This window comes from Enhydra lutris, unplaced genomic scaffold, assembly GCF_002288905.1.
Source record: "Enhydra lutris kenyoni isolate GAN:26980312 unplaced genomic scaffold, ASM228890v2 scaffoldscaffold86, whole genome shotgun sequence".
Taxonomy (NCBI): Eukaryota; Metazoa; Chordata; class Mammalia; order Carnivora; family Mustelidae; genus Enhydra; species Enhydra lutris.
Window position 1 is genome coordinate 1112090 of NW_019154170.1, and position 136076 is coordinate 1248165.

At 52.9% G+C, this 136076-nt stretch overlaps 7 protein-coding genes across 32 annotated transcripts in view; 3 read left to right on the plus strand and 4 right to left on the minus strand.

The window, feature by feature from the left end:
• The window catches only part of LOC111161848 (RAB11B, member RAS oncogene family), a 10123-nt gene extending 8077 nt beyond the window's left edge, over positions 1-2046 (plus strand). The window contains exons 4-5 of the mRNA XM_022525857.1: positions 301-381; positions 981-2046. Coding sequence (XP_022381565.1) covers positions 301-381; positions 981-1126 — 227 coding nt within the window. The 3' untranslated portion in view covers positions 1127-2046. The remainder of the gene's footprint in view (positions 1-300; positions 382-980) is intronic.
• A 9185-nt stretch (positions 2047-11231) lies between these two features.
• On the plus strand, positions 11232-22940 carry LOC111161753 (membrane associated ring-CH-type finger 2). 3 transcript variants are annotated; one of them, XM_022525669.1, is made up of 5 exons: positions 11232-11337; positions 14698-14925; positions 18771-18966; positions 20333-20542; positions 22344-22940. In XM_022525669.1, the coding sequence occupies exons 2-5, from the start codon at positions 14750-14752 to the stop codon at positions 22500-22502; spliced, it is 741 nt and encodes a 246-aa protein (XP_022381377.1). In that variant the 5' UTR covers positions 11232-11337; positions 14698-14749; the 3' UTR covers positions 22503-22940. The 3 variants fall into 3 exon arrangements, with proteins under 3 accessions (XP_022381377.1, XP_022381380.1, XP_022381379.1); XM_022525672.1 differs by lacking the exon at positions 20333-20542 and having other exon boundaries at positions 22344-22934; XM_022525671.1 differs by lacking the exon at positions 11232-11337 and having other exon boundaries at positions 14622-14925.
• A 3842-nt stretch (positions 22941-26782) lies between these two features.
• LOC111161812 (heterogeneous nuclear ribonucleoprotein M) lies at positions 26783-68148 on the plus strand. 8 transcript variants are annotated; one of them, XM_022525791.1, is made up of 18 exons: positions 26799-26918; positions 36231-36400; positions 43904-43956; positions 44869-44876; positions 44962-45055; positions 46159-46197; positions 46315-46350; positions 47998-48151; positions 48973-49022; positions 49878-49938; positions 53500-53601; positions 54896-54940; positions 55383-55460; positions 59299-59397; positions 62566-62619; positions 64612-65414; positions 66043-66094; positions 67722-68143. In XM_022525791.1, the coding sequence occupies exons 1-18, from the start codon at positions 26806-26808 to the stop codon at positions 67883-67885; spliced, it is 2175 nt and encodes a 724-aa protein (XP_022381499.1). In that variant the 5' UTR covers positions 26799-26805; the 3' UTR covers positions 67886-68143. The 8 variants fall into 8 exon arrangements, with proteins under 8 accessions (XP_022381495.1, XP_022381497.1, XP_022381498.1 ...); XM_022525787.1 differs by having other exon boundaries at positions 26783-26918; positions 46159-46350; positions 67722-68148; XM_022525795.1 differs by lacking the exon at positions 59299-59397 and having other exon boundaries at positions 26800-26918.
• A 1083-nt stretch (positions 68149-69231) lies between these two features.
• LOC111161876 (PML-RARA regulated adaptor molecule 1) lies at positions 69232-76512 on the minus strand. 7 transcript variants are annotated; one of them, XM_022525924.1, is made up of 10 exons: positions 76269-76512; positions 73947-74390; positions 73031-73760; positions 72883-72946; positions 72730-72806; positions 70203-70257; positions 69990-70098; positions 69682-69844; positions 69569-69602; positions 69232-69476 (listed from the first exon to the last, which is right to left on the minus strand). In XM_022525924.1, exons 1-10 carry the CDS (start codon positions 76269-76271, stop codon positions 69434-69436), a joined length of 1722 nt encoding a protein of 573 aa, XP_022381632.1. In that variant the 5' UTR covers positions 76272-76512; the 3' UTR covers positions 69232-69433. The 7 variants fall into 7 exon arrangements, with proteins under 7 accessions (XP_022381632.1, XP_022381630.1, XP_022381628.1 ...); XM_022525922.1 differs by having other exon boundaries at positions 72730-72818; positions 73031-74390; XM_022525920.1 differs by having other exon boundaries at positions 72883-74390.
• A 4616-nt stretch (positions 76513-81128) lies between these two features.
• LOC111161744 (zinc finger protein 414) lies at positions 81129-84736 on the minus strand. 5 transcript variants are annotated; one of them, XM_022525651.1, is made up of 9 exons: positions 84622-84736; positions 83603-83915; positions 83172-83279; positions 82974-83079; positions 82088-82431; positions 81957-82007; positions 81609-81656; positions 81330-81503; positions 81129-81236 (listed from the first exon to the last, which is right to left on the minus strand). In XM_022525651.1, exons 1-9 carry the CDS (start codon positions 84622-84624, stop codon positions 81163-81165), a joined length of 1221 nt encoding a protein of 406 aa, XP_022381359.1. In that variant the 5' UTR covers positions 84625-84736; the 3' UTR covers positions 81129-81162. The 5 variants fall into 5 exon arrangements, with proteins under 5 accessions (XP_022381359.1, XP_022381360.1, XP_022381356.1 ...); XM_022525652.1 differs by lacking the exon at positions 81609-81656; XM_022525648.1 differs by having other exon boundaries at positions 81129-81503.
• Positions 84737-86990: 2254 nt separating this feature from the next.
• On the minus strand, positions 86991-120063 carry LOC111161642 (myosin IF). The gene is made up of 30 exons (XM_022525405.1): positions 120053-120063; positions 119444-119722; positions 113453-113522; positions 111609-111779; positions 111066-111155; positions 110889-110983; positions 110391-110478; positions 110187-110276; positions 108178-108309; positions 107891-108022; positions 107549-107681; positions 107163-107359; positions 106599-106679; positions 106390-106476; positions 105232-105318; positions 104606-104773; positions 103332-103417; positions 100544-100625; positions 99010-99116; positions 98410-98508; positions 98165-98309; positions 92169-92283; positions 91906-92075; positions 91063-91208; positions 90578-90724; positions 90313-90461; positions 89739-89822; positions 89011-89206; positions 88755-88924; positions 86991-88082 (listed from the first exon to the last, which is right to left on the minus strand). Exons 1-30 carry the CDS (start codon positions 120061-120063, stop codon positions 88006-88008), a joined length of 3684 nt encoding a protein of 1227 aa, XP_022381113.1. The 3' UTR covers positions 86991-88005.
• Positions 120064-120994: 931 nt separating this feature from the next.
• LOC111161692 (ADAM metallopeptidase with thrombospondin type 1 motif 10) overlaps positions 120995-136076 on the minus strand; it is a 17272-nt gene continuing 2190 nt past the window's right edge. For 4 of the 7 annotated variants that reach the window (XM_022525511.1, XM_022525510.1, XM_022525506.1 and 1 more), the window contains 22 exons: positions 135627-135783; positions 134565-134782; positions 132759-132842; positions 132494-132639; positions 132028-132071; positions 131788-131893; positions 131538-131684; positions 131174-131315; positions 128410-128517; positions 127876-128021; positions 127701-127764; positions 126628-126730; positions 126204-126337; positions 125979-126102; positions 124998-125078; positions 124749-124912; positions 124528-124654; positions 124305-124434; positions 123791-123995; positions 123375-123551; positions 123142-123301; positions 120995-121765 (listed from right to left, as the gene is read on the minus strand). In XM_022525511.1, the coding sequence (XP_022381219.1) occupies positions 121656-121765; positions 123142-123301; positions 123375-123551; positions 123791-123995; positions 124305-124434; positions 124528-124654; positions 124749-124912; positions 124998-125078; positions 125979-126102; positions 126204-126337; positions 126628-126730; positions 127701-127764; positions 127876-128021; positions 128410-128517; positions 131174-131315; positions 131538-131684; positions 131788-131893; positions 132028-132071; positions 132494-132639; positions 132759-132842; positions 134565-134782; positions 135627-135783 (2877 nt within the window). In that variant the 3' untranslated portion in view covers positions 120995-121655. The remainder of the gene's footprint in view (positions 121766-123141; positions 123302-123374; positions 123552-123790; positions 123996-124304; positions 124435-124527; positions 124655-124748; positions 124913-124997; positions 125079-125978; positions 126103-126203; positions 126338-126627; positions 126731-127700; positions 127765-127875; positions 128022-128409; positions 128518-131173; positions 131316-131537; positions 131685-131787; positions 131894-132027; positions 132072-132493; positions 132640-132758; positions 132843-134564; positions 134783-135626; positions 135784-136076) is intronic. The other 3 variants (XM_022525507.1, XM_022525508.1, XR_002641539.1) reach the window with 3 other exon arrangements.

The following is a 136076-nucleotide window of genomic DNA, read 5'->3' on the forward strand; positions in this document are numbered from 1 at the left end:
TGTGGCTGGGGGGCAGCACGGGTGTCACTCGGGGACGCCCGCCCGGGCCCTCCCCCGGGGGCCACATTCCTAAAAGTAGGACTGTGACTGAGGCATCAGAGAAGCAACTGGAAGGCAGGCAGTTCACCCCTGCCCCAGTCCGCTGCCATCTTCACTGTGTCCCTGGCCTCAGCCAGCGTCCCCTATCTGAGGGGTGGGCATCTCAATCCTACCTCTTTGGCCCCCACCATTCAGTTCTTGGGCCAGGCAGCAGGCAGGCAAGCCCCACCGCCAACCTGGGCAATATTCTTTTTGTTCCAGAAAAGAACAACTTGTCTTTCATTGAGACCTCAGCATTGGATTCCACCAACGTCGAGGAAGCTTTCAAGAACATCCTCACAGGTGGTCACAGAGTTAGGCTGGGGTCACAGTAACCCCAGCATGCCCCCTGTGTGTGGGCCTGGGGAGGACACCCCTGCCCCATTGCCCGCTCCAGAGCACAGCCCCTGCCTGAAGCTTTAGTCTTGAAAGCCACAAGCCGGTCTGGATAGACCGGACAGACATGGCGCGCTTCATGGGATCAGGGCAGATCCTGAGGACATAGAGACACCCTCCATCTGGCTGCTGTGGGGCCCTCTGCTGTGGCCCCACCGGCGAACAGCCTGCTGGGTCAGCCACGGAGGCACAGGGCCCCTGGGCGTTTATTCTGAGGAGGAGGAGCCTCTGATCTTACGGAGAAGAGGCCAGGCTTGGGGGAGGGGCGGGGCCATAACCAGACACGGGGCCGCCCTTGCTGGGCACCCAGCCAGCATCGGGTGTCCAGGTGGGAGCCTTCAGGGGCCCAGCCCCTGCCACCATTTCCCCCCACCTCGATGTGATGGGGGTGCCCCACAGGGTAAAGGGGGGGTTCCTTTGAGAGGGGGTCTTGGGCTCCGCCGGGGTTGGTGCTCCCTGGAGGCCATGAGGTCCAGATGGGTCACCCCGCATTCCCCCACCTGCAGAGATCTACCGCATCGTGTCTCAGAAGCAGATCGCGGATCGCGCAGCCCACGACGAGTCCCCCGGCAACAACGTGGTGGACATCAGCGTGCCGCCCACCACTGACGGACAGAAACCCAGCAAGCTGCAGTGTTGCCAGAACCTGTGAGCGCTCTGCGCCCCGCCCGAGCGCGCCTGCGCGTCCTCGTCCTCCGTCCTCCGCCCGCCCCGCCCCGCGCTGCGCTCCCCGGCCCCGCCCTCTCCGTCCCTCCGTGACCGTGACCGGCTCCTGCCCTCACATCGAGCTCCGCATGGCTGGCGGGGGCCCAGGAAGAACAGGAGTTGAGTGGCACCTGCTGTCCCGCTCGAGGAAAGCCAGACTCCCGGGTCGCCGCGCCTGCTTTTCTGGGGTCCCGGTGTGCATCTCGGCGGGCCAGGGAGGGTGGCAGCCTAGACGGGCCGGTCAGAGGCGAGGAGGAGGGGCGCGCCAAGCGGGCTTCTCCAGTTTTCCACGGCAGACTCCAGGGAGCGATTGCCTCCCTCCCTCTGTGGCCAGTTGGCCCCACCGGTCCCCCGATCCCCACCCAGAACCCCCTTCCGAGCTGATGCTCAAAGAGCAAGGCGCCAGGGGGCCGGGGCAGGCGGACACTCTTGGCTCCCGGCCCCCTTGTTCCCCCACGCACGGCCAGCACCGGCACACGCCTTCGACCTCTCCCGTGCGTGCGCGACTCCAGCTCCTGCCTGTAGATTTATGCCGGGGGAAGACCCCTCTCCCCCCTCACTCTCTTTTTGCACGCAGCGTGCTCTCCAGCCCCTCCCTGTGCCCCTCTCTGTCTTGTCTCCCGTCTGGTCAGGAACCCGTTTGCAAGTGAAGCAATATCTCCGTGTTTTGTATATACAACCGCTCTTGTAGCCTTTGGTTTTTTTGTTATTGTAGAGAAACACAGATTCTTTATACACTTTGTAAGATTGACGCCAAACCCCAGCTCTCGATCTCTTATTCTCCCTGTGGCCCCCCGCACTGTTGCCCCGATGCCTCATTTCTCCCGCCCGTTACTAAAATGTATAATCCGACTTCCTGTACAGAAACCTGCCGCTGCGCCTTTGTCTTCATTCTCTCCGCCAGGCGCCATGCCTGGGCCCCCGGCTCCCCGAGGCACACGTCCTGCTGTGGGCTGCATCCGCCTGGCTCAGCCCCGCAGGGAGCTAGACGACCAGGTCCAAGCACCACCCGGGACAGTGCGGAGGCCCACGAGCTGGGCACAGGGCCCTTGGCCTGCGGGGGAGGGGTGGGTACCCTATCCTAGCTGACCCCGTGGCTGGGGGATGTATTCAACTTCTTCCCGGAGATGACGGTGCCCCTTGGCAGGGGCTGAGCTGTACCCACTGCTCCCTGTTCCCAGCCCTGGGATTGGACCGTCCCTGCTTCCGTCTGCTGCCCGTGGCCGCTCCCTCCTCTGGGGTCCTGCCAAGGACAGGCAAAAGGGGCTCATCCAGGGGACGTTGGTCATGCCATTGCCACCCCAGCTCATCTGATCTCAGGCTGACCTTTAAGGAGGGCCCAAAGGGAGGATGCTGGTGATGGAGGGGAGGCAGGTGGCCTGGAGTTTCTCTGCCTCTGCCCAGGATCCAGCTTCTCCCCTGGTCCATGTGGGCAGAGATGGCCTGAGGGCCATTTGCCACTATGGAGGAAGTGTCGCTATCCCCCCACCCCCACCCCCATCCCTGCCCTGACCATGTGACCCAATGTGTCCTCTCTCACCAGAGTGCCTGCCCCTGTTCTAGAAGCTCTACCCTCTGGCTGAAGCCACTTATACCCTTGACCCCTAGAAGAGCCGGCAGAGACGGGGGTCTACTCCTTCCCAATGTCAGGCTTTGGCTGCCCTGCCTGGCTAGCTGGGCAAACCCAGGCAGTCTTTCCAGAGGAAGCCTGAGCCACAGGGGGCTGTTCTGTAGGGAAGCTGGAGTGACCCAAGGTGTGTGCTCCAGGCTAGTGGACAGCCCGAGCCAAGGCCAGCAACAGGACAGTGCGGAATCTGGTAGGCCACACGCACTTCAGTGGCCATTCACTCGGACCCTGGGGGTGCTGAATCTGGATTTGGGAAGGGTGGGCGTGGGAGGGCAGAGGGAGGGCAGAGGGAGGGCAGAGGCTTCAGGGAGTCCCAGTGAAGTAATGAGGCACCCTGGAAAGTTTCAGGCAGTCCAGAGATCAGATCTTTCCTGCACCTCCGTGAACTGGCCAGGCCTGAGGCACATACGAGGGAACAAGACTGACAGCGACACTGTCCCCCTGGGGGTCACAGTCGAGCCATGTCATTTCAGTTACTCTGATTTCCGTGATGTAGGAAGCCCAGCATGTCCCTCAGTGCCAGGCCCTGTTCATAAGTCTTTCCTTAATGGCAAAATAGACAACATCAAATTGGCCATCTTGACCGTTTTTCAGCGTACAGCTCAGAGTGCATTAAGTTTTGAGCAACGGCCCCCACCGTCCGTCTCCAGAACTCTTCGTCTTGGAAAACTGAGACTCTGGCCCCGTGAAATACCATCTCCCCACACCACCGCCCCCGCCCCATCCCTGGCACCATCTACTTCCTGTCTGTGAATTTGACTCCTCAAGTGGACCTCCTGTAAGTGGAATCATACACCGTTGTTCTTTCGTGACCGGCTTATTTCACTTAGTATAATGTCTTCAGGGTTCATTGGTGTTGCAGTGGATGTTAGGCTTTCCCTTCTAATCAAAGGCTGAATGATCATGCCTTGTATGGACGTCCCACTTCTCATTTATCCATTCATCCATCAGCGGATATTTGGGTTGCTTCCACTTGCTGGGGGCCCTTGGCCTGCGGGGGAGGGGTGGGTACCCTAACCTAGCTGACCCTGTGGCTGGGGGATGTATTCAACTTCTTCCCGGAGATGACGGTGCCCCTTGGCAGGGGCTGAGCTGTACCCACTGCTCCCTGTTCCCAGCCCTGGGATTGGACCGTCCCTGCTTCCGTGAGCGGCCACGGGCAGCACCATGCTGCGACGAGCGTGGGTGTACAGATAGGTGCTCAGGTCCCTGGTTTCCGTTCTTTTGGGTAGATAGTAAAAAATGAGATCGCTGGGTCACAGGGTAACTCTGGGTTTATTTTTCCATAAACTGCATTAACCTAAATAACTTATGTCATTTAAAAGTGGAGAGGGGCGCCTGGGTGGCTCAGTCGGTTAAGCATCCTTCTTCAGCTCGGGTCATGATCCCAGGATTGTGGGAACTAGTCCCACATCAGGCCCCTCGCTCAGTGAGGAGTCTGCTGCTTCTTCTGCCTGCGACTCCCCTGGCTTGTGCTCTCTTTCTCTCCCTCTCTCACAAATAAAATCTTAAAAAAAAAAAAAAAAGTGGTAAGAATGGGGCGCCTGGGTGGCTCAGTCAGTTAAGTGTCTGCCTTCAGCTCAGGTCATGTTCCCAGGGTCCCATGTCGAGCTCCCTGCTCAGTGGGGAGTCTGCTTCTCCCTCTCCCTCTGCCCCTCCCCTCTGCATGATCATTCTCTCTCTCTCTGCTTGCTCAGTCTATCAAATAAATAAAATGTTAAAAAAAAAAAAAAAAGGGCAGGATAGTCTTAATGATAAGCCCACTACCCAGCTTCAACCAATCTGGCTTCACCCCATTCTCTTCCTTTGCACAAATCCCAGACATGATCCCCCTCTAAATATTTCTCTTTTTTTTAAAGATTTTATTTATTGGGGTGCCTGGGAGGCTCAGTGGGTTAGGCCTCTGCCTTTGGCTCGGGTCATGCTCTCAGGGTCCTAGGATCGAGTCCTACATCGGGCTCTCTGCTTGGCAGGGAGCCTGCTTCCCACTCTCTCTCTGCCTGCCGCTCTGCCTACTTGTGACCTCTGTCTGTCAAATAAATAAAATCTTTTAAAAAAAATATTTTATTTATTAATTTGACAGAGAGAGAACACAAGCAGGGGGAGCAGCAGGCAGAGGGAGAGCGAGAAGCAGGCTTCCTGCTGAGCAAGGAGTCCGATGTGGGGCTCGATCCCAGGACCCCTGGATCATGACCCGAGCCACCCAGGCACACCATTCATTTTAAAATGTACATCCAGTGGTTTTTAGTGCCTGCACAAGGTTGTGCAAACACTACACTTTAATTCAGAATTTTTTTTTCACCGCTCCAAAAAGAAACCTCATATCCATTTAGCATTTCCTCCCTATTTCCCCTTCCCTAGTCCCCAGCAACCACCAATCTGCTTTTTGTCTCTATGGACCTATGGTGTTATTTCCCTTGGGCCTTTGTCCCCTGCATTTCCTGTAAATGAACAGCTGGATCTAGAGTTTGATCAGATGTAGGGCTGAGCGCTCCATAGGAGTCATGTGCACACATCAGGAGACAGACGATGCCAGCAGCGTGTCTCTTATCTGTGTTGTTTGTAGCGGCTGCAAAGCATTACCTAGATTCACAATCTGTTAGGGGTTACAAAACGGTTGTATTCAAAATCTAGCCTTCTGCATTTATTTCTGGAATACATCTATAAAGAGAAGTTTCCCTTCATCTGTCTGGTTAACCTGAGGTCCAGATAGATTATAAAGGTCAGCATAAATACTTAGTTCGTCCCTTTCTTGTCAATTTCTGAATTTTATAAGTTTCAAGATTTTGAATTGATTCCCATGAAGTCTTCAAAAGTGACTGTTTTTTTGAGTTAAAATGCATGGATTTACTCCTTCGTTGGGGACAAGCTTTCAAACAGTGCGCTGGATGGGAATGGAATTGGGTAGGAGGTATATGTTTGGGACTGGGTCTTGACTAGTATGTATCTAGGAGTTAGCTTTCACATGGGGCAAGGGAGTGGAAAATTAGTAAATTCGGGGCGCCTGGGTGGCTCAGTCATGTCTCCCTTCAGGTGGGGTCATGATCCCAGGTCCTGGGATCAAGCCCCACATTGGGCTCCTAGCTCAGTGGGAAACCTGCTTCTCCCTCTCCCTCTCCCACTCCCCCTGCCTGTGTTCCCTCTCTCGATGTCTCTCTCTGTCAAATAAATAAATAAATAAATAAAATCCTAAAAAAAAAAAAAAGAATTAGGGGTATTGGTGTGCACTCATGGTTTTAAAGGTGGGTGGATGGATGGATGGACAGATGGATGATATATAGGTAGATAAATGTCTATATATGGTACATACATACACATGTATTACAATGAGAAAAGTAAGAATTGATAACACAATAGCTGTGAGCACACCAGCACCCAGATCTTGATTTTTAATGGGGAACCAGGGCTTCCTGGAGAAATGGCTGCTTCCAGAGCTGGGACAGGTAAAAATACAAGAAAAATCCACCTTGGAACATTTTGTTGAGCCAGTATATAAGGAAAAAAAATCAATATTTGGCAACCATTATCTGATTTAAAAAAAAAAAAAAAGACAGGCAAGGTAACACCTCCATGCCACTCCCTTCTTCCTGCCTTGATTGAGGATGTGATGCCTGGAACCACAACAGCCCTCTCACTACCACGAGAAAAAGGTCAAGAGACTCTCAGACCAAAGCACTTGACCAATCAATCATTTGACCAAACCAGTGCCAGCAGCCATTCTCCTCCAGAATTCTTGTAAGTAAAAATAAAACCCTCTTTGTCTGAAGTAACCACCACCACAACAAAATTAAAACATTGATTCATTCAAGTGTCATCAACGGTTAACAAACCTACCAGATGGGGCACCTGGGTGGCCTCCGCTTTTGGCTCAGGTCATGATCTCAGGGTCCTGGGATCGAGCCCCACATCGGGCTCTCTGCTCAGCAGGGAGCCTGCTTCCCCCTCTCTCTCTGCCTGCCTCTCTGCCTACTTGTGATTTCTCTCTCTCTCTCTGTATCAAATAAACAAATAAAATCCTTTTAAAAAATAAAAAAATAAAAAATAAACCTACCAGGAGAAGATTTGTTGAGGAACCAGATATCCGATCAATTTCAAAGTATTTTCCCATAAAGCACTATTATCTGTGTTGTGCAACATGCTATCTCAGGCTGGAGACCTGGCAGACACTTTTTAACCAGGCTGGCATACTCAGTAATGGAAGAAATCAACATTCTATGCTTCCTAACATATGCACTGGGAATACTTTATCGCTTCTGCTGTTCCTGTTCCAAATGCACAAATCCTGACAAAATATTAGACAAACATAAACTGAGGAACTTTCTACGAAATAACTAGCTCATACTCTTCAAAACTATCAAGGTCATGAAAGACAAAGATGGAAGAACTATTGCAGCATGAACGACACTGGGGGTAGAAAAACACAAAGTGTGATCTGGAATGGATGTCGGAGCTTTAAAGGACTCTGTTGGAAACTTTGAATGGGCTTTGGGAATTACATGGTAATAGGGGATCAATGTTAATTTCCTGGTTTTGAAGGTGCTACTGTGATGATGTGGATGAGCGTGCTTATACTTGAGAAACATACACTGAGAAACAAAATAAAATAGACACTGAAGGGGTGCCTGGCTGGCTTAGTAGGCAGAGCATGCAACTCTGATCTGGGAGTCATGAGTTCAAGCCCTACATGGGGGGGTAGAGATTACTTAAAGAAATAAAATAAAATAATAAATAAATAAACTTAAGACAATATTAAAAAATATAAAGGGGGACTCTTGGATGGCTCAGTCAGTTAAGTGTCCACCTTCAGCTGAGGTCATGATCCCAGAATCCTGGGATGGAGCACAGTGTCAGGCTCCCTGCTCAATGGGTAGTGCGCTTCTCTCTCTCCCTCTGCCTGCTGCTCTCTCTTTCTCTGACAAATAAATAAATAAAATCTTTTTTAAAAAGATAAATTAAAAAAGTAAAGGATTTGGGACGCCTGGTAGCTCACTCCATAGAGCCTGTGACTCTTAGGGTTGTGAGTTCGAACCCTACATTGGTGTGGAGCCTACTTAAAGATTAAAAAAAATTTTTTTTAATAAAAATAAAGGATTCAGAAATGCTAACAATTGGGCAATCTGGGCAAAGGGTCTATGAGAGCTCTTTGTATTACTTCTGCAACTTTTATGATGTAAATTTGACATTTTTTAAAAAAAGTAAGCTCTAGGGGCGCCTGGGTGGCTCAGTGGGTTGAGCCTCTGCCTTTGGCTCAGGTCATGATCTCAGGGTCCTGGGATCGAGCCCCACATCGGGCTCTCTGCTCAGCAGGGAGCCTGCTTCCCCCTCTCTCTCTCTCTGCCTGCCTCTCTGCCTACTTGTGATCACTCTCTCTGTCAGATAAATAAATAAAATCTTAAAAAAAATAAAAAAATAAAAAGTAACCTCTATGCCCAATGTGGGACTTGAACTCACAACCCAAGATCAAGAGTGATATGTTCTACTCACAGAGTAAGCCAGGCGCCCCAATGTTATTTTAAGATTTTTTAAAAGGATTTTATTTATTTATTTGACAGAGAGAGAGACAGAGAGAGAGGGAATACAAGCAGGGGGAGTGGGAGAGGGAGAAGCAGGCTCCCCACTGAGCGGGGGGCCCAACAGGGGGCTCGATCCCAGGACCCTGGGACCATGACCTGAGCCAAAGGCAGACATTTAACGACAGCCACCCAGCTGCCCCTATTTTAAGAATTTTTTAAAACCCCAGTAAATAGGTGCACTTGGGTGGCTCGGTCGCTTGGGCGTCTGCCTTCAGCTCAGGTTGTGAACTCAGGGTCCTGGGATCAAGCTCTGCATTGGACTCTCTGCTCAGCAGAGAGTGTGCTTCTCCCTCCCTCTTCTGACCCTCCTCCCCACTTGTTCGTTGTTTTTCCTTCCCTCCTTCCCTTCCTCCCTCCCTCCCTCCCTCCAAAAGTATTAAAAAAGAGAGAGAGAGAGAAAAAAACCCAAAACCCAGGTAAATAGATATTTCTTAATTTGGTTTGATTTATTTATTTATTTAATTTATTTATTTTAAGGAATCTCTCTACCTAATGTGGGTCTCGAACTTAGAACCCTGAGATCAAGATTCATAGTCTCTACTGGCTGAGCCAGCCAGGCTCCCCTCAAGTAAATGGATTTAAACATTTGCTGTCTTTGGAGATTTTTTTGTATTTATTTAATAGAGACAGTGAGAGAGGGAATATAACCAAGGGGAGTGGGAGAGGGAGAAGCAGGCTTTCAGCTGAGTGGGGACCCCGATGTGGAGCTTGATCCCAGGACCCTGAGACCAGGACCAGAGCCAAAGGCAGATGCTTAACGACTGAGCCACCCAGGCACCCCAATGTCTTCGGATCTACTGTAGTCATTACTCTTACTGAAGGGCCAATTTTCCCACTTGTGGCCAGTGAGAGCTTTTTTTAGTTGACTCCCATTACTAGGTAATAATGTCTTGGAGAACACCTGCGCTTTCTGGTGTATCATACTGTGCCAGGTTCATCTTGTACATTTCCTGCCCCAGACCCAGAATCAGATATTTCCCCAAAGTTCCCTGGTTCATTCAATTGGAAGTGATATTTAGAGACTATGATATTTAGAGACTATGATCTGGGCTTAAGGAGTGCTGATGGCAACAAAGTCAGTCTTTGTTTCAGATCTTTTCAGGGGACAGAGCTAGGAAATGTTTGCTCTTTTGAAAGATGAAATATACTGTGACACTCCTGATTCAAGTTCAACTTGAATTAAGAACTCAACTTGAATCAAGAACTCCTGATTCAAGTTCAACGCTACAGGGTTTTTACTAACATAATCAACTGTATATCTGTATCTCCTTCACTCCCTCTTAAAATCCCAGTCTTTGACATCATAAGTACTTCTTTGCTTTTGCTTTATCCCATACTAAATATGCAACAGGCTCAGGATAACAATCGCAACATCACCATTAACAATATAGTAGTGGTATGTAGGGTCAAATTGTTGTGTTTTGAAATCACTAGGCGTTCATCTCTCTGTTGTTTTGTCACCAACTGGATACAGAAGTTCCTTTGTTTTATTTTCATTTTTAGGGCTATCTATACATTTTAAACTTTGTTTTATAATTATATACGATATTTTACGTGGTTGTAAAGCCAAATATATAAAACAAGGTATGTTTTTACAAGTCTAACTTGTATATCTGTCCCCTTCCTCTACTTCTTCTAACCTTTTAAACAATGTTATGATTTATCTTTTCACTTTTGAAAAATAAAGCTAGTACAACACAACAGAATGTAACTGAGGTAACTGAATTGCTCTATATATTCCATAGAGGGAGGGCAGGAGGGTAGAGGAGTACTGAGGCAATTCTCCATCCTACCTTGGACTCTGCATGTATCTGAACTCTCTGCCTAGGATTCTTCTACCCTCTTTTCTCTTAGTTCACCTCTATTCTGTGTCAGTTGTTAGTTCAATTGCTTCATCCTAAAGGAAGTATTTTTGGACTTTCCAAATTATTCCATGATATGTCCTCCCCACATTTAATACAATTTATCATTTTTGTCATTAATAATTAATTACACAATTGGTTAATTCCTTAGATTAAGGCAACAATATTTGTCTTACTCAACCCTGGTCCCCAGAGCCTAGGACAGTGCCTGCCTCATAACAAGTGTCTCTCTCTAGCTTTTTTTTTTTTTTTTTTAAAGATTTTGTTTATTCATTTGACAGAGATCACAAGTAGGCAGAGAGGCAGGTAGAGAGAGAGGAGGAAGCAGGTCCCTGCTGAGCAGAGAGCCCGATGCGGGGCTTGATCCCAGGACCCTGAGATCATGACCTGAGCAGAAGGCAGAGGCTTTAACCCACTGAACCACCCAGGTGCCCCCAGAACAAGCCTCTTACTGATATTTACTACACCTAGTGAATGAACTTACTGCATGAATGAATGAGCAAGTGAATGATGAGTGGCGTTAGCTTCAGGCTTTTCCACGCCCCCTAACCTCTCGTTAACCTACCGTTTTCCCCTCTGTAAAGTGTGATCATACGGTTCCTCTCTCTTCCCCTCTCAGAATTAATGAGAGCATAAGGGAGGTGATGAACACTTACAAATCCCTTAGCTGGGTGTCACGTTCAAGTCTGTAACGGTTAGCTAGCACTGGTCGTCGGCAGGTGGCGCCACCAACCCCGCTCTTGCCCCCTGCCGGGATGGGGCGGGGTCAGGGTTGGTGGTGGAGCCGGAGCTGGGGGCGGAGTTAAGACGCGGCGGGGGCGGAGCCAGCGGCTGCGGCGCCGCGGGGCCTGTGCGGCCCAGGACGTCCCTGTCGCCTCCGGCCCCGCCTTCCAGGGCGGGACGTGCATGGGGATTGGCTAGTGCGGGCGAGGGGCAGTAGGCATTGGTCCGTGGCACCGTCGGCTCGGCGGGCGGTGTCCGGACGCAGGTGCCGGCTGGAGCGGAGCTAGCGGCGCTGACGGGACCGGCCGGGCCGGGACCGGGGCCGGGGCTAGAGGAGGGGCCTGCGCGGCCGCCCGGCCCGGCCGCGGGTCAGGTAGGCACGGGCGGGTCGGGGGGAGCGCGGGTCCGCGGGCCGGCCCCGGGTTCGAGGCCCGAACCTGGCTCTCGAGCGGGACGATCAGGCTCAGACCTCGGCCTCAGCCTTCCCCGGAACGGGGGAAATCGCAGCACGGCGGGAGGTCCCCGAGGCCCGGCACACAGTAGGTGCCTCTCTGAGCCTCGGTTTCCCCCTCTGTGAAACCGGGTCATCCCAGCGCCAACCCGATGGGGCTTGTTGGGAGAATTCGAAGGTGGCGGGTGAGGAAAGACCCTCGCACACAGGAGGCTGTCCGTAAGCGCCTTCCCCAACCTCCTTCCCAGCGCGGCTCTGCCGGGAAGATAGTAAATATTATAATGACCCCGGTACTGTCTACAAAGGACTTGCTTAGCGGACTGCCTGGCTGTTAGTGGGTGCTCAGACCAGGGGAGCCAGAATTTATACGATTCGCTTATTTAGTCTTCTAGGGTCCATAATAGGTGAAAGTACTAGAAATGTTCCCTGTTACACAAATGAAGAAATCGAGGCTCAGAGGTCTTTTCCCTTGGGGCCATACAGCAAAAGAGGGCAGAGCTGGGCTTCAACCTGGCCTCCAGAGCAGGGCCATGCAGGGACTGAAGGACACCCAGGAGCCTCTCTCCGGTGAGCGAAGAGGAATGAATGCATTTCACAGGCTCCACATTTCTTCTAAAAATAATAGCAGCATTTACTGCGCACTTACTGTGTGCCAAGCACTGGCTGTGGCTTGTGTCCTCAAACCCTCTAATAGCTCTGTGAGCTGATGACAATAATCATGAAGAAGAGCTAATATTTACTGACTTCTTAGTAATTAGGGGTGAATGAGCTGGGTATTGTTATGACCTCCATTTTGCAGATGAGAAAACTGAGGCCCAGAGAGTGAAGCAGTTGGCAGGACTGGGCACCGTTAGGGCCCTCTGACTCCTCTCCCTATAGTTTCTTGCCCCGAGGGAAAGGAGGCCGAGCAGGTTGCATTTCCCCAGCGATCCCCACACCCACCCTCTGTGGGCCTAGACAAGGACAAGCTTTGCTGGAGGAATTGAGCCTCGGGGCTCCTTCTCAAGAAGTCCTTCAGCACAGTCCACCAGCTCTATCTTAACTTACTTGACGAAAGAGAAGGATGAGGCCCAGAGAGGCAAAGTGGCTTGTCCCTGGACACACAGCATCAGTGACAGAGTCAAGACTTGAAAGAATCCAGGTCTTTGGAGTCCCAGAGCCACTCGCTGGACTAAGTTCAGATCTTGCTACGGTCCCTTCTTTGTGGTGTGATCTTGGGCAAGTAGCTGCCCCTCTCTGAGCCCCGGTCTCCTCACCCGTCAAATGGGGGTAATTATTAGACTTATGTCATAGATTAGTTGTGAAGACTCAGTGAAATTTATCCCCCAGGCACTGGGCCAAGTTCACTTGAGGCATCAGCTCATTCGCCCAGCCCAGCAGCCCCAGAGCTGAATCCAGCCTTGAGTCCGGCTCCCTTCAAGCCCCAGCTTCTGTGGTTTGCACAAACCTCTGGCCTCCAGACATCCCTGATTCACACCACGGGCCCTGGAAGACCAAGGCGTGGGGGTCAGGAGGGTTCTTCTCCCCCCTTGCTCTTACAGAGAGTAGGGGCTGAGAAATGAAATGTAACAACTTTGTGCCAGCGACGGCGGAGGGCACGTCCAGCCCGGTCTCCCCTTCCCAGAGCTCACCGAGAGTGAAGAAATAAGAGCGCTCCAGGGAGGGGCACATTCCATGAACACAATAATGTGGTCACCATTGGCACTTTGGCCAGTGTGGTTATGGAAGAGGGCCTCTCCGGGCAGGTGATCTTTGAAAGGGACACTTAGGGCAAGTGTTTAGAGTTTAGCATTCAGCGAGCTTCTCATACCCAGCCTGCGGTAGTCCTTAACGAACTGTGGTTGCTGTCATAATTCTGGTAATTTTCAATCCTTGCTTTAGCAGATTTACTGGTGAGTTCCCTCCCCAACTCCCAGGAAGAGAAATGGCAGAACTTAATATATAGGAGCTGTGATGATCCTTGGAGTGCCCAATTCCCTACAGGAAGGTTAAGGCTGATGCTAGGGGGTGGGAAGAATGGAGTCCCCACTTCATGCATTCTCTTGGAGAGCCCAGAGGCTTCCCTGTTGACCTCTGAGCCGGAAGTTCCTCCGGAGGGACAGCCGCGTACACAACACGCCAGGCTCCTGCCACTGCTGCCCCGAGGATGTTATCTGGGCCATGCAGTCTTCCTCCCTGCTTCTCCTGCCTCGGGGCTGATATCTGCTTATCTGGCTGGCAACGACCCAATTGTGGAGGCTCCAAAGGGCACGGTGGGCCAGGAAGGCTTCTGGCTGAACTGTTTAGACAGTACTGATCATTGCCAGATGATGGCCTTGGTGCAAAGAGTTAGTCAATCACTTAGGCTGGTGTTTCCCCTTCTCGCTTAGGTGTCAGATTTGGCCAGCAGGCGTTGGTAAAATCTGCCTGGGGGGTGCCTCAGTGAGTTTGCTGGCGTCTCTGGACTTCAGCTCTTGGAGACAGAGGCTGGAGGATAAGACAGGCTCAGCCCAGGGACCCTGGCTCCAGGTTTGCTGTTGCCTCTGTTACTTCCAGGAAGTTCTCAGGGGAAACACACAAAGTCTCACTGGCTCCTTCTGGGTTCGGGGTGAAGGCTGCCAAGGGTTCCTTTTGGTGGAGCAGACCCTAGGTAGGGGGTAGGGGGAAGAATAGTGCTGAGGCCCCCCCACCCAGAGCAGACTTGAGGTCGCTCCCTAAGTCTCTGGTCATCTCCCACTGCTTCTCCTCGAGGACACAGGCACGTCTTGGAGCACCTGCTCCAGCAGGAACAGAGGCTGCTGAGAGCCCCCCAGCCTGCACCATTTTCCTGATGGCCTGATGAGTTAAGGAGGTATCAGACGATGTCCTGTCCTGGTCCGTTTGGCCAGGTTTCTAGCTCAGTTCTGCCCCACTCCAAGGCAGGCTCACATGCTCTGAGCCCAGCCCTGGAAATCCAGTCCATGGAGAACAAGTGTCTAGGTGGTTGGCGGGCATGGTTCTAGCCCAGGAAAGCCCCAAGCAGAGGGCCTGGCACACGGCAGGCACTCAGTACCTGTTCGCGGCTCTTACCATGTCTGGAAACGTGATGCTGGGGTGGCCTCCAAGCCTCGAGGGCTGGACCTGGCTGGCCTTTCTCAGGAGGCCCCTCCTGTGCATCAGGCCTGGGCTGAGTTGCAAGTAGCATCCCATTGAATCCCCCATTTTACAGATTGTGCAATTGAGGCTCCGAGACCTGGATTCGAATGCCAGTTGGTGTTTGGCTTGATAACCTTGCCCTGAACCTCCCTGCCGTCCTCTCCCCAGGCTCCTGGGACCATGGGCCTCGGGCCCTGAGGACACAGGGCTCCTTGTGGCCATGACGACGGGTGACTGCTGCCACCTCCCTGGCTCGCTGTGTGACTGCTCCGGCAGCCCTGCCTTCTCCAAGGTCGTGGAGGCCACTGGCCTCGGGCCACCCCAGTATGTGGCACAGGTGACTTCAAGGGATGGCCGGCTCCTCTCAACTGTCATCCGAGCCTTGGATACATCAAGGTGAGTGGCAACTGAGCAGGGGTCTTTGCTGTCACTTGCTTTACTCTCTGGGCCAAGTGATTTTCTCCCGGTCTGGGGTCAGAAATCCAATTGTCTAGAGAGCCCAGGGGGGCAAACAAGCCAGAGAAAGGGGCCTCAGTCTTAACTGCCGTGCAGACACAGAGGCCCGGGCTGGCCAGGTCCGGTTCTCCAGGAAAAGCGGAAATCCCAGGTTGCTGGGTGAAATCTGGAGATTAGACCGTGGGGAGCAGCTCCTAGTTTGGAGAAACACGATAAGGGAGTGATTCACGGTGCAGGCTGCGGATTCACAGCACCAGGGCTCAAATCCTGCCCAGCAGCCCCTCTCCTTCTGGGACCCCGGACAAGTTCCTTTACCCTAGTCTCTTGGAGATGGGGACACCTTCCTCATTGCATTGTTCCGAGAGTCCCTTGCCGTGTGGTCCACCTCCGGCGTCTGTCCACGGGTTTGCCACCTCATCTGCCTTTGTTAAAAGTAGTTAAGCCCCAGTGCGGGCCTTCCAGACTCCCTGTGAGCTACGCCTGCCTGGTTCGCCAATCTGTCATCGCTTCCAAGGAAAAGAGCTTGAAGTAAACCCTTCAAATCTGAATCTGAATCCATTTTAACTCGTTCGGATTTCAGACACAAATCGGAATCTGTTTTCCCTCATTCGGATTTAAAACAGCCACCAGCTTGGCTAAGGGAACGAGACTCTAGGGGATGTCTTTTTCTTTTTAATTTTTCAAGTGTTCTGGTGTTGCCATTAGGTTTATCTGCTGAGATTTCTTTCCTAAGTTCTTTTCCAAGTTTTTGTGTGTGTGTGTGTTTTTTTTTCATTGTGGTAAAATATAGATAATCTAAGGTGTGCCACTGTAACCTCACACTGTTGGGCAACCACCCCCCACCACCCGTCTCTAGAACTTTCTCGTCTTCCCAAACTGAACCTCTGTCGCCCTGAAGCACGAACTCCCTGCCCCCTCCCCCACCCTGTGCCCACCATCGCCTCTCTGTCTCTGTGAATGGGACTCCTCCAGGGAGCTCCTGGGAGTCCACAGTATTCGTCTTTCTGTGACTGGCTCGTTTCACCGAGCTTTGTGTCATCAAGATTCACCCGTGTTGTGGCTTGTGTCAGAATTAAGTCATAAGCTGTTCATTCCAACATCAAAAGAAGCCCCTGGGAGACCTCGAAGTGCTTTGGAGGGAGCTCACTGCCATTCACCCTCCAAGTCTTTGCCGGGCGTCACTTCCTCCAGGAAGCCTCGCTCAAGCCCAGATGATATGGCGGGTCTCCTAGGCCTCCTCTGGGATGTGGGGTTTTATACCCTCCTTCCTGTCAGTGCTCTTGAAGGCAGGACAGAGTCTGTGCTGGGTAAGCTAGGCTGGGAGCGAGGGGACATTTGGTGGGGTAGGGGGCCTGGGAAGAGGCTGACCAAAGCTAGGGTCTCCCTGCATGGGGTGTCTGAGGGGCACTAAGTGCCATCCCCACTTCCCCACCCTCCCTCCTGACACCTGGGAAAACCAAGGCCCAGAGGGAGGCAGATACCTGCTTGTGTCCCTGAGCATTGCTGAGGCTTAAACCTAGGGCTCCTGCTGGGGTTGGAAGGGGAGAAGCTCGTTCAGTCCCACCAACTAGTCTTGCAGTCCTCAGAAACAGGACAAGTGGCAGGGAGCAGAGAGTCCCTCTGTGACCCCACGGATGGTCAGGACAGCCATGCCCCCGAGACCACTAGGCCCTCTCGATCCGCTTCTTGGCCTCTTTGCTCATGGCTCCTCCCCTCTGAATTTTTTTTTTCCTTTCTTTTTAAAGTCATCTATCCCCAGCATGGGGCTCGAATTCATGACCCCAAGATCAAGAGTCACAGCCTCTGCAGGCTGAGCCAGCCACGGGCCCCCTCCCCTCTGAGTTTTGATCCCACTCATCCCAAACCTGCCAAGGCTGAGGACCCGGGCAGATCCACCCTCCCAGAGAGAAGGCTGCTATTTGCCCGCAGTGTTCTCATCTTTCAGCCTTTGGCGCTCTGCCCACCAGTGCCAGAGCGAGCCCAGGCCATCTCGAAGCTTCCCAGAGCGTTTCTGCAACCCCGACCCTTCCCCTGCTGCCTCTTCCACGTGGCTTCTGCCAGCTTCCTTGCCCACACTCTCCTTTCTCTTGCTCTTGGAGTGTGCCCTGGGCAGCCCCACTGAGGCTCCCCATCTCCACCTTTGGCCCATTTCCTTCTCATCTGTGCCGTTTGCGCTATTAACCTGCCAGAATTTCACGAGTGAAGCCCATTTCTCTCGTCCTGCCTCCTGGAACAGGCAGCATAGTATAGCTGTTATGGGGGCCCTAGAGCAAGACGTCCTGGGTTCACACCCCGGCTTTGCGGGTGACTAGCTGCGTGAGTTCATGCACACGGGGTCACCCCTTGGTGCCTCAGTTTCCCCATCCGTGAAAGGAGGGCAAAACAGCACCTTCTTCACAGGTTCCCTGGGAGAATAACAGATTTGTCCACGTGCTGCACTTGGAACAGGGCCTGGTGCTTAACAAGTGCTCCGCAAGAAGTCAGGTTTCATTTTGTTTTGTTTTCTCCGAAGTGGCTTTTCCAAAAAAAGTAGGGTTCCCTGGGACAAACCCCAAACTGACATGGCTCTTCCTCAAGGTTCTCGTCCCTTCTACTTCCCGGGGTTGGCTTCCGGAGCAGGGATTCCTTTCCTGTTAACTCTGGGCGGGGGCGCAGTGGGATCAGGGTGGAGACCCGTACAGCCTTTGACATGGTGGAGGACAGCAGAAGGTAGCCATGAGGGGTCCGCTCGTGGTTTTGGCTTTAAAGCAGCCACGCTCTGCCCCACAGCAGGAGACGCTGAGGAGAGGATAGAAAATAGTTTCTGAGGGGAAACTGCTGTTATCTGGGAAGCAGCCCTCCTGGTCTGCCTCCTTTGAGTGTTCCTGTAGTCCACTCTCCGGGCAGAAATGTCTGGAAAACAATGACTCATGTGCTGGACAGCCTCTGCGCCCACCGAGGCCACACCCCCTGCCCTGAACTGCCCCAGGAAGGACCCGGTATCCCCAGAGACCAGGCTGGGGCTGAGGCTTCCCTGAAGCGGCTTCCTGTGGACGTTTGTTATGTCTTCTGAGCCCTGCTAAAACACAAGAGCAGGGGAACTACTCTCCCTGGATGCACAGGTTTCTCAGGTAGTGTGGCCTTCAGGTGCGGCTAGATCCAGAGCCTGTGGTGGTGTCCTTGAGAATCTGTCTTTCCCTGTTGCTTGGCTCTGCTTTTCTCTGTTTGGCATCATTCACAGACTCCACGTGGGGACCAGACGCTGCCATCAGCTCCTGACTTACATCAGCCTTGCTGTCTCTAGTTCTGGAGTTGGAGGGGTGGGGGTGGGAAGAATTTCAGAAATTAATTCACAGTGACTCTGATTGCTTCACACATGCCTTTCCCTGAATCAGTCCCAGTGACCAGGGGTGTGTGGTGTTCTAACTGGTCAGGCCTGAGGTCATCAGGGGTGTTGTCAGCTCTGCTCTAGTCCTCAAGGACCGAGAATTGTTGGTTGCCTGGGACAGTTAAGGGAGTATTGCAGGCAAAGGAGGAGCAGGCGTCAGATGGGCATGTATAAGAGGTGATTACCCTGGGCCAGAAATGGGCCACAGGAATCCAGGGAGGGAGCACATGGCTACAGTTTTGGGGATTTGGGAGAGCTTTACAAAGGAAAGGAGGTCTGGAGCTGGGTGTTGAAGGATGAGTAGGAGTTTGCCAAGTGGCAGCATAGGGGCAATGCTGAGCCTGTGATCCAGTGGGTGGCGGAGCAGGCGTAGGCAGGAGGCTTGCTTATTAGTCATGTGCTCTGTCTCTGTGTCTAGCGATGGTCCCTTCTGCCGGATCTGCCACGAGGGAGCAAATGGGGAGAGCCTGCTCTCTCCATGTGGTTGCACTGGCACGCTGGGTGCCGTTCACAAGAGCTGTCTGGAGAGGTGGCTTTCCTCGTCCAACACCAGCTACTGTGAGCTGTGCCACACGGAGTTTGCAGTGGAGAAGCGGCCCCGACCCCTCACAGAGGTATGCTGGGGAGCCCCAGGTTGGAGCGGGCAGAGGGAAGGCAGACGGGCCTAGGGCCGGAGGAGGGGACTGCCCAGGAGTATCCTTCTCTATAGAGTGGACCTCCTTCCCCACCACCTCCCCCTATGGTAGATTCTGCAGATGGGGGTGGGGAACCAGGCCTGAGACCCTGTGCCCCCTCCCTGTTCAGTCACCCCTAAAGTTGAGACCTGAAGAATGAGGAGTCAAAAATGCCAAGGACCCAACCTGGGGAAGGGCTGTCCTGGCAGAGTGCACAAGTGCAAAGGCCCTGAGGCCAGGAAGAGTTTAGCATTCCTGATGAAGCCTGGGTGGCTGGAGTGGAGCGAGTTACCGGAGATGACTGTAGCAGCTACTCCAGGCTTTGTGGGCTCTGCCCAGGAGCTTAGACCTCAGCCTGAGTGGCATGGGTCAGGACTGAGATGAGCATTTTCGGGTGTGGGTGGTGCCTCACTGCTCCCCAGAACTCTGCTGGCTGCATGGATGCCCTCTGGACTCCTCTGGGCCTGACTTAGAAAGGCCCCTGGCCCGCCCAGGGGGAAGGTGGGGGGGGCCCTGGGGATGGAATTTAGGAGAACAGTGAGGTGTGGGAGAGGCAGCACCCCTCTCCCTTTGCCCTTGCCCTCCAGCCACACAGACCTCCTCCCTGCTGTACTTTGCCCAGGCCATACACTCCTGAATCAGGGCCCCGTATTTGCTGCTCTGTTGCCTGGGGTGCCGTTCCCCCCCCCCCCCCGCCCCCTTCTTCATGTGGCTGCTTTTGCTCATTCGGTTAAACTCATGGTCCCCTCCTCAGCAAGGCCATCCCCTCCCCAACCATGCACCCCATTTCATACCTCTTGCACCAGCACAGGAGCTCCAGAAGGGCAGGGACCCTTCTGTTCTGCTCACCGGAATTACCATAAGTGAAGCCCACTTATCTCGCCCCTTCCTCTGCGGCGGGCTGTGGAGCACAGCATCCACGGGTGCACGGGCCCTGCAGCCAGACCCCCCTGCTCCCCAGCTTGCAGTCCTGGCTCTGTGGGTGACTAGTTGTGTGACTAGTTGTGTGAGCTGGCACAAATGTGTCCGTCCCCTTGTGCGCTCTCATTTTCTCCCATCCGTACAATGGGGGCACCTAGCAGGGACCGGGAGCTCATTGTAGGCTCAGTAAGTATGCCAAGGAAGGAGAGGACAGAAGGAGACACCCGGGAGGAGTCTGGTCCCTCAGGACCCACCCATCCCCCTGCTGGGTCTGCAGGCAGAGACACAAGGCCTGGAGGTCCCGCGCCCCATCCCTAGGCTGGGGGTCTCGTGGGAGGGCCGTATGAAGCCCACTTCAGCAGCTCCTCCCCGCACCCCCCTGCAGTGGCTGAAGGACCCAGGTCCTCGGACAGAGAAGCGGACGCTGTGCTGTGACATGGTATGCTTCCTGTTCATCACGCCGCTGGCTGCCATCTCGGGCTGGCTGTGCCTGCGCGGCGCCCAGGACCACCTCCGGCTCCACAGCCGGCTTGAGGCCGTGGGGCTCATCGCGCTCACCATTGCCCTGTTTACCATCTATGTCCTCTGGACGCTGGTGAGTGGCTGCCGGCTGGAGGCATCTGGGGGTCTCTGGTTTAGGGCAGGCAGGCCAGGGGTTTGGGCAATGGCTTGGGGGCCTCCCTGCCTGCCTCCGCCTCGTTGTGCCTCTGCCCGGGGGGAAGCAATTCCTGGCATCTCATGGAGCTCCACATTCTGAGCCCAACCAAGGACCAGGGAAGCCATGAGTCAGGTGTGAGCTCGGCTCCTGAAAGATGAGGGCGCCTGAGTGGCAGTGTCGAGCGTAGGCCTGGCCTTCCGCAAGCCCAGCAGGACCAGCTGGGGTCAGGGGAGAGGGAGGGCAGGAGGATGAGAGGAAGAGCGAGCCCAGAAGAGTGGGAGGGAAAGAGCAGGAGAAGGAGAAGGACAGACAGACAGGAATCGAACGAGGTGAAGAGGGAAAGCCACTGGGTTCGGGAGGGACTGGACTGGCAGCCATGAGGACCCTCGCCCAGAGAGGAGCCCCCCCAGTCTCACCTCTTAGGGATAACCACTGTTGTCTAGCTGTGGGAGCGATCCCTTCTCATAAAGTATTGGGTATCCACTAACAGTTTTTTTTTTTTTTTTAAATGCAAACAGCATGAAACCATACCTACAGCTTCGTAGTCTGCTTGCTTTCACTTTGCTAACGTCCTTTAAAAAAAAAAGGCAGCCACCCAACAGCTATTCATGGTCTGGATGTACAGTATTTATTTAACTAATCCCTTTTGATGGACACCAGGATTCTTTCTCATGTTTTCTTCCCCTTCCTTTTTTTTTTTTTCTGTTATGAACAGTGCATTGAGCACCACCTGTGCAAATGCCTTCTTGGAACTTGCTTGATCAAAGACTATGAACCACTGACACTGGTTTAAAAAAAAATTTTTTTTATAGACTATATTGGGTTAGTTTCAGGTTCACAGCGAAACTGAGAAGAGGATACACAGAGTTCTCGTATATCCCCAACCCCATCCCCATCCCTAGCCTTCCCCACTATCAATGTGCCACCAGAGGGGCCCCTTTGTTACAATAGAGGGACCTACATTGACACATCACTGTCCTCTAGAGCCCGTGGCTTCCATTACGGTTCATACTTGGTGCTGTACCTTCTCTGGGGTTTGGACAGATGGAGGATGAATGTAGCCACCATTATGGTATCCTACATAGTAATTCCACTGCCCTAAAAGTGCTCTGGGCTCCATCTGTTCGTCCCTGCCCCCTACCCTCCAACTCCTGCCACCACTGGTCTTTGTGTCGTCTCCATAGTTTCATCCTTACAGAATGTCACAGAGTTGGAATCAGATAATGTGTAGCCTTCCAGACTGGGTTCTTTCCCTAGTAACCTGCATTTGAGGTTCTTCCATGTCTTTTCATGGCCAGAGAGGTCATTTCTTTTTAGCACTGGCTAATATTCCCTTGTCTGGATGGCCCGCGGTTTATCTGTTCACTCATCTCCCGAAGGACTTCTTGCTGGCTTCCGAGTTCGGGCAGTTCTCTGACCCGGTGACATTTAAACCCTTCCAAGAAGCTGTCCCACTTCAGTCCCACTGTAAGACAAACAGAAAGGGAACTCCTTGCTCTGTGCCGCTGACCCCTGCACTTTGTAGAGTCCCAAATGCTGGTGGGGAGTTTTCCCTAGAGAGTGAACGGGTGTGTGTATGCAGTCCAAATGAGAAATGTATGAATGCAGTCTCTGTTTCTGGAAGCAGGAGCCCGGCCCTGGTTTGGGCCAAAGCAGGTGCCACCTGGGCTCAGCTTCCCTCCCCTGGGGGCGGAGACCAGAGGCTGGCATTCCTCCCCCCCTCCCCGCTGCCCTGCAGGTCTCCTTCCGCTACCACTGCCAGCTGTACTCAGAGTGGAGAAGGACCAACCAGAAAGTTCGCCTGAAGATCCGTGATGCAGAGGGCTCTGAGGGCGCGCAGCACTCCTCACTGGCAGCTGGACTCCTGAAGAAGGTGGCAGACGAGACACCAGTGTGAAGGCTGGGCTGGCAGGGCCAGAGGCAGCTGGTGACGCCCTGGTATTTGGAAGGACGAAACCGCCCGACCCTTCCTGCACGGCCGGAATGCTTCTTAGGCCAAGAGACACCAAGCGGAGCTGATTTCTGTGATCCCACATGAAGATGTTCTCCAGTCGTTTTGCACACTGTGGTACATGAGGACAGATGGACGTGGTCCTGAGCTTCGGACGGAGCAGGCACCCTGATCTCGTTCTGAGGTCCACCCGGCCCCCTTAGGGGCCAGCAGCCATGGCCATAGGTGACCCCGGGCGCCCGCGGGGCTGGGAGGTTCCGCCAACTTCTTGCGCTTCTCTGCACCCGGCAGGCTCACTTTCCTGGCACCCCTTGACTTTATAAAGTTGCACTGCGTTTCAAAAACCCACCCTGAATGAATAAAAGGAGCCCTTGCTGGACAAAATGGACTTGTCAGTTACATTTCTGAGCCGAGGCCTCGAAGGGAGGCCCCTGGGACCTACAGGGCATCGGGTTAAAGAAACAAAACGGACCCTCACTCAGCTGGTTTTGAGGGATCTGTTGTGCATGCCCGGAAGACACACAGCCGGAGTTTTTGAGCAAAGAGCAGGGGGTGGCAGGGTCATATAATAAATGATTTCAAGTAAATACACGTAAGAAGAACAGTTTCCATCTACTTTGCATCTAGAGTGGGCCAGTTATCATGCCGGGCCCTTTCACACTCCAAATCACTAACGTCCGTACTTAGCGAGGGTGACCTGTGTCTGAGCCTTCGCAGGTGTCCTCCCTCTGCCCATCCTCAGCGGTAGGAATGGCTCTTACCCCCATTTTACAGAGAAGACCGAGGCTCAGAGCAGGGAAGCTTTTGTCTGAGGCCCCAAGGCTCTAGGAAGCAGAGTTAGGGTTGATCCCCGGGGCCACGCGGGTCTAGTGCCGAGCGTTCTGCAGAAAAGCAGCAGAATACAGTCATGCTAGCAGTGGCACCCACTTCTTGAGCTCTTTCTGAGCTTTCTACATTTGAGGGTTCGCTCCATGGAGCCACAGTTATTACTCAGAGCAGATCCAAAAGGTGGGTTCCGGGGCTCTCTTGGGAATCCCATCTGCAGATAAGCAAACAGAGGCTCAGAGCAGTGGGGTTACTCACCCAAGGCCACACATCCCTGATGGGCTGTGGTGTTTTCTCTCGTTTGCTGCACGAGTGACTGTCGGGTGTGTGGCTCACCCGGAGAGGGAGGAAAACCCTTTCTTTTTTTTCTTTTTTTTTTTTTTTATATTTTATTTATTTATTTGACACAGAGAGATCACAAGGAGGCAGAGAGGCAGGCAGAGAGAGAGAGAGGAAGCAGGCTCCCTGCCGAGCAGAGAGCCCGATGCGGGACTCGATCCCAGGATCCTGAGATCATGACCCGAGCCGAAGGCAGAGGCTCAACCCACTGAGCCACCCAGGTGCCCAGGAAAACCCTTTCTGCCGTAGGTAGATAATGGGGAAGCCAGCCTGGCCACTGGGCGGGGGGAACAGCAAAGGGCAAAGGCCTGAAGGCTGGAAACTGTGCGGCCCGGGGGAGGAGCAGCAGAGCCGCTGAGCCATGCTTGGAGCCCTGTAACTGAGGGGCAGAGGGGCAGGAGAGAGGCAGACAGAGGAGTAGGCCTCTGCAGGCTTCTGGGGGCCTGCAGAACAGGTTCATACCCAAGTGCCTCAGCTCGACTGGCAATCAGGGTCCTTCTAACCTTCTGGAGCTTTTTATGCCACGCATTTCTGGCACCCACCTCTCACGGGCTGACTTTGGGATGTGCTGTCCCTGGAGACAGTGCTGAGGCCCCAGGATGTGCCATCATGAAAATAAGATCCTTTGCAAATCTCTTCTAACCCTTTTATTTTTGTTAAAGATGTATTTACTTTTGACGCCTGAGTGGCTCAGTCAGTTAAGCAGCTGCAGTGGGCTCGGGTCATGACCCCAGCATCCTGAGATCAAGTCCCACATCTGGCTGCTTCTCCCTCTGCCTCTGCCTGCCACTCTGCCTGCCTGTGCCCCTTCTTTCTCTCTCTGACAAATAAAATCTTAAAAAAAAAAGATTTGTTTATTTGAGACAGAGAAAGAGAATGCATGCACACACGAGCTGGGGAGAGGAATGAGGGGGTCTCATGCAGATTCCCTGCTGAGCAGGGAGCTCGATGGGGGGCTGGATCCCAGGACTCGGAGATCATGACCTGAGCCAAAACCAAGAGCCGGACACTTGACCACTTAACCATCCGAGCCACCCAGGTGCCCCTCTTCTGATACTTTTAATTATAGTGAGGAGAAAACTGCAGTTTCGTGCTAGGCAGTCTTTTTTTCCTTTTTTTATTTTATTTTATTTTATTTATTTTATTTGACAGAGATCACAAGTAGGCAGAGAGGCAGGCAGAGAGAGAGGAGGAAGCAGGCTCCCCACTGAGCAGAGAATCTGATGTGGGGCTCCATCCCAGGACCTGGAGATCATGACCTGAGCCGAAGGCAGACACTCAACTGAGCTACCCAGGCGCCCCTGAATTTGTACTTTAATGGCATCACCCTCTTATTTTTTACAATGAGCTATTTATAGCAAGTTTCCAGTATGTAGTGTGATGTAAGGCAACATTTAAAAACATATTTGGGGGAAAAAGTGTAAATTAAAGGAAAGTATGAACAAAATCATAGTTCAGGAGATGGCAAGACCCAGGAATGTGGGCAGCATTGGGTTAAGTCAACCAGCCCATAGAAACCTAGCCTGGAAGTTTGTCTCCTCAACCAAGGCCTGGCTTATTCCTGATTTCCGATTACACTCACTGCAGGAGAGGGACTGGATAGACAGGTGGCCTCTTGTCCCCGCTGCTTTGCATTTGGACTCTTCTCCCTCATTCTGACAGACTACTGGGGCCTCTTCCATCATCTCTGAGCCTTGCTGAGCAGGCAGATTCAGAGGTTGGTGAGGCTCCATCTGTGCCAGGGACCCCTTGAGTCTAGGAGAGGTCTAAGGGCGAGGAAGGTAAGCTTAGATACCTGTGCAGCCCCAGGAGAAAACCTGGTGTGCACAGGGGAATTTAGTAGAGCAGGGAATTTAGTAGAGCAGTAGAGCTGAATTTAATTTAGCAGAGGTGGGTGTGGGGGGAGGAGATCCTTGAAGATGGTTGACAGAAGGAAATTCTATGAGACAGAGGAGTTTGGGGAGTACGTGGGAATGGGACCTACCCTCTGTGTCAGGCTGGGCTGTCGGAGTTCATCTCTGGGCCTGGAATTCTCAGTCTAGGTCAGAATCGCCAGGCCGCATTAAGCAGCTAGGATGGTGTGGCAGATGAGTTATTTCCCCAGAGCCTGTTGATATGCAGCCATTCTGTGAGAGAGGGGGTAAAGAAAACTTAACCTTTGTAAACCTAGAGAGAGTTCAGTGGTTGAATGGGAGCTTCTCCAAGATCCAGTGAAGCATTTCAAAGTTCCAGAGACACTGGGGAGCGGGGTGCTGCGGGGAAAGGGAGCTGGAGGCTTCTGAACGTTTTCCCGGGCTCTGGCTTCTTCCCAGGCCCGCATGGTTGCCCCAGGACACAACCTTTAGCGCCCTTGAAAACCTGTTTCTGGACAAAGGGATCCAGGGGCAGGCAGAAAGGAACCACCCTCAAGGTTAATGGGCTCGTCTGGCCAGTGACTAATTTCTTCTATCATGTTGGGATTTTTGCCTGTTCATTCACTCAAGAAACATCCACGAGCACACACTAAGTCCTCAGCTACATGTTTCGGTTTTTGGTTAATGCACTCAAGTGAGAGGAACTTAGACCATGAACTCCGCACCCAGGAGCTCCCAACCTGGCGGGGAGACAGGCCGGACAGAGCCCAGGTATTCTTGGTGCAGGATGATACCTGCTTAGGCAGAGAGCATTTTGCACAGCAGTCTTGTCTGGCCAGGCCGGGGTCCTAGGGAACTCCTTTATATTCTAGTAAACAAAACTTTTGCGGCTTCTCTGTGCCAGCTCTGATTAGAGTGGAAGCTGGGAGTGAGTAGGTCCCTGTGGGGAGTTGGGCGGGGGGTGCCTCCCCTCCCCGACTTCGAGACGGGGGTAAGTATCGTATATACTTAGCGCAAATTGTTTGCGGTAATGAATGAGTAACAGCTGCCGGTCCGCGCTTGCGCGTGGCGGGGGCGTGGCCCCGACGAGGGGCGTGGCCCGTGGCGGGAGGGGACGAGGCGGGAGCGGGCCGCGGCGCGCGCAGGCGTTACTGGTCGCGCCGAGTCACGTGAGCGCGCAGGCGCAGCGGCTCGCATCCAGCTCCCTCACACAAAGCCCAGACGCGGAGAAAATGGCGGCAGGGGTCGAAGCGGCGGCCGAGGTGGCGACGACGGAGACCAAAATGGAGGAGGAGAGCGGCGCGCCCGGCGTGCCAAGCGGCAACGGGGCTCCGGGCCCGAAGGGGTGAGTATTCCACGGCTCCCTGTCCCGGGCCCGGCACCTTCGCGGCGGCCGGCGGCGGCTCCGTTAGGTCTGTTGGTGGCCTCCCACCGGCGCGACCGCGGCCCGGGCCTTCCTAGCCCGGCCGGCCTGTGGGGGCGGCCTTGGCCGTGAGGAGTGAAGCCGGGCCGCCCCGTGAGCGCCTCAAGGATCGCCCTCTCCTCCCAGGACGCGGACCTCGGCTCCGCCGGCCCGTGCAGGCCGGGCCCGACGCCGACGCCGAGGCCTGAGGCCGGGCCCCTGCGCACGGGGATGATGGCGTGGGTTCGGGAAGCTGGGAGTCGCGGAGTCCGCCGCCCGCTAGCCTGTCGAGTGACCTTGGGTTGAGTGGTTTCACAACTCCCCTCCCCTACCGCCCCGGGTCTCAGTTTCGCGATCCGTAAAGTGGGGGGAGGGGAGGGCATGCGCGCGCAGCAGTTCGCGCGCGGTGAGTCCCGGTAAACGGCAGCCGGGGCGAGGCGGTTAGGTTTCGGCAGGGACCTCGAGGCCGGTTCGGGGCGCCACCTCTTCCTTTTCCCCTCCCCCGCCCCGCGGGGAGTTGCCTCGGTCGGAACCGCCGCTAGCCCCATGCTCTGGCCCCGACTCGAGTCCCTCGCGGCGTCCCTCGCGCCTCCCAGGTGCGCAGTAGGTAATTGTAGAGAGTTCGCGTCTGCTGCTCAGTGTTCACCCTTAGAAACAACCAAACAAAGGGTGGGGGGGGGCGGGAAGAAAGCTCCTCTTCCGTGTTCCAGGGACAGATTTTTCCCTCATTAGGCGGGCTCGCCGACTTGCGAACTTCGTCACCTTTTCTAGTCCAGCATAGGGCTCTGTCTTGGGGTTCCTGGTTTTTCGAGTTTAATTAAAGCTTTAACGCATCATCTTGTGTCCCCGTGAGACCCAGCCATTCCGATAGCAGTCACCTGAAAGACGCGGAGAGACGTGGCTACAACCTACAGCTGGGAGGAGAGGGGACGCCTGGGCACACAGTTGATTTTCTACAGATTGTTTAAAAATTGTGGTAACATACATAACATACGATTTACAGCTTTAACCGTTTTTGATTGTGCGATTCAGTGACGTGAAGCGCATTCACAGTGTTGTGCTACTGTCATCCCCTGTCCTCGTCCAGAACTTTATCATCTTCCCAAACTGGAGCGCTTACACTTGAACTTATTCTCCGTCTTTCCGCAGCTACTGGTCACTTCTGTTACAGGTTTCTGTCTTTATGAATTTGCCTTCCCACAAAGTTTTAGTGTGCATAACTAGAATCTGTGGAGATTGAAAGGTTATGCGGTTAAATTGGCTTTATGAGAATGAGCATTCAGTAAATACTGGCTTTGTTAAACTTTCTCTCCTTAGGTGGGGAGGAACAAAATACCATGGTTACTGGTCCTGAGAAATCAACAGAAAGGCATCCTGGAAGTATTCCCAACACTTTGCTTTGAAAACTGGGAAGAGATGTGCTTATGTGGACTTTTTTCATCATCTTTTGGGGAGCCTACTGGGATTTCTGAGGGCCGTTTTTGGGGGCCTTTAAGATACATTTATTTCCGGTGTTTCTTTTTTCTTTCAAAGCATTTATTACAGGATGAAGTACTGCTAGAACCGGGTTAGGTGGTAAGTTTGGTTATAGATTATAGCGGCTGGGGTGTGTTTTTCAGATTTTCCTTTTTCCACTGTTCATTTTCAGGTAGTCATTTTGTGGCTGATTCACTTAACATGTGCACAGTTAGAAAGAACGGGAAGATTTTAGAGATAAAGAACCTAGAGCCTAGGACTGCCTAATCCTGGATATTTTGGGGAGATAGTAACATTTAGATCTATTTTGTAGGGCTTGTGGATTTTTTTTTTTTTTTTTTTTTTTTTGGTATGAGGAAGCTCTTGAAACAGCTCTTTAGAATAAAGCCCTGACCCAGAGGAGGAAGCAATTTACATTTCTGTAGTAGGGTAATTTGGCTGTGATAGAAGTAAAAGGAGTTACCTGGCAGGAAGCCTGGAGGGCCCACGTCCGTCCAGCCTAACCTGCTGGGGGGCCAGGAGATGTACCTTTGGTTGGAGAGGGATGAAAAACGAGGATTGGGGAGAGGCTGAGAGGAGAGTGCCCAAAGACTAGGGATTTGAGTATATGCTTTGCATATTTGTAAGAAACTGAAGCTGCTGTGGCACTTAATGTTAAAACACTGGGAGCCAGCTGGTGGGCAATGAATTCCAGGCTAAAGAATCTAGATTTTTATCTTGAAAGCCTTTGCGGGATGGGAGTGGAGTGAAACTTAGTTCTTCTGACCCGTGTGTCCCAGGAGTGGAGCAATGGGCAAGCAGGCTTGATTGAGGACTCCAGATAGGAAAGTTATTTTTCAGTTCATTTTTTTCTGGGTGTGGAAGGTAGATTTGTTTTATTTTGATGAGAAATCTTCCATCTAAAAGGCAAATAAGATTCAGAGTTAAGAGTATATTTAGTTAGGGAAGAATTATTCATTTTAGAGGACTATTCGAGGGTTTAGGTGTGTGTCTGTCTGCCCCCCCAATAAGTGAAGGTTGTACCATATATTTAAAATCAGTGACTTAATAACCTATTCCTTTTCTAGATTAAACTTGTGACTGAATCGGAAAATTGAGAGATGGAAGTTATTTAAAAAAAAATTATATATACTATAGATTGCCAGGGAGGTAACATTGTGATAACTCTGTTTTAGAACTGAGAAAAAATTTTTTAAGCAATCGAGAAAACTTGGGTTAAGGAAATTGACTCAGAAACTAGGGGTGACCATCTAGACTCTTAAGGCCCTAGTTGCTTCCACAGTGCTATCCTGGTAACCTCTCTAAACACAGTCATTGAAAGTGTTTTATTTAAACCACATTCTCCACTTTGCAATGATTTGAGTGTCTGCTGTAGTTTAAAAAGTGACTGTAGGGCGCCTGGGTGGCTCAGTGGGTTAAGCCGCTGCCTTCGGCTCAGGTCATGATCTCAGGGTCCTGGGATCGAGTCCCGCGTCGGGCTCTCTGCTCAGCGGGAAGCCTGCTTCCTCCTCTCTCTCTCTCTCTGCCTGCCTCTCCGTCTGCTTGTGATCTCTCTCTGTCAAATAAATAAATAAAATCTTAAAAAAAAAAAAAAAAAGTGACTGTATACTTGATAAAGGATTTTTGAAGCACAGTAGATTGTGAACTGAACTTCAGAGAGGGTTCTGTATTATTTGAATGAATGCTGCCAGCTCTTGACTTTGACTCTTTGGTTTTATTCATGGCTAGGTGAAGAGATACAAGTCTGCGAAGATTAGGTTGTTTCATGGACTCTCCCATGATCATGTTTTACAGTCACAGAGTTGAAAGCATTGAATTGCTCCTTTGGGCAGTCCGTAATGAGTGCAATGCCTAAGCGTCCTCAGCCACCACCCTGGTGGGCTTGTTTTAATCACTATGTCAAGGTAGAAGACTAGGAATGGATCAGTTCCCCTCAAGAAAATTATTGGTACAGAAATGTATCCGTGCCCCAGTTACTGGGTGCCAAGTTGTCTTTAAACCTGTAGGTGTGGATGGTCATCTCTGTTTACAGAGGAAGGAGCTGAGGCCTAGCAAAGACCATGGTGTTGCTGTATAGACCTAGATGTGTGGTGCTTAGTCAGTCACCTGTAGTGCTTCCCCTTTGGATATTGTGCTGGACATTGACCAAACTGCTTTTTGTTAGGTTGTTTGTTGATTCCCATAGCATCCCTGGGGGCTACCCTGGATACAGGTTATGCTGGTTTTGCTGGTAAAGAAACAGGTACGGAGTTTGAGTTGCAAGGGTGGTTGAGTGGTGGATCTGGAGCTAGAAGAGTGCCAGGACTAGTGCTCTGTGCGCTAAGTGCATTAGAGAGCTCGGGGCCTGACATAAGGGATGATTTTCAGGGGGCTTGTTGGGGGGGAGAAGGAGTCTTTGCTCTCGGGACAGGTGATCAGGATTTCAGGGTGTTGGGAGTTGCCATTTCAGACTATACTCTTCATTGAAAAACTGAAAGTGGTGAGAGTATTGAGCTCTCTGAAGCGTAAGAGGGGTTAGGGATTCAGCAAATGGAGCAGTTTTTGTGGAGCAAGAATTGTCCTTAGAGTTGCGGTGTTTAGGTACAGTATAATTCTTGTTCGGTGGAGCAGTGACGTGAAAAAATGGATTTTCAAAGAATGCAGTCAGTGAGTGAAATAGTTCCCAAGCCGTATTAGACATACTTCATTTTCATGACTCGGAGGTATTTACAGATATTTTAGGCTTGTTTTTTTTTTTTTTTTTTTTTTTAAGGATTTTATTTATTTATTTGACAGAGATGACAAGTAGACAGAGAGGCAGGCAGAGAAAGAGGGGGAGGCAGGTTCCCTGCTGAGCAGAGAGCCCGATGCGGGGCTCGATCCCAGGACTCTGGGATCATGACCTGAGCCGAAGGCAGAGGCTTTAACCCACTGAGCCACCCAGGCGCCCCAAGGCTTGTGTTTTGATGTATCGTGAAATAGGTTGATAGACTGTTAGAAAAAATTTTTATTTCTGTTTGGTCTACTTAGACCTTAAGGTAGGTGATTGGGTGCCAGAATAGACCATGTTCATTGGCAGTTGGGAATTGAGAGCCAGTTAGCAAGGAGAGCATCAGTAAGAGATTTAGCTGGCCTAGGTAGGTCTCTTATTGTGGTTTCCGTTGTTTTGAAAGATTCCATATTTGATACTTTATGTTGGAGTTACAAGTAAGTTATTGGATCAGGTTTGAAATTTAATGAACATAAGTAGAAACTTAAAAAATTGTATTCTTGGCACAATAAGCTGTACATAATGGAAATGTGCAGCATAAGTGTCAATATTATGAATCCCTCGCTGAGTCAAGGGAATAAATGTGTCCATGATCCTAGCATTTTTTTCTCACTCTGTAATCTTCTCAGTCCTCTGTTTCTCTATCTCCAGGCAGCATTTCTGTCCAGTGGACATTTGGAAGTGTCTTGGAGATATTTTTGATTTTTACCTTCAGGACTGAAGGATTGATTGGGTTGCTACTAAGATCTCTGGGGTAGAAGTTGGGGATGCACGTGGCAGACCCACAGAACAGAGCTGTTGTCCCAGAATGTCCGTAGTGCTGAGGTTGAGAAACCCTGCTGTGGATTAATTTGCCAGATTAGATTTTCTCAAATATAAAATTTTATATGATGGTATCATACTGTATTGTAACCCTTTTGTTTGGTTTCTTCGAGTATTTCTTGTTGCATGTAGTTGTTACTTTTTGTTGCTGAGAACTATTTCAATTTACGGATCTACTACAACTTGGTTTTTCATTTACTTGTTTAGTACATAGATAGCTGAGTTTGGGACATTACAAATAGTGTTGCTGTGAACACTTAAGGTTCAAGTTTTTGTATGGATATACACTTTCTCTTGGAAAAGTATCTAGCTGCAGATGATTGGGTCATATGGTAGGTGTGTGTTTAACCTTTTTAATGTCTATAATTAAATTTGGGGTGTTTGGGATTGAGCAATTTTGTCAGTGTTGTCAAAATATAATCTTAAAAAAATGTACTTCTTGGGGGCACCTGGGTGGCTCAGTGGGTTAAGCCTCTGCCTTTGGCTCAGGTCATGATCTCAGGGTCCTGGGATGGAGTCCCACGATGGGCTCTCAGCAGGGAGCCTGGCCCCCCCCACTTGTGATCTCTGTTTGTCAAATAAATGAATAAAATCTTCAAACCACATGGAAACAAACCAAAGAAAGCCACGTACTTTTAAAAAGTTTTTGGAGTTAAGTGTTATAAATATCTTGGGGCTAGAGAAGACTATTCCCCAAATTTTATCCTGAAGATAAATGAGAAAATGGGATTGGATATTTCATTTTATTTTACTTTTTTCAGATTTTTATTTATTTGGCAGAGAGAGAGCAGGAGAGGGAATACAAGCAGGGGAGTAGGAGAGGGAGAAGCAGGCTTCCCGTTGAGCAGGGAGCCAGGGGAGCCTAGTGCAGGGCTCAATCCCAGAACCCTGAGATCATGGCCTGAGCTGAAGGCAGATGCATAATGACATTTTTATTTTACTTTAAAAAACAATTTTTTTTTAAAGATTTTATTTATTTGACAGGGATCACAAGTAAGCAGAGAGGCAGGTGGGGGTCGGGGGGAGCAGGACCCTGGGATCATGACCTGAGCTGAAGGCAGAGGCTTAACCCAGTGAGCCACCCAGGCGCCCCTGGACATTTTTAAAAACGAACTTTTCAGGATACCACTCTTAGAACTCTATTAGCTGTATTTGAATATGTACATTGAGTGAGATATCTTTGAGGGTGGTTTACAATTCTGTGTTAAGAAGGATTAGTGGTATAGAGATTATTTAAGAAAAAATAAAATTTTAGAAAGGGGCACTTGGCTGGCCCAGTTGGTAGAGCATGTGATTCTTGATCTCAGAGTTGTGAGTTCAAGCCCCACATTGGGCATAGAGATTACTTTAAAAAAAAAAAAAAGAAAAGGTTGCTGGTGATTGCTGAGTTTATGAAAATGTAAATTTTTTAAGAAGCTGGAAGTGATGAGATCGTTCTCACTCCATTTACTTGGGATGAAACTTCTCAGACAGTGGAAATGATTAGCCAGAGGAGGATTTGGGTAGAGTGCTGTGCTCACATCTTGGACATAATCCATCTGAGCTGCTTTCTTGGTGGTGAGCCATGTGATGGGGATTAACCCCGAACCAGATACCAGCGTCTGTGGTCAGACGGGTAGCTAGCCTGTTCTTAGCCGTAATTATCTGCAGAATATGGGCTGGACACTTTGTTAGCTGCTTTGACTGTAATTAGTTATTTATAGATTTTGTAACTGATAGATGAGGTAAGCAGGTGTGTGAAAACACAGACGGGGACTATTACTGTGTCATGGACCTTGTGTCAGAATAATGGTTTTTAATGTAATTATAGAGTGTGTGGGTTTCAAAAGTCCAGTTATACTAAAATACGTTTCTGTCCACAGACCCTCTCTGGAGGTCCATGGTTGGTGCTCTACATTTTATGAATTTTTACTAACACTTGCCTTCTTATCTGCCAGGAGCAAGAGACGCATTGGCAAATATGCTCTGTCGGGCAGACTTCGGTGTGGAGCTTTCATACAGAGTAGACAGGTGGCCTCTGTGATGGTTGAGGGTTTCCTTTGAGATCTGCTTGTGCTGTGCAGCCAGACTGAGGAGGATCTGTTATTAACTTGGGGTAGACAGAGTAGAATTCTAGGAATTTGCGGATTGCAGTAGCTGTGTCCCTCCGTATCTGCTAGCCTCTGTGAAGGAAGTCTGTTTATTGCATGTTGATATGTGTGAAATCATGAGGAAACTGCCTTCCTTACTTTTGCCTAGGCGAGGATACCTTCACTGGGTTACCACTTGGAACCCTTGTGTTTGGATAGGAGGGACCAGCAGGGGGAAAAAAAACACCCAAAACCTTGGGGCTACAAAAAGTTGCTAACTTTAAAAACTTTCCAAGTGGAGTGGCTGGCTGACTTAGTTGGTAGAGCATGTGACTTTTGATCTCAGGGTCCTGAGGTTAAGCCCCACATAGCTTACTTAAAAAAAAAAAATTATTTTTTGGATCCGAGTAAATATGTTACAAGAACAAAGTCCTCTAGCTGTCATCTCGTATTTGAACATTACCTCTCCCGCACAAGGAAGACATATCCTAGAATAAATATCAGCCCTTTAATTAAAGGTAGGCTTATAAATCATTAATACCATAATCTTGGCTTTTTGTTTTTCCATTTTTGTCATGGATCACAAAGTCTCTGCTAGGCTCTGTGGTTTGGGAGTTGCTGGATTTTTACCAGTGGAAAGCATAGGGGTTGGTAAGCAGAAAGTGCAGGACGCAGTGCAGGAAGTGGAGGAACTTCCTATGTCTGCCAGATCCCAGTTGTTCCTGGTCACCCCTCACTGGTGTCTGCCTGTGGTCGCTGCACCTGAGTGGGCAGCTCGTGGAGTAGCTTCACTTGGCCCGCCCATGCGTGGTCCCCGGGCTGCGCGCAGCGATCTGTTTCTCTGTGCTGTGGCCTAAGCTTCCAGCCTGACGTCTGGTTCTGTGTTTTTGGAAGTTTGCTTTTCTTCTGAAACTTACATCATGTCCTAACCTAAACCGAATTTGTATCTGTGGAGCTTAGAAGTGAAGTGTTAGTGTGGAGATGCCGGACACACAAAGGTAAAGAATATTACAGGTAAAGCCGTGCCGAAAAAGCACGCCGCCTTAGCTGAAGTTGGGATCTTTTCCTGTGTATTGTCTTACCCATTTGGGTCGGTTAGACTTCAGTTTTCCTAGGGTTGTATAGAAAATGGCTTTTTTTCTGGTAAAAACAAAACAAAAATTTTCTTATTGTGGTAAAAAATATATATATAAAATTTGTCATTTTAACCATTTTAAGTGTATAGTTTAGTGGCAGTAAGTGCTGTGTTGTGCACTGTACCACTGTCCATTTTCAGAACTTTTATCATCCCAAACAGAAACTCTCATCCGTGAAACAGTAACTCCCCATTCCCACCTCCCCCAAGCTTCTGGTAACCTCTCTTCTGTCTCTGTGCCTGGCTTATTTTGCTTAGTATAGTGTTTTCAGACTTCATCTGTGTTGCAGCAGCTATCAGCAAGCATTTCATGCCTTTTGTGGCTGGATAATATTCCATTGTATGGCTATACCACATTTTCTTTATTCTCTTCATCTGTTGGTGGGCACTTGGGTTGTTTCCACCTCTTGGAATGCTTCTGTTTGGCGTACAAGTATCTGCTCCTTCACTTCTTTTGGATCTGTACCCCCGGAGTGGAATTGTTGGGTCATATAGTAATTATGTGTTCTCACTTTTTGAGTGACTGCCCAAACTTTCTGTAGTGGCTGCACCATTTTATATTCCTATTTAAAAAAAAATTTTCCCCCAGAACAAAATGATAGTTTTTCTTTGTGAGGTTAAAATTGGTTGGGCCTACAGGCACCAGCTCATTTCTGTTGCATATAGTCTTGCAAATCTTCCCTTCTCTTTTCCTGTTTCTGGCATGAAGTTAAAGCACTTTGGGCCAGGAGTTGGCCTCTTTTTCCCATCTCTGTTAAAGCCCCTAGGAATGTATGAAGGCGTAGGAGAGCAGTTTCTTGGGAATGGCTTCTTGATAAGTGGGTTTTAAGGAGTGCACTACTGTACCTTTCTGTTCTATGAGCACTTGAGTTTGAATGTGTCAGATCAAAGTCAATATTAGTCTTGTGTTGGATGTAACTGTGTGGAATTGTAAACCTGGCAAATCAAATACTGTCTTTCATATTGTGCTAACATATGGACCCTTTTTTTCCCTTCGAATTCAGTGAAGGAGAGCGACCTACTCAGAATGAGAAGAGGAAGGAGAAAAACATAAAAAGAGGAGGCAATCGCTTTGAGCCATATGCCAATCCAACTAAAAGATACAGAGCCTTCATTACAAACATACCTTTTGATGTGAAATGGCAGTCACTTAAAGACCTGGTTAAAGAAAAAGGTAATGGTACTGGTGGTCGAGTAGGGTAAGAAGGTTGATGTGTCATCTTTTTTGTGGCTAATTCCTTGGTTATTTTTTTGTCAGTGGAAGTTGATCTGGGTAGAGCATGTGTTCTGTCCACGCTTGAGAGTTAAGCCGCTTTACCCACCCTACTTTTTTGTGTGGTCATGCACCTGTGTGTCAAACAGGGTGGTTTGTATGGTCCTTTGGCCTACAAATGATTTTACTGGCTTAATATGGTTAATAGGGTTTTGATTAAGCTTGAGGGGAACCTCTTTGTGTTGAGGAAATTTTTTGATTTCTTCATATTAGGTGGGAGAGGTTTTTCCTTTAAAATTTTTTTTTAAAGCTTTTTAATTCTGGAGGGAAGGTAGTTTGTTTAAATTTTGTGGCTGTCTTCCTGGGATCAAAATTTGGTAGTTGGAACTTGTGCTGCTCAGATTCTAAATTCTAAACCATTAGCTTGTATTTAAACTGTTAGGCTTTTTCCCTGGGCAGAAACCTGGGTTAGATTGGCAATCGGAGAGCTCCAGATAAGGCATCTGCTACATGATGCTTTGCTTTCAGGCGCACTTCGGTAGCGGCCCAGTGTCCAGATTCTGGCCTCGGGCAGGGGAAGCAACTGAAGCTCTGCTGCCACCAGGAGGTCCTAGGAGGCTGGTTGTCCCCGTGGTCCTTTGCCTCACCCCCTGTGCACACCATGTGTATCCTCTTTCTTTCCACATTCTTGTTCTGTGCTTTTGTCTTCCTTTCTTTCCTGATTCTTGGCCCTGCTGGTGGCACTCAGGGCTAAAGAGATTGCTCAGCCCTGGTTTAGACAAAACTACTGATAGAGAACAATGTGTCTGATGCCTTGAGGTCTCCAAGGGAAACCTAGAATCAAATTACCCTTAAATGGAGTCTTTTTGAAGGACTGAAAGGTATTGGTTTTCTGGAGCATTCATAATGAAAAGAGATTCAAGCTTGAGTTGTCAAATGATTAACATTCAGTGGCAGAGATGCCACTTGGATAGGCCATTTGGTATGTGTACTGGTGCTCCCAGCATTGGGTTTTGAAATTATGACTGGCCCACTGCCATCATTGTCCCATCACTTAATTTGACCATGACATGCCAGAAGCACTAGGCACCGTGAACTTCTCTGTACATTCATGTAGGCTGCTCCCATGTAGTAGTTCTCCAGATAACATGGATGGAAAAACGTTTGGTGTGAGATTTGTTTTCCTGCCTTGATCAGCCAAATCATTCCTGCCAATGCTCCTAGGGCAAGAGTGAAGTTTCTTCTTTTTGTCTGAAGGGCGTGTCATGTGGCATCCCAGATGCAGTGTTCTTGGTTTTTGGGACTGCTGCTTCAATACAAGCTTAGAATTTCTGTACAGTACAGTTGGGTCTCATTCGAATTAGTTTTTGGAATAACCCCCAAATTTGTGTTCTCGTGATTTGGTTGAACCGCTGAATTGATACTTCCATTGATAATAAGGTATAGTAGTTCCAAGAACCAGGAATGTGGCTTTGAAAACGCAATTGTTAGAATTTTGTATGAGATTGCAGGCCAAATTATTTTTTTATTTTTAGGAGTGTGTGAACCAGTTTTGGGACATGATGGATAAAGTAGGTGACATTTTACTGCTTTCCCATTCAGTAATTCAGTTTTGGAAGCCTTAAAGCTGGTAGCAGCAGCAGCCATGACGTTTCTGGATGTAGAAGCAGTTCACCTCAATTTCCTATTAAGTGTGGGGCCAGCCTGGTGGTTTATTTGGATACTTCCAAACTGGTTCTCATATTCCCCTGGCATACTGCTACGAATGCCCTGGCTCAGCCCTTTCAGTGTACTTTTTTGGTGGTGTAATTTAGAATTACAGGTGTGCAGTAAATAAGTTATTTTAAACAAATCTTAAAATGTTCTTGTTTAGAGCTCCCCTGTATAGGTTAAATTAATTATTTTTCTGTTTAAATTACTTGTCTTGTGGGTGAAAGAGTTTCATAAGAGAGAATTTTTTTACGGTAATGCTTCTGTTCAGCACGTGAGGTCTGAAGAAATTTACTGTTCACATACACAGGTCTCTTTAAAAATGTCCTCCTTTTTGTTAGGTTTAAAATTGCATTCATTCATGTCTTGGCATACAGATAATATGCTTAGGTGGTTATCGGAGATCTGAAGTATTTACTTGAAGCCTGTTGTAAGTTTTCGTCTTTTGAAGACTTGTCACTGCAGCTGGGGGCACTTACCACCCTGAAAGTCGCAAGGTCGTCTCCGGAGTGGGCCGGCTGTGGGTACCTGACTCACTACAGCTCTGCCACTTTATTGGCCTGCATCTTAAGAGTTCTGTTATTTCAGGAAACCAGCGGAATAAGCTAGAATTAGTTGTCTTCAGCTTAAAGGTCTAGAAAGTGTCCTGTTACTGCCACACTGTCTAACTGCTGCCTCTCAGAAGTGGACTAGTAGCTTCCAGGTGGCAAGACAGGAGCTTTTCTAAGGCTAACCATGCCTGAGATGCCTCATGGACCCCTTCCTAATTCCTGATCTTTCCCCCCTTCTTGGCCACCAAGTGTATGTACTCTGTCTTAAATTTGAACATTTAGCAACATTCTAGGAGATCCTATTAATGATACAGTGATTGTGTGACTTGGTCACTTTATTTTTTCTCCTGGATGGGATCGCAGAGCTTGTCTGGGGCCCCGCTGTTTGGTGGCAGTATCATGAAATCAGCACCGATGAATTTAAAGAGGAAAATAAATAAGTATTGAGAACTTTGTTTTGTTCTGAGCCAGGCTACACCCCCCCTCCTTTTTTTTTTTTTTGGCTCATGCACCGCCCCCTCCCTCCCCCCGGCAAGTTTCGGATGTGGATTAAACAGCTTTCATAGCTTGTAGAATCATGTGAGCTTTGCCCTTCCTGCCCTAAGTGTCCTAATGGAACAGAGGAAGGGTTTCTGTTGTCCTTCCTTTTGATCATGCTGATTTTTTAACGGAGATAGTACATGGGACAAATGGCTGCTGTGAACACCACAGAGTTGCTAAATTGAAAAAAAAAAATTGAGAGCCAGTGTAATTGGAGATCAGGATTGGAGATTGTCACATCAAGTTTGCAGATGCTTTCACAGTCTCAAAGCCTACCTGATTTTCATCACTGGGGACAGATTGGGATCGCATGAAATGTGTTTGACCTTAAGGACTAGGTGAAAAAGGTGACCTTGGGAATTTTAAACTTAAATCACGTTGTGCTGCATTACTGCGAAGTCCTCTGTGGGTGAAGAAAACTCATTACTGGGCTCCTTATTCTCCTGACCTAACCAGGGAGTTGGCACCATCGAGGTGGGGCATTTGTAAAGAGACAGGCCTGAGCTGGACCTGCAGTGAGTAAACATGGGAGCACCATGTGAGGAATAAAGGAACATCAGTAATGGAGTTTGCTCTCAATCCCAAGTTTACCAGCAGTCAGTTTAACTTGTGTAAGCAAAGATTTCTTTAAGCACTTAATCCTCTGTCTTCATTTAATGGATCGCCTTTTTTTTTTTTTTTTTTTTTTTTTAGATATTTTTATTTTGAGAGAGTGCGCGTGAGAGAGTGCGTGTGCTGGGGCAGAGGCAGTGGCAGAGAGTGTCTTGGGCAGACTCCACATGCGGAGTGTGGAATACTAATGTGGGGCCTGGTCCCATGACCCTGTGATCATGACCTGAGCCAAAACCAAGTTGGACACTTAACCCACTGAGCCGCCCCGGGGCCCCTGATGGGATTGTTTAAAGTAAATTTCAAATTCCAGCTGATTAGGAAACTGAGGCTCAGAGAGCAAGCGTAGTCCAAAAGAAAGTGTTTGTTGGCTCTTGAAGACAGCCTACATTGTGGGGTTGTGGAGCTAAAGTTTCTTTTCTTTCTGTTTTTTTTTTTTTTTTTTTTGGAAGATTTTATTTATTTATTTGAGTGAGAGAGAGAGCACGCATGAGCAGGGAGAGGGTCAGAGGGAGAAGCAGACTCCCCGCAGAGCTGGGAGCCCAACTCAGGACTCGATCCTGGGACTCCCGGACCATGACCTGAGCCAAAGGCAGAGGCTCAACCAACTGAGCCACCCAGGCGCCCTGAACTTTATTTTAAATATAAGTAAAAATCCATATCCAGTCTCTCTGTTCTTCGTATTTTCCTTTTTTTGAAAATTCAGCCTGCATTTTGTGAAGACCTGTAACGCTAACACATTTGTGTCTGTGGGACACTTGGGTTGTCCCTGCCCCACCAACCTAGTGGTGGGTGCTCTTCTGTCACTGTGGAAGTAGGAGCAAGAATGGGCTCACTAATTTTCTAACTCGTTCATAAATCAAGTAGTCCTTCTGTAGAGTAATTATTTTGCCAGGTTTCAGGTTGTCTGTATATTAAAGACACAAGCTTTCCAAATTAAAATAAGCATCTGTTCTGTGCACCCCTCTAAGCGTGGCCACCTGAGGGGTGTGTTTGATAACGTGCCCTGCTCTGTGGAGCCTTCCGCCTCCACCCTCGCCTTTAAATTATAGGCCTTTTCACATATGAATTCTCTTCAGTGAAGCTTTGGCCTCTGTCCTCCCTCTCTTTTTTGATCCATTTCAAAGGAAATGAGAATACAGACACAAGTAGTGTTTGTTACAAAAATATGTGCAGGTGTGTTAAATCACAGTAGCTCCGAGTGACCGCCTGACTCTTTTTGGGTTACTTGTTCATTCTGCTTATCCTCTTGATGTGTTTTATGCTTGAGGCGGTGTTTTTAATCATGTAAATGTTGGTTAAAGGTGATTTGTTGAAGCATTTTTAAAATCAAGGTAGGTGAAAACATCGGGCATTAGATTTTACAGTTTTAGTTCTTTCATTTAGATGTTTTGATATTCAGAGCTGCAGTAGAATTTCCTAGAACCTTCTTTTGGGATTCCCTAGATCCCATCCATGTCTAGGAAGGGAGAGGAGCAACAGTAGTTTTCCATCAATAACCTGAGAATTCCATTTGGGCGAGATTGTTGCTGCTACCAGTTTATTAACTCTGCCTCTCAGTCCTAACTCGTGTGCTCTGGTTGATTTGGTCTTTTAAACTTCCTTTCTTTGCATGTGACCAGACTAGGTGGCAAATTTCACCTTCAGTGTTTTGTTGCTAGTTGTACTGACTACACTAAACAGGTCTTTTGTTGTAATATTGTAGAACTAACAGAGGTGGTCTGCTAGTATCTTCCTACAGGGAAGTATGAACTAGCACTTCCTGCAGGTCCTGTAACCCTGATTTGCTTACATCTCTGAATTGATGTGGACTCTGAGGGTAGAGGTTGGGAACGTATGAGGGACCTGGTTATTATTGATGCTCCCTTGGGAACATTACTACTCATGCTAGAGCCACAGCAGCTGCCTAACCTGTGGCTAACCTGATAGGATGGAGGGTTTTTTAAATGTAAATTTTTTGTTTTTACCAAACAACGATGCCATTTGGGGAAACACAAAAAGGGATATTTTAAGCAAAGTTTTGGTGCAGAGGATTGAAGTTGGATGTGTGCCATCACTAGAATGTTAGGTGGAAAAAGTCCCAATTTCTAAACCTAGCTTTTTGGAAAAAAAAGTTTGGTTTGGACTTGCTTGGTGTCTAGGTTGCAGTCAGTGACAGCTTTATGGACACAGACTAGAAACTTAAAAATGCAACAGTATTTGAATTCTGACAACATAGTTACAGTTGTCTTGAGTTAGATATTGTGATGATTCATTTTTAAGGTTACTAGATGGTATTTAATAGCTTGTAGAAAATAAATTTGAGGTCTCTTCACTGTATTGACACTATTTGGCATTTTATCAAAGTGGAGATAAGGCTGTTGGTCCTCAAATGGCTGCTGCTGTTGAAATGAATGGCTTTTTAAAAACATGGCCTCAGGAATGGCTGCACCTTTTTTGGAATCGCTTTACTTTTGTAAGATTAAAATAAAGCCAATTTGTATGTCTGTCCCTTGGCTGTGATCATTTTCTTTTTGCCCAACTGGAGTGCATCCTCCAAAAGTTAAATTATACCAGTCCCTATTTCTTTTTTTCATTTCTTTGCACTGATTCTCTCTCCTTCCTCTTTTGTGCAAAGTGCTGGTTTGGTTCTGTAACATTCCAAGAAAGGACAAGGGGAGGGGACTTTGAACACTTGTCCTTCATGTTGTCAACTGCAGTGCAGATATATTAGTAATAAATATGCCCTTAAAATTATTTTATTTTAAAAGTCATTTTATCTTACATTTAAATCTTCCCTTGCTATTATTTTAAAATCCTCATAATCCGAATTCCTTTGAGCAAAGGAATTAGAATAGGCGCGACTTGAGGCCATTAAGAAGTTTACTTTTACCCTTGTGCTGTTGAACCAAACTTGAATACAGGATTGGGGAAGGCTTTACCATCATAAATCATCCTTTAAAAAACAAAAAAGGATATTCCTGAGGACAGAAGCACTTTCTTGACTCTGGAGAGCCTGCTTAAGGGATTGTTTTCTCCAAGTTAACACTAAATTTCTGTTCTTTTTGTGCCATCTTCAAGTTCAGCAGCCATTTTGGTGGTTGTCTTCTTGATGGGTTCTAACATCTGGTCATGATGGTCATGAATTGGCAATCCAAACCTTGAGGAAAATCTGCGAAATCTTTTGAAATGCTTTATTTTCTGCCCCCCCCAATGTAGTTCAGAATTATGTGAATCTTAACTTGTCTAGTTGCAAACTGAGCTCTGCATTTGCATTTATCTGTGTCTTTCAATGGGGAGGTTGAGAAAGCAGGAAGAAAAAAGCCTGGCTTATTAATCCACCGAAGAGAATCCAGATGCTGCTCTGGTTTATGATCAGATACCGGAACATCTTACTTCTGGCAGTTCTGGAGCTTGGTGCCGTGTGCAGGACCAGCTACAGATTTTGTGGGGCCCCATGCAAAATGAAAACGGGAGGCCTCTTGTTAAAATGTTAAGGATTTCAAGATTAACATCAGAGGATTAAACTAAGTGCGTGGCCCTCCTAAGTGCAGGGCCATGTGCAGTCGCACGGGTTGTACCCGTGTGGCCGGCCACACCACGTGGCGCCTTTGAGCATATACACACTTGAACGGCCTTGTAGTTAGTATTTGAGCTCAGTTCAGTGGCTTTGCAGCTTGTGCGCTGCTTACCTGCTTTCACCGTGAAAGTATATTGTGTAAAACGTTTGCCTCCCTTCCTCAAAAAAAGGGAAGCACGCAGACTTCTTTCCTGTAGATTTGGATTGCCTCTAGTCATGAGTGAGTATTTCAGACAGAGAAGGTGATATGGAAATCTGTGGCAATAGCTTGTTTGTGGTGGGAGGAAAATCAAGGACATAATTGTTAATGAGTCTCACCTACTTTTACTGCACACCTGTAATGCCTAGTTTGGTGGTTTAGAGAATATGGAGTGTTTCTGGGCTTTCTTATAAGGCAGAGGCTCCATACAAGGTTGCTGACGATTGTTCTAAATTCCCATTGTTTTCTTGGCTTTTCTCCCTTGGTTTATGTGTCGTCTGGAAACTGATTTGTAGTTGGTGAGGTAACATACGTGGAGCTCTTAATGGACGCTGAAGGAAAGTCAAGGGTAAGTGTCTGAGAGAATTTCTTCTGTGGATTTACTACTTGAAAAATGTAACTGTATGGTGGCGTGGAATCGAATGAAATCAGGAAGGCAGTGAGTGCTCACGTTACAGTAGCTATGTTTGATTTTGCCAAACATTTGAGTGGGGTGGGAGGGGATTTGCAAACGGGAGTCCCGCTTTTCCAAATGGCTGGCCAAAGAGCTTTTTGGTATTCTGTTTGGATGCCCAATTTGGATAACTGGGGACCAATAGCAGCATTGTCTCTTTGTTAACAGAGGAATTGGCTGTGTGTGAATTATGCATGGAATTTTAGCGGTGGTATATTAATGTAAAACGTGTGTTTTTGTCTAGAAAATGTTACTCTTGGTCGTTTGCTGAATTTGAAAGTTGTGTGAACCAAAGATTCCGAAAAGTCGCCTTTGTGCCAGTAAATTGTAAAACAAATATTAAAACCTGAACGTTTAAAATTGGCCTAGTTTAAAGAGAAAATAAATTATTTTGTTGTGCAACAGAATGGCTTAGAATAATCAAAGGATGAGCTTTAATTTATGGAAGGGATGGATTTAGGAGGAGTATGATAAGGAATTGATTTGAGTACAGAGAAGCAGATCTAAAGTTTGTGTGATTTCTTGGAGAACCTGAATTTAGGTCTGCTTATTACAACTTCAGTAACTACAGTGCAATGCTGGTAATGTGCAGGCAGAGGAGATAATGAGGAGTCCAGCTTGTAATGAGGAAGGCGAGGCAAGACATTCCTGTGAGCTTCCCCTTAGAAGGGTTAATTTAAAAACTTAACTTTGTTACATAAATCATATTTGTAATTTATGTAGCTGCCATTGATATTTACTATGTTTTTCTTTTCTTTTTTTCCCCCTTTCCTTGCTCTTCTGACTGGTCTGTGGCTTCCTCCAAAGGGATGTGCGTAAGTATTGTCTAGTTACTTACTGGCAATTGAGCCTCCTAAATTGTAGGACTGGTTTCACTCATCTCCTTTTGACTCTTCATAGCGTTGTTGAATTCAAGATGGAAGAAAGCATGAAAAAAGCTGCCGAAGTTCTAAACAAGCATAGTCTGAGTGGAAGACCACTGAAAGTCAAAGAAGTAAGCTCTTGAAACAATGTGGATACCATTTATAATTGTCGAGTTGTCCCCGTTTGGAATTAGGAAAAGACAGAAATATTCCTTGACTACATTTTATGGAGCAGACCAGCTTGTTATTTTTAATGAAGAGGGTCAGGCTGCAGTAGTCACTCCTGTAAGAACTTTGGAATAGTGGCCGAGCACATCCTCAGCAACCGCTTACTGCCTTCCTAACGTCTCATTTGTCTTAGAGCAGCCTGCCTTGTTTTTTCTTCAGGGGTGCTCAGACCGAGCCCATGGGGTGTACATATGCGTGTTAAGGGATTCTGTGCCTCCAGTTTTACCCATCCTGAACCCTGCTCTTAACTAGCCAATCTTTTTTCTTCTCTAAAGTGAATTTATCATTAATCTACTTTGATATCTAATCCAAACCAGATTATCTTTTCTCCCTTGAGGAAGAGGGAAGTTTTTGTTGATTAGTTAGAGTGCTCCCTGACTTATGTTGACATCTTAAAGGAAGATGAGTATATTCAGAACTCAGGAGAGCGTGTTAGGGTTTAAGGTTTCTGTGTGTTGAAGAGACACATGAAAGGGCAAAAAGTTGAAGACTAGTGCCAATGCCAGAGTCTCATAAACCTGTTCAGACCTTAACACGAGTCAAACGCCTGAAAAACGTGAAGGACTGGAGTACCTCGGTGATGTAGAACTGCGTTTTCAAACTTTGGAAAAAAAATCACTGATGGGGTTATCAGAAATTACAAAATCCCATTGAAAATTAGTGAGATTCAACTATACCAAGCCTGTGAAGATCTTATTTCCATCTGGAAGTGTTCTGTGTTCTACCAACTAATTCTGTCATCAAACCACTCCCTTCGCCCCCCCCCCCCCTTTTTTTTAAGTTAAGTTGGGGGCTAAATTTTACACATTTCTTTCTTCCTATTCCTTTGGCTGGAACTCTTCCTAGCCTGCTGGTTGAGTTCATTTGGATTTCTTGTTAAAGATTTCAAGACATGCTTTCCAACGACTTCTCAATCTCTGGAGTTTTGGGAATATCACTTTTTGTGAGATCATGGTCTTAGTTGTCACTGGGTCAGTTAAATCTAACACTTCTGTGCTTGTTTTAGGATCCTGATGGTGAACATGCCAGGAGAGCAATGCAAAAGGTGATGGCTACGACCGGTGGGATGGGTATGGGACCAGGTGGCCCAGGAATGATTAATATCCCACCCAGTATCCTAAATAATCCTAACATCCCAAATGAGATTATCCATGCATTGCAGGCTGGAAGACTTGGAAGCACAGTATTTGTAGCAAATGTAAGTAAATGGAAATACTGTCTAAAGTAGAAAATCAGAACTCTGTGAAATCATCTTGTCAGTATGTCGTGAAAGTCGTTCTTCTGTTTGAGAGGAAAAAACTTTAAAAAGAGGGTTATGCTTGGGGTGCCTAGGTAGCTTGGTTAGGCATCTGACTTTGGACTGCCGCTCAGGTCGTGATCTCTCAGGGCCTTGGGATGAACTCTGCGTTGGGCTCCTTTCTTAGCGGGGAGTCTGCTTCTCTCTTTCTCTCTCTCTTGCTCACTGTGCTCTCCCTCCCCAACTCTCATAAGTAAATAAATAAAATCTTAAGGAAAAAGGGTTATGTTCTCTTCTTGATCTGTTAAAAAAATTAGCTTTGAGGTTGGACTTTGTCCCATAGTAACCACTGCAGTGATAAGTCACAGGCCTGACCATGGTCCTTTTGGGGCCGTGTTTACTGAATTTGCCGGTTACAGAAGTGGCAGCTGAGTCTGCATTCCCTGTGGGTTTATTTAGGTGCCAGTCAAAAGAGTATATGAGCAAGGCTGACATTTCCCTCCCTCTTGTGTCTGGGGTGAAAGGTAATACCCTTTCCATTTGCAAGGGGAACTAAAGGAAAGTGAGTTGGGGAGGATGATGGTAAACCAAAAAAAGAAAAAAATTTTTTTTTGGGGTGACTGGGTGGCTCAGTAGTTAAGCCTCTGCCTTTTGCTCAGGTCATGATCCTAGGGTCCTGGGATGGAGTCCCGCTTTGGGCTCTCTGCTCAGCAGGAATCCTGCTTCTCCCTGTCACTCCCCCTGATTATATTCCCCTCTCGCTCGCTCTCTCTGTCAAATAAGGTCTTAAAAAAATTAAAAAAAAAATTTTTTTTTAAAGATTTTATTTATTTATTTGACAGAGAGAAATCACAAGTAGGCAGAGAGGCAGGCAGAGAGAGAGGAGGAAGCAGGCTCCCTGCTGAGCAGAAAGCCCGTTGTGGGGCTTGAACCCAGGACCTGGGATCATGACCTGAGCCGAAGGCAGCGGCTTAACCCACTGAGCCACCCAGGCGCCCCCCAAAAAAATTTTTTTTTAATGTTTCACAAAGTAAGTATTAATTTGAAAGGTATGAGGTGAGTTGACCTGTTCTTTTAGAGAAAAGAGACAGTGAATAGCAGTTAAGACCAGGCTTCATAATCCTGTCTAAAAAATTGTACTGTAGGTGATAAGTTTTTGTGACATTTTATTTATTTATTTAGATATTATTTGTTCGGGAGAGGGTGATTTCCGGGTGGGAGGGCAGAAGGACAGGGAGAAGCAGGTTCCCTGCTGAGCGGAGAGCCTGCTGCGAGGCTCCATCCCAGGATCCTGAGATACCATCTGAGCGGAAGGCAGTTGCTTAACCAACTGAGGAACTGAGGCGCCCCTATTTATTTATTTTTACTTATTTATTATATATTATTGCTTTTATTAAGTACACTCTCCACCCAGCCTGAGGCTTGCACTCATGCCTCCCAAGATGAAGAGCTGCGTGCTCTGTTGGCTGAGCCTGTGCCCAGTGTAATAAAAATAATGTGTTATTTTTAGATGTTTGTTTCCAACCAAAGCATATTGTGCTTATACAGTGAAAATGTTTTTTCTAAAGATGTCTGCATTGAGGATTTTCTCTCCTTTCTCTTGATCAGCTGGATTATAAAGTTGGCTGGAAGAAACTGAAGGAAGTATTTAGTATGGCTGGTGTGGTGGTCCGAGCAGACATTCTTGAGGATAAAGATGGAAAGAGTCGTGGAATAGGCACTGTTACTTTTGAACAGTCCATTGAAGCTGTGCAGGCTATATGTATCCTTTTATCAGAATTCAACTCTTGGGTGAACAATTTGGCCTAAATGTTGTACTAACAGTATAGGTTTTTTTGGGGAAGGTGGTAACTTTATGTATTAATATTTCCTAAGTGGCTGGAGGGAATGGCGTTACTGTGGAGTTTAAAAGTTCTTGTGATGGAATTGATTCAGTCAGTACCGCATAGAGAGAAAAGAGGCACATGTCCATGAGTGATCTTTTCCTGTGTTCTCTTTTTAGAGAAGTTTGGTTTGAAGGGAGATGTCTATAAAGAATGTGCCTCTGGAGAGAAATTCCATTGTTATTTCATGTATAAGTCCTAGGCCCTGTTTCTCCAATGAGTTGACCTCATTCTAGAAGCAGCATTTCTCTCTGACCCTAGAGTTATATCTTTGTAGTTACAGCGGAAAATGTCACGCATGAACACAGTCACTAAACTCAGATAAGGCTGTTACTGTGTATCTTACCCAGAAAACATGGTAGTTCAAGAAAGGGTGGGGTACCTGGCCCAGTGGACTCCTCCAGAAAACTCATGCTGGTACCGAAGAAGATGGCCTGGTGAGAAGTTCAGGTTATGTGAACAAAGCTCTGCACCTGAGGCATAAGCCGACATTTACTCCCCTGCCCAGCCCTGAGTTCTGTTTATTGTTGCATTTATGCTTATTATAGAAACATATTTTGTAAGTATAGTGAGAAACCAAAACTCCTAAGTTCACTGTTTAGAGGGGCTGTTAGCAGTTGGAGTATTTTTTCCTTCTGTATTTCTCTCTTGCTGCGCATGTTTTTAGAATTGCAAGAAATAACCTTAATTGTAATATCAGCTATGTTTAATGGTCAACTGCTATTTGATAGACCAATGCACGTGAAAATGGTAAGTTAATAGGGTCTCCTCCTGCACAACATACTCAAACACGTCTAGCAAAAATACGAGATGACTTAGAGCGGACACAGGCCTTCTGCAGTAGTTGTGGATCAGTCTGCTCTAAATAGGGTGTACAGTATGATGAGCAAATTCCTGAGCACTTTTTGCTCGCTTGTGCAGCTCTTGGGATGCTTATCCTTTGTGTGCTTGCCTCTTTTTGGCATGGGCAGGTGGTCAGTTGAGTGTCCTGCTTTAAGCAAGTGATCGGTTTTGTATGTTGACTTCTACTTTTCCTAGTATTGCATTAGGACGTTGAGCCAGTGTCGTGTATGTTGTGACCGTACTCAGTCTAATTCAGACAGCCTTTGAGCTGCTTTTGAAGCACTTCAGTGATCACCTTTAGCCCTCCGTGGCTGTGCCGTGAGGCATAATGAATTCATACAAGCATGACTGGAACATGCTGAGGACTGTCTAGGTAGGGCTCAAATTCACAAAGAAAAAAGGAACTATAAAGAGGTATTGTAGTTACCTTAAACATCAGTTTGGTTTTTTGAGTAGATAATTGCTTTATATGACCCAAAAGTCAAAAAAAGCATGAAAGGGATACAGTGTGAGAGTCTTGCCCTTACTTTGTACCCCGTTCCCATTCATTCCCCATAGAAACATGGATGTATATTTTTATCCTTCCCTCCTTTACACAAAAGGTATTTCTCTATAATTTTTTTTTATACTTACATGTTATTCCATGGCATAGGTGGACCGTAATTTTCTAGCTGTTTCTCTGTTGTTGGGAGTTGTTTCCATCTTTTGCTCTTGCAAAGCTGTGCTTCAAGGAATACTAACATTTATTACCTTTCTTTTCAGGATGAGAGGGCCTTACCAAAGGGAGATTTTTTCCCTCCTGAGCGTCCACAGCAACTTCCCCGTAAGTAGTCTCAGTGTGGCTTAGGTTTTGAATTTGATTAGTATCAGCCAGAAAGGGACACCCGAGTGGCTCAGTAGGTTAAGCATCTGCCTTCAGCTCAGGTCCAGGAGGAATCTGCACCAGGCTCCCTGCTCAGAGGGGGGGGCCTGCTTCTTCTCCCTACTTGTGCTATCTCTTGCTATCTCAGATAAATAAAATTTAAAAAAAAGCAAAAACCAAAAAAACCAAACCCAGAAAATTACATTTACCCTCGAGCTTGTGCGGTGTTATTCTGTAATTCTCTTCATGATTCTTGAGGGAAAGCTTCAAAAAGGATTTGGTTTTTGTTTTTCTATAGATTTCTCTGGGTACAAAATGAACAGAGTCACAGCTTAGGAAAGGTTGTTAGGATTACTTTGTGGTAAGGCAGATGACATCCTAGAGGGTGTAGTGCGTTTTTAAAGTGTTCTGTGAAAGGAAGAACCGGGAACTGCAAAGGAAATTAAAACCAAATTGCACTTGGGGTTCAGAAGAGATTGGTTATACTTTACGGCCCAACAGTGCCATTCTTAGGTATAGGCCGGAGACCTGAAAACTGCAGCCCCAGAGAGCCTGACATACAGGTGTTCCTAGCAGCGTGATTGCAGGTGGTCAGTGAGTAAGTGCTAAATTTATAGAACGGGGTGTTAGTCCTACAGAGGAACGAAGTACTAGAGACCGCCACAGCGTGGCTGGACCTGGACCCCATCTGCAGGAAATCCTCAGAATGGGTGAATCCGTGGACAGAAAGTAGGTTAGTGGTGCCTGGGGAGAAGGGTTACTGGAGATTTGTTTTCGAGGCGATGACACTGTCATTGCCAGAACGAGGTGGTGGCGATAGTTGTATGCAACTCCAACTAAACTAGACCCCGTCAGCTACACGCTTCGGATGCATCTTACGGTATGGGAAGTACAACAGTCTAGGTTTTTATACAGGGTCACTCGAAACATGCAGGTGAAAATCTCCAACAGGGAAGACTAGGTGACTGGTCACCTCACAGATGGAGATGGTGCATGTTAGTGAAGCCCTAGGCACGTTTTCTGGCAAGCCCACAGGGCTGAGTGAAACCCGAGCATAGGCAAGCGGCGAGAGTGAGTGCTTCTAGCAGCAGGAGTGCGGGGGACTCAGGACGAAGCCGGTGGTTAAGTGGCAGGAGAGGAGGGCTTGCTTATGCTGTATTGGGAGAACTTCTTCCAGGTGGGGCAGTTGGGGTGGATCTGTTTGGGGGCCAGGGACTGTTTCTGGTCTGGAGAGGGACTCACGCCCAAGGCCCAGATCAGATAGAATTGAATGGGAGCCTAGACTAGAACACGGATAAGAATCCCTTTGTTGGGGGCGGGGGGTGCCTGCGTGGCTCAGTGGGTTGAGCCTCTGCCTTCGGGTCAGGCTCGGGGTCCTGGGGTTGAGCCCCGCATTGGGCTCTCTGCTTGGCGGGGAGCCTGCTTCCCCCTCTCTCTGCCTGCCTGTCTGCCTGCTTGTGATCTCTCTCTGTCAAATAACATCTTAAAAAAAAAAAACAAAAACCGAGTGCCTTTGTAGTTTAACATTATGGAAGCATAATGGAGGTGGGTTTTGAGGGGATGTCAGTGGCTTCAAGAGTAGAAGGTGGCTTCTCTGTTGAAAATTAACATTTTTTAGAGAAGGACCACCTTTGTCCTAGTCAGTGTGGCCAGTTGGCAGTGATCACCCAAGGATCAGGGCAATGGTTCTTGTTGACTTTTATGCCTAGAGGAGGTGGGACGAGGGCTCTTTGGGAGCCCAGGCTGGCACACCCTGGGCCCCAGGGAGCCTATTATCCATGACTTTTGGTTTCCTAGCACATTTCAGAGACTGCTTTGGGGAGTAAGTAACCTTGGTGATCTCTGTGATCCCTTGCTGCTGTTTCTATGCATTTGAAAAACAGAGCTGTTCAATAGATTTTCTGGGAACTGGTATCAGGATTTTTTGTGTTTTTTTTTTTTTTTTAAATATTTTATTTATTTATTTGAGAGAGTGAGAGAGAGAGAGAGAGAGCATGAGTGAGGAGAAGGTCAGAGGGAGAAGCAGACTCCCCATGGAGCTGGGAGTCCGATGTGGGACTCGATCCCAGGATTCCAGGATCATGATCTGAGCAGAAAGCAGTTGCCTAACAAACTGAGCCACCCAGGCGCCCTTGTTTTTTTTTTTTTTTTAAATGAACTTGGTTTCCATTTAAAAATATCTCACCCTGTAGTGTTTTAAGCCTTTGACCAAGGTCACTCAGAGTGGCGCAGGTGTCTTACACTATCAGGTTTTGTTGGCTGTTTAGAGACTGGTCTGTATTCTTGCTTGCTGGCTTGTTTGTGGAGCGTGGAGTTGAGGGTGGGCTGGGTATTGAGCCACAGGTTAGGAAACTTTCTGGGCAGAAGAGAACACTAGCTTCACTCTTAAGAAAAAGGCCCATGGCCCACAGGGCGCCTGGGTGGCTCAGTGGGTTTAGCCTCTGCCTGGGATGATCTTGGGATCAAGCCCCACATCCAGCTCTCTGCTCAGCAGGGAACCTGCTTCCCCCTCTCTCTGCCTGCCTCTCTGCCTACTTGCGATCTCTCTCTCTGTGTCAAATAAATAAATGAAATTAAAAAAAAAGAAAGAAAGAAAGAAAGAAAACGGCCCACAGTGGAGTCAGAGAATGGTATATAACCAGTACGTTAATTGGCTGGCTTACAGCATTGTTTTTTCTTGGGAAAGTCCTTCGGGCTCCAGGTTGGGAGGTGGAGATTGGGCACATTGGTGCTGCTGGCCACCCGATGTCCTTAATTGCCTTTTAAATTTTATTTTATTTATTTATTTATTAAAAAAATTTTTTTTTAAGATTTTATTTATTTATTTGACAGAGATCACAAGTAGGCAGAGAGGCAGGCAGAGAGGGAGAGGGGAAAGCAGACTCCCCGCCTAGCAGAGAGCCCGATGCGAGCCCGATGCGGGGCTTGTTGATCTCAGGACTCTGGGATCATGACCCGAGCCGAAGGCAGAGTCTTAACCCACTGAGCCACCCAGGTGCCCCTTAATTTTATTTTTAAAAAGATTTTATTTATTTGTTTGCCAGAGTGAGAGAGCATGAGCACAAGCAGGGGGAGAAGCAGGCTCCTTGCTTGGCAAGGAGCCTGGTATAGGACTTGATCTACCTGGAGCCGGAGGCAGATGCTTAACCGACTGAGCTGTCTACCTATGCAGCGCTTTAATTAGCCTTTTTAAATCAGGCGTTTCTCATTTCGAGATTTAGGGAAACAAATAAGTATACGTGATTCTTACATTTGGGTTGTTCATTATTCTCTGTAATTTTCAAGTAACTGATTTTCACTTGTCCTTGTTTTATACATACCACAAACTCCAGTCTGCGTATGAGAAGTTCTGTCTTGGAAGGGGCAGCCCCCAAATATGAATTAGGTCCTGGGTTTGCTTGTGGAGGTGGGAGGATGGCAGTGGAGTGTGACATTGACAACACCGTAAAAAAAGACCTTTTCCCTTGGAAGGTTACGGTTTTCTAAGCGGACTCTACACAGAGCTTTCTCTTTTCTTTTCAGATGGACTTGGTGGTATTGGCATGGGGCTAGGCCCAGGAGGACAGCCGATTGATGCCAATCACCTGAACAAAGGCCTTGGCATGGGAAACCTAGGACCTGCAGGTGAGAACGACAGCGTGCTGTGGAGGTGTCTGGGCAAGTTAGTTAGCTCGAGTGAGCTATTGGGATAATTGGACATTGAGTACTTCAAATGGAATAAAGATTTCATTGGGGCAGAACTCCCTCCTTATTTATCTGATTCATTTTGATAAAAGTGGTATTTTGTATTTTTACTAAATTGAATCCTTTTTTCCTAAAGTTATTTATAGGTTGCAGTTTAGCCTTTCATGACCTTCCAAGCCGAGATAGTTAAGCTGTTTGATAAGAGGAGACAAGCCAGAGAGTTGGTCTTGCTCAAGGTCACACCATCAGTTAGTGACAGAGACTATAGGTCTCTGACCATGGGACCACAGCACTGCCAGTCTGTTACGTTACGCAGACACCCCTTGGGCTCTTGCCTGGTGTGGATACGGCTTCTAGACTATGGTAGGGGCATTGATGGATATAAAAAAGCGTGGAGGGCCTCATTACAGGACAGCATAGCTGCCATAGGCCTCAGAGGCATGGTGTTCAGTGTGTGTCTTTGCTCAAGAAGGTGAGCAATAATTGGTGAATGAAAGCTCTGTGAGAATAGGCTTTAAATTCTGTTTAGCATTTTCATTCTGTGCAATGAGGCATTTATATACTATTAAGAATTACTTCATTTTTATGACCACAGACTTAGGTCTTTCTTGAAATCCTTTGAGTTGTAGGATGGATGTCCCTTCACCCTGCTACTTGTTAGTTCTGCATATCCCTTGTCTCCCTCCCAGATTAAACTCTGGGCTTACCTCAGCACCCTGGACCATCCTCTCGCTTGGCCCTATGAGTGTCCCGCCCCCGCCCCCGAGCCCTGACTAATGCCTAAGAAGAAAGGGATGGTGGGGAGGGAAGCCTCAGTGTCTTTAGGAACTGCTTTTTATTCAGGGAATTTTATCTTTAAAAAGAGATTTTTAAACTTACGTTCCCTAAAATAAACTTCTCAAAAAGTGAGTGTTCAGTTTGTGATTATATATCATGTTTAAAGTAGTCTGACTTGGTTATTTATTAAAACTGTATATGGGCCCTAAAGAATTTTGAGTCATGTGGTGATTATTTTGTTAAAGTCTTTTGTTAAAGACATAGTTTCTTGGAACGTGATAGTTTGACAGGTGAGATGGTAGACCCCCTTCCGTCCCCCTTTTCCTTGACAATTAAAATATATACATAACCAGGGTATTTTTTGTTCATTTGCTGATGTGGAATTTCTTGTGCTTTTTAAGTTCAAACGTTACTGCTTTGACATAATTTTAGTTTGCATTGACTTTTTCTTTTTAAGGAATGGGAATGGAAGGCATAGGATTTGGAATAAATAAAATGGGAGGTAAGAGATTTAAAATGAAGTACAAATGTAATCACTTTTAGGTATGGTTTTCTCTCACCTTTCTCTTTTCCCTTAGCCTTGCATGAATTCTCTCTTTGTTTTCCAAAAAGTCTGAGCCTAGAAATACCCATCAGTCTTTCCAGCACCCGTATCTTGGCTTTTGGTTCTGGCTTTCTCACTAACTAGCTCTGTGACCTTGGGCAAATCACTCCCATCTCTCTGGGCCTCTGTTTGCTTGTCTGTTAAAGGGGTTGGATCAGATTAGCTTTTTGATGATGGCGATTTTTAGGCAGGGGACTAGCATTTTTTCCCCAAAAGCCCTTACACTACGTAAGGAAATTCCTGGCAGGAAATGCTCAGGGTGAAACTTGTGAAAACCTTTCTCCTGATTAGTGTAAGCGGTGTCATTGGAACGGTACTTAAATGGGAATGTCTCTTGCAGGCATGGAGGGACCTTTTGGTGGCGGTATGGAAAACATGGGTCGATTTGGATCAGGGATGAACATGGGCAGAATAAATGGTAAGTGTCATGCTTCCTTCCTGCTTCCACCTGCCCCTGCTCGCTCTTGTCTCTTGGGTGTCCTTGAGGCAGCACACCCATTTTTAATGAATAATTGCCCCTTCCACTTTTCTATTGAATTAGATGTCTCTGAATTGCCTTAAGTGTTATTAAAATCACAAGTTTGTATTTCAGAAGTCAGACTTCCTAGTAGGTAAGTGTTAATCCCGTTAGTCACTAACCTGTGTGTCCTGTTTTCCGAACCTCCCCGATAATTACCCAGTAAAATAGTAAAGCTTTTTTCTTGTCTCCAGCACTAGCAAGCATCCTGTAGATACCTGTGGTTATGTTTTGCTCACTTTAAAATTGTCTTCAGGTGTCAGGGATTAGTTTTAGTTTCTTTGGGGTTTTTGAGCAAATTCCTATCTTTCCCAAAGTGCTGGATGGCATCAGCTCTTAATTATCTGCTCTGATAACTCTGAGTTGTGAGCAGAGACATTGATTTAATTTAGCAGTTACATAGTGCACATTTTGGTGTACTGTCCTTCACATCTAACAGAGCTTTCGACTTAGAAATATATTATCATAGTAACTGGTTTTTCATTTAGTGCTTGCAAGAACCACATGATTTGTAGGTACTTGTATCACCATTTCATCAGAAACTGAGGCCCAGAGAGTGCCTTGCCTAAGGTCACATGGCTAGTAATAATGGGATTTATGTGGATCCCGGCTCTCTGGCTCCAGAGCCTGGCTCTTAGTCACACTGTGATCCTGCCATTTCAGGACTGCCTCCAGCATGGGCATCAGCCCCTTCTCAGCGGGGCTGTAGAGTGTTCCTTGAGAAACCCTGCAGACTGTGTTTCTGAAATCCGTTGGGGTTTGGCTGACTCTTTGACCACCCCCCTCCCCAACCTGTGGGGATGTTGCTTCCCTTAAACTTCCCTGGGATGGAAAGTCCTTAATGTTTTGCATTTAAATGTTTCTTTGCTGACCTGTGGTATCCTTTAATGTGAAGACAGAGAGCAAGAGAGCATCTATCTGCCTAGGATAGACTGTAACTGTCAGACTGGAAAGAAAGAAAATTCTGATGATTAAACCGCCCTTCATGGATTTGCCTGGTTCTAGATGATGATAAAAAGAAGTAGGGAAGTCCTCACCATTAGGAATGGAGGACAAAGGTCTGCATTTCCAGTGTACTTTCAGGCTAGCCTGTAGCTTATAATGTGTATAGGAATTCTAATAAAAAGTGAGAGTTGGAGGAGTCTGGCTTGGTAAAGTGTTTACTCAAAACAGATGAGTCATTAGGAGGTGGGGTTATTGCTCTGAGGAGTGGAGTGATGTGGCTTAGATGTGGATGGGGGTGGGGTGGGGCTGTGCTGAGCCATGTGGCCAAAGTCCCCCGTAACCTGGCAGGTGGAATGCCACAGTCACAGTTCTCGGCTTGGTGATCAAAGGTTCAAAGAGCTGATTCCCTTGGAGAGCCACACTGAGAGGATGTGTTTTGATGCCTTGTTCTTAGATGTTCTCAGATGCAGGTACTCTGAGTCCTTCCTCATTACCCGCTGCAGCAGACAGCAGGGACTTCTGCTTGAGCTGCGTTCTGAGCTTTGAGTGCAATCAGCTTTATCAGAGGAAAAGTTGATAAAGATGTTTTGGATTTAATTTAATGTTTAGTTGGTGACCAAAACGTATCTACCAGGGTGGTAGGTGTTGACATCAGACTAATTAGAAATGATTCTCAGGGCCAATCAGCAGTACAGGTCAAGTCCTGATAGCGTGGATGTTAAAAATTACAAATTAAAAAGTCATTGAGCGCCAGACAGTGATAATGACACAGTATTTGACTTGGAGAACTCTCTTTCTTGGTAGTTCGTTGGACTTCACAGAGGGTTCCCTGAACTGTAGAGCCTGTTAACAGTTGGGAAGACGAGTTCTGCTTAGTTTTCTTCTTGTTTGGGAAGATGAGTTCTGAGGCCTTTGCTGACAGACTGATACCTGCATGTGACTACCTTATCTCAAGGGGGCGGAGTGCTGCTTTCTTTATGATAAGGAATTAAAGGAGTACAGCAGAGCCTCGTCCGTTAAGAGTGCCACTCTGGGATTTCCCTTCTGTGGACTGACCACACGCAGGCTTGTGCAAGGTGGTTACGTTTTCGGCAGATGGCATGGCACCAGCCTACCGAGGTTCAGTTGGGTTGATTCAGACTATGATAGCAAGTTCGTCATGGCAAGTGCACCATTGGTTTTTGTTGTTGTTGTTGTTGTTTTAAGATTTTTACTTTTATTATTAGGGTGAGCATGAATGGTGGAGTGCAGAGGCAGACAACAGACTCCCTGATGAGCAGGGAGCCTGATGTAGGGCTTGATTCCAGGACCCCAGGATCATGATCTGAGCCGAAGGCAGACGCTTAAGAGACTGCCATCCAGGTGCCCCTCTGCTGCGTAATTCATGATGGCTAGCCTGCTTCCACCCCATTGGTAGACGTGTTCACTTTGAAAGTGTAGGGACTTGAGCTGCATGTAACCATTTTTGGTAGTTGTGCAATAAAAGGTGGTCATTATATAGCACTTGTTTACCTGATTTCTAAGGAGCAACGTAATTAACTAGATTTTTCAAGGACCTCTCAGTGTGGGAGGGAGACACAGTAAGATACACATCTTGTCTTGATTTAGAGGAAAGAAGTAGCCAATGATGGGATCATCAAAGGCTTTCTCCAGCAGGTGACAGCTGTGGTAAGGCTTTTCCCACAGAAGCTAAAAGACCTTTGTTTTTATTTATTTACTTACTTATTTTAAAGATTTTATTTATTTTTTTGACAGAGAGAGAGAGCACATGCATGGGGAGCAGCAGGCGGAGGGCGAGGGAGAGGCAGAAACAGGCTCCCTGCTTGGTGGGGAGCCCAGGACCCTGGGATCAGGACCTGAGTGGAAGGCAGACGCTTAACCCACTGAGCCACCCAGGCACCCCAAGAACTTTTTTTTTTTTTTTAAGATTTTATTTATTTATTTGACAGAGATCACAGGTAGGCAGAGAAGCAGGCAGAGAGCGAGAGAGGAGGAAGCAGGCTCCCTATCAAGCAGAGAGCCCGATGAGGGACTTGATCCCAGGACCCTGAGATCATGACCTGAGCCGGAGGCAGAGGCTTAACCCACTGAGCCACCCAGGTGCCCAAGACCTTTGTTTTTAAGAGACTTTTGCAAAACATAAGTCTTGATTTCAGTGTAGAAAAAAGTAATGAGGTTACTACCAACACTTGTGTGTAGATGAAACCACCTCTGTTAGAGAAGGCCCAGTACACGCAGGCGTGTTTCTGTGTTCTGTGTGGATGTGCCTGTGTCAGTAGAGCATGGATTTTTGCCTTGGGCTTAGGTTCCAGCCTTTGCCTCACCCTTTCACGAGGCATGTGGCCTTAGACAAGTTACTAAGGCATTTGAGCTTCTTTCTTTGTGAAGGGGCGTGGTGTTGCGGGCTGGTGTGAAGATTCCGTGCACTCCTCGCACCACGGAGAGCCCTGGGTGGGGCGGGGCCGGGGGAAGTACCTGCAAGTGCGGGTTTCCACAGCCTGCCTTTGACACACGTGCGCCCGTGCCTCGTGGTGTGGGAGCAGGTGCTTGGTGTGCCTTCCGCGCTCGGGGGCTCTAGTGGAAGTTGTTAGTTAGTCCTTAATGGATTAAAGGTAGGTAGTTTTCAGGGATTCAGTTCAGGTGACTTTTAAGGAAAAGAAGGCAGATGATGGTTTCTCTTTAGGAAGAGCGAACATCCTGACTTGGTGGTGGCCGTTGTGTACCTGTAGTGCATTTGTTATGTCGAACACGGTGGTATTCCTGGAAAGGCCTAGGGTACTGTTTTTCTCCACAGAGATGGAGCGTGTCATGGGTGGAGGATTTGAGAGAGACTTTGCCAGAAACAAGATGGGAATGTCTCGAAGCTTTGGCGAGCCCCTTGGCAGAGGAATGGGTAAGAAGGCCTCACGTGGGCGGGGTCATCCCCTGGGGTGCAGGCTCACGCTCAGGTCAGAGGTTCTTTTTAGGCAAAGTCAGCTGTTTTTCCATAGTCTTAAAAAATCGAAAGTTTTCTAGACCTAGGTAAAAAGTTTTGGTCTTTGAGTTTTTTTTACTGGTATCCATAGCACTGTTTTTCTTTAGTCCTTCCAAGGGGTTTCTTTGGTTGCATTGGTGTAAGGTGTTTGCTTGCTATGGGAGTTAAAACCGCTGCATTTACATGGCACTGGCTCTCTGGAGTGGTAGAGGTTTCTGAGACCCTGCTGAGTGGGGTGTGAGTTCCCTTGTCCAGGGCACTGTGGTCTAGTTAACAGACGGCATGGTGTGCTTGCCGGTGCCTTTAAAAGAGGCTTCAGGGAACTGGGGGAGTTTTCTGATGCTGGCAGGCCTCAGTGTAGCACTGGGCCGTAGTGAAGCTTCTAGGGGCCCACCTCAGAGTGCTCAGCCTCTGTTTTTGGGGGACCCATTGAGTTAGGTGTGCGGATTTTAAGCCCTTTTGTGTAAATTTGTATTAGATATATTCTTAGAATTTATGAAGGTCCTAGAAAGATTTGTCATCCAGCTCATCAGTGAGACCAGATTCTTCTGCAGATTATTTCTAGGACTCCCGTCTTCCTTGTGTTGTGTTCTCCAAGAAAATCAGGAACTATTGGAGACTGTTTTCCTCAGATTAGAGTTGTCTGGTGGAGACTTGTTTCTCTTTTTCCCTGCTGGCAGTTAGGTAGCTGGAAGGATTTTCTTGTGTCTTACCAGGCTGGTAAGGAAGATTACCCTTATTTTCCTCCTTGTACTTGTCTCATATGACTGACTGATTCTGCTTTAGATTATTCCAAAGCTTTAGAATTTTGGGGATGAGTTATGTGACTAGGTCAGCCAAAAGTTTCTAATTGTCTATGATTGATTTTGTTTTTGTGTCCTGCAACAGCAGGATATTTAAAAAAATATTTAAAAACTTGTCATTTGGCTGCAGGTAGCAAATTGTGGATAACGAGGGTGAGATGAACAAGATGGCACATGACTTTGCTTTCAAAGGCACTTCTTCCTGCTTTAGGCCTTTAATCGTTTACCACTCTGGTGCCTCTCAGCCTCTGTGAGGAGGCTGGTGGCCTTGTCCTGGTTCGTGGAAAAGGGGTAGATCTGGTGAGGTCATATCTCATGGCAACAGGAAACTCCCAGTCCCGACCTGTATAGAAATGTCATCTGTAGGCCTTGCTATCTCCTCCTACTTTGCCACCTTCTCTCTGATTGAGACTGTCTTGTTTTTTTGTCATGAGACCTCCCAAAGTGCAGGAGCAAAGGGCTTTGTTCTGGAAGTCCCTGCTGCTCCTTATGATCACGCCCAATTTAGTAAAAGGTGTCTGAGTTAAGTTTGGGTTTCAGACCAGTTGGCCTGGATGGGTGTTTTGTTTTGTTTGTTCATTGATTGATTTCTCTCCCTCTCGGTTTTTTCACTTGAAAGTTGAATCGTTTTGGTGCTACCTTCTGTAGTGTCTCCCCATTCAGTGTCCCTGCTCTACCATCAGGGCAGTAGATCTTTGCGTGTTTCTGTAAACCGCTGTTGTTGGCGGTGCAGGGATGTAGATAAGGGATCCTTCATCTTGAAGGAGGTGGTACAGTTGAGGAGACGGTGCTTAGTGACTCAGGGCAGCACCCTAAGTCCATACATAGAAGTGGCTTAGTGAGGGTGCCAATGAAGGTGTTGGTTCCCAGGCCCTTGGCCTCCAGGGTGAGGAACACACAAAGGTGATCATTTTCCACGGGGTTGATAGAAGTGTTCTGCTGAGAGCAGTCCGAGCAGGAGTGCAGGACTGGGTGGGAGATGGAGTTTAAGCTAGAGGAGGCTGGGTGTGAGAGGGCTCAGTGTAACTAGAGGGTGTACTGGCAGATGGAGAGGACTTCTGACAGCATCAGGTGCAGAGGCTTGGAGGTGAGGGTCTACCTGGGGTAGGAAGAACAGATTCAAGTTCAGAGTCAGAGCAAGGGAGGTCTGTGAATGGCCATGAAAAGAATTTTTTCTTTCTCTTCAAATCAGTGGTGTGCCAGTTGTGGAGCTTTTGCAAGGAATCTTTTGATCTCAGTGCCAATTTAGGAACGTGAAGCGGGGCCTGGGTATGCTGAGCAAGATTGCAGGCGTCACCAAGTCAGTAAGCTCTGCTTGCTCGCAGGCCAGAGGTCTGTTTTTCTTGGTATGCTTTCCCACGTCCTTCCTGTCACAGGTAGTTGTAGCACCAGAAACAGCTGTGGGATTAGGGTTAATCTCTGTGGTCTCGGTCATAACATGAGATGTGCTTTGTGGCTCTCTGTCCACATTGCTGAGCACACTTTGGGACCAGAGAAGGGGGGTGGGTACACGTTTCCTGACACAGGGAAAGGCCAGGAGGAATCTTTTTAAAGCTAGTATACTAACCATATAGCGTTAGACTTTAAAGAGGTTTGGATGAAATGTTGGCAAACAAGCAACAGTGTTTTCTGCTTTGGACAAGGTGTTGAACGTGTTTTGGATGAGTTTGGGTTTTTATTTTCCTGAAGCTTTGTCTGTCACTTAGTCGTCATCACACCCAGCACCTTCTAGGTGGGGCCGGTGGGCTCAGCTTACTGGAGTCTTTCCAGGCACGACTTGGTAATGAGGTCATACTTAAGCACTGCGCACAGTTGCTGGTTTTCAGGGTTTTGGCAGTAAGTATAGCCACAGCTTTAGCTCGCTGGAGGGTAACTGAGGTGTTGCTTGGATCTGGTGGGGGAGTGCAGGCTTCAGCCTGAGTTGTACTGAGGGTCTGGACCAGCTTTAGAAAACTGTGCTGCTGGCTCCATTCTTGCTCTGATTTTCTAAGTTCACTTCATTGTTGCACATTGGCTCTTAACTCTGCTGGGCACATTCCCAGGTGGTCTTGCCAACTGGGCCTCAGACTCTGGAGCTACATGGGATCCTGGTATCATGACCCGTCATCAAGGACTCTTACTCTAGTAAAATGATCTGTCTGTGTATGTGTATTTCTTAACCCCTTCCCCCTTTCCTTGTTTTATTTTTAAATTAGTAATATTCTTACTCTGGAATCTGTAATAAACAAATTTCTGTTACCATAGAGAAATTTGGCTAATTTTTTTTTCTTCCTGATTTCCTTAGAAATCCTAAGTAATGCACTGAAGAGAGGAGAGATCATTGCAAAGCAGGGAGGAGGTAGGAAACGCTTAGTTTTGATGTTTTGATTTTTAGAATAGGCTGTTATTACCGGGGATAGTAGAGTGTAGTGGTGGAAAGTGTGGGCTCTAAAATAGACTGCCTGGGTGGGAACCAGCCCTGTCTCTTCCTAGCTGTGTGACATTTGGCAAGTTACTGTACCTCTCTGTTTTCTATACTGTCAATGGGGATATAATGGTACCTACCTCATAGGGTTGTTGTGCAGAGTAAATGAGTTAATGCATAGAAAAGGGTACCCACATAAGTGCTGTGTAAGTGCTAGCCATTGTGGTCATAATAATATCCATGCAATTTGGGGGGTTTGTTGTTTTTAAATACCATAAAATTGCAAATTCCTAAAAGTAAATACCGGATTATGAAAGTATACTAGTTCCATCCCTAACGAATGCTTACCAAAGTGTACATGTGTACTGATAAATATTCAGAAAATCATGCAGAAAGTAGATATCTGCAGTCACACTGCCCAGTGATTAGCGCTGTAAACATTTTGGAATGTACCCTTCCCTTAATACACGTTTTTTTATGGGTACTTAAAACTAAATGCACTTTTCTCAGTTTGACCCCCCCCACCCCCCAGTGGCTCTGAGTGTCTTGGCATTTCCTTGGTAACTCCGCTAGCTGGTTATTTCTGTGGTGCTCTCCATCTAAAACTCCACGTGGGCACCGTTTCCCCTTGTTCTCTGCTGCTTTTGGCATCCAGGGGGTCAGCCCGATCTCTGATGTTCTTGAGCATGCTACCTGCCCTTTCTAGTTATCTTGCCTTTTTAAAAAATAGTTTCTGAGAAATTTTGCTCTGAAAGCCTTAATATTCTTAAAATTGTGTTTCTATTTTGCCACTTGGTGTGCTGTTCTTTAGCATGACTAAGGAGATAGTCATGGAGAAGTGGAGGGGTATGTGAGGTTAGTCAGAGACTCAGAAACTTCTGAGTTTCCTTTTCTTGAATTTACCTCTTGGACGGGCTGCTTGGGTCAGTAGTGGGCTGTGGGCTTCAGGTGACCTTTTTCAGAGGCAGGTGGCAGTGGCAGTAGTGGCGGTGGTGAAGCTCAAGTGAGAAGGACCCCATGCTCTGCATATGGAGAGGTGGCGGGTGGTGGCCTTGGGGGTGGAGCCAGACCCTCCTCCAGAGTTAGCAGGATCACAGGGTCATTGCATTGCTGGCGTGCCAGCATGCGTCTGGCTCAGCCATGGCCTTGAGAACTGATTTTAGGCCTCTTCTAGGATCTGCTCTGCAGTGCATCGACTTCTTTTCCTCCAGAGCCCGCAGAGTTATACACAAGTCATTCGGGGGTTTTCCTCACAGAGTAAGGCTCCCTGGGAGCGGCTCTCCATCCCTCTACACATAGAGGGTCTGTGTTGGTGTTTGTTTTCTTTATCTCCTCTTAATTACGTGGCTGTATACTAGCTTCTTTAAGCCTGGAGGTGCTAAGGAAATGCAGCCAGCCTGGCCATCAGCAGGGACAAGCTGGGAGAGGTAGAGGTTGTGAGTGACTTGAATTGTCACACATAATTCATGTAATCTGTCATGCGGGCTGACCAGCTCAGGGTGGGGTTTCCAAGCCTCCTTCATGGAGAGCGTTTCTCAGTTAGATTTGGTGGGGAGACCTCAGCATTTTTGGGAATTGACAACCATAGCTCACAAAGCTAGTTACAAGTACTAGGTGCTTCCAGAGTAACTCGGGATACATGTGGACACAAGTCCTCCAGAGTGGGTTTTCTTTTTTTTAAATTTTACTATGGAAATTTCAGCTGTGTCACAGAAACAGGAAGAATGATGTCCTCACTGTCCTGCCTTAACAGTTGTTGACATTTGAGGGATGTCTGATGGTAACTTGTTGGGGGAGTTAATTCCTGAACTGTGGTTGAGTTTGTGAAGTGCCTAAGCCTCTGCACCCAGGTCATCCTCCTGGCATGGTGTGCGCACAAGTGTGCAAGTCCCTGATACCTGCCTGTGTTTTGTGTCCCTCTTACAGGTGGAGGTGGAGGCAGTGTCCCTGGGATCGAGAGGATGGGCCCTGGCATTGACCGCATTGGGGGTGCCGGCATGGAGCGCATGGGCGCAGGCCTGGGCCATGGCATGGATCGTGTGGGCTCTGAGATCGAGCGCATGGGCCTGGTCATGGACCGCATGGGCTCAGTTGAGCGCATGGGCTCCGGCATCGAGCGCATGGGTCCACTGGGCCTCGACCACATGGCCTCCAGCATCGAGCGCATGGGCCAGACCATGGAGCGCATCGGGTCTGGCGTGGAGCGCATGGGTGCCGGCATGGGCTTCGGCCTTGAGCGCATGGCCGCGCCCATCGACCGTGTAGGCCAGACCATTGAGCGCATGGGCTCTGGTGTGGAGCGTATGGGCCCTGCCATCGAGCGAATGGGCCTGAGCATGGAGCGCATGGTGCCCGCAGGCATGGGGGCTGGCCTGGAGCGCATGGGCCCCGTGATGGATCGCATGGCCACCGGCCTGGAGCGCATGGGCGCCAACAACCTGGAGCGCATGGGCCTGGAGCGAATGGGCGCCAACAGCCTGGAGCGCATGGGCCTGGAGCGAATGGGCGCCAATAGCCTGGAGCGCATGGGTCCTGCCATGGGTCCAGCCCTAGGCGCCGGCATTGAGCGCATGGGCCTGGCCATGGGTGGCGGTGGCGGTGCCAGCTTTGACCGCGCCATCGAGATGGAGCGTGGCAACTTCGGAGGAAGCTTCGCAGGTTCCTTTGGCGGAGCTGGAGGCCATGCTCCTGGGGTGGCCAGGAAGGCCTGCCAGATATTTGTGAGAAATGTAAGTGGCTCTTCAGCACCATGGTGGTGCTGGTGGTAGGCACAGAGGGAGGAGGGGGGCAGGTTGGAGTCAGAGTTGGTGCCCCTGGTAGGGAAGCAGAGTAGCAGCACGTAAGGCCACTTTGCTGCTGTCTCCAGAGTCTGGTGCTGGTAGGATAAGGAGGGAATGGGAGAGCATAAGGAACTCTGTGCGGCAGGAGCCCCGGGTTCTTGGACTGCTAGGTGGAAATGAGCAGTGAGCTCAGAAACCCTAGCTTGTTGATTTCCCTTGGCTTGAAGAGCCGCTGCACCTGGGCGGGACAGAGGGACAGAGGGCTGTATCTGCAGTATCTTTATACCGGCGTGACCACCTTCGGTTACTACTGAATGGTCTGGAGGCTGCTTACCATAGGCGACTATCCTCTGCATGATTCTCCCTTAGACAGTTAATGCCACAAGGGAGTACGCTTCGTTTTGAATCTCATTCCAGACAGCTGTGTTTTGTTCTCTGCTGATCATCTCTGTTTGAAGGGCACCTTGTTTCTTGGTGTAACAAGTCCTGAAAGTTCCCTCAGAGAGACCCTGGTGTTTATGCATTAGGACATTAGGGTTTGGTTGTATCACTCAGCAGTTTCTTCTTTTCCCTTTAGCTCCCATTTGATTTTACATGGAAGATGCTAAAAGACAAATTCAACGAATGTGGTAAGTGTTTGAGAAAGGCTTTCTAGGTGCTTCCATGTGTTGTGGCTTCAGGAACCTTAGCTGTTAGTGATGCGTTTGAGGGGTGCAGTGAATCTCCCATCCTGGTCTTCACAGCCACTTGCCATGACTCGAGGACCAGTGGGACTTGCCATTTTTCTGCCTGTGCAAATACTCAAGCAGGTTGTTGAGTCTCCTCTTATGTGTCAGACACTTCTCACCCGTGTTCTCAACTTCAACCCCATCCTTCTCCTTTCATGGTTTTTGAAAGGCAGCGATGTCCCCATTTTGCAGATGAGACAGGCAAAGTCACTTTCTCAAGGTCACATGGCTTCTGCGTGACAAAGCTGAGTAAAAACATCTGAGATGAGGTTGCTTTCTGCCACCACACTGTTGGCTCATGCCTCGAAGAGCACTTGCCCAGAAGTTCCCAGGGGCGAGCTTATGTGTGAATGAGGTTGAGGGGCTCTGGTTGTGGTTTCCTGGCACCTGGGCCACCATTCTGAAAGTCTCCCCGTGTGGCTGAAAGGAAGTGAAGTTGTCCCAGGGTGAATCCCTGCCCCTCACTCCCACCACCTCTGTTCTTTTACCTGTGTCAGGTGGGAGCCTGGAACCTAAGCCAGAAGTCCGGGTGGCTTGCTGGTCGAGGCCGCCTCGGTGTTTCTCATTTCCTGTTTGACTGGGAGCTCCGGTTGCACCACTTTGCGGCTTCTCCTGGTTTTCTTGGGGCAGCTTTTGAGCCGTAGTGAGCCTTCTCGCCCTCTCCCCGCTCCTCCGTCTCCGCGGCAGTAGGGATTCTGAAAAGTCGGGTTGCATCAGGCTACTACTCCCCTGTCTCAGACGCCTGGAGGTACCCGTCTGCCAGGGAGAGAAATTCACTCGCCTCTTTGTACCTTCGCCCCTCCTCTTTCATCTCCCTCCTGTCCCTGAACCCTGAGCTGCAAGTGCCATTCTCCAGAATGGAGCTGTTACAGCAAGAGTCTCCTTCCGGTGAACTTAAGTATTTCAGAAGTGTCCCGTGAGGAGCCCTCTAGATGTTCACCTTCCCTTGGGCTGAGTTAATGGCTTTAGAAACAAGGGCCCCCTAGCATAGGCTACTCACGGTCACCTTCTTAGCTCTTCTATAGACTTGTTTCGTGGTGGTGCTTGACACATACCTGGATGCTTACCCAGTGCTTGAATGAATATGTGAAGCCCACTGGGGAGACAGGACGCAGCCTGTGTCCCAGTGCACAGTGTGGAAGCGTCCGTCCTATCATGACGGCCTCGTAACTGCTGTGGTGTCGGGTCTGGAGGGTGAAGCCTCTGTAAAACTCGCCTATAAGGTTGGCTTCACACAGCCCCCGTTACAACTTTCTTAAGTGAACAGGTACGCATTTGAAGCTGCCAGGGAGGCTTATCATGGGTCAGATTGTTGTCCTGTTGGCAGAAGAATGGCAACATGGCTGAGGGCCATAGTCGCCGGATTCCGGCTATTGTGTTCTAAGCATTTGTGTGCCAGAGCCGCTCTCCCTTTTGACTCTGTCCACCGAAATCCAACAGGTGATCGGGACTGAGTGGAGCCCAGACTGAGGCTGAGCTCTGGGTTTGCCTGATGAGTTGTGGTCTCTTCTTCCCTCCCTGTGCCCAGGCCACGTGCTGTATGCCGACATCAAGATGGAGAATGGGAAGTCCAAGGGGTGCGGTGTGGTTAAGTTTGAGTCGCCAGAGGTGGCTGAGAGAGCCTGCCGGATGATGAATGGGATGAAGCTGAGTGGCCGAGAGATTGATGTTCGAATCGATAGAAATGCTTAAGCAGTTGCCTTTTTTAAACATCGATACCAGACCTCTGAATTTGTATTTTTTCTTGTTAACCATTTTAATTTGTTGGCTGGATGTATAAAGATGTTTAAAAAATTCAGTTGCTTTTTGGGGTAATTTGAATTACTTTTTTAATGACTGGGGTTCCATTTGACTGTTTGCATTGAGATTGCAATGTGCGCAATTTTTTTTGTAGTTGTGGCATCTTGTTGACATCGAATATGACTTTGATAATAAATACCAGTTCCTGAAAAGATGCTTGCCTTTTGTGTGTGTGTTGCGGGGCACCCGCCTGCGGTTTGGGGAGCTAGAACCAGTCGTCTTCTTACCCTCGGAGCTGTGACCACTGGGGGGGGGGTTCACCCCTACTCTTGCTGAGTCTGTGGACCCTTGGGGGTGGAGGACACGGACCCTGGCCACTTGAGAGCTCTTACTGGAAACTGAGTCCCGAGTGACGTGCATTCTCCAGCGCCGGCATCAGAGCACTCGGGGGTTAGTGGTCCTAAGAGCCGCTCTCGCTCCCTCCTGTATACGGGCTATCTGGGGCACACTGTGTTAGGCTCATTTCCAGTTTGGCTTCTGTCATAGTCTTCTTTGGCTGCTATAACAAAAATACCATAAATTGGGCACCTTATAAGCAACAAACATGAATTTCTCACAGTTCTGGAGGCTGGGATGTCCAAGATTCTGTGTCTGGTGAGGGAACCTGATCTTGGTTTGTAGATTGTACTTTCTGCAATTGCACATGGTGGAAGTGGCAGGGGAACTTTCTCGGGCCTCTTTTACGGAGACACAGTCACCCCCAGATAGCATCACACTGGGCGGTAGGCTTTCGGCAGAGGAATTGTGTGTGCTTGGGGGGCGGTGCGGGGGTGTGGTCTGTTCCTTGTGGCAGTAGCAGACGAGTGGAGTGTGGGTTACTGAGTGCATTTAGTCCTGTAGCCGTTTAGGCTGAGCGTGATACCTGAGCTCGGTCAGAACTGGGTCACCCCTCCCCGAAGATGTGATCTCATACCTAGGTCCCTGTGGGTTGGACGGCTGTTTGCAGCCTGTGTGGAGCTGCAGCCACTGCTTGTCACGTTTGGTCATGGTGCCCTACCCTTGCTACCTTCTCCCTGCCACACTTTCCCTCCTGCTATTTATTCCTGAAGGGTAAGACCCCCAGCTCTTTGATCGGGACTCTACTGTGTGTTAGTCAGGATGGAGAGAAAAGACAAGAAGCAGGAATTGCTTTAAATAGGAGCTTTATGTGGTTCGTGTATGTAGGCAGGCAGGAGCCTGGGTGGTTCTGTGACTGCCAATCTGGGATCCAAGACTCCTGTGTTAGTGGGTGGCTGGGCTGGCCGGTGGTCCTGGGTGTCCACACCGGTGGGCCTTACCGTTCCTGGGGCGATGGTTGGCTCTCCAGAGGGTCTGCTGAGGAAGGGTGATTTGCAGTGACTCCTCTCCCCGTAAACGGATGATGAGCCGCCCCCGGGGAAATGGGGTGGGGGTTTTACCTCCTTCCAGGCACTGTGGTCCCTTCTAGCCTACCCAGAGCATCTACATACCCCAGAAGCCAACATCGTCATACACCTCCGTTTCCCTAGCAGAGAGCACAGTTTGGTCAGTAAGAGTCACCTTGGCCCACTCACCAACCCACCCTCCCCGTCACCCCCAGTCAGGGCCAGCACTCACAGGGGTAGTAGAGCTGTTCTGGGCACGTAGCCGTCTGCAAAGAGAGTGGGATAGCTAAGCTCCCAGCCCTGGTGGTGGCCTATTTCTGGGACTTTCTGGCCTGGCTGACTTACATTTGCCCTTGGCGTCCCGGCACAGCATCTCATCCTTGTTGGTGAACTCGATCACCTCCAGGATCTCCCCACGCCGGATCCCCAGGTACTTGCCACCCCCACGACGCGTCTTGGCGTTGGGATCGATCATCATCCTTGTGTGAATCACTATCTCCCCCTCAAACTGGGAAGGGGTATGTTAGAGCTTTTGTTTTATGTGGCACCCCAGGAACCCCATCTTCTAAGGATGGAATTTCTGGGGCCTTGGTCGACTGGGGCGGTGCCCAGAATCCCCAGGGCTCCTGTTTGGAGGATTCTGGTGTTCACACCTTGAACTTTTTCCGGAACTCCCTCTCGGCTTTCTCTGCCTTCCGGATCTTCTTCAGGGTCTTCGGGTCTGCGGGTGGCAAGTGCTGTGGCTGGGGGGCCTTCTCTCTCCTGAGGAATTGGATGCTGCTGAGGAAGATGTGCTCCTCGGGGCCCCCTTCCGGTCCTCCCGGAGCTCAGCCCCTCTGAGTTCCATGCCCTTTGCCCTGTGGTACCTGAGTTCCGGGTCCTGTGGTGGCCTGGGGGGTTGCTGGGTAGATGGCACTTCATCTGGGAGCAGTCACAGCAGTGAGTTAGGGTCGGGACTGTTGGCTCAGCCTCCCTCTCGACACTGCTGGCTTGATCTTGAATAAGCCTTCCCTCTCAGTTCTCGGGACATCCATCCCCTCCCAACCCCCACCCAACCCACCTGTCCGTCTTCTCCCCAGGCCTGCCTCCTGGGTTGTGAATTCTAATGGATTGCCTCTTGTTTTCCGGACTCCTACTGCATGAAGGAACGGCAGAAACTGTTTACTGTAGTAACTCATCTCAGCCGTCACAACAACCTTACTACCAGAGGCAGTGCTGTCATTCCCAGCTTGCTGATGAGGGAAATAAAGGCTCTGAGGGGTAAAGCAATCCTGCTCCAAGGTCATTTGGCTGGAAATGATAAAGGCAGGATTTATTTGCAGGCTTTTGAGGCCATTTCATGTCTGTCTGCTAAAACTAGGTTGGCTTCTGGGAATGTCATGGGATCTGGGTCAAATATAAGGCAAAAGCATTTCCTAGAGCAAATGAAGTGGGCTTCTGAGAAGGGGATGATGAAGGGGGTGTTCCCGGACTGGCCTGGCCGCTGCTGAGACCACACTGGGAGGGTACCCCTGCGCGCCCCCCACCACACCCCGGGGAGGGCTGACTTCTGGCAAACTGCCAGCCTTCCAGCGAGGAACCTGCTGGCCAGGGGTTTGGCTTATGGCAAGAGCCTCATGAATACCAGTGGAGTGAAGAAGGATCCAGAATCTGAAGCCGCCAGCTTTTTGCTCCAGACTCCAGCCTTGGCCTAGTGCTCAGATGATGAAGCCATCTACAGTCTTACCCAGGACACTATCTCCCGCTGCTCCCCCTTCTCCCAGAGGCATCCCAGGGCCCCTGCAAAACCGGTGCAGTGCAGACTTGGCACACCTGCAGCCCAGACTTCTGGCAGTGTGACTGATCAGGTCACGCCGGTAAGGCGGGCTCTGAGGGGGACCTGTTGAGATCCTGGGAAAGAGCTAGGTCTATAGGCCCCAGGGCCTCCAGGGCAGCCCCCAGCGGTGTGAGGAACCTCTGCAGCGGGCCTGCTACCACTCCAAAGTGGGGCCGAATGAGTGGCTAGACTTGAAAAGGGCAAAGTAGCCTTTGGACAATCTATACTACCAGCGAGGGCCCACACGTAGTGTTTCAAGAAGGGAGAGATTTGAGAGGTCTATTTGATTGGAGGCTTGCAGAATGACCGGCGTGGAATGGGGAGACGATTGTCCACAGGCAGGGACAGTGAGCAGAGGTGGGTTCCTGGTCTGTTTGGGATTGGGGAAGGGGTGGGCCATGCCTGCAAGGCTGCTGGAAGAAGAATGGCCAATTACTCCCTTTCCCCATGTCTGTGACCCCAAGAGCGGCCCCCAGATCCCAGCCACAAGAGCCTCACCAGAGCGGAAGCAGAAGGAGCCCTGCCAGGAAGCTCTGCTAACGGAGGGTGTTGCAAGTAGCCCCTGAAGAACGCCCCGGAGAAGCAGAAGGGGCTCAGGGAAGAGTAGTAGAGGCAGCACACCTGGTGCAGGAGGGGAGGGGGGAAGGGGGAGCATCCCAAAGCACCCTTGATAATTAAGGTTCTCCTGTAGGAAGAACTCTCCTTCCAGAGAGTGCAGGAAACAGTCTGGGAGCACAGGGCCTGGGCTCCCTTGTGCTGGCGGTATGGACTGGGGCAGGTTGCTTCTCGGGTCCTCAGGCTTTCACTTTGTCTGTAGGGCATGCTGTCGCCGTGGGGGCGGGCGGTTGTGCGTGTTCAGTGACCCTCACCTACAGGGCTTGCATGCAAGTCCCTTTTTCCCCCATTCAAAATTGGTGAAGGCGTTAACCCTGCAGCTGGGCTGGAGACATGTCTGCTTTGCCATTACCCCGCTCTCCACCTGGGAAGAGGGGACAAGGCTCCTTAAGACCCCCAGAGCACAGACTGTCTAGGCCTGCAGGCTCAGGGGTCTCTGGCTCCAGCCCACGCCTGAGTTCAGGCCCAAGTCTGCGCTGGACGTCCAGCCAGCACCTCCAGCACTACAGGTCTGTGGAATCTGACCCTTTGTCCCCCGCTGACGGATACCTCCACTCTGCGCCCAGGCATTGGGGTGAATCTTGGGCCTCATCCATGTCATGAGCTGGCTTGCTCCCACTCACCCCTGCATCACATGGCCACCAAGTCCTCTGATTCTTCTCTTCCACTGCTCTTTCACGACTTCTCTCCCACCACCCTGGGCCAACCCCCTGCCCTGGCCACACTATGCTTCCTGGCTTTTGGCCTCTGGGCTGCCCTACCTCCCTGTTCTGTCCATCAGGAGCTGGTCTGACTTTCTGAAAGGTCCTTCCTGCCCTCTACTTTGTCCCCTGGCACTGCCAGGGAGATGGGTTGTCCCTTGGCGTCACACTCGCTGCATGGCAGAATATGCCCTTGCAATGAATGGTGCCCAGATGCCTGGGCAGGATGGTCTGGCTGAGGGCTCAGCCCCACCAACAAACCTCTGCCCTTGTGGCTGGGGCTGGAGTCGTCCGTGGGCTCCACGTCGTCATACAGCTCATAGGCCTCTTCCTGGTCCCTGGAGGAATACCTGAGATAAGGGCCTCTTTCAAGCCTTCCATCTGCGCCAGGGCCCGTGGACTCCCCACACTCACTGCCAGATGTCTTCAGTCTGTTGGGCCTGGATGTGGATCCCAGGAGAACCGGTCCTCCTCAGAGCTGTGGAGGGATGAGAGCGGGAGGGAGGCAGGCCCTGCCAGGGAGCCTCTTCCCCAGCTCTCTGCCTGGTTTGCCGTGACCCACCTGTGGCTGTGGCTGTGGCTTTCCAGAAGCTCTGGACATCCCTGAGGCCAGGGGGCAGCGGGGGCTTGGCTGGAGGGGGTCCCAGGCTGCTGACCGAGGGCAGAGGCCTCCGCCGGGGTGGGTAGCCGTATTTGAGGCCCAGCCTCGACCCTCCACTATGAGAGCGAGCTCCTGATCTCTGCTCCCTGGCTCCAAAGCCAGGGCTGAGTGGGAGCCTGGGGCGGGAGCCTGTGACCGCACTGGGGAGTGAGCTCTCTGAAACAGAGCTGGGGATGGGGGGCTTTTTAGGGAGACCACCAAGGAACTCAGTGTGCAGGTACTTCTTGGGCAAAGCGCTGGACTCAGGCTGCGAGAACTTTCGGTGGGGCTGGCACTCAGGCTGCAGAAACTTGCTGGGGAGCAGGCCAAACTCGGGCTCTGAGGACACCCTGGGGAGGATCTCCAGCTCTGGCTTCTTGGAGGGCACTTTGCATTCAGGCTGCCGTGGCCGCTTGGGAAACACACTGACTTCAGGCTCTGAGGACCTCCTGGTGAGGTCACCAAAATCAGGGTGCAGGAGTTTCTTGGGGAAGTCATTCAGCTGAGGGGCTGGGATCTTTTGGGGAAATGTACTGAAATCAGGCTTCGAGGGGTGGGGGTGGGGTTCACTGGACTCGGGCTTCCAGGGGGGCGTCTGAGGGACCTCACTGGTCTCTGGCTGTGGCAGGGATTTCCTAGGGAGGCCACCGACCTGAGGCTGCGGGGGCTTTCTGGGGTGCACACTGAACTCGGGCGGCGGGGGCTTCTTGGGAAGGGTACTGAGGTCTGGCTGTGAGGAGTAGGGGTGGAGCTCTTTGGGCTCAGGCTTCCAGGGGGGCGTCTGAGGGACCTCACTGGTCTCGGGCTGTGGCAGGGGTTTCTTAGGGAGGCCACCGACCTGAGGCTGCGGGGGCTTTCTGGGGTGCACACTGAACTCAGGCGGCGGGGGCTTCTTGGGAAAGGTACCGAAGTCAGGCTGTGAGGGGTCTGGGGTGGCCTCATTGGGCTCAGGCTGCTGGAGCTTCTTGGGGAGGGCACTGGGTTTGGGCTCTCGGGGGGGCCTGGCTGGATGGCCAGGCTCAGGCTGCAAAGCTTTCTGAGGGGCGTTGAGCTGTGGGAGCTTCTTGGAGGGCTCCTTCGGCTCGGGTCCGGCGGGCTTCATAGGCAGATCGTTACAGCTGGGCTGCGGGGGCTTCTTGGGATGCTCGCTTGGCTCAGGTGGTGGAAACTTCTTTAGAAGTTTGTTGAACTCAGGCTTTGGGGGTTTTTTGGGGTGTTCACTGGTGTCGAGCTGAGAGGCCTGGAACTTGGCTTGAAGGCTCCGGAAGTCCTGATGGCTCCCCTAAGGGACATGGAGCCAGTCAGGCGGGGCTTCACACAGGGTCTCTCCTAGGCCCTCTTGGCCATCCTTTGTCCTTGGCTTGCTCTCCTGTTGGCCAGGGCCTCCCACATTTGTTTCCAGGCTCCCCGGAGTCCCGATATCTCCTCTGAGGCACTGCATATGCCCTCAACCTCGCCCCCATCAGAACTCAGCCTCCCGATGCTCTGCCATAGCCTGCTGCTCCCATAGCCCTCCCTTTCGGTTGGTGAAGTGTTCTGAGTGTCCTTGAGATGTCCTGTGCTTCCGCGTTCCACGTCCCTAGTGCCTTCTCGTCTAATTTCAAAACTATCCAGAATCCAGCCATTTCTCACTGCCTGTGCCACTGTTGTGCTGGCTGGAGGAACGCAGGCTCCTCCCTGGTCTCCTGCCTCCACTCTGCCCCCCGCACCCCCATCTCTGGCCAGAACCCTCTCCCACAGCAGCCGGAGGAACAGCCTCTGCTCCGAATCTGGCCGCGCTGCGTCATTTCCCCACGGTAAAAGCTAAAGATATCCTGAAGGCCCGAAACTGCCGATCCGTCTCCCTTACCGGGTTACCTCGGCCTGCCCTCCGCCTCACCCCTGCTCCCTTTCCCCCCAGCCCCGACCCCTCTTCTGGGGCCTTCGTCCTGCCCCTTACCTGGGACACTTCTCCCCCTAGTCTGCTTCTTGCCTCTTCCACCTGCAGGTCTCTGCGGATATTTTCTTACTGGAGGCGCCTTCCTCACAGACCACCCTCATTTAAAAAAACCGATTTCCCCTTCGGAGAACTCTCCATTCTCCCCGACCTACATTTTTCTCTCAGTGCCTGCCACTGTGTATCATACGGTTTTATTTTACGTTGTTTCACTGGTGTGCCTTGGCTTTTTTGTTTTTGTTCTCTCTGCCCCTCAGCCCCAGTGGAAGGCCAGCGACTGGGCTCCCTTGTTGCTGTCCTCCCAAAGCACGGCACGCTGCTGGTGCTCGGTAGGTACTCACTGAAATACACAGGGTGCACAGGCGCACACTCAGCCACGCGGAGTCTGATCGTCACAGACTCGTGCAGAGAGATGTGGAGAGACAAGAGACCTGGAAGCACGTGGGGTCAGACTCTAACAGCCCCAGATACCCTCTGTTGGTGGTCGGGGCACTCCCAGTGGATGGCACCCAGGAGAAGCAGCAGGCCGGCCCAAGCAGCGGCCCGCTTGGGCCCGTGCCCCATTGGTGGCACACCTCATGTCCCAGACACCGTCTCCACCAGCCCCATGCTCTCCGTCCCAGACAGAGGTGGGGTACACCCGTAGGCCAGGCCTGCTCTGACCAGAGGGGGCCCCGCTGCAGGCCTCCAGGCCTGGCTTCACCTGGACCCTAGGAGACTGGGGTGTGGGTGGTTAGGGCAGAACCACGGGGACTGTGCTCCTGGTCGTGCCTCACTTTCCCCATCCAGAGAACAAGGAAAGGTAGTGATTCCCACCTGGGGCCTGAAATGCGTCTACTAAAGGCCCCCTCCAGGCGGGTTGGGGGAAGGATTCCCAGGTCACGCACAGGACTAGAGAAATCAGGGTCAGCAGCTTACGTCTCGGGTGACTGCTGGGGTGGGGGTGGGTGGCAGGTACATGACCCAGTCTGTCACCTGCAGGAAGCCCCTCTGTTCACCCTGGCCCGTCCCCAGGTCGCTGTTCATGCTGACCTGGGAGAAGAGTAGTCCGGGCTGTCTGCCTGTCCCCCTATTAAAGTCCCAGTCCCAGCCTGGGCCACAGGCCCCTTGGGGCTCCAGCTGTCCCAGTGGTACATCCTGGCAGCTTCCCACCTCGGTCTTTGTGATGGTCTCTGCCGTTTCCCCGGGTGGGGTGGGGTCGCCTAGGGTTGGGGGTTCACTCACCATGGCTGCAGGCGGGTGATGGGCCACAGGGCAAGTGGGACCTGAGCTGGGCTGCTGCCTTCAGGAAGTGACTGTGGCTTCTGCTCCACGGGCCCCAGGCGGGTGGGGGATGCTGGCCGGGTTGGGAGGGCAGAGGAGGAAGGAAAGGAGGCGGAGACAGCCTCTGCCTGTCCCCAGATCCTGCCTGGCGCTTGAGTTCCTGTCCTGCCTGCTGCTGTCTCCGTGGTGTCCGTGCTGCTTGTATTGGCTGTCAGCACATGCCCAACACGGTCACCAGTTGCTTGACTCTGTGGTTCTGGGGGCTGGCCGACTTGTGGTCTCCGGGGAGGACTCTGTGCGTGGCTGTGAGGGCCTCCTTGGGAGGGGAGCTCTGGGCCCGGAGACTCGGGAGTTGAGAGCGCGATGGGTGGCCCTTCTGCCGGCTCTTGTTGCCTCATCCGCCTGCCTCGTTTCCCCACTTCCCCACTGCTGGGTTCTCAGCTCCGAGCAGGACTTCCCTATTAGAGGTGCACATGTCACATGGGTCGTGGACGGTTGTGGGGGGCCGAGGGCCCAGCTGGGGTGGCAGATTTGGGGGGTGGGTGGCTTGCGTGGGTTTTAGCTAAGGCCTTGTCCCCTTGGGGAGGGGGGGAGACTGAGGGCAGGGAGAAGAACAGAGGCAGCAGGGAGAGCAGTGAAGGGGGGCCGAGGGAGTGGGCAAAACTAGTCCTGTGGGGGTGTGCGGCCCAGCCAGCCAGAGGCGAGCCCTCACCACAGGGCTTGGTCTGCTGGAGGTCAGGGACTTTGGACACACAGACAAAGGGAGAGTGCAGAGCCCTGATTCTCAAGTTTAGCTCTACATGGACATAGCTTTAGGAGTTTACAGAGAGACAGAAGGAAGCTCCTGGAGATTCTGACTTAATTGGTCTGAGCCTGGGGATTTCTTTCTTTAAAAGCTTATTTAAGTGACCCTCTAGACCCAACTTGGGCCTTGAACTCACAACCTCGAGGTCAAGACTCACATTCCTCTGACTGAGCCAGCCAGGAGCCCTGAGCCTGGGGATTTCTTAAACACTGAGGGCTGATTCTCATGTGTCCACAAGTCACCCTAAGACCCCATTAAAGTGCAGGTTTTGCCTCTGGCCCATGGTGGAGCCTCAGATTTCTAGACATCCCAGGTGATGCCCTGGAGTAGCGAGGGTGTAGAACGATCCAGTCTGTCTTGAGGACAGTGCATTCCCAGCCGGACCCGTCCATTACCTCCATGCCGAGGAAGCCACAGGCCGTGCCATCGGAAAGGACTCTGCCTGTGTCCTCTTTTAAGATGCACAGCTTGGGGGTTCTGGAGCCTCAGTGCCTGCCCATCCCCATCCCCGTACTGGTAGGCATGCACCCTGGGTCACATTCCCAGAGGTGGGTCCTCCTTGGAACAGGAGTCCTGGGAGACCAGGGATGATGAGAGTGGGTCCTGGGGTCTCCGGGACCAGCCAGCACAGGTTGGTCGCAGGCTGCGTGACCCTCCCAGTGTTCACTGAGTGAGGGAAATGCATGAAACAGGCAGTTACTGGCCAGGAGCACACAATAGGTGCCCAATCAAGATAAGCTGAAGGACTGAACGCTGGTGACAAGCTGGTGACTTCCCAGGCTCCAAAGCCAGGCCCCCACCATGTGCATACCCACGGCCTGGAACTCGCAGTTTGGAGGGTCCCGCCCTGGCAAACCCCATTCCCCCATGGCCCCCAGGAGGTGTTTTCCCCTCTCCCCTCTTTGTGTTTAGAGATTTCCAGGTGGTCTGGCCTGGTCTACAAAGCACCGCCATGAACTTGGACAGGAGGCTCCACAGATGGTTGAGGAAGCTGAAGCCTGAAGTGCCCGCGGCCCAGGATCTGCTCCCGGGTTTCAGTGGTGGTGGGGGGCGGTTGGGCATGGGAAGGTGTTGGCTCAGTAAGCCTGTGGAACTCTGGGCTAAGGTGGGGTCCCTGGGTTCGGAAACGGGGTGGGGGTGGGGAGCCAGAGCAGGCGTGTCCGATCCTTGCGCAAGAGCAGGGTCATGCACCTGGCTGCCCTGGTTGTGGTCCTGGGACAGACAGGATGGTGGTCTCCATGTTCAGCCACATGCGGTCCAAGTGCACGCAGCCAAGGAGGACTGAGCACGTGGGCAGCCAATCCTGGGGGTTGAGGGGCACAGGGAGGAGCTGGGGGCCTGGGATGGGGGTGCTCGAATCCAGGTCCAAGGCAGGGCTCTAGGACGCACACCCATGAACCTTACTCCCCTCCCCCAGTCTGGTGGTGATGGGGCTGGTGCTGGACGCCTGCCAGCCGGTGCACAGGCACCTGGCCAGACCCAGCTGACGTAAGCTGCCTGGAGAGGCTCGCTCTTCACTGTAAACCCGCAGTCTCTTATCAACCTACCCCCGCCCCTTCCCCGGGCCAGCCTGGCAAAGTGGGTAACTGCCCTCTCCTTCATCTCCCTTCAAGACCGACACTCCAGGGCGCCCTCTGCTGGGCAGAGCTGGGGCCGTAAGAAGACGACTCTGGCGGGTGGGGAGGGCCCTCCCACGGATCAGTTCGCCAGAGGGAGGGCAGGGGCTCTGGAAGCCCATGAGAGCCACTGGGAGATGTCCCAGTTGAGCTCACAAAGTTGGATAGGAGTTGGGAGGGGGCAAGGGTAGGAAGTTGCTTTTGAAGTGAGCAGGGTGCACAGGCCACATCATGATCCAGCTCCCTAGGCCTCTGGGCACTCAGCGTAGGGTGCTGTGGGGTCGGGGAACACTGTCCCCAGGAGGGGCTGTTGCCTTTACATGGGTGACGGCAGGGGGGGGGGGGGGTACCTGGACCAAGATATTGGCCTTGGGACCGTCTGGAAATGTCCTGAGAGACTGAGAAGTAGCACTGCCTGGATTTGGGGGTGGCTGAATGGCAGGGCCTGATGGGGAAGGGACGCTGATACCTTGAGACAGATTGGGGTCCTGGGGGAGAGGGAACCCTGAACCCTGTCCCTGGAGATGTGGGAAAAGGGGAAGGTGTCCTTTGAACCTCACTCCCTGGGTTTTCTTATAGACACCACCTTATGGGAACCGTCCTCAACTTCTAGGGTGGTACGGAATCGGTAAGGGAACTGAACTGGGCCTGGCTCAGTCATCTTACCCTCCAAGCCTCACCTTCTCTAGCTGTAAAATGGGCCCCTTGACCCCACCTCCCTCCCTCCCGTGGTTCTCCATTGGGGGTGTCCTAGGCAGCCATGGGTTTGGTAGCCATAGGGATGTCATTCACAAACATTTCCCAAGCCCCCTCCTCCCTCCCCAGTCCCTGTTCGAATCTTCACAAGGACTCCAGAGGGTAAGAAGCATCCTGACACCCATCTTAAGGACTAGCAAAGTGAGATGCAGGGAGGTTGTGTCTTCTCCAGGGTCACAAAGTCCTGGTTCCAAAGCTTCCAACTGGAAGAGGAGAGCTCACGGGGCTGGAGCCCCAAGGTCCCCTGATGGCCCAGCTGGTCCCACAGCGGGTGCCGAGTGATACTTGCCTCAGCGTGGGCCCGAAGTACTGGCAGAACAGACACCGGGCCTGAGCCAGCTGAGTCCGCTACAGCCCATCAATGACACCGCAGCCCTGAAGCCCAAACACAGGCGGGTGGGCAGGCAGGCCCTTGAGTGTAGGTGGGCTGATCCTAAGGGCACTCTGATCAGCGCCCCCTTCAGGAGAAGCAGAAGGGCCTCTAGAGCTTGGAGCTGTTAAACTGCAAGGAGGTTAGCGAGTTCTTGCTCATAGAAGGTCTATGTTCCCCAGGAAGAGGATGATGAGGAAGAGGAGAGGGATGAGGGAGTGGGTGGGGAGATTCAGGATGGAACCTTGTGGGTTATTAGAACAAGGCCTTCATCCAGAGAGCCACGGGGAGCCACTGAAGGCTACCAGGCAGGCACGAGAAGAAACCGTTTTCAGTGGTGTTCAGACTTGGGGGGGAAGGACAGGAGAGGTTGCTTCAGGTACCGGGGTTGGGAGTGGGGGAAGAGGGTCAGGGGCCTAAGCTAAAGGACCCCGGGCTGGACGGGAGCAAGATGCAGGAAGTAAAACTAGCTTCTGAGGGGCAGCTGCCAACAACATGCGTTTAAGACGTCCACATTCCGGAGGCTTGGCTCACTGGGTTTTGGTGACAACAGGGCTGGGACAGCAGTGTGGCCCCAGATTTTGAAGCTTGACCCGGGACTGATTTCCCATGAAGGGAAGAGGAGATCCTAGTGGCTGGAAGGCAGAGAGGGGAGGGGTGAGGAGGGAGGAAGTCCAGGATCCCCAGGGTTGGCTTTGACCCGCCCTCTTCCTCAGAGCTGACACAGGGGCAGAAGTGAAAGCAGGCGGCCAAGAGCAGAGTTTGGAGGACAGGGACAAAGACCAAACCAGAGCCCCCAGGCTGACAGTGCCCACGCCTGGGGACCCTGGCACCATCACCTCAACCTTGTCACCTGTGAGTCTGAACTGGCTTCAGGAATGTGGGTGGGGGGCGGCTCCAGCAGGGCCAGCCCCAGTACTTTCTCAGGACCAACCTCCCAGCCTGTCCTGGGACTTACTAAAAGCGAGGTTTCCATCCCATCTGGTTTCCGGAAATGGTGGGACAAGACAAGGGGCACCGGCAGTCCCAGCTACAGCTGAAGACGGTGGCACTGAACTGGAGACCTGAGTCCCAGTGTCAAGGTGAGGGGTAATAGTGAGGTTGAGGGGAGGCTTGTCGCCTCTCAGGGTGTGCGCACCCCATGACTGCTAGACTGGCCGGCTATGCATCGGAGGGGCAAGGGACCCAGACACAGCACAGGCTGGCTCATCGCGCGTCCTTTATTGTTCCCCCTCCCCTGCCCCATTAATTACAAAACTACCCCCATCCTACAGTCCAACTCCCCCCCCCTCCCCACCGCGGCGGGATTCAGAACGGCGAGAAAACCGGACACTCCCCCTCTGACAGCAGCGGAGACACCTTGGGTGCAAGCGGGACCGGGTCTGGGTGGGGCAGAGGAGGGGTCGCCTGAGCCTCGGCCCCGCCCCTCGCCTCGGGGTCCCCGCCCTCCCCACTCGAGCGCTCCTCCGCCTTACCCGCCCGCGCGTCGGGGCGCGGCTGCCCGGGCCCCGGGGCCGCGGGGGCGATGGGGCGGTGGTCCTCCAGATGCAGTGTCATGGCGGGCCGCGAGGCCGTGGAAAAGGCGCACTGCATGCACGAGTAGCGGCCGCGTGTGTGCTCCCACACGATGCGGCTCGGGGCCGCGTGCCCTGCGGGCAGGCGGGACCCCGTCAGTCCCGGCCACCCCCAAGGATGGTAGACGTGGACGAGTGCGGGTCAGACCTTTCCCCGCCTCCCCATCAGCTCCCGGGCACCTGGCTTGTCTGGCCTGGCTGATCCATTGCTCCCGAGCGTGTTCCCTCCTGTAATTGGGGGTGGGGGGCCGCACTAAACTTGACTTATCCGAATCCCCCACTCCCGTCCCTGGAACCACCGCAGGGCAAAGGACTTGTGAAGCGGGCGCGGGTTTTACACGGAAACGCCGGCGCAGATGAAGGCTCAGGGGCTAATAATTTTTAAGGCAAAAATTTTGTATTTCGGGGGTGGCAGCTCTGGCCACCTGGGAAGGGGCGGGCAACGCTGCTTCCCAGCATCCCCGGGGCCCACAGGGCGCAGAACAGAAAAATCCCCTCCACCCCTCCCTGGTGGTCACCTGCACGCACCTGAGGGCGCGTCGGAGCCGCCCTGGGGTCTTCGCGGGCTGCCGCCGGCACCTGAGATAAACGGGCGGATCAAGGTCAGAAGTCTGGGTAAGCCCGGCTCACCCTTCAGGCAGCGCTGTTCCCACACTCACCTTGGCTCTTTTTCCAGACTGCGGCGCTGGAGGCGGGCGGCCCGGGCGCCGCGGCCAGGAAAGGGCGCAGGCGTGGGGGACTTAGGCCAAAGGGCGCGGGGTTCAAGTAGGGCAGGAAGGGCCCGGTGGGGGCAGGGGCGGGGGTCGTGAAGGGCTCGAGCAGCGGGAACGGCAGGCCGGGCGCCGAAGCAGTGTCGGACTCCGGGGGACGCTCAGGCGCCGGTGGCTCCTTGTCCAGGGCGGGGGGTGGCGGCGGGGCTGGGCTCTGCGCATGCTCGGCGCAAACATGCAGGTGCTTGAAGAGAGAGCGGTGCGTGCGGAAGCGCAGGAGGCAGTTCTCACACCTGGGGGCAGGCATAGGACTGGGCTGGGTCTCCTGGGGGGCGAGGGTAGGGCCTATCCGATGCTACCTGGGGAGCCGCCGCACGAGGGTGGTAAGGGAGCCTAAGGCCCAAATCACAGAACCCCCACTTGCGTGGGGGAGAAGGTGGCTCTAAGCGCCCCCCAATGTGGCCGCGACCCTTCCGGACCCCTCCGGGTCCTTGCCCTGGGAAAACGAGGAAGGAAGTCTGAATTTTGACTTAGGTGGCCAGTTTTCTTCTAAGAAGGTCAGGAGGGACGGGATGAAGACACACACGACATGCCCCGCCCTTTCCGAGCTCCGCCCTTCGAGTGTCTGGGACTCGCTCCAGTAACCAGTCTCTCTTTGGAGGCAGGTAAGGGCCCGAGGCCACACCCACTGCCAGACTCACCCACCCCCACACCCTCGACTAGGAAGGGAGAAAGGCCTGGACCCCAGGTAGTGGCGATCAAATCAGGGGTGGAAGGAGCAGCCAGGGGCCTGATCACCGAGCACCAGGGGAAGTCGGGATAGTCAGTGTCTCACTTGAAGTAGCGGTTGGGTTTGTAGTGCAGTTTGCCATGTGCCACCAGTTCCTGCATGCTGGGGAAGGTCTCCGTGCAGCTCAGGGCGGAACAGCGGAAGAGCTTGCCTGGCAGGGATGAAAGGCCAGAGGAGTGGAGAGGGATGGCCAAGGCCGGCCTGAAGGCTCTGCCTGCCTCCCACCCCCTACTCTGGCCCTACCTTCCAGGGACTGTGTGGGTGGGCAGTGGGTACGCAGATGTTGTGCCAGGTCTCGAACACTGGGGAAACTGAGACAGCAGCCAGGGCTGGAGCAGGGTATCTGCTTCCCTGCAGGATGCACGGAAAGGGGGGTGTCACCCACTCTTCCCCTGGCCACATGTCGAGTTCTGCCCCAGAGAGGCATATATGAGGCTGGAATTACCCTACTGGTTCCTTACCAGGGCCTTTACCATCTGTTTCCCCCAGCAGGCGGAGCTGCCAGAGAGCAGGGACTGGGTTGGCTGGCTCATCATTGTAGCCACAGCCGGGCTTACGCTTGGTGCTCAGTAAATGTGACTCCCTCTAGATGGGGCCCAAGTCTGGAGATAATCTGTATTCATCTTAATTGTTCCAAGGCCTGTGAGCCCCCAGAAGGCTCCATCACAGATCACCTGGTTGTTGGCGTCGTCTGGGAGGCCTCAGGTCCTCGCTGGTCCCAGGGACGGTGCTGGTCGGGCCAAGGCTGGATCCAGGACCGGGCTGAACACTGTCTGGGGCTGAGGGGGCACCCTGCTGGGTCCCCCCAGGCCCTCCTCGGTCCCACACTGGGGGTGTGGATGCCCTTTCAGGGCCTGGCTCCTCCCCCATGGAAGAGGAAGTGGCTGCTGCAGCCGCAACTGGGGACAACACCTCCTTGTCAGTCTCACTGAAGCTGGGCTCTGCAGGGGCCGGCATGTCCGGGTTGGGCCCCGAGGGTTCCTCCTCCTAGTGGAAGGAAAAGGCAGGGAGAACCCCTCTGGGCCCAGGTCGGCCTGGGCCAGCCATGGGAACCCCTCCCACCCCGCCAAGACCTGTGGACATTCCTGAAGCAGCAAACGCCCTTGAGAAATCACCCCGTCAGCCCCAATCCTAAGGAGTCACCATCAGGGGCGGGTAGGGGATAAGGGTGGACTGAACCTCCTGTGTTCCATCCTCTGGGAGGGAGCTGGGAGGTGTCCCAGCTGCAGAAAGGCGTATCTGTCAGGAATTAACTCCTGTGAAGACAGCAGTCCCTCGTCCCTAACTTGGGGGCAGGGCCGTGGCCTACGGGGTGCGGGCGGGGCGCAGGTTACAAAGACCAGGCTCCGAACACGGCGCCGCTAGGAACACCGTGGAGAGGCCAGAAGGGATCAAGCGGACTGTCTCCGAACGGAAACACACACACCCACCGGGCTGCAGCTGGGCAGCCAAACCCGGAGGTGCTAGGGGCCCGGATGCATAAGGAACAGGGGCGGAGCCTGAGTCCTGTAGGCGTGGCCCAGTCGAAGCGGGGCCAGGAAGCCGGGGGTGGGGTGTTCCCCAAGTGACAGCCAGCGACCAGCGAAGGCCCGGATGTGGGGGCGGGGTCGGCCGGACGGTGCGCGTGCGACACGGCCGCGCCCCGCCAGCACCCGCTGGTTCGCCGCGCCCGCACCCGCAACGCCGCGCTCACCATCCTCGACCCTGCTCAGCCTCTTGTTCCTGCGGCTCCTGTGGCTCCGGCTGAGGCTGCGGCGACTCCCTGGGCGGCCGCGGGCTCGTGCTCACGTCGACGCCATTTTCCACCTCCCAGCTCTCGCGAGATCGGGGGCGGGGCCTGCGCACAGCGCCCCTAGGGGGGCGGGGCCTGCGCACAGCGCCCCTAGGGGGGCGGGGCCTTCGGGCCGGGTCCTCCTGGAGGAGGCGGTGCTGCGGGTTTGCAAGCACAGCCTTTAAAGACCCTGTGCTCAGAGATCTTGTGGAAAAATCCTTCCGGGCCCTTGTTGTCATCTGCAAAATGGGTACCTTTATCCCGTCCCGTCACCAGCTCTTAGCTGCTCTCCTTTTTGAAGAGGGAGTGTTGATTGGGCCACCTCGAGAGAAAGTGGCAGTGATCGTGAAAATTTGCAGTGCATTGAGTTCTGAAGTTGGAATGGGCTCCCTGTGATAGCCAGGGGCCGGAAGCAAACGCTTGTCCTCCGGACAGGTGTAGCCTAAGGAGGGAGACCCCTGGGTGGACAGGCGTGGAATAAGTCACCTATCCATCCTACATTCCTTGAGCGCCTACTGTGTGCTAGGCGTTGGGGACTCAGAGGACAGGACAAACATCCTTGCCCTCAGGGGCTTGCTCACATTTTAAAATGGGGAAACAGACGATGAGTCAACAAATCCAGAAAACCACCTTAGTGTTTTAACTGCTACAGAGGAAAACACACACACACACACACACACACACACACACACACACACACAGGCACACACAGGAAGGAGGGAAGTCTCTCTGTGAGTTGACTTTTGAGCTGGTCAGGAAGATGTGAGCAAATGGAAGGTCAGGCGACTCTGGAAGTGGATAGCTGTACAAATGTCCCGAGGTGGGGAGGGACAAGCTTGTCTTTCTCAAGGACCAGTAAGGAGATCAGCTCACTGCTGGAACAGAGTGGAGGCAGAGTGTGGAGGTCAGAAAGTGAACTTGGTGCACGGAGGGTCACACAGGACCTCATGAACCATAGAGAGGAGTGTGGTTTCTATTCTTACCATTGATGTATTTTTAGCAGGGGGAGGTCCACCATCTGATTCCTGATTGTTGTTGGGAGGATGGGCAGTTGAGGGGGATGGGAAAGTGAATCTTTGATCTCAGGTCTCTATAAGGCATTATTTAACGTTCCAGAGGTATCTTGCGTTCTGGCAAGTGTAGACTTTATGTGCAGTGTATTTCCATCTGTGTACAGAAGAGGTACCCATGTGCCTTTATATGTGGAGAATACCATTAGAAGGAGACAGTAAAAAAGTGGGGAGGGGAACAGATTTTTTAAGTGAGGGAGAGACAGTCTTTTAATACTTTGTGCTGTTTGAATTTTTTAAAAAAATGTGGTTTTGATGATAATGAATACAGTGAAAAGCTCAGTAATCTAAAAAAAAAAAACCAAAACAGATCATTTGACACAGGGTGGAGGTGCGTTTGTGTGTGGAGAGGAGGCTAGTGCAACCTGGGGAAGGGTGGGGTGAGGCCTCAGAAGGACACGGACCCAAGGAAGGGAGAGGAGAGGCCAGGCTTAAGAAATTCTCTAAGTCAACAGGATGTGGGGCTGTGGAGTGGGCAGGGCCAAGGCGATTGAGGTTTGCAGTCTGAAGATGCTGTAACCTAGATGTGAGGCCCAGAAGGCCCTACTTCCTGTAAATGGGGTGACCGCCATGGCGGTGGGGCCCGAGGGCTGTACCCCAAAATGTCAGGGCAGGCAGACTGCATGGTGAGTGCAAGGAGAGAGTAGGGAGGTGGAAGAGGACGCCCCAGTTCCTCTTTAGCCCCAGAGAATGTCCAGCTGATGAGGTTGGTGGCTCCCGCCCTTTCTCCCCAGCCTGTTCTAACATCTAAGTGTTGCAGAGAGAGGCATACACGGGGGTGGCTGGGCAGTGGAGGGACGGAAATCAGAGATGGAGGAAACCAGGGACATTCAGGGGAATGGGTAAGTGCTTCTGTATAATGATTGGTGAATAAAAGAGCTGTTGAGACCCAGTGGCAACCTTGGGATTTATTTTTTTTTCTCTTTTTTCAGCCACACTCAGCTTCCCAAGTTAGGGACAGAAGAGAGAGGGTTCAGATCCTGCAGAAGGGGCTACTGGCCAGTCTTTCTCTGAGAGCCCGTCTCCCATCCTTCCCGGCTGGGTAGGTGTCCCCTGCCTGAGTTCTCCTGTCACAGCCTGGATCGTTGTATGTGGCGTTTGCCATCAAGATCTGCTGACCCCAAACCCTTTTCTTCCTTCTTGCCTCCTCCAGCAATGCCCACTCTCTCTCTGCGTCCCCTTCCCCTGCCCCAGCCCCTGCCCCTTCTCTGACCCAGTCCTGACCCCACCGGCTTGGCTCCGTCTCTCCCAGACTGACTGCTCCTTGAGGGTCTGAGCCCAGAGTGGGTGTCCGTTTGGAAAGTCGGGATACTTAAGCCCATGGCAGGATCCCCAAAGGCTCAGACTCCATCACTGGCTTGGAAGCATCTGGGGAGACCAGTAGTGAGGCTGACCCCCTAAATCCATGGCAATAGGTGTGGAAAGCCAGGGCCCTTGCATATCAGAACTTGTCCTGACCCCAGGTGAGGGAGGGCTAAGAAGGCACAGACACGGGGCGGGGGGGAGGGGGGGCAGGTGCAGGGGCCAGGGTTGGCCCAGACTGGATGGTGATGGGCCATGTGGGACCTGCCTCCTTCCTCAGGGTCCAATCAGGTCCCCGATGGCTTTGGGGCCTGCAGATTCAAAGCTGACAGGACCCCCCAGGCTATTTTCTACAGGAAGGCTGGGATGCAAAAGGCCAAGAGCAGGCAGGTGGGACAAACTCCACCTTTGGGAGAGATGGGGTGGGGGGTATATACGAGTTCAAGCCTTGGCTCTGAGGGATCTCAGGCAAGTGACAAAATTTCTCCCGGCTCCCAGTTTTGGAGTATTTGCAGCTTCTCCCTCAGCCTTGTGAGAAGGCAAATTAATTCACACTTTCACCTGGCAAATGTTTATTGCCTTAGTGATGACAGAAGAAGGGGAGTCTTTCTTGTCAAGGTGTCCCCAACTGTGGCACTTTGCCGACAGGACATTACTCATTTATACTCACAAGGCAGCTGGGAGGTAGATTCATGCAGTTAGCCCTGTTTGACACAGGAGGCAACGTGTGTGACACGGGGGAGGCCAGGGCCCTGGGGGGGCTGCGGTGGTGACCCCCAGACCCAGGGCCTGGGTTAGGCTGGGCTGGGCTGGAGGCCACTGGGCTGGACCTTCGGGCTAAAGCAGCCAAGGAAAATGAGGCCCTCGCCGGCGGGGCCTGGTTCCCCGGTTCCCCCTCCTGCGGGCAGGCAGGAGGCAGAATCTGGGCCCCCTCTCAGATCTTCTCCACGTAGTTTCCTGGGAAGAGGCCCTCCTGGCCATGCAGCCGGCCTTTCCACCAGCCTGAGGCATCTGTGGGTGAGAAGGGAGCGTGAGGCGGTGTCCAGCCCATCTAGGAGAAAGCCTTCATGCTGGCTCCCTGCCTGTTTTAGTCATTGCCACTGGTGTGGCAGAAGGCAGACATTGAAAAGAGAACTGTCAACAGATGGAAAGGAGGGAGGGATGGACGGACAAGTGGTTTTTCTTGCTACTGCCTCACACTCTGTCATGTTCTATTCCATTCTCTTGTGCTCGTCCCTCATCTCTTTCTACAGGTGCCTCCCCTCATTCCCCATGATGGACCAGTGAGTGACCCCTTTGGGGCTCCCCATTTACCCACAGAGGATGCTGCTGAGTTCCAAGCCCCTCTGGGTGGGGGGCAGCCCAGTGGAGTAAGGTAGGAAGGTGGCCTGGCCCATCCAGACAAGGGGTGAGGTAGGTTCTGCTATTAGCACTGTGCTCGACAGGAGAGAAAAATGAGGCCCCAGGGATTGGTCATGCTGCTGGGAGGCCAGGCCCCCAGTGTCCTAGGAGGGAAACTTCAGACCCAAGGCCTTCTAGCCTATGCAGTCACCAGCTCGGAAGAGCATATCTTTAGTGGGCGCTGGTTGTTTCCGTTCTCCTTGGGAAGGGTGTGCAGGAATGGGGTGTTGCCTGGCTGTGTCAGGGTTCTGACTCTTCCCCTCTATGGCCTGGGACACACACCTTCCATGAGGATCTCGATAACCTCGTTCACGTTGAAACTCAGCTCGTCCACATCTTGGCCCACGTACTGGTACAGTGCCCGGCACCGCGGGCCATGCATCCGAGGTTGGGGCTTGGGTCGGCCAACGCCCGGCTCAGGTCGCTGCCCCACACTGCGCTTTCTCTGCATGCTGTGGGCACAGGGAGGCGTCATCACAGCCCAGACACTCCCCTGCCCCCTGTCCACCTCCTGGGGTTCTCCTTATAACTCACTTACCCTGCCACACCCTGGTCAGGCACATTAAGGAATTCTGTGTTGTGTTCCGAGGGGGGCCTTGCCCGGGGGCGTCTACTGGCCCTCAGGGCTGAGGATGGAGGGCCCCGGAAAGGCTGCTGGGAGCCCCTTCCAGATGGGATCTCCAGGGGCAGGGGCCCACTTCTGGCAGAAGGAGGCACCCCATTGTGGCCCAGGCCTGTTGCAGGAGGAAGAGTGGGAGCATTTATCAGGGTGAAGGTAGCATTTGGGGAGGACTTAGCTCCCAAGATCCCAGGCTGAGGGAGGAGGCAACCAGTCATATGCTCAACACAGCATGGTAAGGACTGGTCCAGAGGGAGGCTCTGCAGGGGTAAGATTTCCCCCATCCTCTTCTGTAGGTGGGTCTTGGAGGATGAGTAGGAGCTCAAGCTAAGTGAAAATGTGCGACACAAGAGGAGTAAACAGCCCAAGCAAAGGCTTGGAGATAAGAACAAATTTGTTAAACCGACAGAGTAAGATGTAGCTCGAGTGACAGAAATATACGATGGGAGGAGAGAAAGGTTGGTGGTTAGCTGGGTTTGGCTTCTGAAGGGCTCTAGATCCGACTAAGCTTAGTCTGTAATCTGTGGAAGAGGGGGAGCTGTGGAGAGTTCTAGGCAGAGAACAGAGTGGTCTGCTCTATCTGTTGACAGCTGGCGTGGCTTGGGTCTTGGAGCACACGAGAGGCAAGGGAAGACACGTCTCCTCACCTCTGGGAGGCCCCGGGGCTGCCCGGGTAGGGGCCTGGGCTGACCTTCGAGGTCTTCCTTGGGCCATTCCCTTCCGTGTAGGCTCTGAAAGGGGAAAGGATTTGGGAATTTGAGTGAGGACCAGACCACAGCAGGCTCTTGGCCCCGCCCACAAGTCCAGTCCACTCTGTGGCTCCGCCCCAGACCCCCCCCCCCCCCCCACGCCGGTTCCCTGGCTGTCCCATCGACCCCGCCCCGCAGTTACTGAGAAGACTCTGCCCAACAAGTGGCTCAGCCCCGCAAGACCCACCTCTCTTTGGCTCGGGTCTTCTAGGTCCGCCCACTGTTGGGGGGGGTTATTGGCATGGCCACGCCCCCTCAACGTTTCTCTCCCATTCATTGCTTACCTCGCTGACCCTGCGCTCTCTGTAGCTGCGTCCTTACCCCTACGTCTTTCTCTACCCACCCCTCCGTGGCCCTCACCTGCTCCGGGCCGACCTCAGTGGCTCCGCCCCCACAGCCTTAGTCCCCTTGCTGGCCCCGCCTCCTCAGGCTCCGCCTCTTTGGCTCCGCCCCCAGCTCTGTGCAGACTCACTGGAGCTTTTGGGCAACCCGTCGCCCACGCTGACTGTGAGGGACCGGCCGCTAGCCTTGAGCATCGCCACGTCGCCGGAGCCACGGGAGAAAGTGACACTGCGGGTGCCACCTCCTCCCCAGCCCTCCTTCTTCACTCGGAACTGTAGTCTGTGGGGGAGAGGAGGAAGCTGCGGGGACGCCCACTCCCCAAGCTGGCCGGGGCCGCGGGGCGGGAGAGGGGGCGCTGTGCCCAGCCCAGCCCGGGGACGGGGGCGGGGGCGTACGTGTCGCTGAAGGTGAGGGGCAGCGCCCTCCGCGCCGCCTCCTCGAAGCGCTTGCTCAGGAGGCTGACGAATTCGGTCTTGAAGACGGTCTCCAGGAAGCTGTCGGCGGCGTCTTCTTGGAGGATGAAGAAGTCGTCCTGCCTCGTGCTGGGGGAGGGGTGGGAGGGAAGGCAGGTGATGGGGGCAGGACTGAAATGTGAGGTGCGACGGGGACGGTCGGGTGAAGGGAGGTGACGGCTGATGCAGGCGGGGGAAAGGCCAGAGGTGGCGGCGAGGAGCTGGGGAAGGTGATCCCAGAGAAGCGTCAGGTGAGGGGACAGGTGCTCTTGGCACATGAGGATGAGTGTGGGGGCAGGGGAAGGTGGCAGGTAGGGCCAAGAGAGGGTTACGGGTATAGCGGTACGTTAGATGGTCTGGGTGACAGATGGGGTGAGAAGTGTGAGGGCAGATGAGGGCGACTGGGGCGGGGGAGGACCTGGCCTCACCTGAGGGAAACTCCCCGGAGGGCCTGGATCTCCAGCTTCTTCTTCAGGACCTCACGCACCTGGCCCTTCTCTGGTCCCTTCTTCACCTTCTCCCGTCCGATTATATACACACACTTGGGCGTCAGGATCAAGTCCCTTTTGATGGGCTGTGAGGATGCAGGAGCAGAGCTGGTGGCCAGAGCTCCGGGCACGGGCCACCTGGCTCCAGGGGATCAACCTCAGGCAGGGGAAGGACAGGTCAGCTGAGTGTTTCCCTCCACGTGAAGGTATATGAGGAATTGCATTATGTAAGAGATAGGAGGTTAAGTACGGGTATATTGGCTAGGGAGGGATTCCCGGGCCAGGGAACAGGTACAGGAGAGGCGGATGCATAGCTGCTGGATGCCCAGGCCAGATGAGAGTGTACCTGGGCACAGGTGTATCTGGGCCAGATGAAGATACATCTAATTGACATACCTATCTAGACTGGCTGAGGGTATACCTAATGGACAGGTGTGTCCAGGGCGAATGGGGGTGGCCCTACGGTCAGGGCTTCTGGGCGAGGGACGTGTATAATTGCAGACAGCTGTGTCTGGCCAGGTGACGGTGTATGCGAAGGACAGGTGTGTCTGGGCTCCATGAGGGCCTGCTTAATAGCAGACGTATCTAAGCTAGTTGCGTGTGTACCTGTGCACAGGTGTGTCTGGCCCAGTTGAGGGTGTATCTGTGATGGGGCAGGTGTATCTAGGCTAGGTGAATATATACCAGTGGACAGGTGTGTCTGGGCCAGCTGAGGGGGCGCCTCTGGTGGGGTTGCCAGGCTGGGGCCAGGGTCCCAGACGCGCCCACCTGTTAGAGCCTCACCTTGAAGCGGCGGTCGTACTTGGTGACCGAGTCAGCGAAGTCCACGCGTTCCCTCTTGCCCAAGAACTGACGCAGCTCCGGCCGCTCCTCAAGCCCTAGGTAGTCCCCAACGAAGTTCCGATTAATGCTGTTCCGTCTCCGCTCCTTCTTGTTCAGCAGGATGTTGGAAGCTGTGGGGACACCGGGTCAGGGGCAGAGGTTGTGGCCTGGCTCCTCCAAGTCCACCTGTCCCCACCCTGAGCCTCCCACCTGTGGCCTCTCACCTTCCTCCCGCATCTCCTCGTACTTCCGGACTGCCACATGGCGCCTCCAGGCCTTCTGGATGGTGCGGGCAAAGCCATCGAACTTGCGCTCTCGCATCTCCTCCAGAAGGAAGAGCTGGGCAAGAGGGAGGGGCGGTGGGTCTTTCTCCAACCCCATCCTGCCCACTTGCTTTTGCTTACCAGCACCTGCACACATGCTTACACACTATGGCAAATATTTTTTTTTCTTCCCAATGACTCGACCCAGGGTTCCCTCCAAATATGGAGCACAAGCCCCCGCATTGTGGGCCGGTCTTGCAGGGTTCAAATCCCAGCTCTGCCTCTTCCTAGCTGTGTCTTGCCTGAAGTGGTGTAACATCACCGTTTCTCACACTGCTAATCAAGTTATGGCATGTCACCCATGTGAGGTGCACCCTGATTTCAGAGACGTTAGAAACGTGAACCAATGTGCATCTTAGAAACCAACAAAATACTGTAAATATGAAAATCTGGCACACAGGACTGTGATGTACCTGGAGACCAGGTAGTTGTATAGTGCACAACCTGCACAGCCGTACCTGGCGGCCCTGGAATAGAAGCTTTTGCAGAGAGCAGACTTTTGAGTCCAGAGGGATCTTAGGGTATAAACTCTATTAGAGCAAGTCAGAGTTGAAATGCCATGAAGGATGTCCCTTCACTTAGAATAAACTGTGAACATATCAAGGAAAGGAGCCTACTGGATATGAAAACTTATAAGTCTATAGTAATAAGAACAATGGGGTGCTGACTGCAGAATAGAACAACCTCGTGGAGGGGCGCCTTGGTGGCTCAGTGGGTTAAAGCCTTTGCCTTTGGCTCCGGTCATGATCTCAGGGGCCTGGGATCGAGCCCCGCATCAGGCTCTCTGCTAAGCAGGGAGCCTGCTTCCTCCTCTGTCTGTCTCTGCCTGCCTCTCTGCCTACTTGTGATCTCTGTCTGTCAAATAAATAAATAAACTCTTTAGAAAAAAAAAAAAAGAACAACCTAGTGGAATAGGACAGATGACTGGGGAATGTTGTAATTCAAACCAATTTAGTGATAAAAGGGACAGCATTGTCAGGGATATATCGGAATGGGAAATACTGTAAATAAAATGAGTCTTTCTTTAGGAAAATAATTAGCACTTCACCCAGAGGGATTTGTTAAATACACAAATATCACATCACTGCTAAAAGCCCGCCTGTCTGCTTCGCTGACACCAAGATGGTTGATGTTTCCCAGAAACCCCAGGGTTCCCTGCGAGGACTAAAGTAATTCTGTAGATACTTGGTTCAAATGCACTTTAAAAAGTACGTTTGGAGGGGCACCTGGGTGGCTTGGTTGAGCATCCAACTTTTGATTTTGGGCTCGGGTCATGATCTCAGAGTCGTGAGACTGAGCCCCCATGGGGGAGGGGGGTCTGTCTTCAGCAGGGAGTCGCTTCTCTTTTTCTCTCCCTCTCTCCCTCTCCTTCTGTTCCTCCCCTCACTCATGCTCGCTCTCTCTTCCTCTTCCTCTCCCTCTGCCCCTTCCCCTGCCCATTCTCTCTCTAAAATAAATTAATCTTTATTCATCTTTGAGAACTTTTTTAAGATTTTTATTTATTTATTTGACAGATCACAAGTGGTCAGAGAGGCAGGCAGAGAGAGAGAGGAGGAAGCAGCTTCCCCGCTGAGCAGAGAGTCCGACGCGGGGCTCGATCCCAGGACCCTGAGACCATGACCTGAGCCAAAGGCAGAGGCCTTAACCCATTTGAGTTCTCAAATCTTTGAGAACTTTTAAAGCTGTGGGTGTTTATAAGTGTTCACGAAAGGTGGGGATCTTTTCACCAGGAAGAAATCCTAACCCCACCAAGATTAAAGCTTCACGGCCTGCAGGGAATCTAGTGGAGTTTCCATATCCCCTTTGTTTCTCAGACAGATATTCTCTGGGTCAGTGTGTCTGTGTGCAAATTATGCCTAAGTAATGCCTCATATAGGGTGTCTGGAGGACACATAAGTACATTCTGCACTTTGCCGAGAGGACGTCAAGTATGAATAAAGAACTTGCAGAAGTGGGGGTCAACCAGGAGTCCTCTCTGCCTTAGCTGTTCAGGGCAGATGGGATGAGTGTCCTGCAACCTTGTTATTTCTGCTCAGGAAGGGTATTCATTTTCAATTTGGGAAAGGAATCTTCCTGTCTACAGAGTTTAAAATTCATCTCCTTCTGGGGTGTCTGGGTGGCTCAGTCGATTAAATGACTGACTTTGGCTCAGGTCATGAACCTGGGGTCCTGGTATCAAGCCCCACATTGGGCTCCCTGATCAGTGGGGAGTCTGCTTGTCCCTCTCCCTCTGCCCCTCCCCTGCTTTGGCACTCTCTCTCAAATATATAAACAAAATCTTAAAAAAAAATAAAATTCATCTCCTTCAGGGCACCTGGGTGGCTCAGTCAGTTAAGCGTCTGCCTTTGGCTCAGGTCATGATCCCAGGGTCCGGGGATTGAGCCCTGAGTCAGAGGGTCCTAGCTCAGCAGGGAGTCTGCTTCTCTCTGCCTCTCTTCCTGCTCGTGCTCTCTTTCTCTCTCTCTCAAATAAATAAAATCTTTTTAAAAATAAAATTCATCTCCTTTATGTGCTGAGGGCAGAGTTGTGTGTGGTTAAGGTGTGTGAGATGGGCCCCAGATCTGAGGTTAACTTGGTGTACTGGCTTGAATAGTGTTTCTCCCCACCCCCAAATTCATGTCCACTGGGAAGCTGTGAATGTGACCTTGACTGGAAAGAGGGTCTTTGCAGATGTAATAAAGTTAAAATGAGGTCATACTGGAGTAGGGTGGGCCCTCAGTCCAGTATGACTGGTGTCCTTCCAAGAGGGACATTTGGACCCTGACACAGAGGAGGAGGCCATGTGATGACAGAGGCAGAGACCAGGGTGATCAGGAATGGCAAGGACAGCGGGCGACCACCAGATGTTAGGGAGAGTAAAAGATCTTCCCTGGAGACTTTAGCGGGAGCATGGCCCTGTTGACACCTTGATTTTGGATTTCTAGCCTTCAGAAACACGAGGAAATTAATTTCTGTTGACTTCAGCTATCCAGTTGGTGGCACTTGTTACAGTAGCCACCGGAAATGAACACGCCCGGCATGATGGGCAGTGAAGGCCAGCACGTGCGTAAAACATCAAGGATATTTTTTTTAAGATTTTATTTATTTATTTGACAGATAGAGATCACAAGCAGGCAGAGAGACAGGCAGAGAGAGAGGAGGAAGCAGGCTCCCTGCTGAGCAGACAGCCCGATGTGGGGCTCGATCCCAGGACCCTGAGATCATGACCTGAGCCGAAGGCAGAGGCTTAACCCACTGAGCCACCCAGGCACCCCACATCAAGGATATTTTGAGTCCATGTTTACAAGACACAGATTCCAAGTCAGAATCATCCTGGGTAAGGGCATTTGTGGTTGAGAAAGTCCCCAACTCCATTAGAGTAAGTTAATTTGATCAATTTTGATACAGCCCAGTTATAAACAGTCATAAAACTGTTCCCATGTTTGTTTCTTCTGTTTTCATTTTACTAAAATGATTCTCATTGGGATCAGTTTTGTCCCGGGCAAATTTTCAGCTTTTCTTTTTTCCTTACAAAATGTTTCCACCAAGTTTTTCCCTTTGCGAACGTCATTATTTCCAGCCAGTTCATCTTCCTCACCTCAAAGTGTGCAGACTGCATTTTTGGGTCAGAATTTGATTTTACCTGATATAGTCTTAGCCAGTGCTAGCTTTGTCTATTTGCTTTTTTTCAGGGTCAATTTTTAAAAAATTAAAAAAGGTTTATTTGAGAGACAATGAGAGCGATGGGGAGAGGGGCTGAGGGGAGAGGAAGAGAGAGTCTTCCGTGGACACCTGGCTGAGCTCAGAGCCCAACACTGGGCTCCATCTCACGACCCTGAGATCATGACCTGAGACAAAACCAAGATTTGGGTGCTGAACTGACTGCTCCACCCAGGGTCCCAAAGACTGTTCTTATTTCTTGGAGCAAATGCATCTATAGGGAGAAGGTCTAGAGTTAGGTACAGACAAGTTTGGGGGACCAAGAAGAGCCTGAGCACCCAAGACAATTTTCTTCTTTTCCTTCCTTCCTTCCTTCCTTCCTTCCTTCCTTCCTTCCTTCCTTCCTTCCTTCCTCCCTTCCTCCCTTCCTCCCTTCCTCCCTTCCCTTCCCTTCCCTTTTCCTCTTCTTTCCTTCCCTTCCCTTCCCTTTTCCTTCCCTTTCCTTCCCCTTCCCCTTCCTTTCCTTTTCCTTTTCCTTTCCTTTCCTTCCCTTACCCTTTCCCTTCCCTTCCTTTCCTTTCCTCCTTTCCCTCTCTCTCTCCTTTCTTTCTTCCCCTCCCTCCCTCCTTCCCTCCCTCCCTCCTCTCTCTTTCTCTTTCTCCTTCTCTCCTCGGAGTCTCTTTCTTTTCTTTCTTTCCTCTTTGCCCAACGTGGGGTTTGAACACATGACCCTGAGACCAAGAGTCACATGCTCTACTAACTAAACCAAACAGTAGCCCCAGCAATTTTTGTAGCAGTGAAATCTCCAGAGTCTCCTCTCCACTGTGTTATGTGTCTGGTTTGATGAGGGAACAGTCACTTGTAAGTTACAGTAACGTCAAGGGAATCATCTAGGCAATCCAGTTGCTTTCAAGTCCCTGAGGGGCTGGTAGGGCAGGTGCTCTGACCATGCAGGCGATGAGGCACTTAGCCAGCCCTGGGCAGGCGGCCGCCCTTTCCCCAGGGCTCCAGCTTGGCCCAGGCTGGGGGACATAAGATTTGCATGGGAGTGTGTGAGCTGGCACATCTCATCCAGACGGCCAGCTCCCGGTTTGCTCTCCAGTGCTCGTATAGAAGCAGGTGGCCAGGCAGGCCACCCAAGGGGATTCCTTGCCCTGCCTTTTTATTTATTTATTTTTTAAGATTTTATTTTTAAGGGATCTCTACACCTAACATGGGGGCTTAAACTTCCAACCCTGAGACCAAGAGTTACGTGCTCCACGGACAGCCAGCCGGGTGCCCCACCTCTGCTTTGGCCCTGATTTTTGTTCTCCTTGTCATTGTTGCTGTTTAAAAGAGTCCCCCCCGCCCCAGGTTTATTGCGATATAACTGACATATAACATTGTGTAAATTTAAGGTGCGCAGGCCTTGATTTGATACATGTATACATACATATATACATGCATTTGATACATGTACATTGCAGAATGATGGCCTCCTAGGCTAGCTAGCTCGGATGGTTGCCATTTCTTTTTTTGTGGTGTGAGAACAGGGGAGATCTGCTCGGAGCAAGTTCCCAGTCTGTAGCACAGCACTGTCAACGACAGTCACCATGCTTACAGTAGGTCCCCAGAACAGATCTGTCATTGTGACTTCGTTTTCTCCCTGCAAGCAGACGCAGCTTCACGTTGGTGGCCTTCCCAGACTTTTGCTAAAAGGCTTAGAGCTGGTGCGGTGCAGGAGGGATGGTTTGTGCGTGGAGAATGCGGAGTCAGGTTTGTCTGCGGTAGCTCAGGGCCTGGGGCAGGTGTTGGGATCAGCCAACCACGGCTTTGATGAGAGTCTCAGACCCAGGGACTCAGTGTGCTCACGAAGGAAGGAAGGAGGGAAGAGGTAAGAAAACATAGGAGAGAAGAAAGCACAGAAGGACGTTAGGGGAAAAAAGGAAGAAAGTAGAAAGACGGACAAGTGACGTTCTGGAGAAGCTGTGAGTTCTTGCCCCTTGTGGGTTACGTGTTTCCCCCTCTGCCTCCTGGGCCCTGTGCCTGTCCGGCTAATTCGGGTTTTTCTGAGCACTTGCTACCTGCCACACCCTACCTAGCGGACTTCCTGTTTTGTCTGAGCCTCACCCCCATCCTGCAGGGGGCTACCACTCTCCCCACTTTCCAGATGGAGGAACAGAGGCTCTAAGGGGGTAAGGCAACAGGCCCGAGGCGTGAAGGGGCCTGAAGAGCCGGACCCGCGCCCATGCGGGGATGCAGGTGTCTCTCACACTCACCGACTCGGGGTTCTTGACAAAGACCTTGGTGCTCCCCATCTGGTACTGGTCTGGCTCCATGTTGACCGCCCGGAGCAGGTGCTGGACCCCCTGACGTTCATCCCCACGCCACTGGGGCCACGTCTCAGGGGTCAGGATGGCGTACCTGGAGGCAGAGGGTGTGGGAGGGTTTGGGGTGCATGTCTGTGCTGGCGGTTCCTCTGCGGACTGGCGATGGGGGCCGGGGGCAGGCGGGGGAGCCTCACCTCTGCAGGAACTTGGAGAACTGACGGCGGTAGGCGAAGCCAGCCCGGCGCACCCTGATGTTCTCCTTTAGGCCTAGGTACTCCACCTGGTGCTTGACCCTGAGGGGGAGGCAGTGTGAGTCTCCTGTACTCCCTGGTCTGGAGTGGGGGTGGGGGGAGGGGGCTGCTGCTGAGCTGGGCTGGGAAAGACAGTTGTGAGACCTGGGGGTCTGGATTCGTGCTGGGGACAGTTTGGGTGGGGGAGGGGGTGACTTCTGTGTCCAGGAGTCAGTTCGGTGGGGTGGGGGCCTTCCTTCTAGGGGGAGGTGGTCTGTGTGAGTTCCAGTTCCAGGGTTAATTCTAGGGGTGTGTCCTAGGGTTTGGGGACAGAGGGGACTGTGCTAGTCCCTGGGTCACTCTACACTCGGTTCTGCTCATCCCTGGAGTCCAGGGATCTTGGTCGGTGCCAGGTAGAACGCCGGGACCCCTGAGGAGTTTTGCGCTGGTCCTAGGGGTCAGCCTCGCTCAGTCTTGGAATGGGTCCCGTGACTCTGGGCGGGCTCTGGGAGGAGGGTCGGTCTGGGGGGACAGTGTGGGTGGATTGGTGCCCCTGGTGTTCACCTGCTCTCCTCCCAGTCACGGGGCTTCTTGGTCTCGTTGGGCTTGATGCAGCGGATGTAGTGGGGGGTACATCTCTTCAGCGTGCCCACCAGGTCATTGGCTTGTTTCTGAGGTGGAGGAGAAGGAGAGGATGGGTGCACAGATGGGACCCTTGGACCCTCTCTCCTCCCACCCTGAATACAGGCCCAGGAGACAGAGACACATTGGGCTGGCTCCCAGGGAGCCACGGGGCCCGGCGTCCCTGGTCTGGGCATTCTTCCATTAGTGCACACCATGGGGACTTGATATTGTGGGTCTGCCTGATCCTTGGGCCTCAGACCAGGAGCTCTCCTGTCTGCAGCACCCACCACTTAATCTGGCGCCTAGCAAGTGCTCAGCAAACGTTTTTTGATAGAGTAACAGAGCTCTCAAGAGAGCATGTTGCATTGACCATTCCTGCCTGTCCTTTGGGGGGACTACTTCTTTGGAAGTAGGGAATCATGTGTGTGTGTGTGTGTGTGTGTGTGTGTGTGTGCACCTTGGGTTGTGCATTTTAGTCCCTTGGAAGAGACTAGAAAGGACATTGTTCCAGGTCGGGGGACTGGAGAGGGTGGCCTGAGAGACCTTGATGTGGACTGTGGCTCTGCTGTGTGATCCAGGCCAGTGACTGCTGCTCTGAGCCTTGGTCTCCCCAAGCCCCAGGTGCGGCTAGTCCCTTATCTGTAAAGTGTCCCACGTTGGCTGCCTGCACTGGCGAGTGCCCAGTGCGGGGTTATGAAGAGATTTTTAGAATGGGACACCCAGTTGACAGCAACATTATTCACCATAGGGAAAAGGTGAAAACAACCCGAGTGTCCACCCGTGGAGGAATGGATGGGACAAATGAGGTCCATTTATAGCTGCAAGACTTCAGCCTTCAAGAGGAAGGACGTCCTGACACCTGCTTCAACATGGACGAACTTTGAGGACACTTTGCTGAGTGGGGTAAGCCAGCCACAGAAAGACACATCCCACAGGACCCCACTCCCAGGAGGTCCCCAAAGGAGTTCCTGTCCACAGAGACAGAGGGGAGATGGTGGGATCCAGGGCTGGGGCAGGGGGTGGGGAGTCTGTTCTTCATGGGGACAGAGTCTCAGTGTGGAAAGATGGAAAGTTCTGGAGAAAGTTCTGGAGACAGTTTGGGGAGCTGGAAAGTTCTGGAGATGGAGGGTGGGGGTGGTGTGCTTTATGCCGCCGAGCTGTGCACTTAACGATGGTTGAGATGGTACATTTTATGTAACTTTGACCACAATTCAAATTAAAGTGGCAAAGAACCAAAAGACCAAAACATTATTAAGATGATGGTTCACTTTTGGATTTGAGAGTTGGGGGGACTCCAAGGAAACCGGTCCAGCCCCTACTAACCCCAGAGCTGGAAGAAAACTCTGCTGCACAGAGGGTGCGGGGGGTGGGAGGCAGAGGCCCCAGGAGGCATGAGAGACAGATGGCAGAATGAGTAGAGAACAGTCCCCAGCCCTCCCCAGGCCCAGCTCCTCCTCTTCTGCCCCAGGCCCACCTTGATCTTGGAGCCAGCCGTGCTGGGGCGGCCCTTCTTGTCCACATCCAGCTTCTCAGGAAAGAGCATCGGGGGGAGGGCCCGGGGGGGGGGGGGGGGGGGGGGACAGGAGGAGTCAGAGGTGCAGCTGAACCTTGGGTGCCCTCTCCCAGGGGAGCACAGTTCTCCCTGAATGTGGGGGTATGATGGTGAGAACCGGAGAGACGCTTTTGTCCTTCTGGTTCCTGGATCTATTTGCACCGTTCCTCCTGCCTCTCTGGCCCGGCACGACTTGGGGAGCACGTGAAATAGAACACAGTTCGGCTCAGAAGGAACATATCTCGCGTGCTGCAGTGTCTCAGCATCTCGGGCTACAGGAGCAGGTCCCCGTGTAGGAACAATCCCACACGCACAGGCTCGCACGTGTGAGCAGAGATACAGACGAGGGTGCTCGCTGCCCGCAGTAGTCCTAGATGGGCTCAGTCTAACTGTCCGTCACCAGGGGATTGCTTCCACACGCTTTCTCTATTCACTATTCCCTCCCTCATCGCCTGATCGGGCTCTTCCCTGACCGCTGCAACACAGAGCGGGCACACTGCGCATCCAGACATACTCGGGAGGGAGAAGACGCTCTGGAAGGAGAGAATGGGGATGGCTGCACGGCATTGGAACGTGCTTCATGCCATTGAACTCTACAACCCAAAATGGCAATAAGGGGGCGCCTGGGTGGCTCAGTGGGTTAAAGCCTCTGCCTTTGGCTCAGGTCGTGATCTCAGGATCCTGGGATCGAGCCCTGCATCGGGCTCTCTGCTCAGCAGGGAGCCTGCTTCCCCCTCTCTCTCTGCCTGCGTCTCTGCCTGCTTGTGATCTCTGTCTGTTAAATAAATAAATAAAATCTTTTAAAAAATGGCAATAAGGGAACTTTATACTGTGTGTATTTTATCATAATTAAAAGAAAGTAAAAAAAAAAAAAAGAAAGAGTGAATGATGCTCACAGCACACTCTAGCCTTTTATCAACTCAATTTTTCTATCTAGTGGTCTCCCCAGGGGACACCAGAATCACCAGGAGAGCTTGCGAGAACATGGATGGCTGGGCCCCTACCCAGTTCCTCTTGAGTTTCTCATTCACACGTCTGGGCTGGGGCTCAGTCATCTCTGACAGGTTCCCAGGTGATACTGCCGCCGATGGTCCAGGAACCCTACTTTGAGAACCATGGCTCTGTGCTTTCCAATATGGTAGCCCCTGGTCATACTGGGTTATCGAGGCCCTTGAGACGTGGCCTGTCCAAATCATGGTGCGCTGGGAGTGTTAAAATGCATACCAGCTTTCAAAGACCACCACAGCATGGGGCAAGAGAATATGGTTCATTCCTCCATAATTCATTCATTCATTTGTAATTTTTATATGATGTAATTTTTATATGATATCCGAAATGATATTTTGGGTATATTGGGTATAAGAAAACATTTTTTAATGTCACCTAGTCACCTTTTTACTTTTTTTTAAAGTTTATTTAAGTTATCTCTACCCGCCCCCGCAAGGTGGGGCTCAAACTCACGACCCCAAGATGAAGAATTACCTGCTTTTTATGTTTTTAACTGTGCTTATTAGAAAATTTAAAATTACATGCTGGGACACCTGGGTGGCTCAGTTGGTTGAGTGTCTGCCTTTGGCTCAGGTCATGATTCCCAGGTGCTGGGATCAAGTCCCACATCGGGCTCCCTGCTCAGCAGGAAGTCTGCCTTTTCCCTGCCTGCTGCTCCCCCTGCTTGTGCTCTCTCTCTCTTTCTGATAAATAAATAAAATCTTCAAAAAAGAAAATATAAAATTACACATGTAATGGGAATAGGGATCGACTGCAACTTGGTACGAGGGCTCTTTTGGGTGTGATGCAAATGGTCCCAGTTGGGTAGTGGTCATGGTTGCACAGCTCTATACATTTCAAAAAAAAAATGACTTCTGAAGTTGGACGTGTTTCATGGCACGCAAGTTGTACCCGAAGAAGGTGGTTTTCAAGTCGTGATGTGCATAGCTTGGATTCTACGTGGATGTGAAATGTAACAGACCGCGCGCTCTAGACCGCAGAATCTCAAACTCAGATGTGCCCGTGGGTCTGGAGGCGGCGCTGGGGACGCTCGTTACAGGGCAGACCCTGATGTCCCAGGTCCGGGGCCAAGTGCATTTGTACCCAGCTAAGAGGACGCTCCTGTTCTTGGCCCAGGAGTCAGATTTCAGCCTTTTACTGGCCGCGGTCTTATGCCTTTCATGCGATGCCATATTACTATCTGCCCTTTTCCCTGGTTCCATGCCTGCTCCCCACTTGACTCTCCACTCAATGAGGGCCCCTGTGTTCTCTGACCTGTTCAGTCTCCATCCCCACCAGTCCCAGGAAATGGTGCCCAGCACACGGCAGAGCTTGAATTACATTTGGAGGTTAAAAAGGCAAAAAATGGAACCCGGTGTGCAGCTGTGGTCAGGGAGATGGTCCATATGTGTCAATACAGGAAGAAGGCCGGGTGCGGTGTGTTCTCATGGTGCACCAGGGGACACTGTCTACACCCCGCATCAGCTGGGCTTGCATAGGGGAGGCCTGGACGGGCCATAAGGAACTGCCCCTAGGGTTCTCCTTACTTCTTCCTGTGGACCTCGGGCTGCTGTTGAATCAGAACCAGTCACTAGAAACACTGTCCCTGCAGACAGCCACCCCCACAAAGCATGATGGTAGCTCCTGGGAAGATGAAGAGGGTCCTGGCCTCCCCACCCTGCTCTGCCCCGCTGCCCCAGCTTTGTGCCCAGAGGCCACTCACTGCTCACTGGTCTGCATCAGCTCTATGAGGTCAGAGAAGAGAACATCCCGGTTCCGCTCACAGAAACCGTTAACATCATAGGAGACCTGGAGGGAGAGAGTGTTGGGGGGAATGAGGGGCTGAAGCCTGGGGTGCTGCTTACATCCCAGGTGGCCAGGGGTCCCGTGAGGGCTTGCCCTGAGCTGACCCAATGGGGGTGGTACCTATGGTTCCTAATAAGGGGCAGGGGGCTTAGGGGCGCCTGGGTGGCTCAGTGGGTTAAGCCTCTGTCTTTGGCTCAGGTCATGATCTCAGGATCCTGGGATCTAGCCTCGCATCCGGCTCTCTGCTCAGCAGGGAGCCTGCTTCCCCACCCCCATGCCTGCCTTTCTGCCTACTTGTGATCTGTCAAATAAATAAATAAAATCTTTAAAAAAAGGGGGGTCAGGGAGCTACTGCATTGGCTTGGGGTCCATGGAGGTCTGATGTTCAAGTGCAGGTTGGAGGGCTGGGGCTGCAGCCTGGACACGGGGTCCTTGCGGGGTCTGCTGTTTAATCTGAGCTCAGAAGGTCAGATGGAGTATGTTGTGGTCAGTCGAGGGGGTGGGGTTGGTGTCAGGAGGGTTCCAGCACTGGCTGGGATCCACGAGGGTCTTCCATCAGGCTTGTGGGCTGGGTCTGCATCGAAGGTGGGGGCTCTCCGTAGTCCTGCGAGCTGCTATTCCTTGGCTGAAGGAACACAGGAGCTCTAGCCCAGTTTGGGGGCTGGGAGATCCCTGGGGACGTCTGCTGCCACTTGAGGTCAGTGGGAGAGTCTACAGTCCTGTCAGTGGAGGAGGAGGACGGTGGCCAGGGTCAGAGGCCAGCGGATTTCTACAGTCTTTGGTGGGAGTCTGCAGGGGGCTCCGGCCCATTTTGGAGGGCGGTGGCTCACAGCTTGGGCCTGGGGTCTTTGAGTTTGGGTTAGAAGGCTGTGTCCTGAGTCAGGGGGTGTGGGGTTTGCAGCTCAGATGGGGATGTGGGGGTCTGTTGCCCAATGTGGGGTCAATGGGAGGGAGTTTCTGTCCTATTAGGTGGAGCTGTCCTGTTATTAGGGAGAGCTGTGACCTCGGTGGGGGCGGCAGTGGGGGTTTCCGCAGCCCCAGCTGAAGGACCATGGTTTGGGGGGGCAGGCCAGCTCCTGGGGGTCGGTGGGAGGGCTGGGGCAAGGGCTCGTGGAGTCCTGCGGCTCTGGCTGCAGGAGGTTGGGAGGCCGCGCCCAGGTGGGACGCGCGGAGGGCGGGGCACGGGCGCACCTTGCCGGCGTAGTGGTGGATGACGAAGCCCGAGCTCCAGCTGTTGAAGTGCTCGTGGGTGCCCACGGCCGCCTGCAGCTTCTGCAGCAGGGTCTGGTCGGCGCCGCCGCCGGTGGCATGCATGGTGGCGCACACGTCGTCCAGGACGCTCATGATGCCCGGGGGGCTCTGCGGGCGGGGGAGAGGGGCCGCGGCTCAGCCTTGCCGGCCCCTCCCCTGTCCGCGAACTGGGAGGGTGTGGAGGCCGCGGGGCCAGCGAGGGGCGAGATCCAAATACAAGAGCAAAAGTGGGGGTGCTGACGGTATGGGGGGCTGTGGTGGAAGCCTGCTGGGGGGCGGACCGGGGTGAGGAGCCCCTGGAGGACCCATGCTCCTTTCGGGTCCCCAGACGGGGCCGACCTGGTGGGGGACCTCCCAGGACTGACACCTCTGTCCTTGAGCAGGCTGAGCTGGGGAAGGTTCGCTGAGCGGACAACACAAGAGAGGGTGGATGAGGTGGCCGGCGGGGTGTTTCTGTGTGCTCCCGGCGCGGAGCGGGATGGGGAAGGGGCGCTAACCCACCCCCTCCTCTCCCAGGCCCAGCTCCAGACCCAGCAGAACGCGCGTGGAGCCGGGCAGGTCCTCACCAGCTTGTTTTCAATGAGGTCGCAGACCACTTTGTTGTTGAAGTACTGGATGGGGGTCCAGCGGATGCCCTCTTGGACATACTCCTCCTGGGGGCGGCAAAGCGGCCGGGGTGGGGGTGGGGGTCTGGGCAAGGACGCAAGGGTTTCTAGAATGCATGCTTCACAAGGGTGGGTGAGGGAGGTGTGATGGGTGTCTCCCCATATCTCCCCATCTCATCGCCCTCATCATCAGTGGGGCAGACTGGAACAGCCGCCCGCCCTGCCCTTGACCACAGACAGGAAGGAGCCAGTGCATAAATATCCTGGCTCCGTTGCTTCTGAGGTGGCCTAACCCTGAGTTCCCTGCTAGAGTGTCCCCCAGGGCTCAGCGGAAATTGGCCCCAATTGCCTGCAGCATAGCCTGCTCATCAATACACCCTATTCTAGCCTTTAAAAAAAAAATATATATATATATATTTTTTTATTTTTAAAGATTCATTTATTGGGATGCCTGGATAGCTCAGTTGGTTAAGCGTCTGCCTTTGGCTCAGGTCATGGTCCCAGGGTCCTGGATGAGTCCTGGCATTGGGCTCCTTGCTCAGTGGGGAGCCTGCTTCCCCCTCTGTCTACTGCAGAGGGAAAGGCGGAGGGAGAGACAGAGAAAATCCCAAGCAAGATGCCCGATGTGGAGCTCGATCCTAGGATGCTGAGATCCTGACCCGAGCTGAGATCAGGAGTTGGATGCTTAACTGTCTGAGCCACCCAGGTGCTCACCTCCCTATTTTTTTTTTTTTTAATGTGTCTCCCACTTCCTCACTCTTCCCCTGATATTTGTACTGAACCCTTGCCTCAGGCTCTGTTTTTGCGGAATGGGTTGGATGAAAACAGCAGGAATTTTCATTCCTCTCTTGCATGGCAGTCTCCCCAGCACTGCGAACAGTGCCTGGCAAACAGCAGGTGCTCAATAAAAAATCATTGGCGGAATGACCAAGGAGGCTGTGCCCCAGCCCTTGTCAAAGCTTTAGCAGCAGGGAACTGCTTTCATAGGAAATTTCCTGGTGGGGCCTGGACAGGTCAGCAGAGAGAGGTGAGAATGGGAGCCTGGGTGGGGGTTTCCCTTGGGACTCAGCAGACTGGTCCTGCCCCCACCTCCAGTGTCCCTGGGCTCCCCCTGCCCACCTGCTCAGCTTTCAGGGTGAGTTCGATAAAGATTTGCTGCAGCTTCTCGTTGACAAAGTTGATGCAGAACTGCTCAAAGCCGTTTTTCTGTCAAGGGAGGCCAAGGGTGTCGCCATCAGTGGGCTGATGTTGGAGGCTCCTGGGGTCACGGGGCCACCCCAGGAGGCTCAGGGAGGCACCTGTTGCAGGCTGGGGAGCAGAGGCCGTACCTGGAAGATCTCAAAGCCATAGATGTCGAGCACACCGATACTGTACTCCTCCTGGGGCTTCTGCATAGCACGGTTGATGGCCTGCAGTGTGGACGGGGACGGTGGGTGAGCGCCAGCGTGTCCCCCTCTGTGTGTGCTCTTAACCACATTCCCAGGCTGTGTCCTCTGATGCCAGCTCCTTCCTGCCTTCTCCAGCTCTCTGCCCCCCCCCGCCCCCAGTCACCCGTATGAGAATCCCAGGTGTTAGAACATCTGGGTTCCTACCTCGGGAGCTCGCTTGGCCTCTTAACTGTTCTGCACCTCTATATTCCCATCTTTAAATGGGGGTAATGATGGCGACTACTCTGTAGGGCTTTATAAAGCTTTAAACTGACGCATGTAGAAACATTTAGAACAGTAGTTGGTGAAGGCCAAGTGTTCTGTAATGTTGGCTCCTACAATATTGCCATTGTGCTTGACCTTGACACGTCCCATGCCTGCCTTCCCCACCTGGCTGGTCCAAGCCCAGGGCACTCTGGGGCAGGGCCTCTCCCACTCTCTGGCCCTGGCCCCGGCCCCTCTCACCTCCACAAGAAAGTCAAAGAGACGGGCATAGAGCCCCTTGGCCAGGGCGTCGCGGGTGTAGGCTGCCTGCTCCACGTTGAGGGTCACGTCAATGGACTCGCTGCGTCCACCCCAGCGGCTGTCCATCTTACGGCTGGTGAGCTTCTCCTGCAGCCGCCCGCTGTCGATGCCCAGCAGGTAGGCGGGAAAGGCCAGCACTGCCAGGGTTGGGGAGAAAGAGGGCGGCCGGTTAGGCTCTGGGGCCCCCTGTGGTGCTTCCATCCCTCCCCTTTGTGCCCAGTGACGGAGATACTGTCCTCGTGGGTGCTTACCCTCCTGGGGCCCCACTAGGAGGAAGCAGTTTGGACACACCCGTCCACCCCGCCGTCCCCAGCACCCACACTCACGGTCCACACTCTCTACCCGGGCGTAATTCCCATCTTCACAGAAGCTGATGTTTCCCAAGTGCAAGATTCCCGCCACCAGCTGCAGGACCAGCTGCTGGACGTTGGGCGGGATCCCGATGACCTGCATGGCATTCTGCAGGCACAACAGGGGCAGAACCTGTACCACGGATCGCCACCTCCATCCTGCCCTCCTGAGTTAGGTTCTGGGACTGCAGCACGGACGCAGGGAGTCAGGACACCTGGAGCCCTGTCTTGCCTATTTCACCCACTTGCTGTGTGACCCGAGGCAAGTTCCCGCCCCTCTCTGGGCCTTGGCTTTCTAGAGTAGGGATCACGGCTCACCAAAGTCTCATTGAAGTCGCTCCGGTCATCGGTGCCATCCACCTTGTAGGTGTCCGATTGGAGGTAGTAATAGTAGTCGGGGGTCATGAGCCCCAGGTTTTGTCGCTGCTCCTGGGAGGCTCCTTCCAGCAGCTGCAGGCCGAGCAATGCTCATGCATCTGGTGTTGGACTGGCGTCGCCCTTGTGATCCCCAAGTCCTCACTGTCCTAGCCTCCTGGACCCTGACCCTCCCACCGTCTCCCCTTGGCTCTCCCTCGGCCCCAGCCTCACGGCCCCTTTCCTTGCACCTGATAGTAGATATGGAAGTTCCTCTCGTTTTCGTTCTGCATGACCACACGGGATTTCTCTAGCAGGAAGTTGGAGATCTTGCCCCCGTCCGGCTCCCCGCCACGACTGAACTGGATCTCAAAGTACTTGCCCTGAAACCGAGAGAGCCAGGTGAGGTGCCCAGGGTCCCCGGGGGTGCAGTGGGGGGGATTGAGGATGGGTCTTAGGAGCCCGGCCTCTTTCCCTGTCTTGCCCACATGACCCCAACTCTTCTTTATTAACCACTTTCCTGGTCCTTTGACCACAACACAGAGACCTCCGTGTCTCTGCAGGCTGCTGCTAGTTTTAGTGATCCTGGATGTCTCTCACAGGTTGTCCCTAAGCCCAGAGCGAGAGCCCCACAAGTCCCTTCTTTGGTCTCTGACAATATCTGGGTTCTACTCTGGCTAGAGGTGGGAGGGCAGAGAAGCCCCCTTACTTGTTCCTTTTTGCCACTGTAATGCAATGACAATACACATTACATCATCCCACTACACAGACACCTGTAATACAAGACCTACACTCAGTCTCTGGTATAATAAAATAGTATAAAACATTATGTTTTGGAGGTTCATCCACGTTTTTGTGTGTATATCAGTAGTTTGAAAACTACTGTGTGAATCCATTTATATAAAGTTCTAGAACAGCTGAAACTAATCTATGGTGGAAAAAAAGAGAAAAGATCCAGAGGAGTGCTTGCTTCTGGGGTGAGGTGGGATTAGAGATTGACTTAAAAGGGAGGGAACTTTCTGGAGAGAGGGTGATGTTCTGTGTATTGCTAGGGCTTTGGTAGCACAAATGCATTTTCCCAAACTCAGTGAATGGTTCACTTGAGATTTACGTGTTTTGCTATATGCAAATTTTACTTTAAAATAAATGAAAGATCAATGAAAATTTATATTGGATTTTAATTAAGGATCCACATGCTGAGGTGATGGTGAGGTGGAAAGTAAGGTGTCTGCAATTTACTCTCTAGTGCATCAGAAAAAAGATGGGTAGGGGTGCCTGCTGGCTCAGTTGGTGGAACATGTGACTCTTAAATCTCAGGGTTGTGAGTTCAAGCCCCACAGTGGGTGTGGAGCTTACTTAAAAAAAATGAACAGATGGAGATATGATAAAGCAAATAGAGCAAAATTTTAATGATAGACTCTCAGAGATGGGCAGCAGGTGTTCACTATACCATTCTCCCAATTTTTTTGTGTTTTAATTAATTTTTTTAAAGTAGGCTCCCCATCCAGTATGAAGCCCAAGAAAGGGCCCAGACTCATGAATCTGAAATCAAGAGTCAGTTGCCCAACTGACTGAGCCTTCCAGGTGCCCCATTACATTTTTAAGAATAACATTTTGAGGAAAATTCTTAAAATATAATTACATGATCAATATGTTAGAAATAAAAATATAATTAATAATATTTAGGGGAATAAAACATCTTATTGGTGTATGGAATTTATTAAATCATTTCATATGTAGGTACCATACTGGAATTACTGAGGTCTGCGAGATGGGTATTAACATCATCCCTATTTTATGGATAAGAAAACAGGAGCCTCAGGAGGTTCAAGCTGCTGAAACTTTTTTTTTTGGTCCAAGCTACAAATCTAAATAGTGACAGAATCAGACTGTAAATCCAGATCTGGTGACCTATTCTGTCTTCCATTAGGCTCAGCACTAACACCTGACACAAAGAAGGAGCCCAAGAACAATTTGTTGAAGAAAATAAATGAGAGAATAAATTGGGTACTGAACTGTGAACAGGAACGGATGTAGCATGGTTCCTGCCAGGAAAATATTTAAGAATGTTACACAGATAAGTCAAGGCTTCTACAGATCAACTGATGGGGGAATCTTTTTCAGAAGGACCATAAGCAGGAAGTGAGTCTCCCATGAGCAGGAAGTGAGTCTCCCACGAAGGAGCAGGGAGTTCCTATGCTATTGGGAACACAGGTGTTTGTGTGTTTGTGTGTTTGTGTGTGTGGGGCTGCAGACTCACAAAGCGGCTGGAATTGTTGTTGCGCACAGTCTTGGCGTTGCCGAAGGCCTCCAGCAGTGGGTTTGATTGCAGGATGATATCCTTCACATGCTGGGGGGCAGAGGCAGGTGGAGGTGGGAAGAGGTCAGGGCGAGGTAGGTGGTTGTGGGGGTTAATTACTATGCTGCTGGGGAGACCCAGCCCATCCTTCTGTTCTCCCCTCACCTGGACCTTCTCGCCCCCGCCAGACACCTTGGAGATGTAGCCCATGATGTATTTGGCTGCCACGGTCTTCCCAGCTCCACTCTCTCCACTGGGGGTGAATGAAGGAAAGAATGATCAGCAGCCAGCAGGGAGGGAGGGTTGGGGGGAGGGTCAGCGCCCTTTCTAGTGCCTGATCATTCATACATTCATTCATTCATTCATCCTTCCTTCCTTCTTTTCTTCATTCACTACCATACCAGGTTCTAGGGAAACAATAGTGAACAAGACAGACAAAGATCCCTGCCATCTCCGAGTGGACTTTTGGAATGGACAGATGGACGATAATAGAATGGATGAATAAATATATCATGGGTCAGGGGTTGACAAGGAAAATAAAGCAGGGCCAGGGGCAGAGAGGGACAGTAAGGCACTGTTTGGGTCAGAAACTCTGAGCAAAGCTCCCTAGGCTGGTGAGGCTGTTGCGGGGCCTGGGCAGGGGGTGTGGGGCCCTATCCATACCTGATGATAACACACTGGTTCTCACAGTCGATGAGCATGTTGCGATACATGTTGTCCGTGAGGGCATAGATGTGTGGAGGATTCTCGTACTGAGCCTGGTGGGGAAGGTCAGCTCTTAGCACAGGGCTGGAGGCTGGGGGTCCTGGGGCCATGCCTCCCACCTCGCCCCGGTCTTACTGCGCCCTGGTAGAGGTCGATCTCGCGGTCAGTGAAGTAAGGCATCTGCTTGAAGGGGTTTACGGAGATGAGCACGGAGCCAATGTAGGTCTGGGGTGCCGTTAAGGGCTGTGCGGTGTTCTGGCTGGCTTTGTTCCTCATGGGCCCCTGTCTCCTAAATCCTAATCCCCCGGGACCTCCAGGGCCCCATTGCTCAGAGCAAGAGATGGAGATGCTCAGATGTGCTGGGGAAAACACAGGGCTGGGTCCAGAAAGGAGAGATGGTATGTACTGTGGCTGAGCTACCCAGGACAGAGGGAGCAGGGAGGACCCCAGCCACCCCAGAGCAGAGCCCTGCTGTCCCTCCATCTATCCCCTCCTCCCAGCTGGTGTTCTCACTGCCCATCCCTCCCTCTGCTCATTTGTTCAGGCCTCTGTCTCTCCCTTCCGCGCTGCAGTCCCTCCCCCGCCCTTCCCTGCGTTCATCCACGTGCTGTCCCTCCCTCTACTGGTCGGTCATACTCCCGTCCCTGTCTCCATCATTCTGCCCACGGCCCGGGGTACAAAGATGTAGTCATCCATGAAGCGTTTGCGCAGGTTGCCCACGATGGCATCCTCAGTGATCTGGGGCAGCAACACCATGTCATCCACGCCACTCTGCTTCACGTTGTGGCTCTGCCAGTGGAAGCGCTCCTTGCTGCCCTGGGATGGGGGTGGCCAGGTGGGAGTAAGCCACTTTGGGGGGGTGGGGCTGGGCTGATGCCTCAGCCCCCCCAGCCTGGCTCACCTCCCTGCCTTCCGATTCTGCCTCCCCTCAGCCACCTGCCAGCCTCCTTCTCCGATATGGGGGTACCAGGAGAGGTAGGCGCGCTGGAGTCTGGGCTCCCTGCCCCAGAGGAGGGGGCTCTGTCCTCCCAACCCTCCACCTAGTGTCCCACTGTCATGCAGGAGACCGTGATGCTAGGCCCAGGGGGAGAGAGTGTGCCTGGGGCTCTGGTGGCTGTGGGAGGGGAGAAGGGGTCGGGGGGAGGCTAGTTTGGGGGTGGACTCACCCTTCTTCTCACTTCTCCTTCGGGCTCTGTGCCCCCCACTTCTCCAGCCCCCTCTCCCTGCCCAGGCTCCTGCTGCGTCCCTGATTTCTCTATGGCATTTGACCTGCCACCCACCTTTCCACCTCTTGGTGGCCTCCTTCCTCCTCCTTTCTTCCTCCCTCATGGTCATGCATCCTAGCCTGTCCTGGCTGTGACCTCTGTTCTCTGTGCTGTTACTCCGCTCCTCTGCCCCCGCCACTTTCCCTTCTCATTTTCTCCCTCAGTTTTTTTTTTTTTTTCTTTTAAATTGGGTTAGACTTTCCTTAGGCCCCTGGGAGAAGACTCAGACACAGGCTCCTCCCCCAAAACACCCCTCCTCCAGGAAGCCTGCCTGGAATGTTTTCTCTTTTCAGCCTTACTTTTCAGCTCATCCAGTGCCTCGGACACTTAAACAGACTGGCTGCCTCAAGTGCTCTCAGTTCGGTGTACTCCTGCCATGGAGGAATCTGAGGCCCCGAGCCTGCCTGGCAGGCGTGCTCGTGCCTACATACAATGTGCCTCCTCCAGGAAGCCCGTCATTCTCAGACCTGGAGCTCTTGGAGGGCAGGGACTGGGACTGAGTCCTTTCTCAGCTCTAGAAGGGATGACCTGATGGATGGATGAAGAACAGGGGCAAAGAAAGAAACCCAGCTTCGGGGGACACACCCAGAGCAAAGGATGCTGGGAATCAGAGGCAAGTCCTGAGAGCTGACCAGAGTCTGCCACGCAGATTCCAGGGATGGTGAGCTGGGCAGAGAGGATGCAGGCAGGCATGGGGCAGGAGGGGCAGCGTGGGACAGAGTCAGGAGGCGAGGCCAGTCTTTCCTGGGGTCCCTGGGCAATTCCAGAGCGGGGTTCATTGAGGAATGCCTGCAGACATTAAATGAGGCCAGTTTTTGGTGGGGCATAGCTCTGGCTTCCAATCTAGGTGGCGTGATCCAACACAGCTCTGAGCCTCAGTGGTCTCATCTGTACAATGGGAGAAGTGGCCTCCCTTTCCGGGGTTAATGGGAAGGAGTAAACTGCTCTGGGGCGCAAACTTCAAAACGGAGTGAGAGTCCTGCGGCCCTCTCCAGCCCAGGGAGTTGTGAGGATGGGCCCCGGGCGGAGCGGCCTGGGACAGAATTAGCATTCACTGAGTGCCTACGACGTGCTCAGAGCCGGGGGGCCAGGGGTGAAGGTCGTATCACCAGCAGTCCTTACAGCAGCTCAGGGACATCTAGGGACAGAAGCGGAGGCCCCAGAAGGGCTTGACACTTGACTACGGACCCAGCTTGGTTGTCTCTGAGGGTGTGGGATTTGTGTCTGACAGCCAAGGCCAGGCTCTTCCGTCCACACCCGCAAGTGGCTGGGACCCACGGGGTGTTTGGGCTGGGACTCGAAAGCCAAGAAGGGCTTCGGTCGAGAGCTGGGAGAAGAGGCGCGCCAGGCAGTATGGAGGTACAGAAGCAGGAGCCGAGAGCAGATGGGGAGGAGGAGCGTGTGGGGGGGGTAGGGCTCAGCCCCCCTCAAAGTGCTTCCAGCCTGAGCTGTCACAGGCAGTTTTTTCATGTGGCAAATCTGGTCTCGTCGCTCTGGGGATGAGAAGCTGTCTGTGGCTTCCTGTCACGTTCCCACCCATCCATTCCACCAAAGATTTTTCCCGTGTGCTGCTAACTTCGGCCCCCAGGGAGACACTCTCTCAGTCCCTGCCCCAGGCACCCCCGTGCTTTGCCGGTGCTCAGGTCTCAGCTCGGAACACCCTGCCTGCCTGGTCCCTGCCAGTCCGGCCTTCGCACTTGGCTCAGGTGACACTTCCTGTAGGAAGTCCTCCCCTCCCCGGGCCAGATGGAGGTTTCCTCTGGACCCCCGCAGCCCCCGGGGCCCTGCACCGCAGCCCTGTCCGCGTGCTGGGCACCCTGCTCGTTGGCTGCGTCTTTGGTGTGCAAGGTCCCGAGAGCAGGGGGTCAGGCAGGGCCCGGCTGCACATTTGAATGACCAAGTGGGAAAGTGGGATGGCCCGTGAATGGATGGAGGGGAGGTCAACCTGGGCCAGGTCCCTAAGGGCCTTGAATGTCGAGCAAAGGAACTCAGGCTTGACGGTCAGCAGGTTGGGGAATTCTCAGCGGGGCTCCTGGGGACACTCTAAGAATTGTGGCAGCGTTTTCGGTTGTCTGGGGACGGGGAGTGGCTGGCATTTCAAGTGGGCTTCAGGTGCCAGATTGGTCCATAAATTATCACCCCGACTGCAAACCCCACTCCACCCCACCAGCTGCTTATGCAAAAGCATATGTGACAAAACTGTTTATAATTGCTGGAACCTAAGATCAAATTCTATTTTAGGTCTATACAGAAAAACAGTGTGTTTTGCACGGCTGACACCTACTCCATGTCCCAGACTACCCAAGAGAGCTTTTAGTGTTACTAAGATTGTACTGAGACTCGTTCGGCATTTTGGAAGCTCGCGCTGCTCATGGTAGTAGCGTGGCTGATGCCTCTGTCACTTGGCATCAGCCCCCTGAGATGCTCCCGTGTCCCGGCGTGAGCACCTGGGCGCTCCGGTGGGCGTTCGTGGGCCACTGGCCTGAGCACTTTCATCTTTATGTGCCTATTTTCTTCCAAGTGACTTTCTCCTCCGCATTACAGGAGATCGCGTTATTTTTGAAACAATGGGAGTTGGTGTGTTTCACCGTCTGTGAATTTCAGTTTGGGGGTTCCAGGGGGCCTGCCAAGGGGTCTGTTACAAGAAGGGGGTGCTGGGTGGGATGCACCAAGAACCCCAGGGTGCAGTGGGAAGGGCACTGGGGAGGGCAAAGCTGTGAGAGTAGCACGGGGCAGGGGTTGGAGAGGATGTCCAAGATAGAGGCTGAGCAGGGCGTCAGCTGGGAGGTTGGAGGCAGCCAGAAGCCGTGAGACCCGGAGATCACAGGGGCCAGTTGGGAGAAGCAGGGAGCCATCGACTGGATCCCCGAGCTACTGAAGGTGTCCAGCTCCCCGGAGGCTCAGAGGGACCCCTGGAGAGAGCCCTGGCGACCTCATCCAGAAGTCAGTTTGGGAGGTTAGGAGGTGTAGACAGGGAGGGAGGATGGCTTTCAGATGGTCTAGCTGACAAGGGGAAGAGGGAAAGATGCTGTGGGGAGAGGAGGGTTCAGGGAGCAGGTTTCCTGTTCTTAAGATGGGGAGACCAGAGCGTGTTGGTGAGAAGAGTGATACCCTTCATGGACTGGGTCATTCAGGGGCTGCAGGCGGGGTCTGCTCTTTCTCTGAGTCAACAGCGGGTGGGGAAGTGGGGGCTGCTGATGGGCGGGGACAGGAAGTGGATCCTCTCTTTGAAGACCTCTGAGGCGTGGGGCTTCCCGTGGTAACTATGGTAACCAACACCCATCATAACAATAGGTAACAGCCCACTGGCAGGGACTGTGTGCCACACTGCGGTCTCCGTTCTGCGACTGATCTCATTTATCATGATGAGATCAGTACTGTGACTAGGTCCACTTTGTGGAAGAGAACACTACAGCACAGAGAGGTTCTTTGTCCTCTCCAAGGTCGCACAGCAGGAAGGGAGGACCTGGGAGAGGATGGTAGAGACTGTCGCCCTTAGCCCTGTCCAGGTCAGAGGGGGCTGGGGTTGGTGCTTCAGATCAGATGAAGGTGGGGCAGAGACAAGATTGGTCTGTCTAGAGTTTCCCCTGTGGGTCAGCCCAGTCTCTACGCTCCTGGGCCCGTCAAGCTGGGCCGAAGCTCAAGGCCACTTCCTTTCTCTGAGGTCAGAGGTCCCAAAGCTGGCTGCGTCTGGCTGGTTCTCTTGGCCCCAAGGACTTGGTTCCTCTTCTTGTCCCTTTCTTCTTCCCCCAGCCAGCTGAGTGGCCCTCTGCCCCTTGCTGCCCCCACCATTCTGTCTCTCTGTGTCCTGCCAGCGGGGGACCTGGAACCTCCAGATCCAGTCCTAGTCCCTTGTGAGGACAAAAACCATGCTTTGTTTGTGGTAGAGAGAGAGAGGGTGTTGCTCAAGGGAGTACAGAGTATGGAAGGACAGTCAAGAATTTTGGCATGGGACCAGCTGGGTGTGAGGCTCGGCTTGACAGTTGACTGACTCTGTGATCTTGGGGAGGCCGCCTCACTTCTCTAAGCCTCTTTTTTCCCATCTGTAAAATGGATTCCATAATAAACCTCCTCCACTCGTTCTCTGAGAGGAATCAGGGAGCCCGTGTGGAGAGGAGGTGAACTGGAAGCCTCAGGAAATGGCAGCTGGTGGCCCCAAGAGCATTTAGTGGAGGTGATCGGTGACAGAAGATATAGGAGCTGGCGGATGGATGGTTGTTGAGGGAGTGAAGGACTGAATGAGGTACCACGGGGATGAGACTGCCGTCTCCTGTCCTGTATCACAAGTACCCATCTCCCTGTGACTCCCAAGTCTCCTAGATCAAGTTGAAGCTGAATTTCTGAGTCCCTTTCTTAGGGGTGGGGGTGCAATGAAGATGTTGTGGTCACAGTTGACCACAAGCCAAGTATGACTCAACCTGATGGGGTTCTTGTGAAAGAGAGTCAGGGCTAGAGTGGGAGGTGGGAGGTAGCTTCTAACTTTGGATCTTCAGAGAGACCCCCCCGCCCCCAGTCTAAGGCAGAAGGCAGGGGGAGGGGAGCTTCCTGTTTCTTTGGGGGTGGAGATTCCAGATCCAAATGAGGCTGGAGGGATGGGCAGCCTGGGGCATGTGGGGGTCAGCACCCCCAAGCCCCCATGGCCCCTCATCTTGTAGGGAGGATCGGGCGGTTGCAGGTCAAGGTGACTGATGAAAGCGCGACCTTAGGAGTCACTGAGTTGACATCCTCCGCCACTTTGGGGCTTGACAGCAGCTCACTGACCTTTCCTGGAAGGGAAGTTATTTCCTCATCTGGAAACAGTGATGGCTATTTCCTCATCGGGAAAATGGGGACACTGAGGGCTGTAGGCCTCACGGGGCCGCTAGCCATGCAGATCCAACAAGGTCAGGCTTGGGAAGTGGAAACGGGAGCCATCCTCACCACGCCCAGCAGCAGTAGCCTTAAGCTGGCTGGTCCCCTGGGCTCAGCATTCAAGGCCAGGGGGAGGGGCTGGAAGCGGGAGCTTTTGCAATTTGCCCTAGCTGCTCTGGCCTCCCTGCTCCTGGGTACTGATGAGAAGAGCCCCAGACTGGAGAGAACAACGAAACAGCCACTTCCTTCCTCGTTGGGGTCCCGCGAGCTGTGGTCACAAGCAGGGAGTAGATGTGAAGCAGCCCTGGCAGCTGCTGCTGGGGCTGGCCCCCAGCTCCTGTCCCCCAGCCCCCAACCCGTGTGTCCCTGCAGCCTTGGTCTTGTCCTCCCCCATCTCAGTGGGGTTCCGGGGCCGCACCCTGCATCCCTGCACTGTGCAAACAGCATCCTTGCCTCCAAAGGCTCTTGAGGTCCCCCCTCTCTTGGGGGAAGAGCTCTCAGTTTTGGCCTGACTGGAGAGGACAGGTGGGGACCCCTGTCCTTCTAGAGTCCGCTCCAACTCTCTCTCTTGGCCAACAGCCTTCTCTGTCCTTTCCCACGGCTGCTGGCTGCGGACCAAGCAGCCACATCAAAGGTCTCCCTGCTTTTTTGTCTGTCGTTTACAAACGGTCACCCTTAACCTCACTCCCCGCCCCCACCAACCACCATCGTTCTGCGGATCCACCCTGACAATGACCCACTACCCACCGCAAACATTCCACACTAGCTGGCACCGAAAGCAGCCATCACCACCACCAGCACACCCACAAGAAATATGGTCACCGCCAGCAGCACCAACAGCCCAACAACCATCGTTCAGTGGTGACCGAGAATGAGTCACCTCTGCCCAGCGCCATCGATAACTCCAGCAATGAATGAGCATCACCCACAGTGATGGTGACTGTAGAGGGGCTCTGTAAAGCGCTTTAGGAACATTGTTCCATTGAATCTTCCCATGCTCTTCCTGGCACTCGTCGTCATCCCTCCAGGAAGCAAGGATTAGCCTCGTGGATGGGGTCTGCTCTTTTTTGCCCCCTCCGTGGTCCTCTTGGGGGAGTATCTCCCCTCCTACAGCCCATCAGCTGAGCAAAACATTGACTAAGCAGTTCACAAGGCTTCCTTGGGAGGGGCTGCTTTTTTTTCAAGTAACAAATCATTTCCTGTGTTCTTTTGATCCAAGTCTGCCCATCTGAGCTCCTGAGCACCTCTGGCTTGGCTCCTTCTTTGAAGAATTCCCATCCCAAGCCCTGAGCTCTAGCGGATGGTCTGCTTTGTGAGTTACCCAGAGAGGTCCTTGGCCAGCGATGCCCAGGGTGTCCTGGGCTTTCCGAAGTCAGGGGAGGTTCTCTCTCAGACTAACCCGATCCCTGCCTCTTGGTGTAGCCCCTGCCTCCTCCACCTTGGCCAGCTGCCTGCTGCAACTGCCGGGAGCACTGCGATTGTCACCACTGGCTCTGTGACTGTCCCAGCCACATGCTGTCCTTGACAGACTGACGAAAAATGAAAGCTGAAGTGGCTTGCAGATGCATGGAGCGGTGGGTGCAAATTTTTGAGCCCGCCTGGGCTCTCTCTTAATGTGGGTGTCATGATGCTTCTGGGTCTAGACCCATGACAGTGAGAGTCTCCTGACCCCTTTCACCGTAATCATCATCAGATCTCAGCCTCACCCGGGGGGTGACACCTTTGGCCACAGAGTATCCCTTGCCATACTTGCTCGGGAGGGTACCAGTGGCCGTGCTGTGTCTCACCGTCCCCTCTTGCTGTGATTGCTATGACCAGACCACCCCTACACAGGCATGATGTCACGACACGATCGCTGCCCCCCATGGCCCATTCGACCCAGCCTCTGCTCCCAGCTGTGGACTCAGAGCGGCAGAACCCACAGGCTCTCTGAAGTTCTGAGAGTTTCTCCGAACACCTTCTACATCTCAGCTGACTTCCAAATATGACATATGTGGGAACCGAGGCCCAGAGAGGGGAAGTGACTTGCCCAAGGCCACACGGGAGGATGAGGGACCCAGCTGGGCTGGAAACTGGTTCCTGAAGCCCTGAGAAAGGGGTCTGTCCTTGTCCCTGCAGATACCGTGTGATCCTGCACAGTCATTCTCTGTCCTTCAGTCCCTGCTCCATCCTTGGTCCCCCATCATCACTCCCGCATCCTGGCGCTGCCAGATGTGAGCTTGGTCCCTGCTGAAGGGTGCTGGGGGCACCTGAAGCTGTAGTGAGGGACCCCCATGGGTCCTCTGGGACCCTCCCCAAGGCTCCACCTTCTGGTTGGTGGTGTCCAGGGCACCCCAACCTTGGGCTGGCGCCCCGCTCCCACTCTTGCACTGCAGGGCCGGCCCTTGAAGGACTTACCATGGTGGGGGTGTCCTGTCAGGCCCCTGGGGAGGGACTGGATGGGTCGTGGCGGGGTAGAGGCTCAGGGTGCTCCGGGGGGCGGCTCGGGCATGGCCCTGGTCCTGCTCCTGCACCAGACTCCCAGCCCTAGTTCCTCTTAGAACAGCCCCCGTCCCACTTCCTTTAGCGGGAGGGGCCACTGCTACAAGCGGGGGAAGCCGGGCCAGGGGCGGGGAGAGGGCTCCAGCCGGCAGTGCCGGGGCTGAGGGCGCTGGCTGTTTGGGGCTCTGAGCCTGCCTGAAGGGAGAGGTCGAGGACTGATGGCAGCAGCTGCCAGGCCCCAGAAAGACCCTTTCTCCAACTGCCTGGACAGGGGCTGCCGCGGACAGCACCCAGGTCTGGCAGCTGCGGGGAAGCATTTGGGCTGCTCAGGTCTCTTCAAAACCACTTCAGATGTGCGTCTGCTCAGGCGTCCCTAAGCAAACCCCCTCTTCCAGAGCTGCCTCTGCCATCTGCCGGTCTTTTCCCTAGAAAAGCCAGTGGGGAGCCACGTGGGTCTGTCATGGGAGGCAGGTGGGGGGGACACATCACGAGTGGAAGTTCCCAGGAAGCAGGGGAAGCTGTTACCTCCCAGACATGGGGTGTCAGCTCGGGATTTAATGCCCCCCAGCTCTGCACTTCCGGGACCCCACGTTCTTATAAAATGGGGTGCGGGCCCTCGCCGCAGTGTCCAGCTCACATAGGATTCATCAAGGGTTGGTCCGTGTCCTGATCTCGGGAGAGCAGCAGGCCACGTCCTGGTCTCCCCTGGACGTTTAGGAAGTGGCATTTCGGACAGGTTGTCACCTCCCGCGCCACACAGCGGGGAGGAGGCCGAGGCCCACCCCGGGAGCCTGGCAGGGAGGCCACAGGACCCGGTATCCCTGCGCCCCGGCGGGACGCGGCATCGCGCCTGGAGGCTGGCGAGGCGCGGCGCCCCCTAGTGGCCACGTGTGGGGAGGAGCGCGTCTGTCCCGGAACCTCCCGCACACGTTTGCTCCCGGGCGTGGTGCCTGCAGACCGCCGCGAAGCCTCCAGGCACCCGCGAGTGAGCGAGCGGCGGGAGGACCTTCTCCTGGTCGGAGGCTTCCGAGGGGGCTTCTGCACGGAGGGGACCGTGGCTGCAGGGTGAGCTGGAGTTAACTGGGTGGAAAGGGAAGGGGAGGGTACACCTGGCAGAGGAAGCAGCTCCCGCAAAGGCCCCCCCCCGAGATGGGAAGATGGCGGGAAATTGAGGAACTTCCTCGGGGCCTGGGAGGCCTGGGCGGCTGGACCGAGCCGAGGGCCTGGGGGTGCGGTAGGCGGGAAAGCCGGGGCCAGACCGGGTGGCTTGAGACCCTCCTTGAGAAGCTATAGAATCACTGGGCTCTGTCCCGGCTGGTGAAAGGCCCCTTTGGACTGATGGGAACCACCTGCGGCGGGAGCGGGGGTGGGGGGGTGGGGCGGGGGGCACGGCCCCTTCCATTCGGTGGCGGGGACTGCGTGTGACTCAGACTCACTGACGCGCTCACAAATCAACACTCGGAAAGCTACACAAGACAGAACTTTATTGATGGAGGGCTTCCTGGCGAGGGGTGTGTGGGCCCCAGGGCAGGGTCTGTAGCACCATGATGGGGGCGCCTGGATGTCGGGGTCCCCCTGGGGCAGGCAGGGCAGAGGTTGTGGTGGATCTTGCCAGCTCTGCCTCAGCCTTGTAGCTGGTCTGGTCAGGGGGAGGGTGTCAGGGAGGTGGTGCTAATCCCCCTCCCCCATAGCGGACATAGACCCTCCCCCTCCCCCGCCCCCAGCTCAGAGTGGAGGGATAGGGCAGTGCTGGGGGCAGGACACAGGCAGACCCCCTCCCCACCCCCACTCTTCACAGTACATATTCCGGTCAAAGGGGGGGCAGTATTAGGGGCTCCCTAGGAGTGGGTGAAAAGGGCTCTAGGGCGAACAGTTAGTTGTTCCCTCCTCAAACCCACCCTGGAGGGGGTCTCACTATGAACTGGGAGAGGGGATGAGGAGGGGCTCTGGGGTGGGTAGCCCCTCTCCATCCCCCAGCCAGGGGCCCTTTAGGGGTTCCCAATAAATAACTTCCGGCTTCGTCTCACCCTTTACTCCCAGCTCCCGCCCCCTCGGGCTCCTTCAGGCTGGCCAGCTGCGGGCGGGGTCCCCTCCAGCCGGCGCCCAGCGGTAGCTCTGGCGGGGGCCCCTAGCGGCCATGGCAGGTTTTGCAGCACATCTGGCGGAAGTAGGCTCTGCTGCAGAACTGAAATTTGAGCACCAGGGGGCAGTAGGCGACCTTGTTCACGTCTTTGCACTCTAGAGGGGGCGGGAGAGATCAGAGCTCAGGGCCCTTTCCCTTAGGAGCGCGTCTGAAGCCTGCACAGAGCTTCCTAGCTTTTCTGCCTCAGTTCCTCGCCTCTCAAAGGGAGCTTATAACTCTAACTCAAATTTGGGGGGAGGGTGCAAGGGGCGCCTGGGTGGCTCAGTCGGTTAAACGTGTCTGCCTTCCGCTCAGGTCATGATCCCCGGGTTCTGGGATCGAGCCCCACATCTGGCTCCCTGCTCGGTGGGAAGCCTGCTTCTCCCTCTCTTGCTCCCCCTGCTTGTGTTCTCTCTCTAGCTGTCACCCTCTATCAAATAAATAAATAAAATCTTTTTAAAAAAGTGTGTGGAAGAGGCTTGTAAATATGTCATTAGGCTGTTGGCGGACTTTGAGAGAGACAGTGCTGAGTCTGGGCCTCAGACTCAGCATTCAATCACGACAAAAGCGCTCCCTTTCAGTTATCCTTTTGATCCATTTGGGGCTGTAATCCTTGCTTGTTTCCCTTTGTGACCGACGGAGGACCCTGAGATCCAGAGAAGTTGTTCCTTCTCAGGGTATTTGAGTATTTTGTGTTCGTGGTCATCGACAGTCCGTTTGCGACAGTGATGCGGGCTCCCACTTGGCCAGTGAGGTAGGACAGGGCCTGGTGCCTAATAAAGGGCCTCACGTGGGTTGTTTTAGTCCATCTCTCTCATGCAGCTCCCGGGCTAGTGAGTATATCATTATCCCCCTGACCCATTAGAAGGAGCAGGGGAGGGAACCCAATCCAGGCAGTCTGGTTCCAGTGCCCGGGTAAGTTATCTATTGCCCTGTATGGAGAATAAATTCACTTAGGTAGAAAAAATGGACATATTTGAAGCAGCGGTTCTCTAGGGAAAGCGATTTTGTCCCCCAGGGGACATATGGCCAGATCTGGAGACATTTCTGCTCGTCACCACTAGGGGGCAGGAGCGCTGCTGGCATCTCGCAGACACAAGTCAGGACCACCATTGAATATCCTACAGGGCCCAGGGCAGCCCCCCTCCCCCAAGAATGATCCGGTCCAAAACATCAATAGTGGCAGAGGTTGAGAAACTCTGAATTAAAGAAAAACATTCGGCAGTTCACAGTTCGGATGGAGAAGAATGGGATGAAGGTCACGAAGGTGGCTGGGGGAATGACCTGAGTTTGGGTGCCTGGAAGGATCAGGCGCCTAATATGCTTGGCATACAGTGGCACTAAATACATGCCTGCAGGGAGAGGCGGTGCAGTGCCTGGAGGGGACAGAGAAAGACGCTGAGGTGGTTGGAGATGCTCCAGGCCAATGGTCAGGACTCCCACGCTCTGGACAGGGTCCCCGTGGAGCCCTTTGGCCCCCCGCCGCACATACCTTCGGGGCCGTCCCCGGGGGGCGCGCTGTCGCACTTGGCTTCGCACTGCTGTGTGGACGGGGGCCGCAGAGCCTCTGCGCACTCGCGCGATGGCTGGCCGGTGTGGCTGGAGCAGCGCACGGCGCGCTGTTGCTGCCCGATCCCACACTGTGCGGAGCACTGCGGGGAGTCGCTGCTGAGCCTCGGTGGGGCGCCCCTTCCCGCCGCCCCCGCCCCCAGGGCGCCGGCCTACCTCGCCCCACTCGCCTGTCACCCAGCGGGCCGGGGGACAGCGGCGCAAGTTGCAGCGCATGGTGGCTGGTGGCTTGGCTGCGGGCGGGCAGTGCGCAGGGGGCAGCGTGGCGCGATGGTCGGAGCTCTTGCACAGGACGACGCGATGGCGGAGGCCTGGCCCGCAGCTGGGGGTGCACTGTAGTCGGAGAGGGGGTTTCATGCTCCTGGGTGCTCCAGTCCCCGCACGCGGGGGGCAGGGAGGGACAGATGGTGGTCCAAAGGGCGACAAGGAGGGGTCAGCTAACCTTGGGCCGGTTTGGGGGGGCACTAGGTCGAGCAGGAGGGGCTTGTGACTGCCGAGAGGTGCCTTGGTGGGAACCCACTAAGGGCATCCCAGCATCCCCCCCACCCCCATAGGGAGCAGTATGGGCTGACCTCTGACCAGTCCAGGGCAGCCCACTCGGGCGGGCAAGCGGGGCCTTGGCAGGCCTCCAGAACTGGTGGGCGTGGCTGCGGGCACGCACTGTCATCCAGCGCCTTCTCCTCCGCGGCTGACACCCGGCGCTGGCACACCACTGAGCGACTGCGCACCCCGGCATCGCAGCTGCGGCTGCAGCGGGACCAGTTCCCTACAACCCAGCTGTGGGGAGGGGGCAGGTCTGAGAGAGTATGCAGGGGAGTGCCCTCCCTCCCTCTGGGGTCCTGGCATATCCTCCTCCTCCCCAGGAGCCAGCATCTTGACAGAATCCCGCACAGGGCTGCTTCTGCAGGGAGCACCCCAGCACACACCTGGGATAGCCCCACCCTGCACCCGCGCTGAGGGTGGGAGGTGCATCACGCTGAGGGAGAGCCTTGACCCCATCCTGGGGAGCACTATCACCCTGATCCTGGGAGCACTGCCCACTCTGGTTCTTGTCACCCTGAGCCTGCAGCCCCAGCAGGCACTCACTCTGGCGGGCAAGGCTCCGTGTTGCAGGCGCGCTGCCTCTTGGGGAGCTTGCTGTGGGCGCTGCAATGGTGGGGGGCCACCGCCGAGCTGTCCAACTGATTGCGGCACTCCACTGCCTGCACCTGGCTGCCTGGGGGTGGCCGGGAAACCCGCTCAGTCCCACTGGGACCAGCAGTGTAGCCCAGGGGACCAGTGCCTACCCCCAACTGCACCCCGACCTCACCGCCGGCACACTGGGCCGAGCACTTGGTCCAGGGCGCATAGTGCCAGGAGTAGGGAGGCAGTGCGTCTCGGGCAATGGGCGCGTTGAAGCGGTAGCGGAGGGCAGCCAGCTCTGTCCGGGCCAGTACCTGGGGTGGGGGAGGAGGCCATCAAGTGGAAGCCAAGCTCCAGTCCCCACAAGGAGGCTGATGTCTTCCTGCATCTTGCTCCCACTATTGTTACCATGATGATGAGAGATGCGTTTATGGGTCCCAGGGCTTCTAGGCTCTGCGTCTGATCTGGCCCCTGTCGCAGCTGAAAGGTGGTCCCAGCCAGGGGCAGGCGGTGGGGCTGGGGGGTCCCAGGCAGCCCCTCCAGCAGCAGGGATTCCTGGTCCCCCTTCAGGGCTAGGAGGACAGCATAGGGGTCAGAACCCCAGCTGCACTGACCCCCTGCTGACCCCCAGTCCTCATCCCACCATCTCCAGCTCACCTAGGTGACTGAGGGAGAGGTTCAGGTCCTGGATGAAGATGTGGACGGAGCCTTTGGGGATCCAGACGACTTCCTCGTACCCTGGACGGTGGAGCTCAGATGTCGCCCACTTGGCCCTTCCCCCACACCTGCCTACCCCCCCCACCCCCCCATTCCTGGCCCTCGATGACAACAGTAAACCATTACTGCAGTAAGTGCTTACGAGGACATCTCACTGCAGCACCAGGCCTGGCTCTGTGAAGTAGATGGCCCGTCACACCCATTTTACAGATGACAAGACTGAGGCTCAGAGAAGCTAAGCAACTCGCTCAGGTTTGACAGCTAGGAAGTGGCGGGGCTGGGGTTGGAACCCCAACTTTCCTACCTCTCTGACCACCACAGTGGTGTGGTCGGTTTCCTACCCCCCAGCGCAGAGGGATGGGGGCGCTGTGGAGGCCCCAACCCACATGGTGACATGGCGAGTTCAGCAGTAGGGGCTCCACCACTTCCAACCTGGGTCCCTTCCCAACCCCTGAACCCCACACGGGGGCCTCACTGTGTGTGTCTGCTCCCAGGAGCCACCCCTCACTCCCTGGGGTCGCTGTCCTTCAGCCCAAGGTTGGAAGGCAGGCTCAAGTTCACCCTACCCTACAGATATCCCTCCCCCCGTAAGACTTTTCCTCCAGCACAGAGTCTCTCAAGCCCCTGGTTCAGACCATGGAGAGTGGTCAACCCCTCTGTCCCCAACCCAGGGCCAGCCTCCCAGGGTGGGGGCGGGGAAAGGTTTAGGTCCCCTCCCTCTTGGCATGTTAGTTGCCAAGGTTTAGACACCAGAGCCCAAGCTAGTCCCTGACCCTGAGCTGGGGCATTGCTGTGCCCCGGGACTTCTTGGGGTCCCCACTGGGCCCCTGGGTCTGAGTAGCTGATGCTGGCTACTGTGATGGGGTCAGTCCTGCCCTCAGTCACCAAGCGGCAGAGGGAGAAGGAATGGGGATCTCTCACCAGCTGCAGGCGAGGCTGGGCTGAAGACCCCCTCAATGGTTTCACAGGCACTGCCGTCACCACCGCAAACCCGACACTTGTCCTCCCTCAGGTCGGAGCCCAGGACCCGGTCGCAGCCCACGTGCTGGGGAGGTGGGGAGGGTGGTGGGGGAGCGAGTGTCAGTGAGCCCCCCTCCCTGCCTTCACTCCCCTATTCCTTGCCCTCTGTCTGGGAGTCCCCTTCACCTTGCACTCGCCGCTGACGCAAATGTCCACTGTGTCAGGGCGACAGGGCGTCCCGTCCACCACGGCGGCCGCTCTCTCCGTGTAGAAGTTGAAGCCTTCGGCCAGGCATGTGAGTGAGCAGGCCTTCACGCCCCCTGGGGGGGCACAGTCCCGTCAGACGGAGGGCCAGGCCACCTGGGACTCCCTGCTCATTCCCGAGGATGGGGGTAGGAGAGGCAAAGAGGGACAGATCCCGGCTCCAGCATGGCTGGGCAAGTTGCGCAGAGAGAGTCGGGATTCCTGGTGTCCAGTCAAGGAACTGTTGAACCACATCCTGGGATCTTTGGCCCCTTGGGTGAGGGGGCGCTCAGGGCAGACCCCACAATCCTGCGTCCACCTGCTGCCGCCCTCCAGTGCCCCATGGCCTTCTGGGTCCCTCACTCACCTCCTCGGTATGTCTTCCACGTGTAGAATTTTCCACGGAAAGGGATGCTGTCAAATTCAGAGCATTGCATTTCCCGGAAGTCCTGGGAGCCTGGGGGACAGTCCTGGGGGCAAGAGAGGGACAGGGAGGGAGGCCATGTGTGGGGGGTGGAGTTAGGGCATGGGCCCGATGCTCAGAGCAGGGATGGGTTGGAGGGGGGAAGCTGAAGGCAAAAGGCCAGGAGGAATCTGTGGGGGGCCAGGTGAGACTGGTTGGTGGCTTGGGCCAGGGCCAGGCGGTGGGGCTGGAGGGATGGGTACTTCAGAGATGGAGCAGATGACTCATGAGAGTTTGGGGCGAGCTAGGGATGTTGGCTGGGTTTCTGATTTCAGACCATGAGGCCTTTCTTGAGAACAGGCCTAGAAAGGAGCCAGGAGCACTCATTATGGGGGGTGGGGCGTGTGTGGACTCCCTGGGGACAGGAGCCACTCTGGTGGGGCTGCAAAGACCACTCACCCCGCAGCCCCCCAAGCGCTCCCTGCCCTCTGAACACCCCGAGCTGCAGTAAGCCTTGTGCTTACTGGGTGTGTCCACAGAAGACTCGCTTACAGTCAGAAGCCCCAACCAGCCATGGGGAACCCCAGCATTTAAAGAAGGGACAGCAGTGGAGACGAGAAGACAGAAGGTGTATGGGGAGGAGCTGGGAGCACAGGGCAGGGGTGATGGCAGCAAGGGGGTCGAGTGGGGTAGGGAGTTGTGGATGGAGGCCATGGTTCCCGGGCAGAAGGGAGGACAAAGGGAGAACCCAGACTGGGTCCTCAGTGGCTACTGGGTTTGGTGACAGCTTGGAGATGGCTTTGGGGTGGGGTTGGGGAAGTTTGGGGAACCCGGCTTTGAAGGGGGGGTGCAGTGCACTGTAGCTGGAGGAGGATGCGGAGGTCATACAAGTTCAAAGTGGGGGAGTCATCTGAGAATGGGAAGGAACCAGACGCTTGCAGGGGAGCCCCGTCCTGTTGGCGCCGGGGCCCAGCGGCAGGTGTCTGGAGGGCAGGGCAGGACAGCGGATCTCTGCTTGGGGTCCTGGGGAAACTCACGTCGGTGTTGCAGGAGCGGTGCCGCCGTCTCTCACCCAGGCAGTACTTGCCCCCAATTGTTGGCCTGAAAGGGTTGGGGTGGGGAGACAAAACAGATGTGGGGCGGGGGGCCGGTTAGACAGAGGGGGACCCCGCCCCCGCCCCGCTCTCTTTACAGAGGGTCCTGAGAGCTGACCTGGGGCTGTCGCAGTGACGGCTGGAGGAGGACACACCGCCGCCGCACGTCCGGCTGCAGTCGCCCCACGGGGTCCACGGGCCCCAGGCCCCGTCCACGCCCTCCGGCCGCGACCCGAAGGGGACGCACACGCGCTTGTAGCACCACTACGGCAGGTGTTGGGGAGAGGAAGACGGTGAGTCCCGCTCGGTGGACTCCCGGGATCCCGGCGCTCTTTCCTGCCCCGTCCCTCCCCCAGCGAGAGGTCTCCGCATCCCTGGGATGGGACCGAAGGGGCGAGGGTGGAAGTGGGGTCTGGGGACCCGGACACAGGCCAGATGGGGGCGTGGCCTAAGCCTACGGTCACCGCCGGGAGGTGAAATTCGCCCAGGGTCTAGCACTGCGGGAGTAGGGGCAGCGGGTGGCCTCAGGCCATGGGCGGGACCTGCGGACAGTGGGCGTGGCCAGAGCAGAGGGAAACGAGCACAGAAGCGCGGTGGGCGTGGCTCAAGGGCAGGGGGCGGGGCCCGGCTTGCGGCCCGGGCGGGCGCTCACCCCCTTGTCGATGGTGTGCGTCTGGCACAGAGTGCCCTCGGCGGCAGGAATGCTGTTGGTGATGCACCGGTTGCTCTTGCTCAGACACCACAGCTCGCTGCAGACCTCCTGCGGGCCAAGGCGCCTGCTCAGGCTCGCCCCCCGCCCTCCTCCCTCGGGCAGCCCGCCCGCCGGGGGCGGGGACCCGCTCACTGCCGCCTAGCAGTGGGGCCCCAGCGCTCCTCCGCTGGGTCTCCAGGAGCCTTCTGGAGTCTTCCTGTGGGGCATGACCTGAGACCTCCCCTCTGCCTTATGGGCTGCACTTAACCAACGTCCGTGTGTATGGCAACCCCCTTAGGCATCACTAAGGGCATCACATCTCACATTTCACTGTGAGAAAACCAAAGGCTTAGACAGGTAAAGTCACTTGCTAGGGGCCACACAGCTTCTGAGGGGCAGCCTCGGCTCTAACCCGGGCCTTTGATAGACCACTCTGTGACCTCATCACTCTGGTGCCTCTTGAGTCTCCAAACCTGCTGAGGAACAAGATGATTCTGCATTCCTTGTTGGGATGGGGAAAGCGGCCCCTGGGAGAACAGTAATTCTGAAAACTCTGGCCTGGAAGATGGCTCAGGTCAAAGGCCTCATCTCTAATTTTTTCCATCTGGTGGTCTTCTTTATTGCCCCCACCCCCCGCCCCGCAAATTGTGGAAGCTCCTGGAACTTTTACTCTATGGGAGACTCGGCCTGAACAAAGCCAGGCTGGATCTGGGTGGGATGCGACTTTGCCCACTGAAAACTCTGCCCTCCTTCCTGTTGGAATCCTGCTTGGGCTGGACCAGTCCCAGGAACTCACTCTGACCCTTTGGGTTAATATCGCTGGACAAACCCCCTGGGTTCAAGGGTGTCCAAATCTCTGACCCTCTAGCCTACATCTGCCCACCTCCCAGGGCCTTCCCCCACCCTGGGAAATGGAGATCCTTCATTCTCCTTTTTATAACCATGTGCCATTTCCTCTTTGAACCTAATCCTTTCAAGTTTTGATGATCTGGGACTGGGCCAATCAATGGCTGTAGGAAGGGGCAGCCTCTGAGAGACATCTGCACACACATGAGAAGCTCCAGAAGGTTGTTTTCAAGTCCGCATCCTCAACCGTCCTCCAGAGTCCCTGTCTTGTGCTCCTTCAGAAGCTACGTCTCAGTTTAAAACTCAGCCTGGTTTTCTGGCTTCACTTGGCTTGTGTCCTCCCCACCATTTGTAAATATCATGGGCCCTCATCCCACTTCTGACACCTCTTAAAGAGAACTGGCTATTCCAGTCCTGCTTTTCCTTCTCTCCACAAGGAGGCGCTGTGGTGCATGTGAACGGGCTCTGGGCCATTCGGGGAGACTTCGGCCCCGCTGGGGAATTGCCACCCCCCCCACCCTGTTTTCTCATCTAAGAGATGGGCCTTGCCTACATAAAAGGCTGAGAGGCATGTGACAGAGTAGATCTGAAAGAGATTGCACAAACTCCCTGTTATTGTGTAACAGTGACCACAGCTATCTCTGGGCTAGGCACTGGGCCCAGCTCTTTACATGCGTTAGCCAAGTTATATGTAGTCAATAATTTCCCCCTTTGCCAGGGGCTCCGGGAAGATGTTCCTTGGAGAAATAAAAGAAAGAATCAATTCAACATACAGCCAGTACCGGTCCAAGCTCCTTATTCCGGCACTTCCTCCCCTCCCCCACCTCATTATAAAATTTGGAGTCACAGTGAGACCTTTGAGTCCCAGCTCTGACATGTTCTTGAACTGTGACATTGGGCAAGGCACCCTCCCTATGCCTCAGTCCCTTCATCTGTAATGTGGAAATATAGCAGGATTGTCAAGAGTTTAAGTGAGATGAAACATATCACATGCTTAGCACATAGTGGGCGCTCAGTAAATGTCAGCCACTGTCATCATGGTTAGGATACCAGGGACACAGCAGATGCTCCAGATTCTTTAGAATTCGTTAAGGGTGCTACAGTTACCAGCCAAGCTGGGGAGGGTGGGCAAGAGCAGGTTAAATAGAAATGATGCCAGGGTTTGTCTCCTTGTCTTGCCCTGGGATGAAGTGAGGGCATTAGAACAGCTGCCTTTTCCTGTGTTGAGTCAACATGGCCTCGGCTTGGACGTGGCCATCCAAACTCTGATCTCTGGAGTCTTGAGGAAGCCAGCAGGCCTCCAGCTTCCTTGGGGGCAGCTGGGAGTGGGACCCCCAGCTTGCTTCTCTACAAAAGGATGGGGCTTTGGGAAATCAATGCAAACTCACCAAGAGGGAGGGGTGGCCTGGAGGCTCAGAGCTCGTCCAGCCAAGCATCAGGGCCAGGCGATCTTGTGAACCAGTTGGTGGGGGATGTGGGGAATGAAGACAGGGTGTCCCTGGAAGGCTCTGCCCAGTTCTTTGCCGAGTGGGAAAGATGGTGCGTCCCCAGGGAACTATTTCCATCCCATTTGGAATGTTTGGTGAAAAACTGCCCGGTTAGAGGGCTTGGGACTTTAGTCCTGCAGCAGCCCACCGGTGGCCTGACAGGCTGGACAGAAGGGGGTGCCCAAGGTCTCCCCAGACAAGCCCCCAAAATCAGGGGTCTGGAGGGCCAGGAGATCCCATCCTCCCAGTCATTGAGTGCGTGTGACATCTATACACCTGTGCATAGATGTCTCTTTCCCCCTGGCCCCCACAGGGGCTCACCCCCTTCCCAAATCTCCCACCCCCTGCGGCCCCTCCCCTCCCAGGAAGGAAAGCAGGAAGGCTCTCTCTACCCCGTATTTACACTGACGCGATTTGACTCCATGTTGGAAGCGGCACTGTTCGTCTGCGTCGTAGGCCTGGCCGGGTGCCACCGTGGGGTACACGAAGTCCTGTCTGGGGGGCCGGTTGTTCAGGCACAGCCCCAGGCCTGAGCTGGGGCAAGAAAAAGGAGCTGTAACATCAGAGGGCTGTAGGCGAAGAGCTCAGGGGCCCCGGGGGAGGTGTGGGTCATAGGGCGCAGGCCTACGTAGGGAACAGGACCCCTCCCAGAGGCAGCTCCGGTTTCCAGACCCTACTCCCCTGCGCCCCCTCCCCCACCCCCAATCCGAGCCAAGGTGAGCGGGAGCGCGGGCAGGCATGTGGGCACGTCCTCACTCCAGAAAGCTGGTGATGTAGTCGCGGCTGCAGGACGACCACACAAAAGGGTTGGTCTTCATGGTGATATGGGCAGCCATGAGCTTGGCTGGGTCCTGGCCACGGGCCCCACAGCTGTTCCCTACACCGTCGTGGTTCATGCCAAACCTGGGGGAGAGCAGCGTCGGCTCCACCACCCGGGCCGAGGAATCTGCCATCCGGCCCGTCCCCGTCCCCCATGCCCCACGCCCTGCGGTGTCCCATGCCTCACGTGTGTCCGATCTCGTGGGCGATGGTGAAGGCGGTGGCCAGACCGATGTCCTCGTTGATGCTGCAGCTCCTCTCCCGCTCGCACATGCCGCCCACGGGGGCCAGGCCTGGGGGACGGGCGCGTGGGGCAGTGCTAGGCTCGGGTTGTGAGGGCTGGCCCAGCCAGGTCCCCACCCCGCCAGGGCTGGGGGCACCCATCTGCTGCCTCCACAGGTGCCTGAAGCCTAGGGGGGTTAAGTACCTAGTGTGCCACAGGGCTTGTTCCTATAGATGCAGATGTCATAGCTGTGGAAGGAGAGGGGGGCAGTCAGGTGCTGCGCTGCCTCCCTAATCCCTGCAGGGGCCACCATAACTGATTTCAGAGGCTCCCTTTGGCCTCTCACCCGGAGCCCCATGCTCTGCCCGCAGTGGACCTCGGGGATGCTGGGGGTGCGTAAGTGACTGACTGACTGCATCAATGAGACAGCAAGGGAACGAGACTGTCTGTGCCCAGCTGTCCCTGCCTCCCCTCCCCCGCCCCTCGTCCTCCTGAACCAAGGCTCTCAGGCTCCCAGCAGCCCCTCCCCAACTCTGACTCCCCACTGGAGTGGCCGCAGTTTCCCAGCCGCTCCCATATCCCAGCAGAAGTGAGCCCTGCTTGGACCTGGAGGGTCCCTGGGACCACTCGTTCCCCTGGCCCATGTCCTGGAGTCCTCCCCGCCCCTCACCGCGTGATGAGCACTGCTGTGTCGTGGTTGGCCACACCGTTCTCTGGAATGGCATTGCCATGGCCGCTGCGATTCACGATGGATTTCTGCCACTTACAGAAGCTGTCCAGGGACTTCCCGGCATGGTGGGTGATCTCCAGGGTCGGCTGCAGACAAACAGAGGGGCATGGGGGCCAGCCACCCCTGGGGGAGGGGGATCTGCAGGCGGGGGGGAGACAGGCAGCGCTGGTGTGCAGGGGCAGGTGCGGGGAGGGGGCCCTCGCACCTGGTCCTCCGTGAGCAGGATGAGGCGTGTCACCAGGATATTAACGATGTTTCCCAGACTTGAGTCCTGGAAAAGTTTGGCAACCTGACCTCCAAGAAACAAGAGAGACCGAGTCTTAAGAGGGGCCCAGAGCAGGAGACAAAAGGCAAAATGGCAGTAGCCCTCCTTCACCAAGTAAGTCCTGCGGGCCAGGCCTTGGGCTACGCCTGCTGCGCAGGTAGGGACGATGGTCATTCCCATTTTACAGAGGAGTAGACCGACACACAGAGAGGTCAGGACCCACAGCGGGTAGGTGCCACAGGGGGATTCATGTCTGGGTTGCTCCCTGGTACCTTTCTTTCTGACTCGCCCCCATTCAGCTTGTCTGTTGTCCTCCATCCCTACCCACCCCCGCAGTGGCCCCAAGTGTCTCTGCCCAGAGGTGGCCCGAGGGACGTGCACATTTGGTCTCATTCCACAGTTGTCTAAAGGTACCAATTTGGGGGTGCCTGGGTGACTCAGTTGGTCAGCGTCTGCCTTCAGCTCCAGTCAGTATCCCGGGGTCCTGGGATTGAACCCCATGTCCCCGTGGCTCCTCCTTGGTGAGGAGCCCGCTTCTCCCTCTCCCTCTGTTCCTCCCCTCTGCTTGTGCTCTCTCTGTCAGGTCAGTACTTAAAATCTTAAAAAAAAAAATGTATCAATTTGAGCATCACCACAAGAAAGTGGAAGTGTTGGGGGGCAGGAAGCTCTGGAGACAGGGGTGAGGGAGGGGGAGGAAGAGCCTGGGGTCAGGGGGGTGGTCGCCACGGAGCCTGGGGCATCACTGTCCCACGTGGTGAGCCACAGAAACTGGCAGGTTCTAGACAACTTTTTTTTTTTTTTTAAATTTTGTTTATTTATTTGACAGAGAGTTCACAGGTAGGCAGAAAGGCAGGCAGAGAGAGAGGGGGGAAGCAGGCTCCCTGCTGAGCAGAGAGCCAGATGCGGGGCTCAATCCCAGGACCCTGAGCTCATGACCTGAGCCGAAGGCAGAGGCTTAACCCACTGAGCCACCCAGGCACCCAGGTTCTAGACAACTTTGAAAGCCCAAGGGAGGGAAGCAGGGCTAAGGCAGAATATGTGGTGCTATGTCAACATTTTGGGCCACCTCTCTGTCTGCTGACCTTTTTCTCTTCCCTTTTTGCATCCGCGAAACAATAGCGCCCCCTGTCAGGCTCTTACTGCATGCCAAATGCTCTGTCTGGCTCTCCCTGCCCCCTCCCTGCCTGGACTCTTTCCTCCCGGGGTAGATACTATGACAACAGTGTCGTACAAATGTGGAAACTGAGGCTCGGAGAGATCCGGAGTCTCCACGGAGAGCTGGTATGAACCCTGGGGATATCTGAGTGTGAGTGAGCGAGGTCACCATGTGAAGTGGTGGGCAGGTGCCTGCGGGAGGGTTCGGGTGTGTGCCCCCCTGTGTACTGCTGGCCTCAAGTTCAAGCTGCGTCCTTGTTTTATACAGCAGGTGCCTGCGCAGCCCTGACCGCGTGCCCAGGGCTCTTCCGAATGCTCTCCCGATTCACTGCGACTGCCTGAGCCTTGTGGAGGAGGTACTATTCCTACCTCCATTTCACGGGTGGGTAAACTGAGGCACAGGTGGGGGGGGAGGGACTGGTCCAAGGGCACACAGCTAAAAAGCAGCAGAGCCGAGTCTATGCTCCCGGCCGCCCAGCGAGGCTGCTTCTCCTTATTTCTTGCCCAACCCGGCCTCCTTTTTCACTCTGCCCCCTCCGCGTGGGTTCCTTGACCTCAGGGCTCCGTGGCCAGGGAGGGGGAGGCACTTACAATGTTCATGATGGCCAGCACGTACTGTTCCACGTCTCGGCGCCCGTGGTAGGCCACCATCATCTTGTCAGCCACCACCAGGGTCTCCACGTAGCGCTCGCGGCTGACGGAGCGCTTCAGGCCTGGCTGGCCACGCTCGGTCTCATTCCCCAGGGGCCTGGCGGGGGGCGGCTTCAGGGTACGGAGCCACCATGGCCGCCCCTTCCATGGCTTCTCATCTGGATGGACAATTTCTGGTCATTCTGCTGCCTGCTCGTAGGTCTATGACCCTGTCTGACGGCGCATTGGCCTCACGGGCCAGCAGACCCCTTGTTCTTTGGCTACTGGGTGTCCTGGGTGTCCAGTGTCTGGCTCTACTATGGTCTACTACCCAGAGGATGGGCTCTACGCTGTCACACTGGTTGGTGGCACGGACAGCTGGGCCCCATGACAACTAGAGTGACCGCGCCCCTTCCTGAAAATTCCATCGCCCAAACATAGGCGTGGAGCTGCCCGCCTTGGCATGGGCACTGTGCACTTGTGGGACTCTGCGGTCTTCCAACAGAGCCACGTTCTTGCCAACACACCGTCCAGCTGTGCAGCTGGAGGACAACCCCACTGCTGGAGGGTCCTACTATCCAGCTGGTCTCACCGGCCATCTGACTGTGAAACAACCCACCCTTCCATTCTAAACACCGACCACGGTTGTAGGTCTGACACATGGGGTCCCATGCCCAGACTGTTGGATCACATGCCTCATAGAATGTCCCCGGGGTCTGCCCTTATCCCTGCAGCTGGACGACGGCCCTTGTAAATATCGGTCTCATCCAGCTTTCTTGCTCCCTCACCCCAGCCTGTCTGATCAGACACCTGTCCCTGTGCAAATCTGGTTGTAAACTGGACCTTCTGAACAGGGTTTGCACCGTGCAGTGGCTCGAATCAGCCACTCATCGGCTGCTTAGCTGTCTGATCACCCCGTCATCCTGGAGACAGACGGTTTATACCTGAGCACCTGTCTCACTCACAGCGGGGCCATCAGACACTGCCGCCTCCCTCTGCCCGTCCCCACAAAGACAGATGTACCTCTCACTCCGCAGGCTGTGTCCAGGTGGGGGTGACGCAGAGAGGAGCGCTTGTACACCACATGGGGGCCACTGTCCTCTGGGCCCTGGGTCCCTTTGGGCCCAACTTGCAGGGGCTCGATCAAATATTCTTCTTCATCTGCCACAATCAGGCCATGCTGGGGGTTGGGGAGCGGGTGGACGGCTTGGATCAGGCTTTGGTTCCTAGGGCCCATGGGACCCTACCTATGTCTTTATGATTCCATTCTTTCTGTCTTACTGGATTTATGTTACTTTTCCTTTTTCACCTTCCTGAGGAGGAAGTTTGGTTGGTTCCTTTGCAGCCTGACCTTATGGCTACACATTTTCCTCAAAGTTCTGCTTTAGCTACATCCTAGAATAACTAATCCTTGTGATTAGCTCAAAATGCTTAAAAAAAAAAACATCCACCTGGATTCCTTCTCTGACCTAC

Bases quoted from the DNA above. Each gene is read 5' to 3' on its own strand.
- LOC111161753 (XM_022525669.1), top strand. From the start codon at position 14,750: ATGACGACGGGTGACTGCTGCCACCTCCCTGGCTCGCTGTGTGACTGC. The intron at 14,926-18,770 runs GTGAGTGGCAAC...CTCTGTGTCTAG, and splicing joins CGAGCCTTGGATACATCAAG to CGATGGTCCCTTCTGCCGGA. The intron at 20,543-22,343 runs GTGAGTGGCTGC...GCTGCCCTGCAG, and splicing joins TCTATGTCCTCTGGACGCTG to GTCTCCTTCCGCTACCACTG.
- LOC111161812 (XM_022525787.1), top strand. From the start codon at position 26,806: ATGGCGGCAGGGGTCGAAGCGGCGGCCGAGGTGGCGACGACGGAGACC. The intron at 53,602-54,895 runs GTGAGAACGACA...TTTCTTTTTAAG, and splicing joins GGGAAACCTAGGACCTGCAG to GAATGGGAATGGAAGGCATA. The intron at 55,461-59,298 runs GTAAGTGTCATG...TTTTCTCCACAG, and splicing joins GAACATGGGCAGAATAAATG to AGATGGAGCGTGTCATGGGT.
- LOC111161876 (XM_022525919.1), bottom strand. The intron at 70,099-70,202 runs GTACCACAGGGC...CCAATTCCTCAG, and splicing joins CCACAGGACCCGGAACTCAG to GAGAGAGAAGGCCCCCCAGC. The intron at 69,603-69,681 runs GTAAGTCAGCCA...CTCTCTTTGCAG, and splicing joins CCGGGACGCCAAGGGCAAAT to ACGGCTACGTGCCCAGAACA.
- LOC111161744 (XM_022525648.1), bottom strand. The intron at 82,432-82,973 runs GTGAGACACTGA...GCCTGCCCCCAG, and splicing joins AAACCCAACCGCTACTTCAA to GTGTGAGAACTGCCTCCTGC. The intron at 81,657-81,956 runs GTGCGTGCAGGT...CCCCAATTACAG, and splicing joins CGGCTCCGACGCGCCCTCAG to GAGGGAACACGCTCGGGAGC.
- LOC111161642 (XM_022525405.1), bottom strand. The intron at 106,680-107,162 runs GTGAGAGGGGCC...TCCACACTGCAG, and splicing joins TCTTTGACTTTCTTGTGGAG to GCCATCAACCGTGCTATGCA. The intron at 92,076-92,168 runs GTGAGAGGCCAC...GTGTCCCCACAG, and splicing joins CGAGGAGATGCGGGAGGAAG to CTTCCAACATCCTGCTGAAC.